Source organism: Phyllobates terribilis, unplaced genomic scaffold (assembly GCF_046119375.1).
Source record: "Phyllobates terribilis strain yellow unplaced genomic scaffold, ASM4611937v1 Scaffold_3__8_contigs__length_932513732, whole genome shotgun sequence".
NCBI lineage: Eukaryota > Metazoa > Chordata > Amphibia > Anura > Dendrobatidae > Phyllobates > Phyllobates terribilis.
The window spans coordinates 22,159,327-22,303,505 of NW_027362763.1; the positions used below are offsets into that span (position 1 = coordinate 22,159,327).

The following is a 144,179-nucleotide window of genomic DNA, read 5'->3' on the forward strand; positions in this document are numbered from 1 at the left end:
ACCTCCCCCAGTAATGGTTAATGGTAATCTGGAGTTTCAGATTTCGAGGATTGTAGATTCTCGTCTCCAACATCGTTCTCTACAATACTTGGTGCACTGCAATCAGCAGAAGCAAGGGATAACATTGAAAGTAGTATTCTTCTCATGCTGTGTCATGGTGTAAAAATAAGAATAAAATAAAAAAGAAATTCTTATACTCACCTGTTTGAAGATGTCTCTTGCTATAATCCACTTGACCGCTCACGCCGGGGAGAATGACTCGCTTCACTGAGTGGCTTCCTGTCACTCACTGAGGTCAGAAGAGGACTGGGCCTGCTCGCTGGAGTGAATCATTCTCCCCGGCGTGAGCGGTCAGGTGGATTACAGCGGGGGACATCTTCGGACAGGTGAGTATAAGAATTTTTTTTATTTTATTCTTATTTTTACAGCAGGACACAGTGGGAGCAGAATGCTACTCTTATCATTGTCCCTTGCTAGCGCTGATCGCAGCATCGGCAGGGAACCATTATGAGAGCAGAGTTCAGCACCGGCGTTTGGGAACAGCAGTAACTGTACACTGATTCCCAGGCGCCGGTACGTGTCACACGGATGTCATCACTGTGCACGTGTGTGTGGGACATTTTGCGACCCGTGCTGCGAGAAAAAAAACGGACATAGCCCGTTTTGCCCATGGACACACGGTCCGTGGAAACACACTGACATGTGCATGGATGCATTAATTTGAATGGGTCTACGAGTCATCGACGTTTGAAACGCGCCTTAAGAAGTAGGTTGGATGTCTGACCATTACTATGTGGGTGCCGGAAAAAAAAAGCATTGCTTTAGAGCCCTATAGGGTGATAATGGATGTCAGACTGAGCGTGTGCACTTCTGCTCAATTCTATAAGAGACCAAAGTTCTGCAATGTGCCGGCTAGGACGGGAGATGAGGGGTGATCCGGTGAAAACGAAAATTAGACCTACCGGTAATACTGTTTCCAGGAATTCATCGTGACAGCACCATGGAGGTTGTCCTTCTATCCTTATAGGGACAGGAAACACACGAGAGGTTAAAAGACCCCTCCCACCCACACCCACCAGTGTTGTACAAATAGATTGGTGTCCTGTTTCCACCCACAAGTGGCTTCTAGATAATGCATAACCGCCTGCCTAACATCCAAAGAGTGATAGAATCTCTCTTTCAGGTTTTTAGGGTGCTGGCAGAAGGATGGGAGTATTATCTCCTGATTTAAATTCCGATTAGAGAATACTTTAGGCAAGAAAGAGGGATTAAGTCTTAGAACTATGCAGTCATCGAAGACCTGAATGTATGGGTTCTGGACTGAAAGGGTTTGAATTTCTCCTAGCCTTTTGGCTGAAGCGATGGCCACCAAAAAGACTGTTTTGAGCGTAAGTTTAGCGATATTGATATTCTCTACCGGTTCGTAAGTTCTAGTTGAGGACTAGATTTAAGTCCCAGGGAGGAACTGATTTCCTTATTGTGGGCCTTAACCTCTGGATGGATCTAGAAAATCTTGTCACTCATGGGTGTGTTGCCAGGGGAGTGTCAAAGAAGATACTTAAAGCCGCTATCAGTATAATCATAGAATGGTAGAGTTGGAAGGGACCTCCTGGGTCATCTGGTCCAACCCCCTGCTCAAAGCAGGATTCACTAAATCATCCCAGACATATGTCTGTCCAGCCTCTGTTTGAAGACGTGCATTGAAGGGGAACTCACCACCTCTCGTGGCCGCCTGTTCCACTCACTGATCACCCTGTCAAAAAGTTTTTTTCTAATATCTAATCTGTATCTTCTCCCTTTCAGTTTCATCCCATTGCTTCTCGTGTTTCCTTGTGCAAATGAGAATAAAGATGATCCTTCTACAATGTGACAGCCCTTGAGATATTTGTAGACTGCTATTAAGTCTCCTCTCAGTCTTCTTTTTTGCAAGCTAAACATTCCCAAATCCTGTAACCGTTCCTCATAGGACATGGTTTGCAGACAAAGTTTGTCGATGTCTTTTTTAAAATGTGGTGCCCAAAACTAGACGCAGTATCCAGATGAGGTCTGACCAAAGAGGAGTAAAGTGCGATAATGAATTCACGTGATCTAGACTGTATGCTTCTGTTAATACATCCCAGAATTGTATTTGCCTTTTTTGCTGCTGCATCACACTGTTGACTCATGTTCAGTCTATGATCTATTAGTATACCTGTCTTTTTCACATGTACTGTTGCTTAGCTCTATTCCTCCCATTCTGTAGATGCTTTTATCATTTTTATTGCCCAGATGTAGTACTTTGCATTTTTCCCTGTTAAAAACCATTCTGTTGGTTGCTGCCCACTGCTCCAGTTTATTTAGGTCTTTTTGAATCCTCTCTCTCTCTTCTCTAGTATTAGCTATCCCTCCTAGCTTTGTGTCATCAGCAAATTGAATCAGTTTACCCTCAATTCCTTCATCTAAATCATTGATAAAGATGTTGAACAATACAGGTCCCAGGACAGAGCCCTGTGGTACCCCACTTGAGACATTCATCCAACTGGATGTGAAGCCATTTACGACCACTCTTTGAGTCCGATCACCAAGCCAGTTATGAATCCACCTAACAGTTGCCTGGTCCATTCCATACTTGGTCATTTTTTCAATAAGGATGGTGTGAGAAACTTTGTCAAATGCTTTGCTGAAGTCAAGATATACTATATCTACAGCATATCCCTGATCCACCCAGTTAGTGATTCTGTCATAGAGGGAAATTAAGTTAGTCTGACATGACTTGTTAGTTACAAACCCATGCTGACTCTGGTTAATTACTTCATTCTTATCCAGGTACTTACATACATGTTGTTTAAGAATTTATTCAAAGATCTTTCCTGGTATAGAAGTCAGACTCACCGGCCTATAGTTCCCTGGGTCCACCTTCTTCCCCTTTTTCAAGATAGGAACAACATTTGCTCTTCTCCAGTCTTCTGGGACTTCTCCTGCTCTCCAAGAATTTTCAAAGATTATGGAGAGTGGTTCTAAAATTTCTTCTACGATCTCCTTCAGTACTCTGGGGTGTAATTCATTTGTACCTGGAGACTTGAACTCATTTATGTTAGCTAAATATTCCCTCACAATATCTCTGTTTACAGATAACCTGGATTCTTCTATTCCTTTAATAGGACAGTGAAGATCAGTTGATGTTACATTTTCTTTCTGAGAGAAAACTGATGCAAAATAGGAATTAAAAAGTTCGGCCTTCTCAACATCCTTTCTTACCATTTCACCATTTTCATCCTGTAAAAATCCTATAGCATCTTTGACTTTCCTTTTACTTTTGACATCCCCCCCCCCCCAAAATCCTTTTTTATTGCTTTTGACATCTCTTGCAAGCCTTAATTCATTGTCAGCTTTAGCTAACCTGATACGTGCCCTGCAGGATCTGCAGACTGCATTATAATCTTCTTTAGATATGCCTTCCTCTTTCCATTTGATAAACATTTCTTTCTTTCTTTTTAGCATGTGTTTAAGTTCTGTGTTCATCCATCTTGGTTTCCTTAAATGCTTCCCATTCTTCCTACTTTTCGGGATTGTTAACGATAGCGCTTTGAGAATCTCATTTTTAAAACAATTTCCCATCCTTCCTGGACATTTTTGTCCTTAAGGACATCCAGCCATTGGATCCCTCCTATTCTCTTTCTGAGTAGCTTAAAATCTGCCTTTCTGAAATCTAACCTTGAAGTTTGAGTCTTCACATGTCTTCCTCCTCTAGTTATCCAAAATTCTATAATAGCATGATCGCTGCCTCCTAGGGTCCCAGCCACTTTTATCTCCTCAACCATTTCCTCCCTTTTAAAGTGCTCAGTCTCAACCCCTTATTAAACCCCGCCTGGAGGAAGTCTAAGACTTTTGGGATGTCAGGGTGGGAAATATCTATAGAAGAGCTACCACATTCAGAGCAAAACCTCTTCCAAATTTTATTACAAATTGCACAAATGACTGGCTTACGGCTGGCCTGAATTGTGGATATTACTTGGTCAGACAGACGCTTAACTCTTAAGATCCTCCTCTCAGGATCCATGCAGATAACTGCAGACTCTCTGGGTCTGGTTGGAGAACTGGACCCTGAGAAAGTAGGTCTTTCCTCAATGGTAGTAGAACTGGGTCCCTCAAGGTCATTTATCTCACCAGGGGGAATCAGCTTCTTCTCAGCCAATATGGGACCACCAGAATCACAGTTGCTCTCTATTCTTGGATCTTCCTGAGGACCCATGGAATTAGGGCTATGGGAGGAAAGGCATACAAGAGATCCCATAACTGGTTTAAGGAATCTATCCCCTCTGGGTTGTCTCCCGGATTGAGGGAATATAATCTCTGGACCTTCGCATTCTTTCTGCTCGCAAAGAGATCCAAGTGAGGGGCTCCCCACCGATGACACAGGCATCTGAACACTTCCCCATTCAACTGCCACTCAGTAGGCCGAATCCTCCGTCTGCTCAAGTAATCGGCTACCGTGTTTATGGACCCCTGTAGGTGTACCGCAGAAACTGACCAGACTCCTCTCTGCCCAAGAGAATATCTGTGAGGATAGGTCTTGTAGGAGTCGATGCCTAGGGCCTCCTTGGTGCGAAGAAATGACACCAGGGGAGGGGGCGAGAAAGGAGGCGGGACCCTCAGCCCCATACAGGTAACAACCCCCCTCCTCCCACAATCCCCCCAGTTCAGCCCTCCCTCCTCCCACAATCCCCCTGTTCGGCCCCCCCTCCTCCCACAATCCTCCTGTTCGGCCCCCCTTCCTCCCACAATCCCCCTGTTCGGCCCCCTCCTCCTCCTCCTCCAACAATCCCCCTGTTCGGCCCCCCTCCTCCCACAATCCCCTTGTTCAGCGCCCCCTCCTCCCACAATCCGCCTGTTCAGCCCCCCTCCTCCCACAATCCCCCTGTTCAGCCCCCCTCCTCCCACAATCCCCCTGTTCAGCCCCCCTCCTCCCACAATCCCCCTGTTCGGCCCCCCCTCCTCCCACAATCCCTCTGTTTGGCCCCCCTTCCTCCCACAATCCCCCTGTTCGGCCCCCCTTCCTCCCACAATCCCCCTGTTCGGCCCCCTCCTCCTCCTCCAAAAATCCCCCTGTTCGGCCCCCCTCCTCCCACAATCCCCTTGTTCGGCCCCCCTCCTCCCACAATCCCCCTGTTCAGCGCCCCCTCCTCCCACAATCCGCCTGTTCAGCCCCCCTCCTCCCACAATCCCCCTGTTCAGCCCCCCTCCTCCCACAATCCCCCTGTTCAGCCCCCCTCCTCCCACAATCCCCCTGTTCAGCCCCCCCTCCTCCCACAATCCCCCTGTTCAGCCCCCCTCCTCCCACAATCCCCCTGTTCAGCCCCCCTCCTCCCACAATCCCCCTGTTCAGCCCCCCTCCTCCCACAATCCCCCTGTTCAGCCCCCCTCCTCCCACAATCCCCCTGTTCAGGCCCCCCTCCTCCCACAATCCGCCTGTTCGGCCCCCTCCTCCCACAATCCCCCTGTTCGGCCCCCTCCTCCCACAATCCCCCTGTTCAGCCCCTCCTCCCATTTGCCTTTTTTGCTGCTGCATCACACTGTTGACTCATGTTCAGTCTATGATCTATTAGTATACCTGTCTTTTTCACATGTACTGTTGCTTAGCTCTATTCCTCCCATTCTGTAGATGCTTTTATCATTTTTATTGCCCAGATGTAGTACTTTGCATTTTTCCCTGTTAAAAACCATTCTGTTGGTTGCTGCCCACTGCTCCAGTTTATTTAGGTCTTTTTGAATCCTCTCTCTCTCTTCTCTAGTATTAGCTATCCCTCCTAGCTTTGTGTCATCAGCAAATTGAATCAGTTTACCCTCAATTCCTTCATCTAAATCATTGATAAAGATGTTGAACAATACAGGTCCCAGGACAGAGCCCTGTGGTACCCCACTTGAGACATTCATCCAACTGGATGTGAAGCCATTTACGACCACTCTTTGAGTCCGATCACCAAGCCAGTTATGAATCCACCTAACAGTTGCCTGGTCCATTCCATACTTGGTCATTTTTTCAATAAGGATGGTGTGAGAAACTTTGTCAAATGCTTTGCTGAAGTCAAGATATACTATATCTACAGCATATCCCTGATCCACCCAGTTAGTGATTCTGTCATAGAAGGAAATTAAGTTAGTCTGACATGACTAGTTAGTTACAAACCCATGCTGACTCTGGTTAATTACTTCATTCTTATCCAGGTACTTACATACATGTTGTTTAAGAATTTATTCAAAGATCTTTCCTGGTATAGAAGTCAGACTCACCGGCCTATAGTTCCCTGGGTCCACCTTCTTCCCCTTTTTCAAGATAGGAACAACATTTGCTCTTCTCCAGTCTTCTGGGACTTCTCCTGTTCTCCAAGAATTTTCAAAGATTATGGAGAGTGGTTCTAAAATTTCTTCTACGATCTCCTTCAGTACTCTGGGGTGTAATTCATTTGTACCTGGAGACTTGAACTCATTTATGTTAGCTAAATATTCCCTCACAATATCTCTGTTTACAGATAACCTGGATTCTTCTATTCCTTTAATAGGACAGTGAAGATCAGTTGATGTTACATTTTCTTTCTGAGAGAAAACTGATGCAAAATAGGAATTAAAAAGTTCGGCCTTCTCAACATCCTTTCTTACCATTTCACCATTTTCATCCTGTAAAAATCCTATAGCATCTTTGACTTTCCTTTTACTTTTGACATCCCCCCCCCCCCCAAAATCCTTTTTTATTGCTTTTGACATCTCTTGCAAGCCTTAATTCATTGTCAGCTTTAGCTAACCTGATACGTGCCCTGCAGGATCTGCAGACTGCATTATAATCTTCTTTAGATATGCCTTCCTCTTTCCATTTGATAAACATTTCTTTCTTTCTTTTTAGCATGTGTTTAAGTTCTGTGTTCATCCATCTTGGTTTCCTTAAATGCTTCCCATTCTTCCTACTTTTCGGGATTGTTAACGATAGCGCTTTGAGAATCTCATTTTTAAAACAATTTCCCATCCTTCCTGGACATTTTTGTCCTTAAGGACATCCAGCCATTGGATCCCTCCTATTCTCTTTCTGAGTAGCTTAAAATCTGCCTTTCTGAAATCTAACCTTGAAGTTTGAGTCTTCACATGTCTTCCTCCTCTAGTTATCCAAAATTCTATAATAGCATGATCGCTGCCTCCTAGGGTCCCAGCCACTTTTATCTCCTCAACCATTTCCTCCCTTTTAAAGTGCTCAGTCTCAACCCCTTATTAAACCCCGCCTGGAGGAAGTCTAAGACTTTTGGGATGTCAGGGTGGGAAATATCTATAGAAGAGCTACCACATTCAGAGCAAAACCTCTTCCAAATTTTATTACAAATTGCACAAATGACTGGCTTACGGCTGGCCTGAATTGTGGATATTACTTGGTCAGACAGACCCTTAACTCTTAAGATCCTCCTCTCAGGATCCATGCAGATAACTGCAGACTCTCTGGGTCTGGTTGGAGAACTGGACCCTGAGAAAGTAGGTCTTTCCTCAATGGTAGTAGGACTGGGTCCCTCAAGGTCATTTATCTCACCAGGGGGAATCAGCTTCTTCTCAGCCAATATGGGACCACCAGAATCACAGTTGCTCTCTATTCTTGGATCTTCCTGAGGACCCATGGAATTAGGGCTATGGGAGGAAAGGAATACAAGAGATCCCATAACTGGTTTAAGGAATCTATCCCCTCTGGGTTGTCTCCCGGATTGAGGGAATATAATCTCTGGACCTTCGCATTCTTTCTGCTCGCAAAGAGATCCAAGTGAGGGGCTCCCCACCGATGACACAGGCATCTGAACACTTCCCCATTCAACTGCCACTCAGTAGGCCGAATCCTCCGTCTGCTCAAGTAATCGGCTACCGTGTTTATGGACCCCTGTAGGTGTACCGCAGAAACTGACCAGACTCCTCTCTGCCCAAGAGAATATCTGTGAGGATAGGTCTTGTAGGAGTCGATGCCTAGGGCCTCCTTGGTGCGAAGAAATGACACCAGGGGAGGGGGCGAGAAAGGAGGCGGGACACTCAGCCCCATACAGGTAACAACACCCCTCCTCCCACAATCCCCCCAGTTCAGCCCTCCCTCCTCCCACAATCCCCCTGTTCGGCCCCCCCTCCTCCCACAATCCTCCTGTTCGGCCCCCCTTCCTCCCACAATCCCCCTGTTCGGCCCCCTCCTCCTCCTCCTCCAACAATCCCCCTGTTCGGCCCCCCTCCTCCCACAATCCCCCTGTTCAGCCCCCCTCCTCCCACAATCCCCCTGTTCGGCCCCCCCTTCCTCCCACAATCCCCCTGTTCGGCCCCCCTTCCTCCCACAATCCCCGTGTTCGGCCCCCTCCTCCTCCTCCAAAAATCCCCCTGTTCGGCCCCCCTCCTCCCACAATCCCCTTGTTCGGCCCCCCTCCTCCCACAATCCCCCTGTTCAGCGCCCCCTCCTCCCACAATCCGCCTGTTCAGCCCCCCTCCTCCCACAATCCCCCTGTTCAGCCCCCCTCCTCCCACAATCCCCCTGTTCAGCCCCCCTCCACCCACAATCCCCCTGTTCAGCCCCCCTCCTCCCACAATCCCCCTGTTCAGCCCCCCTCCTCCCACAATCCCCCTGTTCAGGCCCCCCTCCTCCCACAATCCGCCTGTTCGGCCCCCTCCTCCCACAATCCCCCTGTTCGGCCCCCTCCTCCCACAATCCCCCTGTTCAGCCCCTCCTCCCATTTGCCTTTTTTGCTGCTGCATCACACTGTTGACTCATGTTCAGTCTATGATCTATTAGTATACCTGTCTTTTTCACATGTACTGTTGCTTAGCTCTATTCCTCCCATTCTGTAGATGCTTTTATCATTTTTATTGCCCAGATGTAGTACTTTGCATTTTTCCCTGTTAAAAACCATTCTGTTGGTTGCTGCCCACTGCTCCAGTTTATTTAGGTCTTTTTGAATCCTCTCTCTCTCTTCTCTAGTATTAGCTATCCCTCCTAGCTTTGTGTCATCAGCAAATTGAATCAGTTTACCCTCAATTCCTTCATCTAAATCATTGATAAAGATGTTGAACAATACAGGTCCCAGGACAGAGCCCTGTGGTACCCCACTTGAGACATTCATCCAACTGGATGTGAAGCCATTTACGACCACTCTTTGAGTCCGATCACCAAGCCAGTTATGAATCCACCTAACAGTTGCCTGGTCCATTCCATACTTGGTCATTTTTTCAATAAGGATGGTGTGAGAAACTTTGTCAAATGCTTTGCTGAAGTCAAGATATACTATATCTACAGCATATCCCTGATCCACCCAGTTAGTGATTCTGTCATAGAAGGAAATTAAGTTAGTCTGACATGACTTGTTAGTTACAAACCCATGCTGACTCTGGTTAATTACTTCATTCTTATCCAGGTACTTACATACATGTTGTTTAAGAATTTATTCAAAGATCTTTCCTGGTATAGAAGTCAGACTCACCGGCCTATAGTTCCCTGGGTCCACCTTCTTCCCCTTTTTCAAGATAGGAACAACATTTGCTCTTCTCCAGTCTTCTGGGACTTCTCCTGTTCTCCAAGAATTTTCAAAGATTATGGAGAGTGGTTCTAAAATTTCTTCTACGATCTCCTTCAGTACTCTGGGGTGTAATTCATTTGTACCTGGAGACTTGAACTCATTTATGTTAGCTAAATATTCCCTCACAATATCTCTGTTTACAGATAACCTGGATTCTTCTATTCCTTTAATAGGACAGTGAAGATCAGTTGATGTTACATTTTCTTTCTGAGAGAAAACTGATGCAAAATAGGAATTAAAAAGTTCGGCCTTCTCAACATCCTTTCTTACCATTTCACCATTTTCATCCTGTAAAAATCCTATAGCATCTTTGACTTTCCTTTTACTTTTGACATCCCCCCAAATCCTTTTTTATTGCTTTTGACATCTCTTGCAAGCCTTAATTCATTGTCAGCTTTAGCTAACCTGATACGTGCCCTGCAGGATCTGCAGACTGCATTATAATCTTCTTTAGATATGCCTTCCTCTTTCCATTTGATAAACATTTCTTTCTTTCTTTTTAGCATGTGTTTAAGTTCTGTGTTCATCCATCTTGGTTTCCTTAAATGCTTCCCATTCTTCCTACTTTTCGGGATTGTTAACGATAGCGCTTTGAGAATCTCATTTTTAAAACAATTTCCCATCCTTCCTGGACATTTTTGTCCTTAAGGACATCCAGCCATTGGATCCCTCCTATTCTCTTTCTGAGTAGCTTAAAATCTGCCTTTCTGAAATCTAACCTTGAAGTTTGAGTCTTCACATGTCTTCCTCCTCTAGTTATCCAAAATTCTATAATAGCATGATCGCTGCCTCCTAGGGTCCCAGCCACTTTTATCTCCTCAACCATTTCCTCCCTTTTAAAGTGCTCAGTCTCAACCCCTTATTAAACCCCGCCTGGAGGAAGTCTAAGACTTTTGGGATGTCAGGGTGGGAAATATCTATAGAAGAGCTACCACATTCAGAGCAAAACCTCTTCCAAATTTTATTACAAATTGCACAAATGACTGGCTTACGGCTGGCCTGAATTGTGGATATTACTTGGTCAGACAGACCCTTAACTCTTAAGATCCTCCTCTCAGGATCCATGCAGATAACTGCAGACTCTCTGGGTCTGGTTGGAGAACTGGACCCTGAGAAAGTAGGTCCTTCCTCAATGGTAGTAGGACTGGGTCCCTCAAGGTCATTTATCTCACCAGGGGGAATCAGCTTCTTCTCAGCCAATATGGGACCACCAGAATCACAGTTGCTCTCTATTCTTGGATCTTCCTGAGGACCCATGGAATTAGGGCTATGGGAGGAAAGGCATACAAGAGATCCCATAACTGGTTTAAGGAATCTATCCCCTCTGGGTTGTCTCCCGGATTGAGGGAATATAATCTCTGGACCTTCGCATTCTTTCTGCTCGCAAAGAGATCCAAGTGAGGGGCTCCCCACCGATGACACAGGCATCTGAACACTTCCCCATTCAACTGCCACTCAGTAGGCCGAATCCTCCGTCTGCTCAAGTAATCGGCTACCGTGTTTATGGACCCCTGTAGGTGTACCGCAGAAACTGACCAGACTCCTCTCTGCCCAAGAGAATATCTGTGAGGATAGGTCTTGTAGGAGTCGATGCCTAGGGCCTCCTTGGTGCGAAGAAATGACACCAGGGGAGGGGGCGAGAAAGGAGGCTGGACCCTCAGCCCCATACAGGTAACAACCCCCCTCCTCCCACAATCCCCCCAGTTCAGCCCTCCCTCCTCCCACAATCCCCCTGTTCGGCCCCCCCTCCTCCCACAATCCTCCTGTTCGGCCCCCCTTCCTCCCACAATCCCCCTGTTCGGCCCCCTCCTCCTCCTCCTCCAACAATCCCCCTGTTCGACCCCCTCCTCCCACAATCCCCTTGTTCAGCGCCCCCTCCTCCCACAATCCGCCTGTTCAGCCCCCCTCCTCCCACAATCCCCCTGTTCAGCCCCCCTCCTCCCACAATCCCCCTGTTCAGCCCCCCTCCTCCCACAATCCCCCTGTTCAGCCCCCCTCCTCCCACAATCCCCCTGTTCAGCCCCCTCCTCCCACAATCCCCCTGTTCAGCCCCCCTCCTCCCACAATCCCCCTGTTCAGCCCCCCTCCTCCACCAATCCCCCTGTTCAGGCCCCCCTCCTCCCACAATCCGCCTGTTCGGCCCCCTCCTCCCACAATCCCCCTGTTCGGCCCCCTCCTCCCACAATCCCCCTGTTCGGCCCCCTCCTCCCACAATCCCCCTGTTCAGCCCCTCCTCCCACAATCCCCCTGTTCAGCCCCCTCCTCCCACAATCCCCCTGTTCAGCCCCCTCCTCCCACAATCCCCCTGGTCAGCCCCCCTCCTCCCACAATCCCCCTGGTCAGCCCCCCTCCTCCCACAATCCCCCTGGTCAGCCCCCCTCCTCCCACAATCCCCCTGTTCAGCCCCCCCTCCTCCCACAATCCCCCTGTTCAGCCCCTCCTCCTCCCACAATCCCCCTGTTCAGCCCCCCTCCTCCCACAATCCCCCTGTTCAGCCCCCCTCCTCCCACAATCCCCCTGTTCAGCCCCCCCCTCCTCCCACAATCCCCGTTCAGCCCCCCCTCCTCCCACAATCCCCTTGTTCAGCCCCCCCTCCTCCCACAATCCCCCTGTTCAGCCCCTCCTCCTCCCACAATCCCCCTGTTCAGCCCCCCTCCTCCCACAATCCCCCTGTTCAGCCCCCCCTCCTCCCACAATCCCCCTGTTCAGCCCCCCCTCCTCCCACAATCCCCCTGTTCAGCCCCCCCTCCTCCCACAATCCCCCTGTTCAGCCCTCAGCTCCTCGCTGTAATCTCCACAGACTCAGCAGCAGCAGCAGAACGCGGCTTCCAACAATCAGGGTTGCCATAGAGCATGAGGCCCCGCCCTTTCCGGTGACATCGTCACTCTGTATGATCACATGGTGCTGACGTCATCACAGGTCCTGCAGTCTCGCCGTGCCGTGGGTACAGCTGATGTCTCTGGTGTCAGCCCTGCGGACAGGACGCGTTCACACGGCTGCGGTATCAGGTGAGGTGACAGCAGCCAGGACTCGGCTCTCACACACAGTCTGCTGCAGTCATGGCTTCCTCTTCCTCAGTCACACAGTGTCCGCCGGTGTTCTGCTCACTCCCTGCAGTCTCTGTGTCCCCTCTGTGACCGCAGACGTCTGAGTCCTCCCCGCGGTCCGCACACTGTCAGGAGCCTCCGTGTCACCTGCGTGTGTGTCACTGCTGCCGTCATATACGGAGGGGAAAGTATATACTACACGGATCCCCCCTGAGGAGGAGAAATAGCGCCTCCAAGTGGACAGCTCCTCCAGAAGACTCACTGAGGGCTGTGACCAGGCCGAGCGCAGACAGGGGAAGACTTTACTGGTTACACAGGTGGGAATCCTGCTCTGTGCCCTCATATTAGAGACCCCTAACCGTCTTCACCGACCCCCTATATTCATGAGGCCGGAAGAAACTGAGAGACTGTAAGAGAGAGCAAGCTGAGCGCTAACCGGAGGAAACCTGATGCCCCGGTGTAAAATACCTATTAATAATCTGTAATGTCACTGCACTACGAGTTCAGCTGCGGATGTGACTAACGATGATGTCCCTGTGATTACAGCCCCCCGATCATAAAGACCCCGAAGACCAGAGACCTTCACACCACCCAGATTTACCCCGAATGACGAAGCAAACATGGACGAAGAGAAGAATAACCGACCTCACCTTAGAGATCATCTCCCTGCTGAGCGGAGAGGTAAACTCTTCTATATTTCTATTATCTGCTGAGTGGAGAGGTAAACTCTTCTATATTTCTATTATCTGCTGAGCGGAGAGGTAAACTCTTCTATATTTCTACTATCTGCTGAGTGGAGAGGTAAACTCTTCTATATTTCTATTATCTGCTGAGTGGAGAGGTAAACTCTTCTATATTTCTATTATCTGCTGAGTGGAGAGGTAAACTCTTCTATATTTCTATCATTTGCTGAGTGGAGAGGTAAACTCTTCTCTATTTCTATTATCTGCAGAGTGGAGAGGTAAACTCTTCTATATTTCTATTATCTGCTGAGTAGAGAGGTAAACTCTTCTCTATTTCTATTATCTGCTGAGCGGAGAGGTAAACTCTTCTATATTTCTATTATTATCTGCTGAGTGGAGAGGTAAACTCTTCTATATTTCTATTATCTGCTGAGTGGAGAGGTAAACTCTTCTATATTTCTATTATCTGCTGAGTGGAGAGGTAAACTCTTCTATATTTCTATTATTATCTGCTGAGTGGAGAGGTAAACTCTTCTATATTTCTATTATCTGCTGAGCGGAGAGGTAAACTCTTCTATATTTCTATTATTATCTGCTGAGTGGAGAGGTAAACTCTTCTATATTTCTATTATCTGCTGAGTGGAGAGGTAAACTCTTCTATATTTCTATTATCTGCTGAGTGGAGAGGTAAACTCTTCTATATTTCTATCATTTGCTGAGTGGAGAGGTAAACTCTTCTATATTTCTATTATCTACTGAGTGGAGAGGTAAACTCTTCTCTATTTCTATTATCTGCAGAGTGGAGAGGTAAACTCTTCTCTATTTCTATTATCTGCTGAGCTGAGAGGTAAACTCTTCTCTATTTCTATTATCTGCTGAGTGGGAGGTAAACTCTTCTATATTTCTATTATCTGCTGAGTGGAGAGGTAAACTCTTCTATATTTCTATTATTATCTGCTGAGAGGAGAGGTAAATTCTTCTATATTTCTATTATCTGCTGAGTGGAGAGGTAAATTCTTCTATATTTCTATTATCTGCTGAGCGGAGAGGTAAACTCTTCTATATTTCTATTATGTGCTGTGTGGAGAGGTAAACTCTTCTATATTTCTATTATCTGCTGAGTGGAGAGGTAAACTCTTCTATATTTCTATTATCTGCTGAGTGGAGAGGTAAACTCTTCTATATTTCTATTATCTGCTGAGCGGAGAGGTAAACTTCTATATTACTATTATCTGCTGAGTGGAGAGGTAAACTCTTCTATATTTCTATTATCTGCTGAGCGGAGAGGTAAACTCTTCTATATTTCTATCATTATCTGCTGAGTGGAGAGGTAAACTCTTCTATATATCTATTATCTGCTGAGTGGCGAGTTAAACTCTTCTATATTTCTATCATTATCTGCTGAGTGGAGAGGTAAACTCTTCTATATTTCTATTATCTGCTGAGCGGAGAGGTAAACTTCTATATTACTATTATCTGCTGAGTGGAGAGTTAAACTCTCCTATATTTCTATTATCCGCTGAGCGGAGAGGTAAACTCTTCTATATTTCTATTATTATCTGCTGAGTGGAGAGGTAAACTCTTCTATATTTCTATTATCTGCTGAGCGGAGAGGTAAACTCTTCTAGATTTCTATCATTATCTGCTGAGTGGAGAGGTAAACTCTACTACATTTCTATTATCTGCTGAGTGGAGAGGTAAACTCTTCTATATATCTATTATCTGCTGAGTGTAGAGGTTAACTATTATCTGCTGAGCGGAGAGGTAAACTTCTATATTTCTATTATCTGCTGAGCGGAGAGGTAAACTCTTTTATATTTCTATTATTATCTGCTGAGCGGAGAGGTAAACTCTTTTATATTTCTATTATTATCTGCTGAGCGGAGAGGTAAACTCTTCTATATTTCTATCATTATCTGCTGAGCGGAGAGGTAAACTCTTCTATATTTCTATTATTATCTGCTGAGTGGAGAGGTAAACTCTTCTAGATTTCTATCATTATCTGCTGAGTGGAGAGGTTAACTCTTCTAGATTTCTATTATTATCTGCTGAGCGGAGAGGTAAACTCTTCTATATTTCTATTATTATCCGCTGAGCGGAGAGGTAAACTCTTCTATATTTCTATTATCTGCTGAGTGGAGAGGTAAACTCTTCTATATTTCTATTATCTGAGCGGAGAGGTAAATTCTTCTATATTACTATTATCTGCTGAGCGGAGAGGTAAACTTCTATATTTCTATTATTATCTGCTGAGTGGAGAGGTAAACTCTTCTATATTTCTATTATTATCTGCTGAGCGAATAGGTAAACTCTTCTATATTTCTATTATCAGCTGAGAGGAGAGGTAAACTCTTCTATATTTCTATTATTATCTGCTGAGTGGATAGGTAAACTCTTCTATATTTCTATTATCTGCTGAGCGGAGAGGTAAACTCTTCTATATTTCTATTATTATCTGCTGAGTGGAGAGGTAAACTCTTCTATATTTCTATTATCTGCTGAGCGGAGAGGTAAACTCTTTTATATTTCTATCATTATCTGCTGAGTGGAGAGGTAAACTCTCCTATATTTCTTTTATCTGCTGAGCGGAGAGGTAAACTCTCCTATATTTCTATTATCTGCTGAGTGGAGAGGTAAACTCTTCTATATTTCTATTATCTGCTGAGCGGAGAGGTAAACTTCTATATTACTATTATCTGCTGAGTGGAGAGGTAAACTCTTCTATATTTCTATTATCTGCTGAGCGGAGAGGTAAACTCTTCTATATTTCTATCATTATCTGCTGAGTGGAGAGGTAAACTCTTCTATATTTCTATCATTATCTGCTGAGCGGAGAGGTAAACTCTTCTATATTTCTATTATCTGCTGAGTGGAGAGGTAAACTCTTCTATATAACTATTATCTGCTGAGTGGAGAGGTAAACTCTTCTATATTTCTATTATTATCTGCTGAGCGGAGAGGTAAACTCTTCTATATTTCTATTATCTGCTGAGTGGAGAGGTAAACTCTTCTATATATCTATTATCTGCTGAGTGGAGAGGTAAACTCTTCTATATTTCTATTATCTGCTGAATGGAGAGGTAAACTCTTCTATATAACTATTATCTGCTGAGTGGAGAGGTAAACTCTTCTAGATTTCTATTATCTGCTGAGTGGAGAGGTAAACTCTTATAGATTTCTATTATCTGCTGAGCGGAGAGGTAAACTCTTCTAGATTTCTATTATCTGCTGAGCGGAGAGGTAAACTCTTCTATATTTCTATTATCTGCTGAGTGGAGAGGTAAACTCTTCTATATTTCTATTATCTGCTGAGCGGAGAGGTAAACTTCTATATTACTATTATCTGCTGAGTGGAGAGGTAAACTCTTCTATATTTCTATTATCTGCTGAGCGGAGAGGTAAACTCTTCTATATTTCTATTATCTGCTGAGTGGAGAGGTAAACTCTTCTATATTTCTATTATCTGCTGAGCGGAGAGGTAAACTTCTATATTACTATTATCTGCTGAGTGGAGAGGTAAACTCTTCTATATTTCTATTATCTGCTGAGTGGAGAGGTAAACTCTTCTATATTTCTATTATCTGCTGAGTGGAGAGGTAAACTCTTCTATATTTCTATTATTATCTGCTGAGAGGAGAGGTAAATTCTTCTATATTTCTATTATCTGCTGAGTGGAGAGGTAAACTCTTCTATATTTCTATTATCTGCTGAGCGGAGAGGTAAACTCTTCTATATTTCTATTATCTGCTGAGCGGAGAGGTAAACTTCTATATTTCTATTATCTGCTGAGTGGAGAGGTAAACTCTTCTATATTTCTATCATTATCTGCTGAGTGGAGAGGTAAACTCTTCTATATTTCTATCATTATCTGCTGAGTGGAGAGATAAACTCTTCTAGATTTCTATTATCTGCTGAGTGGAGAGGTAAACTCTTCTATATTTCTATTATTATCTGCTGAGCGGAGAGGTAAACTCTTCTATATTTCTATTATCTGCTGAGCGGAGAGGTAAACTCTTCTATATTTCTATTATCTGCTGAGTGGAGAGGTAAACTCTTCTATATTTCTATTATCTGCTGAGCGGAGAGGTAAACTTCTATATTACTATTATCTGCTGAGCGGAGAGGTAAACTTCTATATTACTATTATCTGCTGAGTGGAGAGGTAAACTCTTCTATATTTCTATTATCTGCTGAGCGGAGAGGTAAACTCTTCTATATTTCTATCATTATCTGCTGAGCGGAGAGGTAAATTCTTCTATATTTCTATTATCTGCTGAGTGGAGAGGTAAACTCTTCTATATTTCTATTATCTGCTGAGCGGAGAGGTAAACTTCTATATTTCTATTATCTGCTGAGCGGAGAGGTAAACTCTTTTATATTTCTATCATTATCTGCTGAGTGGAGAGGTAAACTCTTCTATATTTCTATTATTATCTGCTGAGTGGATAGGTAAACTCTTCTATATTTCTATTATCAGCTGAGAGGAGAGGTAAACTCTTCTATATTTCTGTTATCAGCTGAGCGGATAGGTAAACTCTTCTAGATTTCTATTATCAGCTGAGAGGAGAGGTAAACTCTTCTATATTTCTGTTATCAGCTGAGCGGATAGGTAAACTCTTCTATATTTCTGTTATCAGCTGAGCGGATAGGTAAACTCTTCTATATTTCTATTATCTGCTGAGTGGAGAGGTAAACTCTTCTATATTTCTATTATCTGCTGAGTGGAGAGGTAAACTCTTCTATATTTCTATTATCTGGTGAGTGGAGAGGTAAACTCTTCTATATATCTATTATCTGCTGAGTGGAGAGGTAAACTATTCTGTATTTCTATCATTATCTGCTGAGTGGAGAGGTAAACTCTTCTATATTTCTATTATCTGCTGAGTGGAGAGGTAAACTCTTCTAGATTTCTATCATTATCTGCTGAGTGGAGAGGTAAACTCTTCTAGATTTCTATCATTATCTGCTGAGTGGAGAGGTAAACTCTTTTCTAGATTTCTATCATTATCTGCTGAGTGGAGAGGTAAACTCTTCTATATATCTATTATCTGCTGAGTGGAGAGTTAAACTCTCCTATGTTTCTATTATCTGCTGAGCGGAGAGGTAAACTCTTCTTTATTTCTATTATTATCTGCTGAGCGGAGAGGTAAACTCTTCTTTATTTCTATTATTATCTGCTGAGCGGAGAGGTAAACTCTTCTATATTTCTATTATCTGCTGAGCGGAGAGGTAAACTCTTCTATATTTCTATTATCTGCTGAGCGGAGAGGTAAACTTCTATATTTCTATTATCTGCTGAGCGGAGAGGTAAACTTCTATATTTCTATTATCTGCTGAGCGGAGAGGTAAACTCTTCTATATTTCTATCATTATCTGCTGAGTGGAGAGGTAAACTCTTCTATATTTCTATCATTATCTGCTGAGCGGAGAGGTAAACTCTTCTATATTTCTATTATTATCTGCTGAGTGGAGAGGTAAACTCTTCTATATTTCTATCATTATCTGCTGAGTGGAGAGGTAAACTCTTCTAGATTTCTATCATTATCTGCTGAGTGGAGAGGTAAACTCTTCTAGATTACTATTATTATCTGCTGAGCGGAGAGGTAAACTCTTCTATATTTCTATTATTATCTGCTGAGCGGAGAGGTAAACTCTTCTATATTTCTATTAGCTGAGCGGAGAGGTAAATTCTTCTATATTACTATTATCTGCTGAGCGGAGAGGTAAACTTCTATATTTCTATTATTATCTGCTGAGCGAATAGGTAAACTCTTCTATATTTCTATTATCAGCTGAGAGGAGAGGTAAACTCTTCTATATTTCTATTATTATCTGCTGAGTGGATATGTAAACTCTTCTATATTTCTATTATCAGCTGAGAGGAGAGGTAAACTCTTCTATATTTCTGTTATCAGCTGAGCGGATAGGTAAACTCTTCTATATTTCTGTTATCAGCTGAGCGGATAGGTAAACTCTTCTATATTTCTATTATCAGCTGAGAGGAGAGGTAAACTCTTCTATATTTCTGTTATCAGCTGAGCGGATAGGTAAACTCTTCTATATTTCTATTATCTGCTGAGTGGAGAGGTAAACTCTTCTATATTTCTATTATCTGCTGAGTGGAGAGGTAAACTCTTCTATATTTCTATTATCTGCTGAGTGGAGAGGTAAACTCTTCTATATATCTATTATCTGCTGAGTGGAGAGGTAAACTCTTCTATATATCTATTATCTGCTGAGTGGAGAGGTAAACTCTTCTATATTTCTATTATTATCTGCTGAGTGGAGAGGTAAACTCTTCTAGATTTCTATTTGCTGAGTGGAGAGGTAAACTCTACTACATTTCTATTATCTGCTGAGTGGAGAGGTAAACTCTTCCATATTTCTATTATCTGCTGAGTGGAGAGGTAAACTCTTCTATATTTCTATTATCTGCTGAGTGGAGAGGTAAACTCTTCTATATTTCTATTATCTGCTGAGTGGAGAGGTAAACTCTTCTATATTTCTATTATCTGCTGAGTGGAGAGGTAAACTCTTCTATATTACTATTATCTGCTGAGCGGAGAGGTAAACTTCTATATTTCTATTATTATCTGCTGAGCGAATAGGTAAACTCTTCTATATTTCTATTATCAGCTGAGAGGAGAGGTAAACTCTTCTATATTTCTATTATTATCTGCTGAGTGGATATGTAAACTCTTCTATATTTCTATTATCAGCTGAGAGGAGAGGTAAACTCTTCTATATTTCTGTTATCAGCTGAGCGGATAGGTAAACTCTTCTATATTTCTGTTATCAGCTGAGCGGATAGGTAAACTCTTCTATATTTCTATTATCAGCTGAGAGGAGAGGTAAACTCTTCTATATTTCTGTTATCAGCTGAGCGGATAGGTAAACTCTTCTATATTTCTATTATCTGCTGAGTGGAGAGGTAAACTCTTCTATATTTCTATTATCTGCTGAGTGGAGAGGTAAACTCTTCTATATTTCTATTATCTGCTGAGTGGAGAGGTAAACTCTTCTATATATCTATTATCTGCTGAGTGGAGAGGTAAACTCTTCTATATTTCTATTATTATCTGCTGAGTGGAGAGGTAAACTCTTCTAGATTTCTATTTGCTGAGTGGAGAGGTAAACTCTACTACATTTCTATTATCAGCTGAGCGGATAGGTAAACTCTTCTATATTTCTATTATCTGCTGAGTGGAGAGGTAAACTCTTCTATATTTCTATTATCTGCTGAGTGGAGAGGTAAACTCTTCTATATTTCTATTATCTGCTGAGTGGAGAGGTAAACTCTTCTATATTTCTATTATCTGCTGAGTGGAGAGGTAAACTCTTCTATATTTCTATTATCTGCTGAGTGGAGAGTTAAACTCTCCTATATTTCTATTATCTGATGAGCGGAGAAGTAAACTCTTCTATATTTCTAGTATTATCTGCTGAGTGGAGAGGTAAACTCTTCTATATTTCTATTATCAGCTGAGCGGATAGGTAAACTCTTCTATATTTCTATTATCTGCTGAGTGGAGAGGTAAACTCTTCTATATTTCTATTATCTGCTGAGTGGAGAGGTAAACTCTTCTATATTTCTATTATCTGCTGAGTGGAGAGGTAAACTCTTCTGTATTTCTATTATTATCTGCTGAGTGGAGAGGTAAACTCTTCTAGATTTCTATCATTATCTGCTGAGTGGAGAGGTAAACTCTTTTCTAGATTTCTATCATTATCTGCTGAGTGGAGAGGTAAACTCTTCTATGTATCTATTATCTGCTGAGTGGAGAGTTAAACTCTCCTATGTTTCTATTATCTGCTGAGCGGAGAGGTAAACTCTTCTTTATTTCTATTATTATCTGCTGAGCGGAGAGGTAAACTCTTCTATATTTCTATTATCTGCTGAGCGGAGAGGTAAACTCTTCTATATTTCTATTATCTGCTGAGCGGAGAGGTAAACTTCTATATTTCTATTATCTGCTGAGCGGAGAGGTAAACTCTTCTATATTTCTATCATCTGCTGAGTGGAGAGGTAAACTCTTCTATATTTCTATCATTATCTGCTGAGCGGAGAGGTAAACTCTTCTATATTTCTATTATTATCTGCTGAGTGGAGAGGTAAACTCTTCTATATTTCTATCATTATCTGCTGAGTGGAGAGGTAAACTCTTCTAGATTTCTATCATTATCTGCTGAGTGGAGAGGTAAACTCTTCTAGATTACTATTATTATCTGCTGAGCGGAGAGGTAAACTCTTCTATATTTCTATTATTATCTGCTGAGCGGAGAGGTAAACTCTTCTATATTTCTATTATCTGCTGAGTGGAGAGGTAAACTCTTCTATATTTCTATTAGCTGAGCGGAGAGGTAAATTCTTCTATATTACTATTATCTGCTGAGCGGAGAGGTAAACTTCTATATTTCTATTATTATCTGCTGAGCGAATAGGTAAACTCTTCTATATTTCTATTATCAGCTGAGAGGAGAGGTAAACTCTTCTATATTTCTATTATTATCTGCTGAGTGGATAGGTAAACTCTTCTATATTTCTATTATCAGCTGAGAGGAGAGGTAAACTCTTCTATATTTATGTTATCAGCTGAGCGGATAGGTAAACTCTTCTATATTTCTGTTATCAGCTGAGCGGATAGGTAAACTCTTCTATATTTCTATTATCAGCTGAGAGGAGAGGTAAACTCTTCTATATTTCTGTTATCAGCTGAGCGGATAGGTAAACTCTTCTATATTTCTATTATCTGCTGAGTGGAGAGGTAAACTCTTTTATATTTCTATCATTATCTGCTGAGTGGAGAGGTAAACTCTCCTATATTTCTATTATCTGCTGAGTGGATAGGTAAACTCTTCTATATTTCTATTATCTGCTGAGTGGAGAGGTAAACTCTTTTATATTTCTATCATTATCTGCTGAGTGGAGAGGTAAACTCTTCTATATTTCTATTATCTGCTGAGTGGAGAGTTAAACTCTCCTATATTTCTATTATCTGCTGAGCGGAGAGGTAAACTCTCCTATATTTCTATTATCTGCTGAGTGGAGAGGTAAACTCTTCTATATTTCTATTATCTGCTGAGTGGAGAGGTAAACTCTTCTATATTTCTATTATCTGCTGAGTGGAGAGGTAAACTCTTCTATATTTCTATTATCTGCTGAGTGGAGAGGTAAACTCTTCTATATTTCTATTATCTGCTGAGTGGAGAGGTAAACTCTTCTATATTTCTATTATCTGCTGAGTGGAGAGGTAAACTCTTCTATTTTTCTATTATCTGCTGAGAAGTGTTGAGCGATACCTTCCGATATCAGGAATTATCGGATCGGATTGGATCGGGCCGATACCCAAAAAGTATCGGATATTGCCGATTCCGATACCGGAAACCAATGCAAGTCAATGGGACAAAAATATCGGAATGAAAATAAACCCTTTCTTTCCTTGTAGGTTAATTCTAAATGAAGGAAAACAACTAACAATAATGTAGAATGTATTGGGGGAGGTGGTTGCCCAAAGCGATGGGAACAGTGCTCACAGTGAAACATGAAAAGCCGGCAATTCATCAGCGGCATACACCTGTACCCGACAATTTAGAACAGAAAGAATAGAGCATCACACATAGATTAGATAGATAGAAACATGTCTGTCACATATATAAGAAGTACAGTGATAGTGTTGGTTACTGTACTTGTCATTTAGTGTTAAAATAAAGGATTTATTAAACAAAAAATTGGCGTGGGGTTCCCCGTAATTTTAGCCTCTAGCGGAGGTTAAGCAGACGGCTGGGGCAGATGTTTGAAGCCTGGGAAGGGGGTAATACCCACGGAGCTTCCCAGACTACTAATATCTGCCCCCAGCTGAATACCTAGCCTTTACTAGCTATTAAAATGGGGGACCCCCCCAAAAAAATTACTTGGGGTCCTCCCTATTTTAATAGCTAGCAAAGGCTAGGCAGACAGCTGGGGGCTGATATTAATAGCCCAGGAAGGGTGCCATGAATATTGGCCCCCTCCCAGGCTAGAAACACCAGCCGTCAGCCGCCCCAGAAATGGCGCATCCGTAGTATGTGCCAATTCTGGCGCTTAGCCTCGCTCTTCCACGCTGCCCTGGTGCGGTGGCAAGGGGTAATAGTGGTGCGGTTCATGTCAGCGCCAGCTGCCATGAAGGCCAGGTTAGTAATGATGGGCGTCTATAAGACACCCCCATTACTAACCTACAAAGTGTTAAAAAGAAAAAACACACACTACACCCAGAAAAAAATAATTTATTTGAAATAAACCACACCATTTTATTTAATTCTTAGTTTACTTAAAAAAAAATAGTTACCTGTCCACGTTCCTGCGCTGATCTCCCATGCACAGCTGTCACATCTGGAGATGGTGACAGCTGTGCATGGCTGCTGTAAGCTCACACTGCCGGGAACACGTCCGCTCCCGGCAGCGTGAGCCCCTGACTGAGGTCACCGGAGTGCATTCAGTCAGCGCTGCTCCGGTGACCTCCTTTACGGCACTGCTGTACCGTGGGAATTTCTCACGGTCAGCGGGGCCGTAAAGGAGCTAACCGGAGCAGCGCTGCCTGAACTCCGGCGAACCCGCTTATGCAATGATGGGGCTGCTTTACGGCCCCGTCATTCTGCCGGCGGCAGCGGTTCAGAGCGGTTACATTTTATGTGGCTGCTCTAAACTGGAGATCTTCGTGGGACACTCGTGGACTACTACGGAGGGGTAAGGATAAGGTTGTGGTTTATTATTTTATATTTTATTACAGGAGATCGATGGCTTTGGGGAATTAGGTGTCTAGGTGAGTATAGGTGTAGTTTTTTATTTTTTACTTTATTTTAGGTGGCGATCGGCGGGGACAGGTAATGTATAAACTAATTTATTTTAGGTAACCACTGGCCACCAATGAAATGTATTTAAAATTTATTGGGGACCAAAAACACAAAAAAAATATATGGGGGCCTAAAAGAATAAAAGATGTATATAGGGGCAAAAATAACATATGGGGCAGTTTAAATAGTAGGATCAGGCTGATGGGAACTACTGCTCCCATCGAGCTGATCCTGCTAGCACGAGTGGACGGGGGACAGACATACAGTGCCTACAAGTAGTATTCAACCCCCTGTAGATTTAGCTGGTTTGATAAGATGCAAATAAGTTAGAGCCTTCAAACTGCAAACGAGAGTAGGTTTTATGAACAGAAGCATAAATCTTACAAACCAAAAAGTTATGTTGCTCAGTTGAATTTTATTAAATTTTAAACATAAAAGTGTGGGTCAATTATTATTCAACCCCTATGTTTAATATTTTGTGGAATAACCCTTGTTTGCAATTACAGCTAATAATCGTCTTTTATAAGACCTGATCAGGCCGGCACAGGTCTGTGGAGTTATCTTGGCCCACTCCTCCATGCAGATCTTCTCCAAGTTATCTAGGTTCTTTGGGTGTCTCATGTGGACTTTATTCTTAAGCTCCTTCCACAAGTTTTCAATTGGGTTAAGGTCAGGAGACTGACTAGGCCACTCCAACACCTTGACTTTTTCCCTCTTGAACCAGGCCTTGGTTTTCTTGGCTGTGTGCTTTGGGTCGTTGTCTTGTTGGAAGATGAAATTACGACCCATCTTAAGATCCTTGATGGAGGAGCGGAGGTTCTTGGCCAAAATCTCCAGGTAGGCCGTGCTATCCATCTTCCCATGGATGCGGACCAGATGGCCAGGCCCCTTGGCAGAGAAACAGCCCCAAAGCATGATGCTGCCACCACCATGCTTGACTGTAGGGATGGTATTCTTGGGGTCGTATGCAGTGCCATCCAGTCTCCAAAGTCACGTGTGTGGTTGGCACCAAAGATCTCGATCTTGGTCTCATCAGACCATATAACCTTGAACCAGTCTGTCTCAGAGTCCTCCAAGTGATCATGAGCAAACTGTAGACGAGCCTTGACATGACGCTTTGAAAGTAAAGGTACCTTACGGGCTCGTCTGGAACGGAGACCATTGCGGTGGAGTACGTTACTTATGGTATTGACTGAAACCAATGTCCCCACTGCCATGAGATCTTCCCGGAGCTCCTTCCTTGTTGTCCTTGGGTTAGCCTTGACTCTTCGGACAAGCCTGGCCTCGGCACGGGAGGACACTTTCAAAGGCTGTCCAGGCCGTGGAAGGCTAACAGTAGTTCTATAAGCCTTCCATTTACGTATGATGCTCCCAACAGTGGAGACAGGTAGGCCCAACTCCTTGGAAAGGGTTTTGTACCCCTTGCCAGCCTTGTGACCCTGCACGATCTTGTCTCTGATGGCCTTGGAATGCTCCTTTGTCTTTCCCATGTTGACCATGTCTGAGTGCTGTTCACAAGTTTGGGGAGGGTCTTAAATAGTCAGAAAAGGCTGGCAAAAGAGATCTTTAATCCACACATGTGAAGCTCATTATTCTTGGTGCCTGAACTACTTCTTAATACTTTAGGGGGACCAAACAGAATTCTTGTGGTTTGAGGGGTTGAATAATAAATGACACTCTGAATTAACTTTTAACGGTTTTTTAAAAAAAAAAAAAAAATTGCTGCAGTGCATTTCCCACTTCCAGACTGATCTACAGTGCAAATGTCACAATGCCAAGTTAATTCCGCATGTGTCAACCAGCTAAATCTGCAGGGGGTTGAATACTACTTGTAGGCACTGTAGGCCGATGGGAGTAGTAGTGTCACATCGGCCTATGTCTGCCTGCACGCACACACCCGCAGACATCGCACAGACACCGCACACACTCGCAGACATCGCACAGACACCGCACACACTCGCAGACATCGCACAGACACCGCACACACTCGCAGACATCGCACAGACACTCGCAGACATCGCACAGACACTCGCAGACATCGCACAGACACCCGCAGACATCGCACAGACACCGTGCACACCCGCAGACATCGCACAGACACCGCGCACACACCAATCATGACCGGTCTGATCGTCTGGGAGGTGAGGCTGACCTGTGCGGCCGTGGGAAAGTTCATGCGAGTTCATGCAATGCAGTCAATCATGAACTCACATGAACCCTCTGAGGGCACTGCGGCTACTTCAAATGAACAGCTGATCGGCATCACCTGATACCTCAGCTGTTCATTTGAAATAACCGGCGGGAGAGCGCAGCACAGAACGAGAAAGCCGGCGGTGAAGTCTTTTATATTTTGTATTTTTGTATTTTGTATCCAGTTTGATAATCCAAAATAACTCTCTTAGGAGGAGTTTTTTCCTCCAATCTCCTCCTCTAATAGGAATATCCACTTTTTCTAGCCCATAAAATGAAAAATTATTTAATTCCCCTTTATGTCTCTCTACAAAATGTTTGCATGCCCCTGAATAGGATGCATTTTTATTTTTGATGTTGGTAACATGTTCTGCCATCCTTTTCTTTAATTTACTTATCGTGCAGCCAATGTATTTAATTTTACATTCTTTGCAAAATAAGCAACACACAACATGATTAGTATTGCAATTAATAAATCTTTTTATATCATTGGCTGCATCAGTTTTTTGAGTTTGCAGTGTATACTGGCACATCGTACATTTGAAACACGCACATTTAAAAAAACCTTTACAACTGAGCCAGATTTTTTTATCAATTTTTTGTGGCATGTATAGACTTGGGGAAAGAGTAGCACCTATCGATCTCCCTTTTCTCGGCACACATACTAATTCATTTTCCAGGATTTTGTTTAAGTCTTGGTCTTGAAATAATATAAGGACATATCTGTGTACAATATTTTTTATTTCCTCAAATTGGCGGCTATATGGGGTACTGAAGATGTTTTTTTTTATCCATATTGTTTGATATTTTTTATTATTAATTTCTGGCTGTTATTAATATCATCATCTCTGTTATTTAAATGAGTATTTTTCGCAAGAACTTTTTTTAACGCTGAATCAATATGTTTTTTCTTATAGGTGGCTACTTTGAGGAACCTAGAATATAAGACATATTTTCAGTTGTTTCACACTTTTTTGTTAAGTATATAATTCCACATGTGGTAATTCATAGTTTTGATGCCTTCAGTGTGAATGTACAATTTTCATACTCAAGAAAATGCAGAAAAATCTTTAAATGAGAAGGCGTGTCCAAACTTTTGGTCTGTACTGTATATATATACACACACACACACACACACACACACACACACACACACACACACACACACACACACACTCATATACTAGTCTTCTATGTTATCGGGCGTTCAGCAGAACATAGTTCAGAGATGAGCTGCAGAACCCGCTGTGGAAGAGAAGGACACAGCAGACAGGACTAATAACAGCTCCCTTGCTCCTGCCGTGGTGTCCTGGGCTGTCCTCTCCCAACCTCTTCTCTTTGACAGTGATGCTGGGACAGGAGCAATGCATGGAGTAGAGAAACATTGTAAGTCCTTCTGCACTTCCTCCACTATGGTCCCTTGTGTGCTGTACCTTATAACTCTATGAACATTCACCATTGTGGTGCCGTGCAGGAGGATAGAGACACCAACCAGTGAACGCTCTCATCAGTCTGATGGGGAAGCGTTCATTAGCCAGCGTCTCTCCCTGCATGAAACTCCCCCTTTTTCAATGCCTGCACTCAGCTCTGGGTGGCCACATGATTACGGATGGGAGTGGGAGGTGCCGGGTCTCAAGCAGCATCGGGCCCCTTGACTGAGGGGCCCCATAGTGGCTCCGTGATCTGCCACGTTGGATCGTACACCGCTGCCTGCAAGGGTCGACGTCTGGGCCCCGGTGCAACTGCATTGGTGATATGCTCTTCACTCATTTGTAAGACACTGACTGCGTATTAGACCCTACTTCATGCTTCTGTACATGTCAGACCTAGTGGATATTGTTAGGCTCCAGTTCCCATCACAGCCCTTTGGCACCTGACGATCATGGTGCGGGGATGAGTTGTGTTCTGCCCCTTTCCTCTCTCACCATCTGGCAGAGCTGCATCTCTGGCTATAAATTGCAAGGACCTGAGCGACCTCAGTAGTTTCTGTAGTCCGTTATGTGTTTTTATAAAATATTTCCATCCTTTTTAGTTTTTGTTAAAACCTTTTTATATCTAAAACTACCTGCTTCATGCCCCTAAATTCAGCCTAAAGAAACCAAAACCCTCCAGCAATCGCTTTCCTGAACCCGTCTCCTGACCGGAGCGCTCAACCGGGAGAATCCAACTCCACCGCAAGTAACAAAGTAATCTCTCCCCCTAACTCCTCCATGTAATTCATATGGACAAGAGTAAGGTGTCCCTCCCATACAGTCCTGATATAAATATCATACAGTCCTGACCTTCCGAGCCCTCAAGATCTCTACATCTATTGTCACTCATGTACATTGATCTTCCAAATCAGTCACTTTGTTGGTCTACAGAAAACTAAATTCCTTTTGCAAAGAAGAAACTTGTTTTTCTACATAAGGGATTCCTCATCAACATCGACCCCCTTCATCCTCTTCCCTATTGATAATAGATCTTACTGATGGAACCCCAGTGATGAACCTGGAGAAGACTTTTTGGCAAATGACACCCTTTATTTATTATTAGCTAATAGCATGTCTCTCAGAGGGATTCCGGTTATTCTCTGAGCAGGTCTTGTTCCTGATTCGATCTTGGCCTCTATATCTAAGTTGGACTCCATAGAAGAGTCTCCTGTATCACTGTCTGCCTGTATATTTCTATGTCACCCCTCACTGCTGACAGAGCGACCCAGACAGCACCACCACCAAACCACTGGAGGCAACTTTCAGTTGACTATTGATCTCCAACTTCCAGGGTCCTTAGACCTCCCAAACAGTAAAGAGTAAACCAGGTAGTGAGTGCCACATGAGCTCTCCTATTGAGATGGATGGGCGGCTACCTGGTGAGGCGACACATAAAATGTCCTGCTCTTATGTTTCCTTCCGTGTAATATTTATCTCCTTCTACAGGATTGCACATTAGTGAAGAAGACATCAAGTGACTGTGTGACTCCCATCATCCATCACCACGTATCCAGAAGAAGGAGCAGGAATGAGAGCCCCATCACAGAAGCCCCGCACTCTCCAATGCCTGAGAAGAAGATCCTAGATCTCACCAGCAAGATCACAGAGCTGCTGACCGGAGAGGTGAATGTTGGGAAATACACTGGAGCATTCTGGGTGATGTTGGTATACAGTTAGGTTCAGAATTATTTGGACAGTGACACAAGTTTTGACATTTACAAGATACAGTTATATAATCAAGCTGTGCTTACACTGCCGACTCTTAGATTTAATTTGAGGGGATTCACATCCTAATTGGAGGAAGGGTTTAGTATTACAGCTCTTTAATATGTAGTTCCCTCTTTTTCAAGGAACCAAAAGTAATTGGACAATTATCTCAGAAACTTTGTAATGGGTTGCATGGGCTTTTCTCTCTTTAATCCATTACCTATTAAGTAGGTAAAAGGTCTGAGCTGATTCCAGGTGCAGCATTTGCATTTGGAAGTTATTGCTGTGAACCCACAACATGCGGTCGAAGGAGCTCTCAGTGGAAAAGAAAGAGACCATCATTAGGCTGAATAAAAAAGAAGAAATCCAAAAGAGAGAGAGCAGAAATGTTAGGAGTGGCCAAATCAACAGTTTGTATACCCTGTGAGCTCAGAAACTCTGAAAGGCCTGGATGTCCACGGGAGACAACAATGATGAATGATGTGAAAATCCTTCCCATGGTGAAGAAAAACCCCTTCACAACATCCAACCAAGTGAAGAACCGTCTCCAGGAAGATGATGATTCAGTATCTAAGTCTACCATAAAGAGACTTCATGATGGCAAATAAAGAGGTTTAATCACAACATGAAAACCATTAATCTGCCCGAAAATAGGCCGGATTAGACTTTGACAAAAAAACATTTAAAGAAGCTGCCCAGTTCTGGAAAACCATTATTGAGGCAGAGAAAACGAAGATCAGCCTGTACCAGAATGATGGGAATAAGAAAGTCTGGAGAAGGCTTGCAGCGGCTCCTAATCCTCTGCACAGCACATCCTCTGTAACACATGGTGGAGGCGGTGTGATGGCGCGGGCATGCATGGATTCCAATGGCTGCAGGTAACTAGTGGTTATTGATGATGTGACTGAAGACAGAAGCAGCCGGATGAATCCTGTGTGTACAGGGTGATACTTTCTACTCAGATCCAACCAAATGCAGCAAGGTTGATTGGATTATGTTTCACAGGACAAATGTACAGTGACCCAAAACATCCTGCGAAAGCCAAGAAGTGGAATATTCTGCAATGGTCGAGTCAATCACCAGATCTCAGCCACATCGAGCTGCGTTTCACAGGCTGAAGACAAAACCTAAGGCAGAAAGAGCCACAAAAAAGCGACAACTGAAGTCATTGCAGTAAAGACGGCAAAGCCTCACACCGGAGGAGACCAGCGATGGTGATGGACATGGCCTCCAGAGTTCAGGCCATCATTGCTGCAAAGCCTCACACCGGAGGAGACCAGCGATGGTGATGGACATGGCCTCCAGACTTCAGGCCGTCATTGCTGCAAAGCCTCACACCGGAGGAGACCAGCGATGGTGATGGCCATGGCCTCCAGACTTCAGGCCGTTATTGCTGCAAAGCCTCACACCGGCGGAGACCAGCGATGGTGATGGACATGGCCTCCAGACTTCAGGCCATCATTGCTGCAAAGCCTCACACCAGAGGAGACCAGCGATGGTGACGTCCATGGCCTCCAGACTACAGGCCGTCATTGCTGCAAAGGATTCTCTACAAAGGATTAAACATGAACATTTTATTTATTTGAAATTTGAATTTGTCCAATTAATCTGAGCCCTTGAAATGATGCTTTGTAGAAAAATGGCTGCAATTACTAAACATTTCACAGGAGATTTCTGTTGAATCCTGTCACGGTATTCCCACAGGGACGACACCGGGGAGATCACACAATATCTCACCGTGCCGTCACTCTGTCAGGATTTCGTCAGGTATCCGCAAGCACACGGTCCCCACTACTCCCTACGTAGGTATCGGCAAGCGACCATTGATCATATGGCGTCACACTTCTGGATTCCAACCAGGGCTTCGGAGTCGGTGTCCATTTTGGTGTAGTCGGAGTTGGAGTCGATATAAAACGGACCGACTCCTAAAATATATAATAAATTGGGTACAGTAGTTCAATGCAGTTTGTGGGGAATATTTTTTCATAAGAATTTGGGAAAGTTATGAAGTGTCCTATAAATGTCTGTCCTTTTCTGGATCTAATGGTCTAGACTTTTAGCTGAGACGAATCTGTGCTACCGTAAATTAATCACTTAAACATGAGCCACGTATGAGGGAGTCGGAGTCATGGAAATTGAGAAGTTGGAGGTTTGGCTTACCGACTCCACAGCCCTGATTGCAATGCATGGAATACGTGTACAGTCACTGTAAACTTCACGATAGCCCGATTATTAATATTATTCGCTGCCTCCACAGTCCAGAATTGAAATACAATACAGGCCTTGGCGGACGCCTGCTTTCTGGTAGCGTATGGCTTCGGGGGAGGGAACGATTACAGAACAAAAGAAACGGAGCTATTAAATGTTATATTTAATCCAAAAGGGAGGCAGTGTTATGAAAAATATATACAAGGATGTTACAAAGGAGACCTTAAAATACATAAGCAGTTACCTACAGTTTAATAAGGATTAAAGCAGAAAACTTACTATACTATCGCTGAGACGATTCAATATAGGTGGAGGGGAGACTCTCCGCTTAAACTGTTATCGCATCAGGGTCCTTCGCTATGATAAACATATACTCCCGGACAAAGAACATTGATCAATCTTCCTTCGGCTTTCTTATGCCGAAGGAGAAGATCGGCCCACACACCCCTGTGATGGCATCATGTGGGCTCGGGCTCCACCCTTCTTGTTTGTATTAAAAATCTAGTTTTTGGGATAACTTAATGCTGGTTGATCCCAGAAGCCCGAAAGTGGTACCATATTTTCTACTATGATTTTACCTTCATTTAGAGACCACATATGATATAGTTGCAGTCTGCTATTTTGCTACTTTTCCACCACAGCTCCGTTTTGGCTTACAGCAATGAGAAAATATGCATATCGCTCCTTGGCTGTCCCTGCCACTAAAAATATAGGTCCTATTATTATTGGAATTATGGAACTTACAATATTCCATATTCCGTATCGGTGCCGGCCTGACCATAGATTTCCTTTTGAAGCTCGGGAAGCTAGCTTCAACAGTTACACTTAAATTATCGCAAGCTTGCGTCTAATCACCCCCTCCATCTGCCAGGGAGAAAGCTGCTCGCATTTTAATTGGTTTTGGTAACACCTCTTGGCTGCCAGCGTTTGTGCTGAGATTTACATGGAGACAGCTCTTGTACTGACAAAAGTGGATAAGGGAGGGTTGAAGAGGGGCTTGGGAGAAATGGTTAATATTTTCTTAATATCTCCCTGACATTAATATCTCCCTGACAAATCCCTTTAATTAAACCTGAAATTCTTCACTTCAATTACATCTCAGTTGTTTCATTTTACATCCAAAATAGTAGAATATCAGCCTGCAGAGCTGAAATCACGTAGATGTGTCACTGGGTAAAGATTTCTGGGCGTAACTGTATGTGTGTCAGGTTCCTGTCAGGTGTCAGGATGCCGCTGTCTATTTCTCCATGGAAGAGTGGGAGTACATGGAAGGACAGAAGGATCAGTACCAGGACGTCAGGATGAAAACTGACCCCCCGAGGATCAACCAGGACAAAAGCAACATGACTGCAGGAATATTACTCCTCGCCCTGGAGATCATCGACTTGTTACAGGGAAAGGTGAGAGTCTGACATGAGATCACTCTTATCTCTATTACTATAACAGGAAAGATGGAAGATGAGTAGAATCTATGTGGTGATCAGCGTCTCTCCCTGTACACAGGAGCACACAGTGGTGAAGAAGACGTCCGGTGACCGTGTGATCCCCTGTGTGTCCGGAGGACGGAGCCAGATCCAGAGCCCCATCACAGAAGCCCCGCACTCCCCGACACCGGAGAAGAAGATCCTAGAACTCACCACCAAGATCACTGAGCTGCTGACCGGAGAGGTGACTGCTGGGAGATTATACACTGGAGGATTCTGGGTGATGAGAGGAGACTGCTGGGAGATTATACACTGGAGGATTCTGGGTGATGAGCGGAGACTGCTGGGAGATTATACACTGGAGGATTCTGGGTGATGAGAGGAGACTGCTGGGAGATTATACACTGGAGGATTCTGGGTGATGAGAGGAGACTGCTGGGAGATTATACACTGGAGGATTCTGGGTGATGAGAGGAGACTGCTGGGAGATTATGCAGTATACACTGGAGGATTCTGGGTGATGAGAGGAGAGGAGACTTCTGGGAGATTATACAGTATACACTGGAGGATTCTGGGTGATGAGAGGTGACTGCTGGGAGAATATACAGTATACACTGGAGGATTCTGGGTGATGAGGGGAGACTGCTGGGAGGTTATACAGTATTCACTGGAGGATTCTGGGTGATGAGAGGAGAGGAGACTGCTGGGAGATTATACAGTATACACTGGAGGATTCTGGGTGATGAGGGGAGACTGCTGGGAGGTTATACAGTATTCACTGGAGGATTCTGGGTGATGAGGGGAGAGGAGACTGCTGGGAGATTATACAGTATACACTGGAGGATTCTGGGTGATGAGCGGAGACTGCTGGGAGATTATACAGTATACACTGGAGGATTCTGGGTGATGAGGGGAGACTGCTGGGAGATTATACAGTATACACTGGAGGATTCTGGGTGATGAGAGGAGACTGCTGGGAGATTATGCAGTATACACTAGAGGATTCTGGGTGATGAGCGGAGAGGAGACTGCTGGTAGGTTATACAGTATTCACTGGAGGATTCTGGGTGATGAGAGGAGACTGCTGGGAGATTATACAGTATACACTGGAGGATTCTGGGTGATGAGAGGAGACTGCTGGGAGATTATACAGTATACACTGGAGGATTCTGGGTGATGAGAGGAGACTGCTGGGAGGTTATACAGCATACACTGGAGAATTCTGGGTGATAAGAGGAGACTGCTGGGAGATTATACAGTATACACTGGAGGATTCTGGGTGATGAGAGGAGACTGCTGGGAGATTATACAGTATACACAGGAGGATTCTGGGTGATGAGAGGAGACTGCTGGGAGATTATACAGTATACACTGGAGGATTCTGGGTGATGAGAGGAGACTGCTGGGAGATTATGACGTATACACTGGAGGATTCTGGGTGATGAGCGGAGAGGAGACTGCTGGGAGGTTATACAGTATACACTGGAGGATTCTGGGTGATGAGAGGAGACTGCTGGGAGATTATACAGTATACACTGGAGGATTCTGGGTGATGAGCTGAGAGGAGACTGCTGGGAGATTATACAGTATACACTGGAGGATTCTGGGTGATGAGAGGAGACTTCTGGGAGATTATACAGTATACACTGGAGGATTCTGTGTGATGAGCGGAGAGGAGACTGCTGGGAGATTATACAGTATACACTGGAGGATTCTGGGTGATGAGAGGAGACTTCTGGGAGATTATACAGTATACACTGGAGGATTCTGGGTGATGAGCGGAGACTGCTGGGAGATTATACAGTATACACTGGAGGATTCTGGGTGATGAGCTGAGAGGAGACTGCTGGGAGATTATACAGTATACACTGGAGGATTCTGGGTGATGAGAGGAGACTGCTGGGAGATTATACAGTATACACTGGAGGATTCTGTGTGATGAGCGGAGAGGAGACTGCTGGGAGATTATACAGTAGGAGGATTCTGGGTAAATTTTTTTTTAAACAATGTGTTTATTGAATTTTGCACATAAATCAGAACATACAATCTATAGGGCCAACAGATGCCCAAAACTGTGCCCCAACCTCTGGGCTTACAAAATGTACAAAATGAACAGTATAAAAATAAAATAAAAGGAAAATACATATACAGTACAGACCAAAAGTTTGGACACACCTTCTCATTTAAAGATTTTTCTGTATTTTCATGACTATGAAAATTGTACATTCACACTGAAGGCATCGAAACTATGAATTACCACATGTGGAATTATATACTTAACAAGAAAGTGTGAAACGACTGAAAATATGTCTTATATTCTAGGTTCTTCACAGTAGCCACCTTTTGCTTTGATGACTGCTTTGCACACTCCTGGCATTCTCTTGATGAGCTTCAAGAGGTAGTCACCGGAAATGGTCTTCCAACAATCTTGAAGGAGTTCCCAGAGATGCTTAGCACTTGTTGGCCCTTTTGCCTTCACTCTGCGGTCCAGCTCACCCCAAACCATCTCGATTGGGTTCAGGTCTGGTGACTGTGGAGGCCAGGTCATCTGGCGTAGCACCCCATCACTCTCCTTCTTGGTCGAATAGCCCTTACACAGCCTGGAGGTGTGTTTGGGGTAATTGTCCTGTTGAAAAAGAAATTATGGTCCAACTAAACGCAAACCGGATTGAATAGCATGGCGCTGCAAGATACTGTGGTAGCCATGCTGGTCCAGTATGCCTTCAATTTTGAATAAATCCCCAACAGTGTCACCAGCAAAGCCCCCCCACACCATCATACCTCCTCCTCCATGCTTCACGGTGGGAACCAGGCACGTAGAGTCCATCCGTTCACCTTTTCTGCGTCGCACAAAGACACGGTGGTTGGAACCAAAGATCTCAAATTTGGACTCATCAGACCAAAGCACAGATTTCCACCGGTCTAATGTCCATTCCTTGTGTTCTTTAGCCCAAACAAGTCTCTTCTGCTTGTTGCCTGTCCTTAGCAGTGGTTTCCTAGCAGCTATTTTACCAGTTGTTGTAGAGATGTGTCTGCTGCTAGAACTCTGTGTGGCATTGACCTGGTCTCTAATCTAAGCTGCTGTTAACCTGCGATTTCTGAGGCTGGCGACTCGGATAAACTTATCCTCAGAAGCAGAGGTGACTCTTGGTCTTCCTTTCCTGGGGCGGTCCTCATGTGAGCCAGCTTCTTTGTAGTGCTTGATGGTTTTTGCAACTGCACTTGGGGACACATTCAAAGTTTTCCCAATTTTTCAGACTGACTGACCTTCATTTCTTAGTAATGATGGCCACTCGTTTTTCTTTACTTAGCTGCTTTTTTCTTGCCATAATACAAATTCTAACAGTCTATTCAGTAGGACTATCAGCTGTGTATCCACCTGACTTCTGCACAACACAACTGATGGTCCCAACCCCATTTATAAGGCAAGAAATCCCACTTATTAAACCTGACGGGGCACACCTGTGAAGTGAAAACCATTTCCGGTGACTACCTCTTGAAGCTCATCAAGAGAATGCCAAGAGTGTGCAAAGCAGTCATCAAAGCAAAAGGTGGCTACTTTGAAGAACCTAGAATATAAGACATATTTTCAGTTGTTTCACACTTTTTTTGGTCTGTACTGTACATAAAAGAAAACAAAAGAAAAAAGAATGGATTAATTACATTAATTTCACCATATATTAGATAGTTGTGAGAAATAATTTATATCCGTTAGTGCTGTGAATGTCGCGTGGCTCATATTTACACTATTGCAAGATCGGAGGTGCAAGGTAGGGAGAGGGGCCCAGGATCGTCCCTCGCGTCACCCAAACTCAGAACGGCACACAAAATATCCCGCTTCCTCAACGTTCCCCATGTATAGACAATGGGCTGTTTAACCAAGGTTCCCATATTTTATCAGTTTTCTTCTTTGCCTTGAGTGTGTGTGCCAGAGCCCTTTCATATTGACAGTTCGTGTTTAGTCTGGTCACTATCTCCCCCACCGTAGGGATGCCTACTCCTTTCCGTTTAGCCGCGATAGCTGATCTAACTGCGATCAGAATATGTGACAAAATTCCTCTAATTTCCCAGGGGACATCCATTAATCCAATACGAAGTATTCCCATACTAGGTGTTATCTCTAGGTGAGTCCCCAGCACATCCCATATCAAACTATCCAATGCCCATCATAGTGATTGAAGTTTTGGACAAAACCACCACATGTGGCCCAACGAGTCTTCCCCATTGCATCCTCTCCAACATAAAGATGATGTTTCAGACCCGAAGTGTACCATCTGTGCCCCGTAGTAGTACCATCTCATGTGCGTCTTTTTAAGCTGCTCTAGGTGGTTTAAACACGACGAAACTCGCTGGACCTCATCCAAACCATCCCGCCAGTCCTGAGGGTTCGTCGAAATTCTTAGATCCCGTTCCCAACTAGTCAAATACGTCAATTTATCGTCCAGATCTGGGTCGTTTAGAGCCCTATAAAGTATAGAAACCCCCTTAGAACCGGTCTTAGAGTGGAGAAAGTAACCCATAGATCTTTTATCCTTAGGTAGAATAAAAAAGGGGGATGTCTGTGTAGAGTGGAGTAAATGCCTTATTTGCAAATACTGGTAAAACAAGGGCCGTAGGTCCGGGAATCTCATAACTAGTTTATCAAAAGGAATTATTACATTGTCCTCCAACAGGTCTGCTAGCGATTGAACTCCAGCTGTCACCCAACGTTGAAGATTAATATATGGAATATGATATTCTAGAGCTCTTAAAGAGATCTTAGTCCTGGGGAGTAACAGCAGTTTGGATGCCAAATTCCTCCAACATTGCATAGTAGCCTCCGATGTTGGTAACACGGCAACCATAGTGCTTCGCTTAACTACTTCTGTCTCCAATATCAATCTAGTAGAATGGTTTTGGGCAAGTAAGGACTCTATTTGCAACCATTTGTGGCCGCTGTCCATGTTCCACCAGTCCCTGATTCCCGTCAAGACAGCCGCTCTATAGTAGGCTATGAGATTGGGCATGCCCATCCCTCCCATGTCATATGGATAATACAGAAGTCTACTAGACACCCTTGGTCTCCTATTGTCCCAAACATAATTATTAGCCAGTCTTTGAAGAGTATTTATGATTTTAGAAGGGATTTTAATTGGGATACACCTAAAATAGTATAAAATTTTTGGAAGGACCTTCATTTTAAAAATATTTATCCTGGCTATCCACGATGCAACAACGTTTTGTAATACCGCCAGCTCCTCCCGCACCGTATTTATCAGTCTAGTAAAATTTACTTCCACCAATTGTTTTGAAAGGGTTAAGGTGATACCCAAATACGTCATTCCTTCCTGCGCCCACTGAAAAGGGCATGCCCCTTCCAGTCTTTGCCTAAGTGACAACGGAACAAGAATCGGCAGGACAACCGTCTTAGAGTGGAGAAAATAACCCATAGCTCTTTTATCCTTAGGTAGTTTATAATACGAGATGTTTGTAAACGTTTTGAGATCGGACATAATGGCAGAGAAGGACCTGTCCAGATCAGTGCACGGGATAACCACATCGTCTGCATATAGACCGATTTTGTGGGAGGACCCCCCCCCCACCGAGATGCTCGAAATCTGAGTTATTTCTAATCTTTTCAGCCAAGGGCTCCATACATAAAGCAAATATGACTGGAGATAAGGGGCAGCCCTGCCGTGTCCCGTTTGTTATGGGGAAGGATTCAGAGAGAAAACCAGACATCAAAATCTTAGCGGAAGGAGTGGAGTACAATGCATTAATCGCAGACAGAATAGGTCCTTTTAGTCCAAATTTAAGCAAAACACTTTTAAGGTATCCCCAGTGCACCCTATCAAACGCTTTCTCAGCATCTAGTGACAGGAGTGCACTGGGGAGGCCGCTCAACTCTGCCACTCTGATCCGATCCAACATCCTCCTCGTACCATCTTTAGCTTCCCTACCAGCTACAAAACCTACTTGATCCGAGAATATCAGGGAAGGAACGGCACGATTTAGTCTAACAGCCAAGAGCTTGGTAAAGATCTTTACATTGCTATTCAAAAGTGCTATTGGTCTAAAATTACCTGGAGAATCAGGAGTCTTTCCAGGCTTAGGCAATGTGACGATCGTAGCCTCCAAATTAGGTACTGCTACCTTTCTCGAGTCTCTCCAGGTATTGTATAACCTGATAAGGTATGGGGTAAGAATTTTTTGGAAACCACGATAGTACTCGTTAGCTATGCCGTCTGGGCCAGGGGTCTTATGACATTTGGATGAATCAATAACATCTTTCAGTTCTACTTCTGTGAAGGGGGCATTCAATAATTGTAACTGTTCCCGGGAAACCTTCGGGAGCTTCAAATCACTCAAATATTGATCAATATCTGACTGTTGTGGCTGTGGGGTATCAACATCATCTTTTAAGTTATATAAAGATTTATAGTATGCAGCAAAGACTGCAGCTATGTCCTTCGGACTTCTGGCTATCAACCCTTTCGAGTCCCGTAGATGATCTATCCTGGATTTAGCAGCCCTTTTCTTGACCCGCCTGGCCAAAACGGCTCCCGGCCTATCTCCCATGGCGTAGTGACTAAGTTGGAACTTGCGGAGGTCATATTCATATACTGCCAGCAGATCAGAGCGCAGTTTAAATCTGAGCTGATATATGGTCTCAGTGGTAGCCAGGGAGGGGGAGGTTTTATTTAATATTTCTAGCTTTTTCGACTCAGTCAGGAGGTCAGTCCTGTGTTGCTCCCTCTTTCTTTTCAATTGTGACGCTTGTTGTAAGAAGACTCCCCGTATCACCGCTTTGTGCGCTGTCCATAAAGTCTCGTCGGAAACTGTGCCATTGTCATTTAATTCAAAATAAGATGTCAATTCTGCTGTTGCTTTTGTCATTATAGAGTCATTCAATAATAGTGAGGTGTTTAGTCGCCAGTGCGGTGTTGGGTTGAATTGGTGCGCAAGATGTACACGTAGGTAGATCGGTGCGTGGTCAGACCACGTAATCGTTCCAACCTCCGCAGATATACATCTATTGAGAGCTCTATTGTCTACTAGGAATAAGTCAATCCTACTATATGACCCATGGCAGAGAGAATGAAAAGTATAGTCCCTTTCACTGGCCTGAGAGTATCTCCAAAAATCGTGCAGACCAAATTCATGGACCAACTTGCCCAATTCTCTCCGAGGGCGACCCGATCTAGATGAGCAGTCTAAAGTACCATCCATTGGCATGTTAAAATCCCCGCATACAATAACCTCCCCTTGTTTAAGAGTTGAAATGGTAGAGAGGACTTTTCGCACAAATGGGAACTGGGCAGAATTTGGGGCATATAGTGCTGAAATCGTATGAGGGGTCCCATTCAATGTACACACCAACACCAAGTATCTACCCATGGGGTCTGCACACATCTGAATGTTCTGTAAGGCCACCGAATTTTTTATCATAATACAGATTCCTGCTGTCTTAGTCTGGGCATTTGCAAAGAATATATGGGGGAATTGTGCCTGATGCAATCTATGATTATCAGCTGCCAATAAATGCGTCTCCTGCAGACACACAATGTCTGCCTTCGATTTCCTCACCTCCCTCCACAACATAGAGCGTTTAGCAGGTGAATTTAACCCTTTCACATTCAACGAGAGAAATTGTGTACTCCTAATTACACATAAAGGAGGAAATTGTTATGAGCCGCATACAAAAATCCAATTTTTCTCTCTCCCCTCCCCCACCCCCACCCCCCCACACCACCCCTCATGAGCCATTCACTGAAAAAGGCACATATGTCCTTAGAACGATCAGCAGTTACGTCAATAGAGGAAATATACCTCAAGTTAATTGGAAAAAAAAAAAAACAGGTAACAAACAGTAAAAAGAAAGAAAAAACACAGCGGAAAAAAGTCTGCAGAAAAAAACAGAGAAAACTTCAGTCAAAAAAGTAAATTCTTCAGACATAAGTCTGACCACGGGGTCCCGTGAGATTTTCAAATCTCGCTGTCACTCCGCAAGATTTCTCACAGTCCAGAGGATCACCAACCAGACGGCTTCCGCCGAACAACAGAGAACCGTCAGTCATTAAGCCTAAAGGCGCTCAGAGTTCAGAAAAGAACAAAGGGAAAAAAAGGTCAGCAATCCTCTAACAGCTCCATCTCAGCCAGGATAGCGTCCTCGCCTCTCTTTCAGGTCGATACCCATTCCTGCGTAATTTTCTTGCCTTTATTGTATAACCTGATAAGGTATGGGGTAAGAATTTTTTGGAAACCACGATAGTACTCGTTAGCTATGCCGTCTGGGCCAGGGGTCTTATGACATTTGGATGAATCAATAACATCTTTCAGTTCTACTTCTGTGAAGGGGGCATTCAGTAATTGTAACTGTTCCCGGGAAACCTTCGGGAGCTTCAAATCACTCAAATATTGATCAATATCTGACTGTTGTGGCTGTGGGGTATCAACATCATCTTTTAAGTTATATAAAGATTTATAGTATGCAGCAAAGACTGCAGCTATGTCCTTCGGACTTCTGGCTATCAAACCTTTCGAGTCCCGTAGATGATCTATTCTGGATTTAGCAGCCCTTTTCTTGACCCGCCTGGCCAAAACGGCTCCCGGCCTATCTCCCATGGCGTAGTGACTAAGTTGGAACTTGCGGAGGTCATATTCATATACTGCCAGCAGATCAGAGCGCAGTTTAAATCTGAGCTGATATATGGTCTCAGTGGTAGCCGGGGAGGGGGAGGTTTTATTTAATATTTCTAGCTTTTTCGACTCAGTCAGGAGGTCAGTCCTGTGTTGCTCCCTCTTTCTTTTCAATTGTGACGCTTGTTGTAAGAAGACTTCCCGTATCACCGCTTTGTGCGCTGTCCATAAAGTCTCGTCGGAAACTGTGCCATTGTCGTTTAATTCAAAATAAGATGTCAATTCTGCTGTTGCTTTTGTCATTATAGAGTCATTCAATAATAGGTGTTTAGTCGCCAGTGCGGTGTTGGGTTGAATTGGTGCGCGAGATGTACACGTAGGTAGATCGGTGCGTGGTCAGACCACGTAATCGTTCCAACCTCCGCAGATATACATCTATTGAGAGCTCTATTGTCTACTAGGAATGAGTCAATCCTACTATATGACCCATGGCAGAGAGAATGAAAAGTATAGTCCCTTTCACTGGCCTGAGAGTATCTCCAAAAATCGTGCAGACCAAATTCATGGACCAACTTGCCCAATTCTCTCCGAGGGCGACCCGATCTAGATGAGCAGTCTAAAGTACCATCCATTGGCATGTTAAAATCCCCGCATACAATAACCTCCCCTTGTTTAAGTGTTGAAATGGTAGAGAGGACTTTTAGCACAAATGGGAACTGGGCAGAATTTGGGGCATATAGTGCTGAAATCGTATGAGGGGTCCCATTCGATGTACACACCAACACCAAGTATCTACCCATGGGGTCTGCACACATCTGAATGTTCTGTAAGGCCACCGAATTTTTTATCATAATACAGATTCCTGCTGTCTTAGTCTGGGCATTTGCAAAGAATATATGGGGGAATTGTGCCTGATGCAATCTATGATTATCAGCTGCCAATAAATGCGTCTCCTGCAGACATACAATGTCTGCCTTCGATTTCCTCACCTCCCTCTACAACATAGAGCGTTTAGCAGGTGAATTTAACCCTTTCACATTCAACGAGAGAAATTGTATACTCCTAATTACACATAAAGGAGGAAATTGTTATGAGCCGCATACAAAAATCCAATTTTTCTCTCTCCCCTCCCCCACCACCCCTCATGAGGCATTCACTGAAAAAGGCACATATGTCCTTAGAACAATCAGCAGTTACGTCAATAGAGGAAATATACCTCAAGTTAAATTGGAAAAAAAAAAAAAAACAGATAACAAACAGTAAAAAGAAAGAAAAAACACAGCGGAAAAAAGTCTGCAGAAAAAAACAGAGAAAACTTCAGTCAAAAAAGTAAATTCTTCAGACATAAGTCTGACCACGGGGTCCCGTGAGATTTTCAAATCTCTCTGTCACTCAGCAAGATTTCTCACAGTCCAGAGGATCACCAACCAGACGGCTTCCGCCGAACAACAGAGAACCGTCAGTCAATAAGCCTAAAGGCGCTCAGAGTTCAGAAAAGAACAAAGGGAAAAAAAAGGTCAGCAATCCTCTAACAGCTCCATCTCAGCCAGGATAGCGTCCTCGCCTCTCTTTCAGGTCAATACCCATTCCTGCGCAATTTTCTTGCCTTTAGCCGGTTGTCTAGGAGCATAGGCAATCTTCCAGGATGCCAGTTTCTCTTCCGCTTGTTTAGGGGTAAAACACGCTACCACACCACTGTCACGGAGTATTAGTAGTTTTACTGGGTTGAATCCCCATCTATACCGTATGCCGGCCTCTCTCAATGCCCTGCACACATGGGCAAATTCTCTTCTCTTTGCCAGGGTAGCCGCAGAAAGGTCTGGAAAGACCTGCAGATTTTGAAATTCCTCAGGCAGCCTGGGGGTTTTCCTTAGTTGGTATAGGAACATGTCCTTCGTAGTGAAGAAATGAATACGTGCCAAGGTATCTCTAGGCAGGGTAGGGTCTACGTGTCTGGGTTTCGGTGTTCTATGAATCCTGTCCACCAGTAATTCATTAGGGGCAACCTCAGGTAATACAGCCACCAAGAAGCATCGCATGAACTCAGAGAGATCCTTATCTTGCACTTCTTCAGGGATTCCCCTAAGCCTTACATTGTTACGTCTGGATCTATCTTCTAAGTCATAAACTTTATCAGGGACCCGAGACATCTCTTCCCTGAGTGCCTCATTTTCATCTACCAAGGCATTGATCGTTCTATCATATTCTTCCATCTTGTTTTCAATGTGGGAAGTGCGATCCCCAATGGAAGTAATCTCCCTTTTTATCTCCTGCAACATTGCCTGCATATCTTCCCTCATGGAGGAGCGAATTGCAGCCAGAAATTCTTGCATATCTGCCCTTGTCATTGGTGCTGTGGGCTCATTGTCCCTGCTGCTGTGTTTCACATTCTCTGCTTCCCCTCCCCCTGAGGAGTGTGAAGAAGCTGCAGGAGAAGGAGGTGCCATCTTACTCACTGTCCTTGTTGTTTGTCCCCTCTGGAAGAAAGCCTCCAATCTCGCCGGGGATCCTCTTTTTTGGGACCTTCCCCTGGTCATCATGGGCCCTGGGTGTTCTGCCGCCACCGGGTGTTAGGTAATAGGCTGTAGGACAATGCTGTGTGCTGCTTTGTGCTTGTTTTAATCCTGGCTGGCTGGAGCTATGCAGTTAAACTGCTGCCACCTTGTCTTGCAGGCCACACCCCCCAATCGAGGATTCTGGGTAATGAAAGGAGAGGAGACTGTTGGGAGATTATACAGTGTACACTGGAGGATTCTGGGTGAGGAGCGGAGACTGCTGGGAGATTATACAGTATACACTGGAGGATTCTGAGTGATGAGAGGAGAGGAGACTGTTGGGAGATTATACAGTGTACACTGGAGGATTCTGGGTGATGAGCGGAGAGGAGACTGCTGGTAGATTATACAGTATACACTGGAGGATTCTGGGTGATGAGAGGAGACTGCTGGGAGATTATACAGTATACACTGGAGGATTCTGGGTGATGTCGCTCTCGTTGGTTGTCAGGTTCCTCTCCGGTGTCAGGACGTCGCTCTCTATTTCTCCATGGAGGAGTGGGATTATGTAGGAGGACACTGGGATCAGTATCAGGACGTTGTGGTGGAGGAGCCCCGGCCTCTGATATCACCAGGTAAGAGGAGACCTCAGTCATTTTTTTTTTTTGTTGGTGTTGTGGCCGTTTCTGTGGTCGGCGCTGGCAGATGTAGTTCATCCTCACCACTGTCTCAGGCCGTGCAGACACGTGTCTGTAATTACCGGTTAGTATAATTATTGATATTTGGTTGTAAGATTATTTCGCTTGTGTCTGAATGTGCACTGATGATGATGATGGAAGAGGAGCAGGTCTGTTCTGTGACATGGTTTAGAAGTTCAGGGGTCTCCTTTGTGTTACCCCTGATGATTGATGAGAACTTCACATGCACAGTTACTGGGGAAGCAAGAACCATTGGAGGATCCCATATTCTGCACCTTCTGTTCCCCTGGTCATCAGGGGATTTGCCCCGAATGTGCATTGGATCCCATAACATTTCTTCTAGATCCTCCACCCTGGATCACTCCACCTGGGCCTTTTACATTTAAATTTTTGATTTTAAAAAATAATTAAATCTGTTTTCATTTCCAACAGAAGATGCAAGTGATCATCCTGGAGAAAATGTCATGTTATCACTAGAATATAATGTAAAAGAAGAAGATATCCTGTGTCCGTCCTCAAGAGAAAACCTTTTTACCCTTAATGAACATCTTGTTAGAAGTCACACAAGAGAGAAACCGTATTCATGTTCAGAATGTAAGAAATGCTTTTCAGACAAATATCATCTTATTATACATCTGAGAATACATACAGGAGAGAAGCCGTATTCATGTTCAGAATGTGGGAAGCGTTTTATAAAGAAATCACTTCTTGTTTTACATGAGAAAAGTCACAAAAATGAGATGCCGTATTCTTGTTCAGAATGTGGGAAATGTTTTTCACTCAAAGTTCTTCTTATTAGACATCAGAGGATTCACATAGGAGAAAGGCCATTTTCATGTTCAGTATGTGGAAAATGTTTTATAGATAAATCAGATCTTGTTAGACATCAGAGAATTCACACAGGAGAGAAGCCGTATTCATGTTCAGAATGTGGCAAAGGTTTTCTAGGTAAATCGGATCTGGTTAGACATCAGAGAAGTCACACAGGAGAGAAGCCATATTCATGTTCAGAATGTGGGAAATGTTTTATAGATAAATCAGATCTTGGTAAGCATGAGAAAATTCATAAAGAGAAGCCGTATTCATGTTCAGAATGTGGGAAATGTTTCACTGTAAAATCATATCTTGTTAAACATGAGCGAATTCACACAAGAGAGAAGCCGTATTCATGTTCAGAATGTAAGAAATGCTTTTCAGACAAATATTATCTTATTAGACATCAGAGAATTCACACAGGAGAGAAGCCGTATTCATGTTCAGAATGTGGGAAATGTTTTTCACTCAAAGTTAATCTTATTACACATAAGAGAATTCACACAGGAGAGAAGCCGTATTCATGTTCAGAATGTGGGAAGCGTTTTATAAACAAATCAAATCTTGTTTTACATGAGAAATGTCACAAAATTGAGATACCGTATTCATGTTCAGAATGTGGCAAATGTTTTATAGGTAAATCGGATCTTGTTAGACATCAGAGAATTCACACAGGAGAGAAGCCGTATTCATGTTCAGAATGTGGCAAAGGTTTTCTAGGTAAATCGGATCTGGTTAGACATCAGAGAAGTCACACAGGAGAGAAGCCATATTCATGTTCAGAATGTGGGAAATGTTTTTCACTCAAAGTTAATCTTATTACACATCATAGAATTCACACAGGGGAGAAGCCGTTTTCGTGTTCAGAATGTGGAAAACGTTTTACAGTTAAATCAGAGCTCGTTAGACATGAGAGAATTCACAAAGGAAAAAAGTTTTCATGTTCAGAATGTGGAAAATGTTTTACTAGCATATCACATCTTGTTACACATCAGAGTATTCACACAGGAGAGAAGCTGTATTCATGTTCAGAATGTGGAAAATGTTTTTCACTCAAAAACGTTCTTATTAAACACCAGAAAATTCATACAGGAGAAAGGCCGTTTTCATGTTCAGAATGTGGAAAATGTTTTCTAGATAAATCAGATCTTGTTAAACATGAGAGAATTCACACAGGAGAGAAGCCGTATTCATGTTCAGAATGTGGCAAATGTTTTTCAGTCAAAGCTCTTCTTATTAAACACCAGAAAATTCATACAGGAGAAAGGCCAGTTTCATGTTTAGAATGTGGAAAATGTTTTATAGATAAATCACATCTTGTTAGACATCAGAGGAGTCACACCGGAGAAAAGCCGTATTCATGTTCAGAATGTGGGAAATGTTTTATTTTGAAATCAAATCTTGTTAGACATGTGAGAGTTCACACAGGAGAGAAGCCGTATTCATGTTCAGATTGTGGGAAATGTTTTATTATGAAATCAAATCTTGTTAGACACGTGAGAGTTCACACAGGAGAGAAGCCGTATCCATGTTCAGTATGTCAGAAAAGTTTTATATGTAAATCAAGTCTTATTTCACATGAGAGGATTCACGCAGGAGTAAGGCCATATTCCTGTTCAGAATGTGGGAAATGTTTTGTGAATAAATCATCTCTTCATAAGCATAAGAGTGTTCACACAGGAGAGAAGCCGTATTCATGTTCAGAATGTGGGAAATGTTTTACTTTAAATTCAGGTCTTGCTACACATAAGAGAATTCACACAGGAGAGAAGCCATTTGCATGTTCAGTATGTCAGAAAAGTTTTACACGTAAATCAAGTCTTATTTCACATGAGAAAACTCACACAGGAGAGAAGTCATATTCATTTTCAGAATATGGGAAATGTTTTAAAGAAAAATCAAATATTGTTGCAAATAAGAAACTTCACACAGGAGAGAAGCCGTACTCGTGTTCAAAATGTCATAAAGTGTTTAAATCTAAACAAAGTCTTACTGCACATGAGAGAATTCACACAGGAAATGCATATACATGTTCAGAATGTGGAAAATTCTTCATGAGTAAACCAAATCTTATTACTCATGTGAAAATGCACACAGAAGAAAAGCCGTATTCATGTTCAGAATGTGGGAAATGTTTCCATACTGAAGCTTTGCTAAGTTCTCATCAAAGAGATCACACTGGAGAGAATCCGGTTACATGTAGCGAATGTGGGCTCTGTTTTATATATGAATCAAGTCTTCTCAGACATAAGAAAGTTCATGTTCAGAGTGTGGAAAATGTTTCTATAAACGAATCATTTCCGGTCAAACATCAGAGAAGTTACACAGTGGAGAAGCCGTATTCATGCTCCGAATGTGGGAAATGCTTTATTAGCAAAGACAAACTCCATAGTCATCAGAGAAGTCGCACACTGGGGGGAAGCTGTTTTACTGTTTAATATGAAACATTTTTACAAATATTTACAATTTTTTTACCAGGACTAAATACTTTTTTTTGTTTTGAAAGTCAAAAATGTTGTGTAGACATTAAAGGGGTTGTCCACTACTAGGACAACCCCTTCTCAATCTGAATGTTAGCCCTAGTTAAAATAATAACTCTTATAGTCACCTCATGTGTCTGCGCCATTTCAGCGGTGTCAGCACTCGCTCTCCCGGGCCTCATGTGAGGTTGTGTCACATAGCTGTGCTCCCAATCAGGGCTGTGGAGTCTATAAGCCAAACCTCCAACTCTGACCCCTCAATTTCCATGTCTCCAACTCCACGACTCCGACTCCCTCATACATGGCTCATGTTTAAGTGATAAATTTAAATCAGGAATAGGACAGACATTTATAGGACATTTCATAACTTTCCCAAATTCTTATGAAAAAAATATTCCCCACAAACTGCATTGAACTACTGTACCCGATTTATTATATATTTTAAGAGTTGGAGTTGGTCCATTTTATACCGACTCCACCAAAATGGACTCCGACTCAACAGCCCTGCTCCAAATCAACGCCGGCTTCACTATCCACAACTTAGGACATATACAGTAGTGTTCAAAAACATGAGTGAAGCACAAAATCTTTATACTAGTTTTTATTTCCAGCATTGGGAACATTGCGCGCTGTTTTCTAATTCACAACATCAAGAGAAATGTAGATTAATTTTTAACTATTTTACAGAAAATAACAAAAAATAAACATTGGGCTGTTCGAAAAAAAATAGCAGTGTCTGCATTTGTCTTAATATGTACTCTCTCTTCTTTTTTTGAGGATTTAGCATTCCTGTGAATCATTAGCCTAATATTTAAGCCACGGCCCCACTATCGGTATTTGGTCAGTATTCGGTCAGTATTTTTTCTCAGGAGTGGGAGCCAAAACCAGGTGAGGAACAATCAGAGAAAAGGTAGACTAGAAACAAGTGCAATTCTGCATTTATCACCCACTCCTAGTTTTGGCTCTCACTCCTGAGAAAAAATACTGACCAAATACTGATAGTGGGGCCATGGCCTAAGTTGTAAACCCACAGTTTTTTTAAAACTGCTTCACATTAAGTCAACCAACTTCTGGCACCTGTCACCTGTTATTCCAGCCCAGGATGCTTTGACTACATCCTACAATTTTTTGGCAATCGTTGGCTTTGCCTCAAAAACGGCATTTTTGATGTCACCCCACAACTATTCTATCGGATTAAGGTCCGGGAAATGGGCTGGCCACTCTATAACCTCAATTTTGTTGTACTAGAACCAAGATTTTGCTTGTTTACTGGTGTGTTTAGGGTCGTTGTCTTCTTGAAACACCCATTTCAAGGGCATATCCTCTTCAGCGTAAGGCAACATGACGTCTTTAAGTATTTTAATATCTGCAAACTGGTCCATGATCCCTGGTATGCGGTAAATAGGTCCGGCACCATAGTAAGAGAAACATTACCATATCATGATGCTTCCACCATGCTTCACTGTCTTCACAGTGTACTGTGGCTTGAATGCAGAGTTTGGGGGTCGTCTAGCGAACTGTCTCTGGCCCTTGGACCCAAAAAGAACAATTTTACTTTCATCAGTCCACAAAATGTTTCTCCATTTCTCTTTAAGCCAGTTGATGTGTTTTTTTTTGGCAAATTGTATCCACTTCAGTACGTCTTTTTTTTAACAGTGGGACTTTGCGGGGACTTCTTGCTAAGAGATTAGCTTCACACAGGCGTCTTCTAACTGTCACAGTCCTCACAGGTAACTGGAGACTGTCTGTGATCATCCTGGAGCTGATCATTGGCTGAGCCTTTGTCATTCTGGCTATGCTTCTATCCATTTGAATGGTGGTCTTCCGTTCTCTTCCACATCTCTCTGGTTTTGCTTTCCATTGTAAAGCATTGGAGATCATTTTACCTGAACAGCCGCTCATTATCTGCACTTCTTGAAAGCCTGAGAAATATGGGTCATTCCAGACATTTTTCATATGACCAGTGTACTCTGATTAAAAAGTTGATTGGAGAGCGTAAAACTTATAAAGGAGTAATGCATGTACAACATGTGCTGGCTTCACCCTTAAATAAGGGCCCTCTGATTCACACCTGTTTCTTCACAGAATGATTGACCTCATTAATTGACCTCCTCACTGCTATTATTGTGAACACATCCCCGTACAATTAATTATTCAGATACACAGATTCAAAACCTGCAGATCATGAATGCGGAGTCTGGTGGTTTTCTTACAATCTCCTGCACCCATAGATGGATTATAATGAGGGCAATCTGGGCTACCGCCCGGGTCCCATTGCCAGATTGCCCTCATTATGTTTTTAGCAGAGGAAGGAGGACCGCACTGTGCCTCAGATGCCGGCTGGCCACATCACAGGGAGGCAGACACGCCCCCTGCACGCTGTGTGCTGCGTCTCTAGAGCTGACGTCATACAGCGGCGCCTGGAGCTCATCATCCTGCCGGAGAGGAGCTCCTGCATCAGACTTCAGTGAATGGTGGTAATGCGGTAAGTATGAGGTCTGGGGAGGATGTCTGGAGTGAGGAGAGGGCTGCAGGACGCTGCTCCCCTCCTGATGAGTGCACACAGGATTCCATACTGTCAGGTCAGCAGTCGCTCTGCTGGGGCTCAGTGTGACCTATTGCAGGGGTCTGACCTTTGCTGCAGATCAGGTCACTCTGGGTCATCGGCTCCAACATCACCAAATCTGCAGGAAAATTCAGTCCTGCAATAAATCACACTGAGCCCCAGCAGAGTCCACAGACATGCATACAGGATCCGGCACTGACTGATCAACCCTGAACCTACAGAACATCACATACTATACTGCTCCATATATAATATGTGAGGTCCTGTGTGCAGGTCCAGGTGTGATCAGTACAGTGTATATCCCTGTACATAATATATCACATCCAGTATACATATTACTGCATGGTATACTGTGGTACAGATGTCAGATGGGATATAGCAATGTGTATAGTATATAACATCTGATGTCTGTATCACAGTATATCGTACTAGTTATTGAACTCGTTCTACACCCGGGTGGCAAGCTTTTTTATTGGTATATGATCCACCATCCTGACCCCCTATCCTGGTATATGCTCCCCCATCCTGGTATCTGGTCCCCAATCCTGGTATATAATCCTCCATCCTGGTATATGCTCCCCAATCCTGGCCCCCTATCCTGGTATATGCTCCCCCACCCTGGTCCTCCATCCTGGTATCCGCTCCACAATCCTGGTATATACTCCTCCATCCTGGTATATTCTTCCCTATCCTGATCCATGCTTCCCCCTCATCCTGGTATATGCTCGCCCATCCGGGTCCTTGCTCTCCCCCCCCCCCCAATCCTGGTATATGCTTCCCCCCATCCTGGTCCATGCTCCCCCAATCCTGGTATATGCTTCCCAGTCCTGGTCCCCCATCCTGATATGTGTTCCCCCATCCATAAGTAAATAAAAAAAGCACTCCTACTTGCCTTTCCACCGCAGTGCATCACCTGCGTTATTTTACTAAAATGGCACCGGAATCGGCGCCCATGCATATCGCGATAACCGGTTTCATTTTAATGAATACAATTGTGCAGAGTGTATACCACGCTGTCCATTTTGTTGAAGACACTGTGCATATTTGTCTTCACTACAATGGCGCTGAAAATCGCGCTATGCGCGGGCACTGATCTTGGTGCCACACTCCTCCCCCGGCCTCTCCAGAGATGAAATGACTGAACAGGTATGTGTTTATGGTTCCAGAGATCGCGGTATGCATTCAGTGCCTTCGCATATGGCGATCTCCGGCGCCACACTTCTCATCCTTGTCTGAGATGTGGATGTGTCTTTCTGTCTGCGGCCAGACCACGCAGGTGCATTGCATGCGCAGTCTATAGAGGCTTCGGACAGAAGGACACATCCCTGATTATACTATAGATACCTGTCATGTATAGTCATATAGACTGTACAGGGCCATACCTAGGGGAATCGGGGGGCATGTGACCTGGGTACAGCCGTCAGGGGGGGTGCCTTCAGGCCACCTCATGCAGTGGTCAGAGGTGTCTCCAAGGCAGCTGCATTTTGCATTTGACCATTCTGTGAGCTGGCTGTGGAACCGACAGTTGATCAGAGAAGGGAGCTATGTACGGGCTCATACTATATCCAGGGGGCTATGCGGGGGCTCATACTATATCTAGGGAGCTATGTGCGGGTTCATACTGTATCTAGGAGGTTATGTGGGGGCTCATACTGTATCTAGGAGGCTATGTGGGGGCTCATACTGTATCTAGGGGATGTCAGCATACTTAATTCTGCTCAATATTAAGTCATACACTTAAAAGAATTATTTTTTATTATTTTGTTAATATTATTAATATTGAGCAGAATTAATTTCAGCCTATTGGTTCGCCCTCCACAACAGTCACAGTCTCTCATGTGGCCCCTTGGGAACATTAATCTCCCACCCCACTCTATTATGTATAGCGCTGTACATAATGGAAAAAAATTTCCATCATTTTCTGTCTACAGATGTGACCAAAGCATGTGTGTTACATAGTTACATAGTTTATAAGGCTGAAAAAAGACAAGCGTCCATCCAGTTCAGCCTATTTCTTGTGCACTGCAGCTATTCCGCTATTCCTATACCATGCGGTATAGGCCAATTTACATCATTGAGGAAAAATTCACTTCCCGACACCAATCTGGCAGTCAGATTAAATCCCTGGATTAATTAACTAAGCATAAGATGTAATTTTATTGTTCTCAAGAAAGGAGTCCAGGCCTCTCTTGAACTCGTTAAGTGAGTTGGACATCACCACTTCCTCTCCCAGAGAGTTCCAGAGTCTCACGGCTCTGACCGTAAAGAATCCCCTTCTATGCTGGTGCAGGAACCTCCTTTCCTCCAGACGCATAGTGTGCCCCCTCGTCTTTGTCACCATCCTTGGTATAAACAGGTCATGGGAGAGATCTCTGTACTGCCCCCTGATGTATTTATACATGTTTATGAGGTCTCCCCTAAGCCTTCTCTTTTCCAACGTAAATAGGCCTAATTTTGACAACCTCTCTGGTATTCTAGTCCCTCCATTCCCTTTATTACCTTAGTCGCCCTCCTTTGTACCCTCTCTAGCTCCAATATGTCTTTCCTGAGCACCGGAGCCCAGAACTGTGCACAATATTCTAAGTGCGGCCTTACCAGCGCTATCATGACCTATCAAAGGGGATCATGTGACATGTCACGTGATAAATCTGGTACGGGGGGGGCACGCCTTCTAAACTGCCCGGGGCCCTGACTACTCTTAATCCCCCCCTGCCTGCACCAACTGGTATATTGTGTGACATGCGATGATAGAATTTATACCATAAACACTGATTAATCTGGTCAGTCATATTGGACTGCGATTATTCTGAACACTACAGTAAGTAATTAACAGTTAGTGAGCGGCCAGATACAGCTCGATTACTGTTAATTTAGTGTGTCGCTAAAAGAAAGCGTTCCCTTGGTAATATGATGTCCCCTGGATTGTATCACAACCAGTTTAGAAGATCTTGGCTTTCCATCAGAGGTTTTCTCACATCTGCAGGCAGTAAATGTAAAGCGTATATCGGAAAAGCTACAAAACATTAACAGTAACAGGACACATTCGGGGGGAACTAGACATTTTTGGAGACACGTAATGGGAACATCCAAAGTCTCACATTCTTTGGAATTGAGAGAGTTAATCGTCCAGATAGAGGAGGAGGCTGAGGGAAAAACTGTTCTTGAGGAAGACATTCGGGATTAGGTTGGACACGAAGGCACCAAAAGGAATGAATTATAAAAATGATACTGTGCTTAATTACTGACATTTAGTATTGATGTTCTCTAATTATGATTTTGTGTATATTCCGTATAGCGCTGTATTAATGAATTTTGTTACATTTATTTTTATCATTTCTATGTCCGCCTGGTTTTCCATGGTTCTCATAATTGGTGATTGGTTCTTATAAATATTATATCCCATGATTCCCTGATTCACTCTGACTAAGGGCTGTACACCAGAAACGCGTCAGAGTGAACCTTCCCACTCACCATCATGGATATTTTAACGATAATTTAATCATTATGGAATAAAGCATTGAAGACTTTATCAATGTCTGCTGCAATCATGGTTTTTTCCATTGCAATAAGCCGAGTGTTAATCCTCCTGACGGGCTCCGTGATTAGTACTCCAAGGGTTTGTTCAGACGAGTGCACTATACGTACGTGTGCTGCTCCTGTGCACCTCCAATAATATATACCTGACAGGAGCCCATACATTCTGCTGCCTCCAATAATATATACCTGACAGGAGCCCATACATTCTGCTGCCTCCAATAATATATACCTGACAGGAGCGCATACATTCTGCTGCCTCCAATAATATATACCTGACAGGAGCCCATACATTCTCCTGCCTCCAATAATATATACCTGACAGGAGCCCATACATTCTCCTGCCTCCAATAATATATACCTGACAGGAGCCCATACATTCTCCTGCCTCCAATAATATATACCTGACAGGAGCCCATACATTCTGCTGCCTCCAATAATATATACCTGACAGGAGCCCATACATTCTCCTGCCTTCAATAATATATACCTGACAGGAGCCCATACATTCTCCTGCCTCCAATAATATATACCTGACAGGAGCCCATACATTCTCCTGCCTCCAATAATATATACCTGACAGGAGCCCATACATTAAGCTACCTCCAATAATATATAACTGACAGGAGCCCATACATTCTCCTGCCTCCAATAATATATACCTGACAGGAGCCCATACATTCTCCTGCCTCCAATAATATATACCTGACAGGAGCCCATACATTCTGCTGCCTCCAATAATATATATGTGACAGGAGCCCATACATTCTGCTGCCTCCAATAATATATATGTGACAGGAGCCCATAGATTCTGCTGCCTCCAATAATATATACCTGACAGGAGCCCATAGATTCTGCTACCTCCAATAATATATACCTGACAGGAGCCAATACATTCTCCTGCCTCCAATAATATATACCTGACAGGAGCCCATACATTCTCCTGCCTCCAATAATATATACCTGACAGGAGCCCATACATTCTCCTGCCTCCAATAATATATACGTGACAGGAGCCCATACATTCTCCTGCCTCTAATAATATATACCTGACAGGAGCCCATAGATTCTGCTGCCTCCAATAATATATACCTGACAGGAGCCCATACATTCTGCTGCCTCCAATAATATATACCTGACAGGAGCCCATGCATTCTCCTGCCTCCAATAATATATACCTGACAGGAGCCCATACATTCTGCTGCCTCCAATAATATATACCTGAGAGTAGCTCACACATTCTCCTGCCTCCAATAATATATACCTGACAGGAGCCCATACATTAAGCTACCTCCAATAATATATAACTGACAGGAGCCCATACATTCTCCTGCCTCCAATAATATATACCTGACAGGAGCCCATACATTCTCCTGCCTCCAATAATATATACCTGACAGGAGCCCATACATTCTGCTGCCTCCAATAATATATATGTGACAGGAGCCCATAGATTCTGCTGCCTCCAATAATATATACCTGACAGGAGCCCATAGATTCTGCTACCTCCAATAATATATACCTGACAGGAGCCAATACATTCTCCTGCCTCCAATAATATATACCTGACAGGAGCCCATACATTCTCCTGCCTCCAATAATATATACCTGACAGGAGCCCATACATTCTCCTGCCTCCAATAATATATACGTGACAGGAGCCCATACATTCTCCTGCCTCTAATAATATATACCTGACAGGAGCCCATAGATTCTGCTGCCTCCAATAATATATACCTGACAGGAGCCCATACATTCTGCTGCCTCCAATAATATATACCTGACAGGAGCCCATGCATTCTCCTGCCTCCAATAATATATACCTGACAGGAACCCATACATTCTCCTGCCTCCAATAATATATACCTGACAGGAGCCCATACATTCTCCTGCCTCCAATAATATATACCTGACAGGAGCCCATAGATTCTGCTGCCTCCAATAATATATACCTGACAGGAGCCCATACATTCTGCTGCCTCCAATAATATATACCTGACAGGAGCCCATGCATTCTCCTGCCTCCAATAATATATACCTGACAGGAACCCATACATTCTCCTGCCTCCAATAATATATACCTGACAGGAGCCCATACATTCTGCTGCCTCCAACAATATATACCTGACAGAAGCCCATACATTCTCCTGCCTCCAATAATATATACCTGACAGGAACCCATACATTCTCCTGCCTCCAATAATATATACCTGACAGGAGCCCATACATTCTCCTGCCTCCAATAATATATACCTGACAGGAGCCCATAGATTCTGCTGCCTCCAATAATATATACCTGACAGGAGCCCATAGATTCTGCTACCTCCAATAATATATACCTGACAGGAGCCCATACATTCTCCTGCCTCCAATAATATATACCTGACAGGAGCCCATAGATTCTCCTGCCTCCAATAATATATACCTGACAGGAGCCCATACATTCTCCTGCCTCCAATAATATATACCTGACAGGAGTCCATACATTCTCCTGCCTCCAATAATATATATCTGACAGGAGTCCACACATTCTCCTGCCTCCAATAATATATACCTGACAGGAGCCCATAGATTCTCCTGCCTCCAATAATATATACCTGACAGGAGCCCATACATTCTCCTGCCTCCAATAATATATACCTGACAGGAGCCCATACATTCTCCTGCCTGCAATAATATATACCTGACAGGAGCCCATACATTCTGCTGCCTCCAATAATATATACCTGACAGGAGCCCATACATTCTCCTGCCTCCAATAATATATACCTGACAGGAGCCCATACACACTCTTGCCTCCAATAATATATACCTGACAGGAGCCCATACATTCTGCTGCCTCCAATAATATATACCTGACAGGAGCCCATACATTCTGCTGCCTCCAATAATATATACCTGACAGGAGTCCATACATTCTCCTGCCTCCAATAATATATACCTGACAGGAGCCCATACATTCTCTTGCCTCCAATAATATATACCTGACAGGAGCCCATACATTCTCCTGCCTGCAATAATATATACCTGACAGGAGCTCATACATTCTACTGCCTCCAATAATATATACCTGACAGGAGCACATACATTCTCCTGCCTCCAATAATATATACCTGACAGGAGCCCATACATTCTGCTGCCTCCAATAATATATACCTGACAGGAGCCCATAGATTCTCCAGCCTCCAATAATATATACCTGACATGAGCCCATACATTCTCCTGCCTCCAATAATATATACCTGACAGGAGCCCATACATTCTCCTGCCTCCAATAATATATATCTGACAGGAGCCCATACATTCTGCTGCCTCCAATAATATATACCTGACAGGAGCCCATAGATTCTCCTGACTCCAATAATATATACCTGACAGGAGCCCATACATTCTCCTGCCTCCAATAATATATACCTGACAGGAGCCCATGCATTCTCCTCCCTCCAATAATATATACCTGACAGGAGCCCATACATTCTGCTGCCTCCAATAATATATACCTGACAGGAGCCCATAGATTCTCCTGACTCCAATAATATATACCTGACAGGAGCCCATACATTCTCCTGCCTCCAATAATATATACCTGACAGGAGCCCATGCATTCTCCTCCCTCCAATAATATATACCTGACAGGAGCCCATACATTCTGCTACCTCCAATAATATATACCTGACAGGAGCCCATACATTCTGCTGCCTCCAATAATATATAACTGACAGGAGCCCATACATTCTGCTGCCTCCAATAATATATACCTGACAGGAGCCCATACATTCTCCTACCTCCAATAATATATACCTGACAGGAGCCCATACATTCTACTGCCTCCAATAATATATACATGACAGGAGCCCATACATTCTCCTCCCTCCAATAATATATCCCTGACAGGTGCCCATACATTCTCCTGCCTCCAATAATATATACCTGACAGGAGCCCATACATTCTCCTGCCTCCAATAATATATACCTGACAGGAGCCCATACATTCTCCTGCCTCCAATAATATATATCTGACAGGAGCCCATTGATTCTGCTGCCTCAAATAATATATACCTGACAGGAGACCATACATTCTCCTGCCTCCAATAATATATACCTGACAGGATCCCATACATTCTCCTGCCTCCAATAATATATACCTGACAGGAGCCCATACATTCTCCTGCCTCCAATAATATATACCTGACAGGAGCCCATACATTCTGCTGCCTCCAATAATATATACCTGACAGGAGCCCATAGATTCTGCTGCCTCCAATAATATATACCTGACAGGAGCCCATACATTCTCCTGCCTCCAATAATATATACCTGACAGGAGCCCATACATTCTCATGCCTCCAATAATATATACCTGACAGGAGCCCATACATTCTGCTGCCTCCAATAATATATACCTAACAGGAGCCCATACATTCTCCTGCCTCCAATAATATATACCTGACAGGAGCCCATACATTCTGCTGCCTCCAATAATATATACCTGACAGGAGTCCATACATTCTGATGCCTCCAATAATATATACCTGACAGGAGCCCATACATTCTCCTGCCTCCAATAATATATACCTGACAGGGGCCCATACATTCTGCTGCCTCCAATAATATATACCTGACAGGAGCCCATACATTCTCCTGCCTCCAATAATATATACCTGACAGGAGCCCATACATTCTCCTGCCTCCAATAATATATACCTGACAGGAGACCATACATTCTCCTGCCTCCAATAATATATACCTGACAGGAGCCCATACATTCTCCTGCCTCCAATAATATATACCTGACAGGAGCCCATACATTCTCCTGCCTCCAATAATATATACCTGAGAGGAGTCCATACATTCTCCTGCCTCCAATAATATATACCTGACAGGAGCCCATACATTCTCCTGCCTCCAATAATATATACCTGACAGGAGCCCATACATTCTCCTGCCTCCAATAATATATACCTGACAGGAGCCCAGAGATTCTCCTGCCTCCAATAATATATACCTGACAGGAGCCCATACATTCTCCTGCCTGCAATAATATATACCTGACAGGAGCTCATACATTCTACTGCCTCCAATAATATATACCTGACAGGAGCCCAGAGATTCTCCTGCCTCCAATAATATATACCTGACAGGAGCCCATACATTCTCCTGCCTCCAATAATATATACCTGACAGGAGCCCATACATTCTGCTAGCTCCAATAATATATACCTGACAGGAGCCCATACATTCTGCTGCCACCAATAATATATACCTGACAGGAGCCCATACATACTCCTGCCTCCAATAATATATACCTGACAGGAGCCCATACATTCTCCTGCCTCCAATAATATATACCTGACAGGAGCCCATACATTCTCCTACCTCCAATAATATATACCTGACAGGAGCCCATACATTCTGCTGCCTCCAATAATATATACCTGACAGGAGCCCATACATTCTCCTGCCTCCAATAATATATACCTGACAGGAGCCCATACATTCTCCTGCCTCCAATAATATATACCTGACAGGAGCCCATACATTCTCCTGCCTCCAATAATATATACCTGACAGGAGCCCATAGATTCTCCTGCCTCCAGTAATATATACCTGACAGGAGCCCATACATTCTGCTGCCTCCAATAATATATACCTGACAGGAGCACATACATTCTGCTGCCTCCAATAATATATACCTGACAGGAGCCCATACATTCTCCTGCCTCCAATAATATATACCTGACAGGAGCCCATACATTCTCCTGCCTCCAATAATATATACCTGACAGGAGACCATACATTCTCCTGCCTCCAATAATATATACCTGACAGGAGCCCATACATTCTCCTGCCTCCAATAATATATACCTGACAGGAGCCCATACATTCTCCTGCCTCCAATAATATATACCTGAGAGGAGTCCATACATTCTCCTGCCTCCAATAATATATACCTGACAGGAGCCCATACATTCTCCTGCCTCCAATAATATATACCTGACAGGAGCCCATACATTCTGCTGCCTCCAACAATATATACCTGACAGAAGCCCATACATTCTCCTGCCTCCAATAATATATACCTGACAGGAGCCCATAGATTCTCCTGCCTCCAATAATATATACCTGACAGGAGCCCATACATTCTCCTGCCTCCAATAATATATACCTGACAGGAGCCCATACATTCTCCTGCCTCCAATAATATATACGTGACAGGAGCCCATACATTCTCCTGCCTCTAATAATATATACCCGACAGGAGCCCATAGATTCTGCTGCCTCCAATAATATATACCTGACAGGAGCCCATACATTCTGCTGCCTCCAATAATATATACCTGACAGGAGCCCATGCATTCTCCTGCCTCCAATAATATATACCTGACAGGAACCCATACATTCTCCTGCCTCCAATAATATATACCTGACAGGAGCCCATACATTCTCCTGCCTCCAATAATATATACCTGACAGGAGCCCATAGATTCTGCTGCCTCCAATAATATATACCTGACAGGAGCCCATAGATTCTGCTACCTCCAATAATATATACCTGACAGGAGCCCATACATTCTCCTGCCTCCAATAATATATACCTGACAGGAGCCCATACATTCTCCTGCCTCCAATAATATATACCTGACAGGAGCCCATACATTCTCCTGCCTCCAATAATATATACCTGACAGGAGTCCATACATTCTCCTGCCTCCAATAATATATATCTGACAGGAGTCCACACATTCTCCTGCCTCCAATAATATATACCTGACAGGAGCCCATAGATTCTCCTGCCTCCAATAATATATACCTGACAGGAGCCCATACATTCTCCTGCCTCCAATAATATATACCTGACAGGAGCCCATATATTCTCCTGCCTCCAATAATATATACCTGACAGGAGCCCATACATTCTGCTGCCTCCAATAATATATACCTGACAGGAGCCCATACATTCTGCTGCCTCCAATAATATATACCTGACAGGAGCCCATACATTCTCCTGCCTCCAATAATATATACCTGACAGGAGCCCATACATTCTCCTGCCTCCAATAATATATACCTGACAGGAGCCCATACATTCTCCTGCCTCCAATAATATATACCTGACAGGAGCCCATACATTCTGCTGCCTCCAATAATATATACCTGACAGGAGCCCATACATTCTGCTGCCTCCAATAATATATACCTGACAGGAGCCCATACATTCTCCTGCCTCCAATAATATATACCTGACAGGAGCCCATACATTCTCCTGCCTCCAATAATATATACCTGACAGGAGCCCATACATTCTCCTGCCTCCAATAATATATACCTGACAGGAGCCCATACATTCTCCTGCCTCCAATAATATATACCTGACAGGAGCCCATACATTCTGCTGCCTCCAATAATATATACCTGACAGGAGCCCATACATTCTGCTGCCTCCAATAATATATACCTGACAGGAGCCCATACATTCTCCTGCCTCCAATAATATATACCTGACAGGAGCCCATACATTCTGCTGCCTCCAATAATATATACCTGAGAGTAGCTCACACATTCTCCTGCCTCCAATAATATATACCTGACAGGAGCCTATACATTCTGCTGCCTCCAACAATTATATTTACCTGACAGGAGCCCATACATTCTGCTGCCTCCAATAATATATACCTGACAGGAGCCCATACATTCTCCTGCCTCCAATAATATATACCTGACAGGAGCCCATACATTCTCCTGCCTACAATAATATATACCTGAGAGGAGCCCATACACTCTCCTGCCTCCAATAATATATACCTGACAGGAGCCCATAGATTCTGCTGCCTCCAATAATATATACCTGACAGGAGCCCATACATTCTCCTGCCTCCAATAATATATACCTGACAGGAGCCCATACATTCTCATGCCTCCAATAATATATACCTGACAGGAGCCCATACATTCTGCTGCCTCCAATAATATATACCTGACAGGAGCCCATACATTCTCCTGCCTCCAATAATATGTACCTGACAGGAGCCCATACATTCTGCTGCCTCCAATAATATATACCTGACAGGAGCCCATACATTCTGCTGCCTCCAATAATATATACCTGACAGGAGCCCATACATTCTCCTGCCTCCAATAATATATACCTGACAGGAGCCCATACATTCTGCTGCCTCCAATAATATATACCTGAAAGGAGCCCATACATTCTCCTGCCTCCAATAATATATACCTGACAGGAGCCCATACATTCTCCTGCCTCCAATAATATATACCTGACAGGAGACCATACATTCCCCTGCCTCCAATAATATATACCTGACAGGAGACCATACATTCTCCTGCCTGCAATAATATATACCTGACAGGAGCCCATACATTCTGCTGCCTCCAATAATATATACCTGACAGGAGCCCATAGATTCTGCTGCCTCCAATAATATATACCTGACAGGAGCCCATACACTCTCTTGCCTCCAATAATATATACCTGACAGGAGCCCATACATTCTGCTGCCTCCAATAATATATACCTGACAGGAGCCCATACATTCTGCTGCCTCCAATAATATATACCTGACAGGAGCCCATACATTCTCCTGCCTCCAATAATATATACCTGACAGGAGCCCATACATTCTCTTGCCTCCAATAATATATACCTGACAGGAGCCCATACATTCTCCTGCCTGCAATAATATATACCTGACAGGAGCTCATACATTCTACTGCCTCCAATAATATATACCTGACAGGAGCACATACATTCTCCTGCCTCCAATAATATATACCTGACAGGAGCCCATACATTCTGCTGCCTCCAATAATATATACCTGACAGGAGCCCATAGATTCTCCAGCCTCCAATAATATATACCTGACATGAGCCCATACATTCTCCTGCCTCCAATAATATATACCTGACAGGAGCCCATAGATTCTCCAGCCTCCAATAATATATACCTGACATGAGCCCATACATTCTGCTGCCTCCAATAATATATACCTGACAGGAGCCCATAGATTCTCCTGACTCCAATAATATATACCTGACAGGAGCCCATACATTCTCCTGCCTCCAATAATATATACCTGACAGGAGCCCATGCATTCTCCTCCCTCCAATAATATATACCTGACAGGAGCCCATACATTCTGCTGCCTCCAATAATATATACCTGACAGGAGCCCATAGATTCTCCTGACTCCAATAATATATACCTGACAGGAGCCCATACATTCTCCTGCCTCCAATAATATATACCTGACAGGAGCCCATGCATTCTCCTCCCTCCAATAATATATACCTGACAGGAGCCCATACATTCTGCTGCCTCCAATAATATATACCTGACAGGAGCCCATACATTCTGCTGCCTCCAATAATATATAACTGACAGGAGCCCATACATTCTGCTGCCTCCAATAATATATACCTGACAGGAGCCCATACATTCTCCTACCTCCAATAATATATACCTGACAGGAGCCCATACATTCTCCTGCCTCCAATAATATATACATGACAGGAGCCCATACATTCTCCTCCCTCCAATAATATATCCCTGACAGGTGCCCATACATTCTCCTGCCTCCAATAATATATACCTGACAGGAGCCCATACATTCTCCTGCCTCCAATAATATATACCTGACAGGAGCCCATACATTCTCCTGCCTCCAATAATATATATCTGACAGGAGCCCATTGATTCTGCTGCCTCAAATAATATATACCTGACAGGAGACCATACATTCTCCTGCCTCCAATAATATATACCTGACAGGATCCCATACATTCTCCTGCCTCCAATAATATATACCTGACAGGAGCCCATACATTCTCCTGCCTCCAATAATATATACCTGACAGGAGCCCATACATTCTGCTGCCTCCAATAATATATACCTGACAGGAGCCCATAGATTCTGCTGCCTCCAATAATATATACCTGACAGGAGCCCATACATTCTCCTGCCTCCAATAATATATACTTGACAGGAGCCCATACATTCTCATGCCTCCAATAATATATACCTGACAGGAGCCCATACATTCTGCTGCCTCCAATAATATATACCTAACAGGAGCCCATACATTCTCCTGCCTCCAATAATATATACCTGACAGGAGCCCATACATTCTGCTGCCTCCAATAATATATACCTGACAGGAGTCCATACATTCTGATGCCTCCAATAATATATACCTGACAGGAGCCCATACATTCTCCTGCCTCCAATACTATATACCTGACAGGGGCCCATACATTCTGCTGCCTCCAATAATATATACCTGACAGGAGCCCATACATTCTCCTGCCTCCAATAATATATACCTGACAGGAGCCCATACATTCTCCTGCCTCCAATAATATATACCTGACAGGAGACCATACATTCTCCTGCCTCCAATAATATATACCTGACAGGAGCCCATACATTCTCCTGCCTCCAATAATATATACCTGACAGGAGCCCATACATTCTCCTGCCTCCAATAATATATACCTGAGAGGAGTCCATACATTCTCCTGCCTCCAATAATATATACCTGACAGGAGCCCATACATTCTCCTGCCTCCAATAATATATACCTGACAGGAGCCCATACATTCTCCTGCCTCCAATAATATATACCTGACAGGAGACCAGAGATTCTCCTGCCTCCAATAATATATACCTGACAGGAGCCCATACATTCTCCTGCCTGCAATAATATATACCTGACAGGAGCTCATACATTCTACTGCCTCCAATAATATATACCTGACAGGAGCCCAGAGATTCTCCTGCCTCCAATAATATATACCTGACAGGAGCCCATACATTCTCCTGCCTCCAATAATATATACTTGACAGGAGCCCATACATTCTGCTAGCTCCAATAATATATACCTGACAGGAGCCCATACATTCTGCTGCCACCAATAATATATACCTGACAGGAGCCCATACATACTCCTGCCTCCAATAATATATACCTGACAGGAGCCCATACATTCTCCTGCCTCCAATAATATATACCTGACAGGAGCCCATACATTCTCCTACCTCCAATAATATATACCTGACAGGAGCCCATACATTCTGCTGCCTCCAATAATATATACCTGACAGGAGCCCATACATTCTCCTGCCTCCAATAATATATACCTGACAGGAGCCCATACATTCTCCTGCCTCCAATAATATATACCTGACAGGAGCCCATACATTCTCCTGCCTCCAATAATATATACCTGACAGGAGCCCATAGATTCTCCTGCCTCCAGTAATATATACCTGACAGGAGCCCATACATTCTGCTGCCTCCAATAATATATACCTGACAGGAGCACATACATTCTGCGGCCTCCAATAATATATACCTGACAGGAGCCCATACATTCTGCTGCCTCCAATAATATATACCTGACAGGAGCCCATACATTCTCCTGCCTCCAATAATATATACCTGACAGGAGCCCATACATTCTGCTGCCTCCAATAATATATACCTGACAGGAGCCCATACATTCTGCTGCCTCCAATAATATATACCTGACAGGAGCCCATACATTCTCCTGCCTCCAATAATATATACCTGACAGGGGCCCATACATTCTGCTGCCTCCAATAATATATACCTGACAGGAGCCCATACATTCTCCTGCCTCCAATAATATATACCTGACAGGAGCCCATACATTCTCCTGCCTCCAATAATATATACCTGACAGGAGACCATACATTCTCCTGCCTCCAATAATATATACCTGACAGGAGCCCATACATTCTCCTGCCTCCAATAATATATACCTGACAGGAGCCCATACATTCTCCTGCCTCCAATAATATATACCTGAGAGGAGTCCATACATTCTCCTGCCTCCAATAATATATACCTGACAGGAGCCCATACATTCTCCTGCCTCCAATAATATATACCTGACAGGAGCCCATACATTCTCCTGCCTCCAATAATATATACCTGACAGGAGCCCATACATTCTCCTGCCTGCAATAATATATACCTGACAGGAGCTCATACATTCTACTGCCTCCAATAATATATACCTGACAGGAGCCCAGAGATTCTCCTGCCTCCAATAATATATACCTGACAGGAGCCCATACATTCTCCTACCTCCAATAATATATACTTGACAGGAGCCCATACATTCTGCTAGCTCCAATAATATATACCTGACAGGAGCCCATACATTCTGCTGCCTCCAATAATATATACCTGACAGGAGCCCATACATTCTCCTGCCTCCAATAATATATACCTGACAGGAGACCATACATTCTCCTGCCTCCAATAATATATACCTGACAGGAGCCCATACATTCTCCTACCTCCAATAATATATACCTGACAGGAGCCCATACATTCTGCTGCCTCCAATAATATATACCTGACAGGAGCCCATACATTCTCCTGCCTCCAATAATATATACCTGACAGGAGCCCATACATTCTCCTGCCTCCAATAATATATACCTGACAGGAGCCCATACATTCTCCTGCCTCCAATAATATATACCTGACAGGAGCCCATACATTCTCCTGCCTCCAATTATATATACCTGACAGGAGCCCATACATTCTGCTGCCTCCAATAATATATACCTGACAGGAGCCCATACATTCTCCTGCCTCCAATAATATATACCTGACAGGAGCCCATACATTCTGCGGCCTCCAATAATATACACCTGACAGGAACCCATACATTCTCCTGCCTCCAATAATATATACCTGACAGGAGCCCATACATTCTCCTGCCTCCAGTAATATATACCTGACAGGAGCCCATACATTCTGCTGCCTCCAATAATATATACCTGACAGAAGCCCATACATTCTCCTGCCTCCAATAATATATACCTGACATGAGCCCATACATTCTGCAGCGTCCAATAATATATACCTGACAGGAACCCATACATTCTACTGCCTCCAATAATATATACCTGACAGGAGCTCATACATTCTGCTGCCTCCAATAATATATACCTGACAGGAGCCCATACATTCTCCTGCCTCCAATAATATATACCTGACAGGAGCCCATACATTCTCCTGCCTCCAATAATATATACCTGACAGGAACCCATACATTCTACTGCCTCCAATAATATATACCTGACAGGAGCTCATACATTCTGCTGCCTCCAATAATATATACCTGACAGGAGCCCATACATTCTCCTGCCTCCAATAATATATACCTGACAGGAGCCCATACATTCTCCTGCCTCCAATAATATATACCTGACAGGAGCCCAGAGATTCTCCTGCCTCCAATAATATATACCTGACAGGAGCCCATACATTCTCCTGCCTCCAATAATATATACCTGACAGGAGCCCATACATTCTCCTGCCTCCAATAATATATACCTGACAGGAGCCCATACATTCTGCTGCCTCCAACAATATATACCTGACAGAAGCCCATACATTCTCCTGCCTCCAATAATATATACCTGACAGGAGCCCATACATTCTCCTGCCTCCAATAATATATACCTGACAGGAGCCCATACATTCTCCTGCCTCCAATAATATATACCTGAGAGGAGTCCATACATTCTCCTGCCTCCAATAATATATACCTGACAGGAGCCCATACATTCTCCTGCCTCCAATAATATATACCTGACAGGAGCCCATACATTCTCCTGCCTCCAATAATATATACCTGACAGGAGCCCAGAGATTCTCCTGCCTCCAATAATATATACCTGACAGGAGCCCATACATTCTCCTGCCTGCAATAATATATACCTGACAGGAGATAATACATTCTACTGCCTCCAATAATATATACCTGACAGGAGCCCAGAGATTCTCCTGTCTCCAATAATATATACCTGACAGGAGCCCATACATTCTCCTGCCTCCAATAATATATACCTGACAGGAGCCCATACATTCTGCTAGCTCCAATAATATATACCTGACAGGAGCCCATACATTCTGCTGCCTCCAATAATATATACCTGACAGGAGCCCATACATTCTCCTGCCTCCAATAATATATACCTGACAGGAGCCCATACATTCTCCTGCCTCCAATAATATATACCTGACAGGAGCCCATACATTCTCCTACCTCCAATAATATATACCTGACAGGAGCCCATACATTCTGCTGCCTCCAAAAATATATACCTGAAAGGAGCCCATACATTCTCCTGCCTACAATAATATATACCTGACAGGAGCCCATACATTCTCCTGCCTCCAATAATATATACCTGACAGGAGCCCATACATTCTCCTGCCTCCAATAATATATACCTGACAGGAGCCCATACATTCTCCTGCCTCCAATTATATATACCTGACAGGAGCCCATACATTCTGCTGCCTCCAATAATATATACCTGACAGGAGCCCATACATTCTCCTGCCTCCAATAATATATACCTGACAGGAGCCCATACATTCTGCGGCCTCCAATAATATATACCTGACAGGAGCCCATACATTCTCCTGCCTCCAATAATATATACCTGACAGGAGCCCATACATTCTCCTGCTTCCAATAATATATACCTGACAGGAGCCCATACATTCTGCTGCCTCCAATAATATATACCTGACAGAAGCCCATACATTCTCCTGCCTCCAATAATATATACCTGACATGAGCCCATACATTCTGCAGCGTCCAATAATATATACCTGACAGGAGCCCATACATTCTGCTACCTCCAATAATATATACCTGACAGGAGCCCATACATTCTGCTACCTCCAATAATATATACCTGACAGGAGCCCATACATTCTGCTGCCTCCAATAATATATACCTGACAGGAGCCCATACATTCTCCTACCTCCAATATTATATACCTGACAGGAGCCCATACATTCTCCTGCCTCCAATAATATATACCTGACAGGAGCCCATACATTCTCCTGCCTCCAATAATATATACCTGACAGGAGCCCATACATTCTCCTGCCTCCAATAATATATACCTGACAGGAACCCATACATTCTACTGCCTCCAATAATATATACCTGACAGGAGCTCATATATTCTGCTGCCTCCAATAATATATACCTGACAGGAGCCATACATTCTCCTGCCTCCAATAATATATACCTGACAGGAGCCCATACATTCTCCTGCCTCCAATAATATATACCTGACAGGAGCCCATACATTCTCCTGCCTCCAATAATATATACCTGACAGGAGCCCAGAGATTCTCCTGCCTCCAATAATATATACCTGACAGGAGCCCATACATTCTCCTGCCTCCAATAATATATACCAGACAGGAGCCCATACATTCTCCTGCCTCCAATAATATATACCTGACAGGAGCCCATACATTCTCCTGCCTCCAATAATATATACCTGACAGGAGCCCATACATTCTCCTGCCTCCAATAATATATACCTGACAGGAGCCCATACATTCTCCTGCCTCCAATAATATATACCTGACAGGAGCCCATACATTCTGCTGCCTCCAATAATATATACCTGACAGAAGCCCATACATTCTCCTGCCTCCAATAATATATACCTGACATGAGCCCATACATTCTGCAGCGTCCAATAATATATACCTGACAGGAGCCCATACATTCTGCTACCTCCAATAATATATACCTGACAGGAGCCCATACATTCTGCTACCTCCAATAATATATACCTGACAGGAGCCCATACATTCTGCTGCCTCCAATAACATATACCTGACAGAAGCCCATACATTCTCCTGCCTCCAATAATATATACCTGACAGAAGCCCATACATTCTGCTGCCTTCAATAATATATACCTGACAGGAGCCCATACATTCTCCTGCCTGCAATAATATATACCTGACAGGAGCCCATACATTCTGCTGCCTCCAATAATATATACCTGACAGGAGCCCAGAGATTCTCTTGCCTCCAATAATATATACCTGACAGGAGCCCATACATTCTCCTGCCTGCAATAATATATACCTGACAGGAGCCCAGAGATTCTCTTGCCTCCAATAATATATACCTGACAGGAGCCCATACATTCTCCTGCCTCCAATAATATATACCTGACAGGAGCCCATACATTCTCCTGCCTCCAATAATATATACCTGACAGGAGGCCAGAGATTCTCCTGCCTCCAATAATATATACCTGACAGGAGCCCATACATTCTCCTGCCTCCAATAATATATACCTGACAGGAGCCCATACATTCTCCTGCCTCCAATAATATATACCTGACAGGAGCCCATACATTCTGCTGCCTCCAATAATATATACCTGACAGGAGCCCATACATTCTACTGCCTCCAATAATATATACCTGACAGGAGCCCATACATTCTGCTGGCTCCAATAATATATACCTGACAGGAGCCCATACATTCTCCTGCCTCCAATAATATATACCTGACAGGAGCCCATAAATTCCCCTGCCTCCAATAATATATACCTGACAGGAGCCCATACATTCTCCTGCCTCCAATAATATATACCTGACAGGAGCCCATAGATTCTCCTGCCTCCAATAATATATACCTGACAGGAGCCCATACATTCTGCTGCCTCCAATAATATATACCTGACAGGAGCCCATAGATTCTGCTGCCTCCAATAATATATACCTGACAGGAGCCCATACATTCTCCTGCCTCCAATAATATATACCTGAAAGGAGCCCATACATTCTGCGGCCTCCAATAATATATACCTGACAGGAGCCCATACATTCTCCTGCCTCCAATAATATATACCTGACAGGAGCCCATACATTCTCCTTCCTCCAATAATATATACCTGACAGGAGCACATACATTCTGCTACCTCCAATAATATATACCTGACAGGAGCCCATACATTCTGTTGCCTCCAATAATATATACCTGACAGGAGCCCATACATTCTCCTGCCTCCAATAATATATACCTGAAAGGAGCCCATACATTCTGCGGCCTCCAATAATATATACCTGACAGGAGCCCATACATTCTCCTGCCTCCAATAATATATACCTGACAGGAGCCCATACATTCTCCTTCCTCCAATAATATATACCTGACAGGAGCACATACATTCTGCTACCTCCAAAAATATATACCTGACAGGAGCCCATACATTCTGCTGCCTCCAATAATATATACCTGACAGGAGCCCATACATTCTCCTACCTCCAATAATATATACCTGACAGGAGCCCATACATTCTCCTGCCTCCAATAATATATACCTGACAGGAGCCCAGACATTCTCCTGCCTCCAATAATATATACCTGACAGGAGCTCATACATTCTCCTGCCTCCAATAATATATACCTGACAGGAGCCCATACATTCTCCTGCCTCCAATAATATATACCTGACAGGAGCCCATACATTCTGCTAGCTCCAATAATATATACCTGACAGGAGCCCATACATTCTGCTGCCTCCAATAATATATACCTGACAGGAGCCCATACATTCTCCTGCCTCCAATAATATATACCTGACAGGAGCCCATACATTCTCCTGCCTCCAATAATATATACCTGACAGAAGCCCATACATTCTCCTGCCTCCAATAATATATACCTGACAGAAGCCCATACATTCTGCTGCCTTCAATAATATATACCTGACAGGAGCCCATACATTCTCCTGCCTGCAATAATATATACCTGACAGGAGCCCATACATTCTCCTGCCTCCAATAATATATACCTGACAGGAGCCCATACATTCTGCTGCCTCCAATAATATATACCTGACAGAAGCCCATAGATTCTCCTGCCTCCAATAATATATACCTGACAGGAGCCCATACATTCTCCTGCCTCCAATAATATATACCTGACAGGAGCCCATACATTCTCCTGCCTCCAATAATATATACCTGACATGAGCCCATACATTCTGCAGCGTCCAATAATATATACCTGACAGGAGCCCATACATTCTGCTACCTCCAATAATATATACCTGACAGGAGCCCATACATTCTGCTACCTCCAATAATATATACCTGACAGGAGCCCATACATTCTGCTGCCTCCAATAATATATACCTGACAGGAGCCCATACATTCTCCTACCTCCAATAATATATACCTGACAGGAGCCCATACATTCTCCTGCCTCCAATAATATATACCTGACAGGAGCCCATACATTCTGCTGCCTCCAATAATATAAACCTGACAGGAGCCCATAGATTCTGCTGCCTCCAATAATATATACCTGACAGGAGCCCATACATTCTCCTGCCTCCAATAATATATACCTGACAGGAGCCCATACATTCTCCTGCCTCCAATAATGTATACCTGACAGGAGCCCATACATTCTCCTGCCTCCAATAATATATACCTGACAGGAGCCCATACATTCTGCTGCCTCCAATAATATATACCTGACAGGAGCCCATACATTCTCCTGCCTCCAATAATATATACCTGACAGGAGCCCATACATTCTACTGCCTCCAATAATATGTATCTGACAGGAGCCCATACATTCTCCTGCCTCCAATAATATATACCTGACAGGAGCCCATACATTCTGCCGCCTCCAATAATATATACCTGACAGGAGCCCATACATTCTACTGCCTCCAATAATATGTATCTGACAGGAGCCCATACATTCTCCTGCCTCCAATAATATATACCTGACAGGAGCCCATACATTCTGCTGCCTCCAATAATATATACCTGACAGGAGCCCATACATTCTCCTGCCTCCAATAATATATACCTGACAGGAGCCCATACATTCTCCTGCCTACAATAATATATACCTGAGAGGAGCCCATACACTCTCCTGCCTCCAATAATATATACCTGACAGGAGCCCATAGATTCTGCTGCCTCCAATAATATATACCTGACAGGAGCCCATACATTCTCCTGCCTCCAATAATATATACCTGACAGGAGCCCATACATTCTCATGCCTCCAATAATATATACCTGACAGGAGCCCATACATTCTGCTGCCTCCAATAATATATACCTGACAGGAGCCCATACATTCTCCTGCCTCCAATAATATATACCTGACAGGAGCCCATACATTCTGCTGCCTCCAATAATATATACCTGAAAGGAGCCCATACATTCTCCTGCCTCCAATAATATATACCTGACAGGAGCCCATACATTCTCTTGCCTCCAATAATATATACCTGACAGGAGACCATACATTCTCCTGCCTCCAATAATATATACCTGACAGGAGACCATACATTCTCCTGCCTGCAATAATATATACCTGACAGGAGCCCATACATTCTGCTGCCTCCAATAATATATACCTGACAGGAGCCCATACATTCTCCTGCCTCCAATAATATATACCTGACAGGATCCCATACATTCTCTTGCCTCCAATAATATATACCTGACAGGAGCCCATACATTCTGCTGCCTCCAATAATATATACCTGACAGGAGCCCATACATTCTGCTGCCTCCAATAATATATACCTGACAGGAGCCCATACATTCTCCTGCCTCCAATAATATATACCTGACAGGAGCCCATACATTCTCTTGCCTCCAATAATATATACCTGACAGGAGCCCATACATTCTCCTGCCTGCAATAATATATACCTGACAGGAGCTCATACATTCTACTGCCTCCAATAATATATACTTGACAGGAGCACATACATTCTCCTGCCTCCAATAATATATACCTGACAGGAGCCCATACATTCTGCTGCCTCCAATAATATATACCTGACAGGAGCCCATAGATTCTCCAGCCTCTAATAATATATACCTGACATGAGCCCATACATTCTCCTGCCTCCAATAATATATACCTGACAGGAGCCCATACATTCTCCTGCCTCCAATAATATATATCTGACAGGAGCCCATACATTCTGCTGCCTCCAATAATATATACCTGACAGGAGCCCATAGATTCTCCTGACTCCAATAATATATACCTGACAGGAGCCCATGCATTCTCCTGCCTCCAATAATATATACCTGACAGGAGCCCATGCATTCTCCTCCCTCCAATAATATATACCTGACAGGAGCCCATACATTCTGCTGCCTCCAATAATATATACCTGACAGGAGCCCATAGATTCTCCTGACTCCAATAATATATACCTGACAGGAGCCCATACATTCTCCTGCCTCCAATAATATATACCTGACAGGAGCCCATGCTTTCTCCTCCCTCCAATAATATATACCTGACAGGAGCCCATACATTCTCCTGCCTCCAATAATATATACCTGACAGGAGCCCATACATTCTGCTGCCTCCAACAATATATACCTGACAGGAGCCCATACATTCTCCTGCCTCCAATAATATATACCTGACAGGAGCCCATACATTCTCCTGCCTCCAATAATATATACCTGACAGGAGCCCATACATTCTCCTGCCTCCAATAATATATACCTGACAGGAGCCCATACATTCTCCTGCCTGCAATAATATATACCTGACAGGAGATAATACATTCTACTGCCTCCAATAATATATACCTGACAGGAGCCCAGAGATTCTCCTGCCTCCAATAATATATACCTGACAGGAGCCCATACATTCTCCTGCCTCCAATAATATATACCTGACAGGAGCCCATACATTCTGCTAGCTCCAATAATATATACCTGACAGGAGCCCATACATTCTGCTGCCTCCAATAATATATACCTGACAGGAGCCCATACATTCTCCTGCCTCCAATAATATATACCTGACAGGAGCCCATACATTCTCCTGCCTCCAATAATATATACCTGACAGGAGCCCATACATTCTCCTACCTCCAATAATATATACCTGACAGGAGCCCATACATTCTCCTGCCTCCAATTATATATACCTGACAGGAGCCCATACATTCTGCTGCCTCCAATAATATATACCTGACAGGAGCCCATACATTCTCCTGCCTCCAATAATATATACCTGACAGGAGCCCATACATTCTGCGGCCTCCAATAATATATACCTGACAGGAGCCCATACATTCTCCTGCCTCCAATAATATATACCTGACAGGAGCCCATACATTCTCCTGCTTCCAATAATATATACCTGACAGGAGCCCATACATTCTGCTGCCTCCAATAATATATACCTGACAGAAGCCCATACATTCTCCTGCCTCCAATAATATATACCTGACATGAGCCCATACATTCTGCAGCGTCCAATAATATATACCTGACAGGAGCCCATACATTCTGCTACCTCCAATAATATATACCTGACAGGAGCCCATACATTCTGCTACCTCCAATAATATATACCTGACAGGAGCCCATACATTCTGCTGCCTCCAATAATATATACCTGACAGGAGCCCATACATTCTCCTACCTCCAATAATATATACCTGACAGGAGCCCATACATTCTCCTGCCTCCAATAATATATACCTGACAGGAGCCCATACATTCTCCTGCCTCCAATAATATATACCTGACAGGAGCCCATACATTCTCCTGCCTCCAATAATATATACCTGACAGGAACCCATACATTCTGCTGCCTCCAATAATATATACCTGACAGGAGCCCATACATTCTCCTGCCTCCAATAATATATACCTGGCAGGAGCCCATACATTCTCCTGCCTCCAATAATATATACCTGACAGGAGCCCATACATTCTCCTGCCTCCAATAATATATACCTGACAGGAGCCCAGAGATTCTCCTGCCTCCAATAATATATACCTGACAGGAGCCCATACATTCTCCTGCCTCCAATAATATATACCAGACAGGAGCCCATATATTCTCCTGCCTCCAATAATATATACCTGACAGGAGCCCATACATTCTCCTGCCTCCAATAATATATACCTGACAGGAGCCCATACATTCTCCTGCCTCCAATAATATATACCTGACAGGAGCCCATACATTCTCCTGCCTCCAATAATATATACCTGACAGGAGCCCATACATTCTGCTGCCTCCAATAATATATACCTGACAGAAGCCCATACATTCTCCTGCCTCCAATAATATACACCTGACATGAGCCCATACATTCTGCAGCGTCCAATAATATATACCTGACAGGAGCCCATACATTCTGCTACCTCCAATAATATATACCTGACAGGAGCCCATACATTCTGCTACCTCCAATAATATATACCTGACAGGAGCCCATACATTCTGCTGCCTCCAATAATATATACCTGACAGAAGCCCATACATTCTCCTGCCTCCAATAATATATACCTGACAGAAGCCCATACATTCTGCTGCCTTCATTAATATATACCTGACAGGAGCCCATACATTCTCCTGCCTGCAATAATATATACCTGACAGGAGCCCATACATTCTGCTGCCTCCAATAATATATACCTGACAGGAGCCCAGAGATTCTCTTGCCTCCAATAATATATACCTGACAGGATCCCATACATTCTCCTGCCTGCAATAATATATACCTGACAGGAGCCCAGAGATTCTCTTGCCTCCAATAATATATACCTGACAGGAGCCCATACATTCTCCTGCCTCCAATAATATATACCTGACAGGAGCCCATACATTCTCCTGCCTCCAATAATATATACCTGACAGGAGGCCAGAGATTCTCCTGCCTCCAATAATATATACCTGACAGGAGCCCATACATTCTCCTGCCTCCAATAATATATACCTGACAGGAGCCCATACATTTTCCTGCCTCCAATAATATATACCTGACAGGAGCCCATACATTCTGCTGCCTCCAATAATATATACCTGACAGGAGCCCATACATTCTACTGCCTCCAATAATATATACCTTACAGGAGCCCATACATTCTGCTGGCTCCAATAATATATACCTGACAGGAGCCCATACATTCTCCTGCCTCCAATAATATATACCTGACAGGAGCCCATAAATTCCCCTGCCTCCAATAATATATACCTGACAGGAGCCCATACATTCTCCTGCCTCCAATAATATATACCTGACAGGAGCCCATAGATTCTCCTGCCTCCAATAATATATACCTGACAGGAGCCCATACATTCTGCTGCCTCCAATAATATATACCTGACAGGAGCCCATAGATTCTGCTGCCTCCAATAATATATACCTGACAGGAGCCCATACATTCTCCTGCCTCCAATAATATATACCTGAAAGGAGCCCATACATTCTGCGGCCTCCAATAATATATACCTGACAGGAGCCCATACATTCTCCTGCCTCCAATAATATATACCTGACAGGAGCCCATACATTCTCCTTCCTCCAATAATATATACCTGACAGGAGCACATACATTCTGCTACCTCCAATAATATATACCTGACAGGAGCCCATACATTCTGTTGCCTCCAATAATATATACCTGACAGGAGCCCATACATTCTCCTGCCTCCAATAATATATACCTGAAAGGAGCCCATACATTCTGCGGCCTCCAATAATATATACCTGACAGGAGCCCATACATTCTCCTGCCTCCAATAATATATACCTGACAGGAGCCCATACATTCTCCTTCCTCCAATAATATATACCTGACAGGAGCACATACATTCTGCTACCTCCAATAATATATACCTGACAGGAGCCCATACATTCTGCTGCCTCCAATAATATATACCTGACAGGAGCCCATACATTCTCCTACCTCCAATAATATATACCTGACAGGAGCCCATACATTCTCCTGCCTCCAATAATATATACCTGACAGGAGCCCAGACATTCTCCTGCCTCCAATAATATATACCTGACAGGAGCTCATACATTCTCCTGCCTCCAATAATATATACCTGACAGGAGCCCATACATTCTCCTGCCTCCAATAATATATACCTGACAGGAGCCCATACATTCTGCTAGCTCCAATAATATATACCTGACAGGAGCCCATACATTCTGCTGCCTCCAATAATATATACCTGACAGGAGCCCATACATTCTCCTGCCTCCAATAATATATACCTGACAGGAGCCCATACATTCTCCTGCCTCCAATAATATATACCTGACAGAAGCCCATACATTCTCCTGCCTCCAATAATATATACCTGACAGAAGCCCATACATTCTGCTGCCTTCAATAATATATACCTGACAGGAGCCCATACATTCTCCTGCCTGCAATAATATATACCTGACAGGAGCCCATACATTCTCCTGCCTCCAATAATATATACCTGACAGGAGCCCATACATTCTGCTGCCTCCAATAATATATACCTGACAGAAGCCCATAGATTCTCCTGCCTCCAATAATATATACCTGACAGGAGCCCATACATTCTCCTGCCTCCAATAATATATACCTGACAGGAGCCCATACATTCTCCTGCCTCCAATAATATATACCTGACATGAGCCCATACATTCTGCAGCGTCCAATAATATATACCTGACAGGAGCCCATACATTCTGCTACCTCCAATAATATATACCTGACAGGAGACCATACATTCTGCTACCTCCAATAATATATACCTGACAGGAGCCCATACATTCTGCTGCCTCCAATAATATATACCTGACAGGAGCCCATACATTCTCCTACCTCCAATAATATATACCTGACAGGAGCCCATACATTCTCCTGCCTCCAATAATATATACCTGACAGGAGCCCATACATTCTGCTGCCTCCAATAATATATACCTGACAGGAGCCCATACATTCTGCTGCCTCCAATAATATATACCTGACAGGAGCCCATACATTCTCCTGCCTCCAATAATATATACCTGACAGGAGCCCATACATTCTCCTGCCTCCAATAATGTATACCTGACAGGAGCCCATACATTCTGCTGCCTCCAATAATATATACCTGACAGGAGCCCATACATTCTGCTGCCTCCAATAATATATACCTGACAGGAGCCCATACATTCTGCTGCCTCCAATAATATATACCTGACAGGAGCCCATACATTCTCCTACCTCCAATAGTATATACCTGACAGGAGCCCATACATTCTCCTACCTCCAATAATATATACCTGACAGGAGCCCATACATTCTGCTTCCTCCAATAATATATACCTGACAGGAGCCCATACATTCTGCTGCCTCCAATAATATATACCTGACAGGAGCCCAAACATTCTGCTGCCTCCAATAATATATACCTGACAGGAGCCCATACATTCTCCTGCCTCCAATAATATACACCTGACAGGAGCCCATACATTCTGCTGCCTCCAATAATATACACCTGACAGGAGCCCATACATTCTGCTGCCTCCAATAATATACACCTGACAGGAGCCCATACATTCTGCTGGCTCCAATAATATACACCTGACAGGAGCCCATACATTCTCCTGCCTCCAATAATATATACCTGACAGGAGCCCATACATTCTGCTGCCTCCAATAATATATATACCTGACAGGAGCCCATATATTCTGCTGCCTCCAATAATATATACCTGACAGGAGCCCATACATTCACCTGCCTCCAATAATATATACCTGACAGGAGCCCATACATTCTCCTACCTCCAATAATATATACCTGACAGGAGCCCATACATTCTGCTGCCTCCAATAATATATACCTGACAGGAGCCCATACATTCTCCTGCCTCCAATAATATATACCTGACAGGAGCCCATACATTCTCCTACCTCCAATAATATATACCTGACAGGAGCCCATACATTCTCCTGCCTCCAATAATATATACCTGACAGGAGCCCATACATTCTGCTGCCTCCAATAATATATACCTGACAGGAGCCCATACATTCTGCTGCCTCCAATAATATATACCTGACAGGAGCCCATACATTCTGCTGCCTCCAATAATATATACCTGACAGGAGCCCATACATTCTGCTGCCTCCAATAATATATACCTGACAGGAGCCCATACATTAAGCTACCTCCAATAATATATAACTGACAGGAGCCCATACATTCTCCTGCCTCCAATAATATATACCTGACAGGAGCCCATACATTCTCCTCCCTCCAATAATATATCCCTGACAGGTGCCCATACATTCTGCTGCCTCCAATAATATATACCTGACAGGAGCCCATACATTCTCCTGCCTCCAATAATATATACCTGACTGGAGCCCATAACATTCTCCTGCCTCCAATAATATATACCTGACAGGAGCCCATACATTCTCCTGCCTCCAATAATATATACCTGACAGGAGCCCATACATTAAGCTACCTCCAATAATATATAACTGACAGGAGCCCATACATTCTCCTGCCTCCAATAATATATACCTGACAGGAGCCCATACATTCTCCTCCCTCCAATAATATATCCCTGACAGGAGCCCATACATTCTGCTGCCTCCAATAATATATACCTGACAGGAGCCCATACATTCTCCTGCCTCCAATAATATATACCTGACTGGAGCCCATAACATTCTCCTGCCTCCAATAATATATACCTGACAGAAGCCCATACATTCTCCTGCCTCCAATAATATATACCTGACAGGAGCCCATAACATTCTCCTGCCTCCAATAATATATACCTGACAGGAGCCCATACATTCTCCTGCCTCCAATAATATATACCTGACAGGAGCCCATACATTAAGCTACCTCCAATAATATATAACTGACAGGAGCCCATACATTCTCCTGCCTCCAATAATATATACCTGACAGGAGCCCATACATTCTCCTCCCTCCAATAATATATCCCTGACAGGTGCCCATACATTCTGCTGCCTCCAATAATATATACCTGACAGGAGCACATACATTCTCCTGCCTCCAATAATATATACCTGACTGGAGCTCATAACATTCTCCTGCCTCCAATAATATATACCTGACAGGAGCCCATACATTCTCCTGCCTCCAATAATATATACCTGACAGGAGCCCATACATTAAGCTACCTCCAATAATATATAACTGACAGGAGCCCATACATTCTCCTGCCTCCAATAATATATACCTGACAGGAGCCCATACATTCTCCTCCCTCCAATAATATATCCCTGACAGGAGCCCATACATTCTGCTGCCTCCAATAATATATACCTGACAGGAGCCCATACATTCTCCTGCCTCCAATAATATATACCTGACTGGAGCCCATAACATTCTCCTGCCTCCAATAATATATACCTGACAGAAGCCCATACATTCTCCTGCCTCCAATAATATATACCTGACAGGAGCCCATACATTCTCCTGCCTCCAATAATATATACCTGACAGGAGCCCATACATTCTCCTGCCTCCAATAATATATACCTGACAGGACCCCATACATTCTCCTGCCTCCAATAATATATACCTGACAGGAGCCCATACATTCTCCTGCCTCCAATAATATATACCTGACAGGAGCCCATACATTCTGCTGCCTCCAATAATATATACGTGACAGGAGCCCATAGATTCTGCTGCCTCCAATAATATATACCTGACAGGAGCCAATACATTCTCCTGCCGCCAATAATATATACCTGACAGGAGCCCATACATTCTCCTGCCTCCAATAATATATACCTGACAGGAGCCCATACATTCTGCTGCCTCCAATAATATATACGTGACAGGAGCCCATACATTCTCCTGCCTCTAATAATATATACCTGACAGGAGCCCATAGATTCTGCTGCCTCCAATAATATATACCTGACAGGAGCCCATACATTCTGCTGCCTCCAATAATATATACCTGACAGGAGCCCATACATTCTCCTTCCTCCAATAATATATACCTGACAGGAGCCCATACATTCTCCTGCCTCCAATAATATATACCTGACAGGAGCCCATACATTCTGCTGCCTCCAATAATATATACCTGACAGGAGCCCATACATTCTCCTGCCTCCAATAATATATACCTGACAGGAGCCCATACATTCTCCTGCCTGCAATAATATATACCTGACAGGAACCCATACATTCTCCTGCCTCCAATAATGTATACCTGACAGCAGCCCATACATTCTCCTGCCTCCAATAATATATACCTGACAGGAGCCCATACATTCTCCTGCCTCCAATAATATATACCTGACAGGAGCCCATAGATTCTGCTGCCTCCAATAATATATACCTGACAGGAGCCCATAGATTCTGCTACCTCCAATAATATATACCTGACAGGAGCCAATACATTCTCCTGCCTCCAATAATATATACCTGACAGGAGCCCATACATTCTCCTGCCTCCAATAATATATACCTGACAGGAGCCCATACATTCTGCTGCCTCCAATAATATATACGTGACAGGAGCCCATACATTCTCCTGCCTCTAATAATATATACCTGACAGGAGCCCAGAGATTCTGCTGCCTCCAATAATATATACCTGACAGGAGCCCATACATTCTGCTGCCTCCAATAATATATACCTGACAGGAGCCCATACATTCTCCTGCCTCCAATAATATATACCTGACAGGAGCCCATACATTCTCCTGCCTCCAATAATATATACCTGACAGGAGCCCATACATTCTGCTGCCTCCAATAATATATACCTGACAGGAGCCCATACATTCTCCTTCCTCCAATAATATATACCTGACAGGAGCCCATACATTCTCCTGCCTCCAATAATATATACCTGACAGGAGCCCATACATTCTACTGCCTCCAATAATATGTATCTGACAGGAGCCCATACATTCTCCTGCCTCCAATAATATATACCTGACAGGAGCCCATACATTCTGCCGCCTCCAATAATATATATCTGACAGGAGCCCATACATTCTCCTGCCTCCAATAATGTATACCTGACAGGCGTCCATACATTCTGCTGCCTCCAATAATATATACCTGACAGGAGCCCATACATTCTCCTGCCTCCAATAATATATACCTGACAGGAGCCCATACATTCTCCTGCCTACAATAATATATACCTGAGAGGAGCCCATACACTCTCCTGCCTCCAATAATATATACCTGACAGGAGCCCATAGATTCTGCTGCCTCCAATAATATATACCTGACAGGAGCCCATACATTCTCTTGCCTCCAATAATATATACCTGACAGGAGACCATACATTCTCCTGCCTCCAATAATATATACCTGACAGGAGACCATACATTCTCCTGCCTGCAATAATATATACCTGACAGGAGCCCATACATTCTGCTGCCTCCAATAATATATACCTGACAGGAGCCCATACATTCTCTTGCCTCCAATAATATATACCTGACAGGAGCCCATACATTCTGCTGCCTCCAATAATATATACCTGACAGGAGCCCATACATTCTCCTGCCTCCAATAATATATACCTGACAGGAGCCCATACATTCTCCTGCCTCCAATAATATATACCTGACAGGAGCACATACATTCTGCGGCCTCCAATAATATATACCTGACAGGAGCCCATACATTCTGCTGCCTCAAATAATATATACCTGACAGGAGCCCATACATTCTCCTGCCTCCAATAATATATACCTGACAGGAGCCCATACATTCTGCTGCCTCCAATAATATATACCTGACAGGAGCCCATACATTCTGCTGCCTCCAATAATATATACCTGACAGGAGCCCATACATTCTCCTGCCTCCAATAATATATACCTGACAGGGGCCCATACATTCTGCTGCCTCCAATAATATATACCTGACAGGAGCACATACATTCTCCTGCCTCCAATAATATATACCTGACAGGAGCCCATACATTCTCCTGCCTCCAATAATATATACCTGACAGGAGACCATACATTCTCCTGCCTCCAATAATATATACCTGACAGGAGCCCATACATTCTCCTGCCTCCAATAATATATACCTGACAGGAGCCCATACATTCTCCTGCCTCCAATAATATATATTAAGAAAATAAAAGTATATATCAGTGGAGCTCTTGGGAATGAAACCGAGAGTTCTGCAGCGAATTTAAACAAAACCACAGTTGTCCAAAAAATGAAAATTAAATAAATATAAAATTCGCGCTGAGCTGTCGGAGAAGAAGGAGGGAGAGAGATTAAATTATTAATAAAATGAATTTATTATAGATAGGTTAAAAGGTCTAAATAGCAATTCCAAAAAAAAATATAATAATAAGAATGTGCCCTCAAAGGTGGGTAGATAAAAGTCCAATTGATAGTAGCCAGTCAGGGTATCAGAGGGACCATAGGTTTAACAATGATACCTAGAAGGGAGAGAGAGGGGAGGTGTATCAGTAGGGCATGTTTTGGTTCTTATTGTAGAGGTTGATGAAGAGAGATAGTTACCTTCCTTGTATAAGAATATTCTTATGTTGCGTATTCTCACCGGGGTTGATATCCAAGTGGCTAGAACATATAGGTGCCTATTTGTGCAAGAGATTTATAAAGAAATATTAGTTAAAAAGTCTTACAATCGTGCTTTTTTATGGTTTTAAAATCGTACTCTTTATGATTTTTTAAAATGATTTTTTTTTAAAAACACGCAGGATACCTGGTATCGCAGTTCTGTGTATAATCCTATGATGTTGATTATGGATAAAAAATCTTGTGGGAGGTAGAGCAGAGCACTAGTTACCCTAGTTACCCTAGAAAGAAATAGAAAATGGTAACTAACTCAAAATACATGCGTCACTGTATAGGTCTCCCCAATAGATGGTAGTAGCGGGAGGAGGACCCGATACTAGTGTCCAACGTTAATATGTGTCCAGTAAGTGCACTATTAGGTAGAGTGTATAGTACTATCGAAAGTGGTCAGTACCTCTAGCGGACGTCAATATTAGTCCTATGGTAATGAAAGTCTATGGCAATGAGAGTCTTACCTCATCTTTGGTATAGATGATTGCAAGGGGCAGTAGGAGTGCAAGCTTAAAGGTGCGTTGCGGGTACTACTGTTGTCCTTTAGTATATGGATGGTATCTGGTTTACCTCGTGGGTGGTTAAGTAGAGCGGCAGGAGGAAGCAGAGCCCCGGCCGGTGGCTATGTGCTTCCGTCAATGTAACCTCGTTGGCGCGCAGATTCAGGTGGAGCCGGCAAGGCGAGTAGGACCTTGCGTGACGTCACTGGCACGTGATGGTCATGTGATTCCTCAGGCTACGGAGCGCTGAGAGAGCCAATTCCAATTCCGACGCGTTTCGGAAACGAACGGTTTCCTTCCTCAGGGATGGCTCTCAAAGGTGTACCTGCTGTTTATATACTTTGTAGGCGGCCATTGTGGGAAGTCCTTCATTCCAGGTAGGAGGTCCTTCAATTATTGAACGCAAATAATTCAATCTCGCTGTTGAAACCCTTAGGTCTCAGAGTGTCCATATTAAAAATCCACTGACTCTCAATTCTTGACATACACTTAATGTAGTCCCCTTGTCGCCAGTGTTTGGGGACAGTTTGAATACCGGTCACTTGGGTACCAATAATCCTCCCCCCATGTTTCATGGTGTAGTGTCTGGAGAGAGGGTGACCTACAAATTTATTTTTAATATTTCTAAGGTGCTCATTGATCCTTACATACAGAGGGCGTTTGGTGCGACCAATGTATAGCTTGTCACATGGGCACTTTAACCCATAAATCACTCCCTTTGTGCAGCATGTAATAAAATCATTAATTGGAAATTCAATGTTATGATTTTTAATAGTTTTTTGTTTTTTCAATGATAGGCGTTTGCAAACAGAACATTTATGACATGGATAGAAGCCTGTGTGATTATTTGGGTGGGGGCCTTCCATATTATGGTAGTTATTTATCATTGGATTTTTTACTGTTGGAGCAATTATGTTCCCTAGATTGTTAGCTCTTTTAAAGACAAATTTAGGATGTGGGGGTATTAAATCCCCAATGATTTTGTCCTCCTTCAGGATGTTCCAGTGTTTTCGGACAATTTTTTTTTAAATCTTTGTATTAGCATTTAATTGGGTAATGATGGGGATGTCTGCCAAGGTTTCTTGATTCCTATTGTCCTGATTCATTCCATCATGTTTGGCTTTATCAGTTAGTAGATTTTCACGTTGTGATTCTGAGATAGTTTTATGGGTAGCTAACAAAAAGTCCTTTTTGTAACCTTTGTCCAGAAATTTTTTAGTAAGTATTTGCGCTTCCACCTCAAAATCAGTTTCCCTTGAGCAGTTCCTATAGATTCTCATATATTGGCTTCTTGGGATGTTTAATAGCCAATTCGGTAGATGACAACTGTCTAAGGGTATATAGCTATTCACGTCAGTGGGTTTGGAGTAAGTACGTGTAAAAAGATGATTTCGTTCAATATAGATGTCAATGTCTAGAAAATTCACTTGTTGTTTACTGACGTTAGAGGAAAATTCGAGGAAAAATTCATTAACATTAATTTCCAATAGAAATTCATCAAGTGACTTCTGGTCTCCAGACCAGATAAAAAGAATATCATCAATAAAACGTTGCCAGAGGACCAGATTTGCGTGTAGAGCCCCACCTGGGTAAATGTAAAGATCTTCCCATCTGCCTACATATAAATTGGCATAACTGGGCGCGAATCTGGTCCCCATGGCAGTACCCCATTCCTGGGTATAGTAGTTCGTCCCATATTGAAAATAATTGTGGGACAAAATGAATTCCATACATTCTGTAATGAATGTGATTTGTTCTGGAGGGGTATTGCTCAATTTGTTGAGAAAGTAAGTAGCAGCTTCACAGCCTTTTTTAGGTTGTATTACTGTATATAGTGATGATATGTCAAGAGTTCCTAGGATATAGTTGTCTTTCCAGGTAATCTTATTCAGCATGGTTAAAATGTGCTTACTATCTTTAATAAAGGCTGGGAGTTGAGGGACCAGATGCTGCAGATGGAGATCAATGAATCTAGAGAGATTGGATGTAAGACATTGAATCCCGGAGATGATAGGTCTGCCAGGGGGATTTGTGAGGGATTTGTGGATTTTTGGAAGATAATAAAAGACAGCCATTCTTGGGTGGGGGATATTGATATAGTCAAATTCTTGTCTGTTAATAAACCCAAGGTGTAGTCCCTTTGTAGTAAGGGTTTTCATCTCTTTCTTGTATAATGGGGTAGGGTCTTCTTTGACTAATTTATATGTACGGGAATCACTTAATAGTCTGTGGGCTTCATGTTGGTATTGATCTTGGTCCAGAATAACTATCCCCCCCCCCCTTGTCAGCAGGACGAATAACAATGGCCTGATTAGTTTGGAGTTGTTTAATAGCTTTTCTTTCCAGTAAAGTTAAGTTGTCCTTAAACTTACGGCATTTCTTGTCACTGACAAGGCGAATGTCATTAGTGACATTCCTTTGGAAGCTTTGGAAGGACTCAGAGTATTCATTCAATGGATTAAAATTGGATTTATTCTTGAGGTCAGTATGGATGTAAGATGTGGAGGGAGAATTTGAAATATGATAGTTCAGTAACGGAGGCTGTTTTTTCAAAAAGTGTTTCTTTATAGCCAATTTCCTCATAAATTGTTTGATACCTACAAACGCCTGAAATTTGTTAAATTTGGACGAAGGTGCATATTTCAGGCCTTTATTGAGTAAGGATATTTCATTATTTTTAAGAGGATAGCGGCTAATATTAAAAATGTTGAGATCATGTGTTTTTATCTCCTGTTGGTGTTTTTTCTTCTTTTTGGTGAGTTTCCCCCCCCTGACGCCCCTTTTCCGTTTTTTCTTGGTACCATCTGAAAAAAATCCGAGTTACTTATTCTTTTGCGAACCTGTGGGCGGTTGAGTGTTGTTTCATTCTGTAATGGTGTAGTCGTGTTGATTGGGTCTCCGTTATCTGGCTGTGGGGAAACAGCACTGCTTTCCAAAGCATGGTATCTGTTTCGTGTAGTTACCGGAGTGTATTGTGTGTTTGGAGTGTTGTGAGGGTGAGGGGGAGTAGTAGCAGATGAATGGGTTCTATCTGGTAGTTGAGGAGATTGCGTTACGTGTTGGTAGGATGTTTGAGGGTCTCTCTCTGAAGTAGGATATACTGAGAACCGATCGTCTGATGGTGTGCCATCTGAGGGTGTAGCATCAATCTGATCAATTGTTTCAAAGATGATGCTAACCCTCCTTTGTGGGCGAGATCTACCCTCAGGGATGGTATCTCTACCAAATTTCTTTTGTTTTTTTAAAATGATTTCCTTTTCCTTTTGTTGTATCCTATTCCTGATACTGTTAGATAGATTAATAATCTCCGGATGTTTCTGATATGGTTTAATTTCCGTATATAGTTTGGATATTTCTGCTTTGGATTCAATTAAATTTTTTTTCCTTTTATCTATTATAAATTGAACAGCCTGTCTTGAAAAAGACTTAAACATAGTTTCCCACTCTAAAAGGGTGTTTGGGTCCCCAATGTCACCCGATAGCGGTTTGGAGACCACCAGTCCAGCTGGGATAGTGTCAAAGGCAAGATACCTTTCTAAGGTGGCTATTTCCCATAAATCGCGCATTTCCTTTAGAAGATGCTGTTCCACTGTTTTAAGTGATTCTTTTATATGGTCGATGTTCTCAACATTTGGTAGTGGTGCAGTCTGGTGGTGGCCTAGGTTAAAAAATTTTTGGATTTTTTCAATACGTTCCCTCCTATCCATCCATAAGTCCCCCATTTTTTTAAAAAATGGAAATCTGAATAATAGTCTGAATAATAAGTAAGTGGTTAGGTCCCGTGGGCTGCCTCTGAGTGTGGTAGGATAAAAATTAAGAAAATAAAAGTATATATCAGTGGCGCTCTTGGGAATGAAACCGAGAGTTCTGCAGCGAATTTAAACAAAACCCGCTATCGGGTGACATTGGGGACCCAAACACCCTTTTAGAGTGGGAAACTATGTTTAAGTCTTTTTCAAGACAGGCTGTTCAATTTATAATAGATAAAAGGAAAAAAAATTTAATTGAATCCAAAGCAGAAATATCCAAACTATATACGGAAATTAAACCATATCAGAAACATCCGGAGATTATTAATCTATCTAACAGTATCAGGAATAGGATACAACAAAAGGAAAAGGAAATCATTTTAAAAAAACAAAAGAAATTTGGTAGAGATACCATCCCTGAGGGTAGATCTCGCCCACAAAGGAGGGTTAGCATCATCTTTGAAACAATTGATCAGATTGATGCTACACCCTCAGATGGCACACCATCAGACGATCGGTTCTCAGTATATCCTACTTCGGAGAGAGACCCTCAAACATCCTACCAACACGTAACGCAATCTCCTCAACTACCAGATAGAACCCATTCATCTGCTACTACTCCCCCTCACCCTCACAACACTCCAAACACACAATACACTCCGGTAACTACACGAAACAGATACCATGCTTTGGAAAGCAGTGCTGTTTCCCCACAGCCAGATAACGGAGACCCAATCAACACGACTACACCATTACAGAATGAAACAACACTCAACCGCCCACAGGTTCGCAAAAGAATAAGTAACTCGGATTTTTTTCAGATGGTACCAAGAAAAAACGGAAAAGGGGCGTCAGGGGGGGGAAACTCACCAAAAAGAAGAAAAAACACCAACAGGAGATAAAAACACATGATCTCAACATTTTTAATATTAGCCGCTATCCTCTTAAAAATAATGAAATATCCTTACTCAATAAAGGCCTGAAATATGCACCTTCGTCCAAATTTAACAAATTTCAGGCGTTTGTAGGTATCAAACAATTTATGAGGAAATTGGCTATAAAGAAACACTTTTTGAAAAAACAGCCTCCGTTACTGAACTATCATATTTCAAATTCTCCCTCCACATCTTACATCCATACTGACCTCAAGAATAAATCCAATTTTAATCCATTGAATGAATACTCTGAGTCCTTCCAAAGCTTCCAAAGGAATGTCACTAATGACATTCGCCTTGTCAGTGACAAGAAATGCCGTAAGTTTAAGGACAACTTAACTTTACTGGAAAGAAAAGCTATTAAACAACTCCAAACTAATCAGGCCATTGTTATTCGTCCTGCTGACAAGGGGGGGGGGGATAGTTATTCTGGACCAAGATCAATACCAACATGAAGCCCACAGACTATTAAGTGATTCCCGTACATATAAATTAGTCAAAGAAGACCCTACCCCATTATACAAGAAAGAGATGAAAACCCTTACTACAAAGGGACTACACCTTGGGTTTATTAACAGACAAGAATTTGACTATATCAATATCCCCCACCCAAGAATGGCTGTCTTTTATTATCTTCCAAAAATCCACAAATCCCTCACAAATCCCCCTGGCAGACCTATCATCTCCGGGATTCAATGTCTTACATCCAATCTCTCTAGATTCATTGATCTCCATCTGCAGCATCTGGTCCCTCAACTCCCAGCCTTTATTAAAGATAGTAAGCACATTTTAACCATGCTGAATAAGATTACCTGGAAAGACAACTATATCCTAGGAACTCTTGACATATCATCACTATATACAGTAATACAACCTAAAAAAGGCTGTGAAGCTGCTACTTACTTTCTCAACAAATTGAGCAATACCCCTCCAGAACAAATCACATTCATTACAGAATGTATGGAATTCATTTTGTCCCACAATTATTTTCAATATGGGACGAACTACTATACCCAGGAATGGGGTACTGCCATGGGGACCAGATTCGCGCCCAGTTATGCCAATTTATATGTAGGCAGATGGGAAGATCTTTACATTTACCCAGGTGGGGCTCTACACGCAAATCTGGTCCTCTGGCAACGTTTTATTGATGATATTCTTTTTATCTGGTCTGGAGACCAGAAGTCACTTGATGAATTTCTATTGGAAATTAATGTTAATGAATTTTTCCTCGAATTTTCCTCTAACGTCAGTAAACAACAAGTGAATTTTCTAGACATTGACATCTATATTGAACGAAATCATCTTTTTACACGTACTTACTCCAAACCCACTGACGTGAATGGCTATATACCCTTAGACAGTTGTCATTTACCGAATTGGCTATTAAACATCCCAAGAAGCCAATATATGAGAATCTATAGGAACTGCTCAAGGGAAACTGATTTTGAGGTGGAAGCACAAATACTTACTAAAAAATTTCTGGACAAAGGTTACAAAAAGGACTTTTTGTTAGCTACCCATAAAACTATCTCAGAATCACAACGTGAAAATCTACTAACTGATAAAGCCAAACATGATGGAATGAATCAGGACAATAGGAATCAAGAAACCTTGGCAGACATCCCCATCATTACCCAATTCAATGCTAATACAAAGATTTAAAAAAAAATAGTCCAAAAACACTGGAACATCCTGAAGGAGGACAAAATCATTGGGGATTTAATACCCTCACATCCTAAATTTGTCTTTAAAAGAGCTAACAATCTAGGGAACATAATTGCTCCAACAGTAAAAAATCCAATGATAAATAACTACCATAATATGGAAGGCCCCCACCCAAATAATCACACAGGCTTCTATCCATGTCATAAATGTTCTGTTTGCAAACGCCTATCATTGAAAAAAAAAAAAAACTATTAAAAATCATAACATTGAATTTCCAAGTAATGATTTTATTACATGCTGCACAAAGGGAGTGATTTATGGGTTAAAGTGCCCATGTGACAAGCTATACATTGGTCGCACCAAACGCCCTCTGTATGTAAGGATCAATGAGCACCTTAGAAATATTAAAAATAAATTTGTAGGTCACCCTCTCTCCAGACACTACACCATGAAACATGGGGGGAGGATTATTGGTACCCAAGTGACCGGTATTCAAACTGTCCCCAAACACTGGCGACAAGGGGACTACATTAAGTGTATGTCAAGAATTGAGAGTGAGTGGATTTTTAATATGGACACTCTGAGACCTAAGGGTCTCAACAGCGAGATTGAATTATTTGCGTTCAATAATTGAAGGACCTCCTACCTGGAATGAAGGACTTCCCACAATGGCCGCCTACAAAGTATATAAACAGCAGGTACACCTTTGAGAGCCATCCCTGAGGAAGGAAACCGTTCGTTTCCGAAACGCGTCGGAATTGGAATTGGCTCTCTCAGCGCTCCGTAGCCTGAGGAATCACATGACCATCACGTGCCAGTGACGTCATGCAAGGTCCTACTCGCCTTGCCGGCTCCACCTGAATCTGCGCGCCAACGAGGTTACATTGACGGAAGCACATAGCCACCGGCCGGGGCTCTGCTTCCTCCTGCCGCTCTACTTAACCACCCACGAGGTAAACCAGATACCATCCATATACTAAAGGACAACAGTAGTACCCGCAACGCACCTTTAAGCTTGCACTCCTACTGCCCTTGCAATCATCTATACCGAAGATGAGGTAAGACTCTCATTGCCATAGACTTTCATTACCATAGGACTAATATTGACGTCCGCTAGAGGTACTGACCACTTTCGATAGTACTATACACTCTACCTAATAGTGCACTTACTGGACACATATTAACGTTGGACACTAGTATCGGGTCCTCCTCCCGCTACTACCATCTATTGGGAGACCTATACAGTGACGCATGTATTTTGAGTTAGTTACCATTTTCTATTTCTTTCTAGGGTAACTAGGGTAACTAGTGCTCTGCTCTACCTCCCACAAGATTTTTTATCCATAATCAACATCATAGGATTATACACAGAACTGCGATACCAGGTATCCTGCGTGTTTTTAAAAAAAAATCATTTTAAAAAATCATAAAGAGTACGATTTTAAAACCATAAAAAAGCACGATTGTAAGACTTTTTAACTAATATTTCTTTATAAATCTCTTGCACAAATAGGCACCTATATGTTCTAGCCACTTGGATATCACCCCCGGTGAGAATACGCAACATAAGAATATTCTTATACAAGGAAGGTAACTATCTCTCTTCATCAACCTCTACAATAAGAACCAAAACATGCCCTACTGATACACCTCCCCTCTCTCTCCCTTCTAGGTATCATTGTTAAACCTATGGTCCCTCTGATACCCTGACTGGCTACTATCAATTGGACTTTTATCTACCCACCTTTGAGGGCACATTCTTATTATTATATTTTTTTTTTGGAATTGCTATTTAGACCTTTTAACCTATCTATAATAAATTCATTTTATTAATAATTTAATCTCTCTCCCTCCTTCTTCTCCGACAGCTCAGCGCGAATTTTATATTTATTTAATCTCCAATAATATATACCTGACAGGAGCCCATACATTCTCCTGCCTCCAATAATATATACCTGACAGGAGCCCATACAGTCTCCTGCCTCCAATAATATATACCTGACAGGACCCCATACATTCTCCTGCCTCCAATAATATATACCTGACAGGAGCCCATACAGTCTCCTGCCTCCAATAATATATACCTGACAGGAGCTCATACATTCTGCTGCCTCCAATAAATATATACCTGACAGGAGCCCCATACATTCTGCTGCCTCCAATAATATATACCTGACAGAAGCCCATAGATTCTCCTGCCTCCAATAATATATACCTGACAGGAGCCCATACATTCTCCTGCCTTCAATAATATATACCTGACAGGAGCCCATACATTCTGCTGCCTCCAATAATATATACCTGACAGGAGCCCATACATTCTCCTGCCTCCAATAATATATACCTGACAGAAGCCCATACATTCTCCTGCCTCCAATAATATATACCTGACAGGAGCCCATACATTCTGCTGCCTCCAATAATATATACCTGACAGGAGCCCATACATTCTCCTGCCTCCAATAATATATACCTGACAGAAGCCCATACATTCTCCTGCCTCCAATAATATATACCTGACAGGAGCCCATACATTCTGCTGCCTCCAATAATATATACCTGACAGGAGCCCATACATTCTCCTGCCTCCAATAATATATACCTGACAGGAGCCCATACATTCTCCTGCCTCCAATAATATATACCTGACAGGAGCCCATACATTCTGCTGCCTTCAATAATATATACCTGACAGGAGCCCATACATTCTCCTGCCTGCAATAATATATACCTGACAGGAGCCCATACATTCTGCTGCCTCCAATAATATATACCTGACAGGAGCCCAGAGATTCTCTTGCCTCCAATAATATATACCTGACAGGAGCCCATACATTCTCCTGCCTCCAATAATATATACCTGACAGGAGCCCATACATTCTCCTGCCTCCAATAATATATACCTGACAGGAGGCCAGAGATTCTCCTGCCTCCAATAATATATACCTGACAGGAGCCCATACATTCTCCTGTCTCCAATAATATATACCTGACAGGAGCCCATACATTCTGCTGCCTCCAATAATATATACCTGACAGGAGCCCATACATTCTCCTGCCTCCAATAATATATACCTGACAGGAGCCCATACATTCTTCTGCCTCCAATAATATATAACTGACAGGAGCCCATACATTCTCCTGCCTCCAATAATATATACCTGACAGGAGCCCATACATTCTTCTGCCTCCAATAATATATACCTGACAGGAGCCCATACATTCTTCTGCCTCCAATAATATATACCTGACAGGAGCCCATACATTCTCCTGCCTCCAATAATATATACCTGACAGGAGCCCATACATTCTCCTGCCTCCAATAATATATACCTGACAGGAGCCCATACATTCTGCTGCCTCCAATAATATATACCTGACAGGAGCCCATACATTCTACTGCCTCCAATAATATATACCTGACAGGAGCCCATACATTCTCCTGCCTCCAATAATATATACCTGACAGGAGCCCATACATTCTTCTGCCTCCAATAATATATACCTGACAGGAGCCCATACATTCTTCTGCCTCCAATAATATATACCTGACAGGAGCCCATACATTCTCCTGCCTCCAATAATATATACCTGACAGGAGCCCATACATTCTCCTGCCTCCAATAATATATACCTGACAGGAGCCCATACATTCTGCTGCCTCCAATAATATATACCTGACAGGAGCCCATACATTCTGCTGGCTCCAATAATATATACCTGACAGGAGCCCATACATTCTCCTGCCTCCAATAATATATACCTGACAGGAGCCCATACATTCTCCTGCTTCCAATAATATATACCTGACAGGAGCCCATACATTCTCCTGCCTCCAATAATATATACCTGACAGGAGCCCATACATTCTCCTGCTTCCAATAATATATACCTGACAGGAGCCCATACATTCTCCTGCCTCCAATAATATATACCTGACAGGAGCCCATACATTCTCCTGCTTCCAATAATATATACCTGACAGAAGCCCATACATTCTCCTGCTTCCAATAATATATACCTGACAGGAGCCCATACATTCTCCTGCCTCCAATAATATATACCTGACAGGAGCCCATACATTCTCCTGCCTCCAATAATATATACCTGACAGGAGCCCATACATTCTCCTGCTTCCAATAATATATACCTGACAGGAGCCCATACATTCTCCTGCCTCCAATAATATATACCTGACAGGAGCCCATAGATTCTCCTGCCTCCAATAATATATACCTGACAGGAGCCCATACATTCTGCTCCCTCCAATAATATATACCTGACAGGAGCCCATACATTCTCCTGCCTCCAATAATATATACCTGACAGGAGCCCATACATTCTCCTGCTTCCAATAATATATACCTGACAGGAGCCCATACATTCTCCTGCCTCCAATAATATATACCTGACAGGAGCCCATAGATTCTCCTGCCTCCAATAATATATACCTGACAGGAGCCCATACATTCTGCTGCCTCCAATAATATATACCTGACAGGAGCCCATACATTCTCCTGCCTCCAATAATATATACCTGAAAGGAGCCCATACATTCTGCGGCCTCCAATAATATATACCTGACAGGAGCCCATACATTCTCCTGCCTCCAATAATATATACCTGACAGGAGCCCATACATTCTCCTTCCTCCAATAATATATACCTGACAGGAGCCCATACATTCTCCTGCCTCCAATAATATATACCTGACAGGAGCCCATACATTCTACTGCCTCCAATAATATATACCTGACAGGAGCTCATACATTCTGCTGCCTCCAATAATATATACCTGACAGGAGCCCATACATTTTCCTGCCTCCAATAATATATACCTGACAGGAGCCCATACATTCTCTTGCCTCCAATAATATATACCTGACAGGAGCCCATACATTCTGCCGCCTCCAATAATATATACCTGACAGGAGCCCATACATTCTCCTGCCTCCAATAATATATACCTGACAGGAGCCCATACATTCTCCTGCCTCCAATAATATATACCTGACAGGAGCCCATACATTCTCCTGCCTCCAATAATATATACCTGACAGGAGCCCATACATTCTGCCGCCTCCAATAATATATACCTGACAGGAGCCCATACATTCTCCTGCCTCCAATAATATATACCTGACAGGAGCCCATACATTCTCCTGCCTCCAATAATATATACCTGACAGGAGGCCAGAGATTCTCCTGCCTCCAATAATATATACCTGACAGGAGCCCATACATTCTCCTGCCTCCAATAATATATACCTGACAGGAGCCCATACATTCTCCTGCCTCCAATAATATATACCTGACAGGAGCCCATACATTCTGCTGCCTCCAATAATATATAACTGACAGGAGCCCATACATTCTCCTGCCTCCAATAATATATGCCTGACAGGAGCCCATACATTCTCCTGCCTCCAATAATATATACCTGACAGGAGCCCATACATTCTCCTGCCTCCAATAATATATACCTGACAGGAGCCCATACATTCTGCTGGCTCCAATAATATATACCTGACAGGAACCCATACATTCTCCTGCCTCCAATAATATATACCTGACAGGAGCCCATACATTCTCCTGCCTCCAATAATATATACCTGACAGGAGCCCATACATTCTCCTGCCTCCAATAATATATACCTGACAGGAGCCCATACATTCCCCTGCCTCCAATAATATATACCTGACAGAAGCCCATACATTCTCCTGCCTCCAATAATATATACCTGACAGGAGCCCATACATTCTGCTGGCTCCAATAATATATACCTGACAGGAACCCATACATTCTCCTGCCTCCAATAATATATACCTGACAGGAGCCCATACATTCTCCTGCCTCCAATAATATATACCTGACAGGAGCCCATACATTCTCCTGCCTCCAATAATATATACCTGACAGGAGCCCATACATTCCCCTGCCTCCAATAATATATACCTGACAGAAGCCCATACATTCTCCTGCCTACAATAATATATACCTGACAGAAGCCCATACATTCTCCTGCCTCCAATAATATATACCTGACAGAAGCCCATACATTCTGCTGCCTTCAATAATATATACCTGACAGGAGCCCATACATTCTCCTGCCTGCAATAATATATACCTGACAGGAGCCCATACATTCTCCTGCCTCCAATAATATATACCTGACAGGAGCCCAGAGATTCTCTTGCCTCCAATAATATATACCTGACAGGAGCCCATACATTCTCTTGCCTGCAATAATATATACCTGACAGGAGCCCATACATTCTGCTGCCTCCAATAATATATACCTGACAGGAGCCCAGAGATTCTCTTGCCTCCAATAGTATATACCTGACAGGAGCCCATACATTCTCTTGCCTGCAATAATATATACCTGACAGGAGCCCATACATTCTGCTGCCTCCAATAATATATACCTGACAGGAGCCCAGAGATTCTCTTGCCTCCAATAATATATACCTGACAGGAGCCCATACATTCTCCTGCCTCCAATAATATATACCTGACAGGAGCCCATACATTCTCCTGCCTCCAATAATATATACCTGACAGGAGCCCATACATTCTCCTGCCTTCAATAATATATACCTGACAGGAGCCCATACATTCTCCTGCCTGCAATAATATATACCTGACAGGAGCCCATACATTCTCCTGCCTCCAATAATATATACCTGACAGGAGCCCAGAGATTCTCTTGCCTCCAATAATATATACCTGACAGGAGCCCATACATTCTCTTGCCTGCAATAATATATACCTGACAGGAGCCCATACATTCTGCTGCCTCCAATAATATATACCTGACAGGAGCCCAGAGATTCTCTTGCCTCCAATAATATATACCTGACAGGAGCCCATACATTCTCCTGCCTCCAATAATATATACCTGACAGGAGCCCATACATTCTCCTGCCTCCAATAATATATACCTGACAGGAGCCCATACATTTTCCTGCCTCCAATAATATATACCTGACAGGAGCCCATACATTCTCTTGCCTCCAATAATATATACCTGACAGGAGCTCATACATTCTCCTGAATCCAATAATATATACCTGACAGGAGCCCATATATTCTCCTGCCTCCAATAATATACACCTGATAGGAGCCCATACATTCTCCTGCCTCCAATAATATATACCTGACAGGAGCCCATACATTCTGCTGCCTCCAATAATATATATCTGACAGGAGCCCATACATTCTGCTGCCTCCAATAATATATACCTGACAGGAGCCCATACATTCTCCTGCCTCCAATAATATATACCTGACAGGAGCCCATACATTCTGCCGCCTCCAATAATATATACCTGACAGGAGCCCATACATTCTCCTGCCTCCAATAATATATACCTGACAGGAGCCCATACATTCTCCTGCCTCCAATAATATATACCTGACAGGAGGCCAGAGATTCTCCTGCCTCCAATAATATATACCTGACAGGAGCCCATACATTCTCCTGCCTCCAATAATATATACCTGACAGGAGCCCATACATTCTCCTGCCTCCAATAATATATACCTGACAGGAGCCCATACATTCTGCTGCCTCCAATAATATATAACTGACAGGAGCCCATACATTCTCCTGCCTCCAATAATATATGCCTGACAGGAGCCCATACATTCTCCTGCCTCCAATAATATATACCTGACAGGAGCCCATACATTCTCCTGCCTCCAATAATATATACCTGACAGGAGCCCATACATTCTGCTGGCTCCAATAATATATACCTGACAGGAACCCATACATTCTCCTGCCTCCAATAATATATACCTGACAGGAGCCCATACATTCTCCTGCCTCCAATAATATATGCCTGACAGGAGCCCATACATTCTCCTGCCTCCAATAATATATGCCTGACAGGAGTCCATACATTCTCCTGCCTCCAATAATATATACCTGACAGGAGCCCATACATTCTGCTGGCTCCAATAATATATACCTGACAGGAGCCCATACATTCTGCTGCCTCCAATAATATATACCTGACAGGAGCCCATACATTCTGCTGCCTCCAATAATATATACCTGACAGGATACCATACATTCTCCTGCCTCCAATAATATATACCTGACAGGAGCCCATACATTCTGCTGCCTCCAATAATATATATCTGACAGGATAACATACATTCTCCTGCCTCCAATAATATATACCTGACAGGAGCCCATACATTCCCCTGCCTCCAATAATATATACCTGACAGGAGCCCATACATTCTCCTGCCTCCAATAATATATACCTGACAGGAGCCCATACATTCTCCTGCCTCCAATAATATATACCTGACAGGAGCCCATACATTCCCCTGCCTCCAATAATATATACCTGACAGAAGCCCATACATTCTCCTGCCTACAATAATATATACCTGACAGAAGCCCATACATTCTCCTGCCTCCAATAATATATACCTGACAGAAGCCCATACATTCTGCTGCCTTCAATAATATATACCTGACAGGAGCCCATACATTCTCCTGCCTGCAATAATATATACCTGACAGGAGCCCATACATTCTCCTGCCTCCAATAATATATACCTGACAGGAGCCCAGAGATTCTCTTGCCTCCAATAATATATACCTGACAGGAGCCCATACATTCTCTTGCCTGCAATAATATATACCTGACAGGAGCCCATACATTCTGCTGCCTCCAATAATATATACCTGACAGGAGCCCAGAGATTCTCTTGCCTCCAATAGTATATACCTGACAGGAGCCCATACATTCTCTTGCCTGCAATAATATATACCTGACAGGAGCCCATACATTCTGCTGCCTCCAATAATATATACCTGACAGGAGCCCAGAGATTCTCTTGCCTCCAATAATATATACCTGACAGGAGCCCATACATTCTCCTGCCTCCAATAATATATACCTGACAGGAGCCCATACATTCTCCTGCCTCCAATAATATATACCTGACAGGAGCCCATACATTCTCCTGCCTTCAATAATATATACCTGACAGGAGCCCATACATTCTCCTGCCTGCAATAATATATACCTGACAGGAGCCCATACATTCTCCTGCCTCCAATAATATATACCTGACAGGAGCCCAGAGATTCTCTTGCCTCCAATAATATATACCTGACAGGAGCCCATACATTCTCTTGCCTGCAATAATATATACCTGACAGGAGCCCATACATTCTGCTGCCTCCAATAATATATACCTGACAGGAGCCCAGAGATTCTCTTGCCTCCAATAATATATACCTGACAGGAGCCCATACATTCTCCTGCCTCCAATAATATATACCTGACAGGAGCCCATACATTCTCCTGCCTCCAATAATATATACCTGACAGGAGCCCATACATTCTCCTGCCTCCAATAATATATACCTGACAGGAGCCCATACATTCTCCTGCTTCCAATAATATATACCTGACAGGAGCCCATACATTCTCCTGCCTCCAATAATATATACCTGACAGGAGCCCATAGATTCTCCTGCCTCCAATAATATATACCTGACAGGAGCCCATACATTCTGCTGCCTCCAATAATATATACCTGACAGGAGCCCATACATTCTCCTGCCTCCAATAATATATACCTGACAGGAGCCCATACATTCTCCTGCTTCCAATAATATATACCTGACAGGAGCCCATACATTCTCCTGCCTCCAATAATATATACCTGACAGGAGCCCATAGATTCTCCTGCCTCCAATAATATATACCTGACAGGAGCCCATACATTCTGCTGCCTCCAATAATATATACCTGACAGGAGCCCATACATTCTCCTGCCTCCAATAATATATACCTGAAAGGAGCCCATACATTCTGCGGCCTCCAATAATATATACCTGACAGGAGCCCATACATTCTCCTGCCTCCAATAATATATACCTGACAGGAGCCCATACATTCTCCTTCCTCCAATAATATATACCTGACAGGAGCACATACATTCTGCTACCTCCAATAATATATACCTGACAGGAGCCCATACATTCTGCTGCCTCCAATAATATATACCTGACAGGAGCCCATACATTCTCCTACCTCCAATAATATATACCTGACAGGAGCTCATACATTCTCCTGCCTCCAATAATATATACCTGACAGGAGCCCAGACATTCTCCTGCCTCCAATAATATATACCTGACAGGAGCTCATACATTCTCCTGCCTCCAATAATATATACCTGACAGGAGCCCATACATTCTCCTGCCTCCAATAATATATACCTGACAGGAGCCCATACATTCTCCTGCCTCCAATAATATATACCTGACAGGAGCCCATACATTCTCCTGCCTCCAATAATATATACCTGACAGGAGCCCATACATTCTCCTGCCTCCAATAATATATACCTGACAGGAGCCCATACATTCTACTGCCTCCAATAATATATACCTGACAGGAGCTCATACATTCTGCTGCCTCCAATAATATATACCTGACAGGAGCCCATACATTTTCCTGCCTCCAATAATATATACCTGACAGGAGCCCATACATTCTCTTGCCTCCAATAATATATACCTGACAGGAGCTCATACATTCTCCTGAATCCAATAATATATACCTGACAGGAGGCCATATATTCTCCTGCCTCCAATAATATACACCTGATAGGAGCCCATACATTCTCCTGCCTCCAATAATATATACCTGACAGGAGCCCATACATTCTGCTGCCTCCAATAATATATATCTGACAGGAGCCCATACATTCTGCTGCCTCCAATAATATATACCTGACAGGAGCCCATACATTCTCCTACCTCCAATAATATATACCTGACAGGAGCCCATACATTCTGCCGCCTCCAATAATATATACCTGACAGGAGCCCATACATTCTCCTGCCTCCAATAATATATACCTGACAGGAGCCCATACATTCTCCTGCCTCCAATAATATATACCTGACAGGAGGCCAGAGATTCTCCTGCCTCCAATAATATATACCTGACAGGAGCCCATACATTCTCCTGCCTCCAATAATATATACCTGACAGGAGCCCATACATTCTCCTGCCTCCAATAATATATACCTGACAGGAGCCCATACATTCTGCTGCCTCCAATAATATATAACTGACAGGAGCCCATACATTCTCCTGCCTCCAATAATATATGCCTGACAGGAGCCCATACATTCTCCTGCCTCCAATAATATATACCTGACAGGAGCCCATACATTCTCCTGCCTCCAATAATATATACCTGACAGGAGCCCATACATTCTGCTGGCTCCAATAATATATACCTGACAGGAACCCATACATTCTCCTGCCTCCAATAATATATACCTGACAGGAGCCCATACATTCTCCTGCCTCCAATAATATATGCCTGACAGGAGCCCATACATTCTCCTGCCTCCAATAATATATGCCTGACAGGAGTCCATACATTCTCCTGCCTCCAATAATATATACCTGACAGGAGCCCATACATTCTGCTGGCTCCAATAATATATACCTGACAGGAGCCCATACATTCTGCTGCCTCCAATAATATATACCTGACAGGAGCCCATACATTCTGCTGCCTCCAATAATATATACCTGACAGGATACCATACATTCTCCTGCCTCCAATAATATATATACCTGACAGGAGCCCATACATTCTGCTGCCTCCAATAATATATACCTGACAGGATACCATACATTCTCCTGCCTCCAATAATATATACCTGACAGGAGCCCATACATTCCCCTGCCTCCAATAATATATACCTGACAGGAGCCCATACATTCTCCTGCCTCCAATAATATATACCTGACAGGAGCCCATACATTCTCCTGCCTCCAATAATATATACCTGACAGGAGCCCATACATTCCCCTGCCTCCAATAATATATACCTGACAGAAGCCCATACATTCTCCTGCCTCCAATAATATATACCTGACAGAAGCCCATACATTCTCCTGCCTCCAATAATATATACCTGACAGAAGCCCATACATTCTGCTGCCTTCAATAATATATACCTGACAGGAGCCCATACATTCTCCTGCCTGCAATAATATATACCTGACAGGAGCCCATACATTCTCCTGCCTCCAATAATATATACCTGACAGGAGCCCAGAGATTCTCTTGCCTCCAATAATATATACCTGACAGGAGCCCATACATTCTCCTGCCTGCAATAATATATACCTGACAGGAGCCCATACATTCTGCTGCCTCCAATAATATATACCTGACAGGAGCCCAGAGATTCTCTTGCCTCCAATAATATATACCTGACAGGAGCCCATACATTCTCCTGCCTCCAATAATATATACCTGACAGGAGCCCATACATTCTGCTGGCTCCAATAATATATACCTGACAGGAGCCCATACATTCTCCTGCCTTCAATAATATATACCTGACAGGAGCCCATACATTCTCCTGCCTCCAATAATATATACCTGACAGGAGCCCATACATTCCCCTGCCTCCAATAATATATACCTGACAGGAGCCCACACATTCTCCTGCCTCCAATAATATATACCTGACAGGAGCCCATACATTCTCCTGCCTTCAATAATATATACCTGACAGGAGCCCATACATTCTCCTGCCTCCAATAATATATACCTGACAGGAGCCCATACATTCTCCTGCCTCCAATAATATATACCTGACAGGAGCCCATACATTCTGCTGGCTCCAATAATATATACCTGACAGGAGCCCATACATTCTGCTGCCTCCAATAATATATACCTGACAGGAGCCCATACATTCTGCTGCCTCCAATAATATATACCTGACAGGATACCATACATTCTCCTGCCTCCAATAATATATACCTGACAGGAGCCCATACATTCTGCTGCCTCCAATAATATATACCTGACAGGATACCATACATTCTCCTGCCTCCAATAATATATACCTGACAGGAGCCCATACATTCCCCTGCCTCCAATAATATATACCTGATAGGAGCCCATACATTCTCCTGCCTCCAATAATATATACCTGACAGGAGCCCATACATTCTCCTGCCTCCAATAATATATACCTGACAGGAGCCCATACATTCCCCTGCCTCCAATAATATATACCTGACAGAAGCCCATACATTCTCCTGCCTCCAATAATATATACCTGACAGGATACCATACATTATCCTGCCTCCAATAATATATACCTGACAGGAGCCCATACATTCTGCTGCCTCCAATAATATATACCTGACAGGATACCATACATTCTCCTGCCTCCAATAATATATACCTGACAGGAGCCCATACATTCCCCTGCCTCCAATAATATATACCTGACAGGAGCCCATACATTCTGCTGCCTCCAATAATATATACCTGACAGGAGCCCATACATTCTCCTGCCTCCAATAATATATACCTGACAGGAGCCCATACATTCCCCTGCCTCCAATAATATATACCTGACAGAAGCCCATACATTCTCCTGCCTCCAATAATATATACCTGACAGAAGCCCATACATTCTCCTGCCTCCAATAACATATACCTGACAGAAGCCCATACATTCTGCTGCCTTCAATAATATATACCTGACAGGAGCCAATACATTCTCCTGCCTGCAATAATATATACCTGACAGGAGCCCATACATTCTTCTGCCTCCAATAATATATACCTGACAGGAGCCCAGAGATTCTCTTGCCTCCAAGAATATATACCTGACAGGAGCCCATACATTCTCCTGCCTGCAATAATATATACCTGACAGGAGCCCATACATTCTGCTGCCTCCAATAATATATACCTGACAGGAGCCCAGAGATTCTCTTGCCTCCAATAATATATACCTGACAGGAGCCCATACATTCTCCTGCCTCCAATAATATATACCTGACAGGAGCCCATACATTCTCCTGCCTCCAATAATATATATCTGACAGGAGGCCAGAGATTCTCCTGCCTCCAATAATATATACCTGACAGGAGCCCATACATTCTCCTGCCTCCAATAATATATACCTGACAGGAGCCCATACATTCTGCTGCCTCCAATAATATATACCTGACAGGAGCCCATACATTCTCCTGCCTCCAATGATATATACCTGACAGGAGCCCATACATTCTGCTGGCTCCAATAATATATACCTGACAGGAGCCCATACATTCTCCTGCCTTCAATAATATATACCTGACAGGAGCCCATACATTCTCCTGCCTCCAATAATATATACCTGACAGGAGCCCATACATTCCCCTGCCTCCAATAATATATACCTGACAGGAGCCCATACATTCTCCTGCCTCCAATAATATATACCTGACAGGAGCCCATACATTCTCCTGCCTTCAATAATATATACCTGACAGGAGCCCATACATTCTCCTGCCTCCAATAATATATACCTGACAGGAGCCCATACATTCTCCTGCCTCCAATAATATATACCTGACAGGAGCCCATACATTCTGCTGGCTCCAATAATATATACCTGACAGGAGCCCATACATTCTGCTGCCTCCAATAATATATACCTGACAGGAGCCCATACATTCTGCTGCCTCCAATAATATATACCTGACAGGATACCATACATTCTCCTGCCTCCAATAATATATACCTGACAGGAGCCCATACATTCTGCTGCCTCCAATAATATATACCTGACAGGATACCATACATTCTCCTGCCTCCAATAATATATACCTGACAGGAGCCCATACATTCCCCTGCCTCCAATAATATATACCTGACAGGAGCCCATACATTCTCCTGCCTCCAATAATATATACCTGACAGGAGCCCATACATTCTCCTGCCTCCAATAATATATACCTGACAGGAGCCCATACATTCCCCTGCCTCCAATAATATATACCTGACAGAAGCCCATACATTCTCCTGCCTCTAATAATATATACCTGACAGAAGCCCATACATTCTCCTGCCTCCAATAATATATACCTGACAGAAGCCCATACATTCTGCTGCCTTCAATAATATATACCTGACAGGAGCCCACACATTCTCCTGCCTGCAATAATATATACCTGACAGGAGCCCATACATTCTCCTGCCTCCAATAATATATACCTGACAGGAGCCCAGAGATTCTCTTGCCTCCAATAATATATACCTGACAGGAGCCCATACATTCTCCTGCCTGCAATAATATATACCTGACAGGAGCCCATACATTCTGCTGCCTCCAATAATATATACCTGACAGGAGCCCAGAGATTCTCTTGCCTCCAATAATATATACCTGACAGGAGCCCATACATTCTCCTGCCTCCAATAATATATACCTGACAGGAGCCCATACATTCTCCTGCCTCCAATAATATATACCTGACAGGAGGCCAGAGATTCTCCTGCCTCCAATAATATATACCTGACAGGAGCCCATATATTCTCCTGCCTCCAATAATATACACCTGATAGGAGCCCATACATTCTCCTGCCTCCAATAATATATACCTGACAGGAGCCCATACATTCTGCTGCCTCCAATAATATATATCTGACAGGAGCCCATACATTCTGCTGCCTCCAATAATATATACCTGACAGGAGCCCATACATTCTCCTACCTCCAATAATATATACCTGACAGGAGCCCATACATTCTCCTGCCTCCAATAATATATACCTGACAGGAGCCCATACATTCCCCTGCCTCCAATAATATATACCTGACAGGAGCCCATACATTCTCCTGCCTCCAATAATATATACCTGACAGGAGCCCATACATTCTCCTGCCTTCAATAATATATACCTGACAGGAGCCCATACATTCTCCTGCCTCCAATAATATATACCTGACAGGAGCCCATACATTCTCCTGCCTCCAATAATATATACCTGACAGGAGCCCATACATTCTGCTGGCTCCAATAATATATACCTGACAGGAGCCCATACATTCTCCTGCCTCCAATAATATATACCTGACAGGAGCCCATACATTCTGCTGGCTCCAATAATATATGCCTGACAGGAGCCCATACATTCTCCTGCCTCCAATAATATATACCTGACAGGAGCCCATACATTCTCCTGCCTCCAATAATATATACCTGACAGGAGCCCATACATTCTGCTGGCTCCAATAATATATACCTGACAGGAACCCATACATTCTCCTGCCTCCAATAATATATACCTGACAGGAGCCCATACATTCTCCTGCCTCCAATAATATATGCCTGACAGGAGCCCATACATTCTCCTGCCTCCAATAATATATGCCTGACAGGAGTCCATACATTCTCCTGCCTCCAATAATATATACCTGACAGGAGCCCATACATTCTGCTGGCTCCAATAATATATACCTGACAGGAGCCCATACATTCTGCTGCCTCCAATAATATATACCTGACAGGAGCCCATACATTCTGCTGCCTCCAATAATATATACCTGACAGGATACCATACATTCTCCTGCCTCCAATAATATATATACCTGACAGGAGCCCATACATTCTGCTGCCTCCAATAATATATACCTGACAGGATACCATACATTCTCCTGCCTCCAATAATATATACCTGACAGGAGCCCATACATTCTCCTGCCTCCAATAATATATACCTGACAAGAGCCCATACATTCTGCTGGCTCCAATAATATATACCTGACAGGAGCCCATACATTCTCCTGCCTCCAATAATATATACCTGACAGGAGCCCATACATTCTGCTGGCTCCAATAATATATACCTGACAGGAGCACATACATTCTCCTGCCTTCAATAATATATACCTGACAGGAGCCCATACATTCTCCTGCCTCCAATAATATATACCTGACAGGAGCCCATACATTCTCCTGCCTCCAATAATATATACCTGACAGGAGCCCATACATTCTCCTGCCTCCAATAATATATACCTGACAGGAGCCCATACATTCCCCTGCCTCCAATAATATATACCTGACAGGAGCCCATACATTCTCCTGCCTCCAATAATATATACCTGACAGGAGCCCATAGATTCTCCTGCCTCCAATAATATATACCTGACAGGAGCCCATACATTCTGCTGCCTCCAATAATATATACCTGACAGGAGCCCATACATTCTCCTGCCTCCAATAATATATACCTGAAAGGAGCCCATACATTCTGCGGCCTCCAATAATATATACCTGACAGGAGCCCATACATTCTCCTGCCTCCAATAATATATACCTGACAGGAGCTCATACATTCTCCTTCCTCCAATAATATATACCTGACAGGAGCACATACATTCTGCTACCTCCAATAATATATACCTGACAGGAGCCCATACATTCTCCTGCCTCCAATAATATATACCTGACAGGAGCCCATACATTCTCCTGCCTCCAATAATATATACCTGACAGGAGCCCATACATTCTCCTGCCTCCAATAATATATACCTGACAGGAGCCCATACATTCTACTGCTTCCAATAATATATACCTGACAGGAGCTCATACATTCTGCTGCCTCCAATAATATATACCTGACAGGAGCCCATACATTTTCCTGCCTCCAATAATATATACCTGACAGGAGCCCATACATTCTCTTGCCTCCAATAATATATACCTGACAGGAGCTCATACATTTTCCTGAATCCAATAATATATACCTGACAGGAGCCCATATATTCTCCTGCCTCCAATAATATACACCTGATAGGAGCCCATACATTCTCCTGCCTCCAATAATATATACCTGACAGGAGCCCATACATTCTGCTGCCTCCAATAATATATATCTGACAGGAGCCCATACATTCTGCTGCCTCCAATAATATATACCTGACAGGAGCCCATACATTCTCCTACCTCCAATAATATATACCTGACAGGAGCCCATACATTCTGCTGCCTCCAATAATATATACCTGACAGGAGCCCATACATTCTCCTGCCTCCAATAATATATACCTGATAGGAGCCCATACATTCTCCTGCCTCCAATAATATATACCTGACAGGAGGCCAGAGATTCTCCTGCCTCCAATAATATATACCTGACAGGAGCCCATACATTCTCCTGCCTCCAATAATATATACCTGACAGGAGCCCATACATTCTCCTGCCTCCAATAATATATACCTGACAGGAGCCCATACATTCTGCTGCCTCCAATAATATATACCTGACAGGAGCCCATACATTCTCCTGCCTCCAATAATATATACCTGACAAGAGCCCATACATTCTGCTGGCTCCAATAATATATACCTGACAGGAGCCCATACATTCTGCTGCCTCCAATAATATATACCTGACAGGAGCCCATACATTCTGCTGCCTCCAATAATATATACCTGACAGGATACCATACATTCTCCTGCCTCCAATAATATATACCTGACAGGAGCCCATACATTCTGCTGCCTCCAATAATATATACCTGACAGGAACCCATACATTCTCCTGCCTCCAATAATATATACCTGACAGGAGCCCATACATTCTCCTGCCTCCAATAATATATACCTGACAGGAGCCCATACATTCTCCTGCCTCCAATAATATATACCTGACAGGAGCCCATACATTCTACTGCCTCCAATAATATATACCTGACAGGAGCCCATACATTCTCCTACCTCCAATAATATATACCTGACAGGAGCCCATACATTCTCCTGCCTCCAATAATATATACCTGACAGGAGCCCATACATTCTCCTGCCTCCAATAATATATACCTGACAGGAACCCATACATTCTCCTACCTCCAATGATATATACCTGACAGGAGCCCATACATTCTCCTGCCTCCAATAATATATACCTGACAGGAGCCCATACATTCTCCTGCCTCCAATAATATATACCTGACAGGAGCCCATACATTCTACTGCCTCCAATAATATATACCTGACAGGAGCTCATAAATTCTGCTGCCTCCAATAATATATACCTGACAGGAGCCCATACATTCTCCTGCCTCCAATAATATATACCTGACAGGAGCCCAGAGATTCTCCTGCCTCCAATCCTCCAATAATATATACCTGACAGGAGCCCATACATTCTCCTGCCTCCAATAATATATACCTGACAGGAGCCCATACATTCTGCTGCCTCCAATAATATATACCTGACAGGAGCCCATACATTCTCCTGCCTCCAATAATGTATACCTGACAGAAGCCCATACATTCTGCTGCCTTAAATAATATATACCTGACAGGAGCTCATACATTCTCCTGCCTCCAATAATATATACCTGACAGGAGCCCAGACATTCTCCTGCCTCCAATAATATATACCTGACAGGAGCTCATACATTCTCCTGCCTCCAATAATATATACCTGACAGGAGCCCATACATTCTCCTGCCTCCAATAATATATACCTGACAGGAGCCCATACATTCTCCTGCCTCCAATAATATATACCTGACAGGAGCCCATACATTCTCCTGCCTCCAATAATATATACCTGACAGGAGCCCATACATTCTCCTGCCTCCAATAATATATACCTGACAGGAGCCCATACATTCTACTGCTTCCAATAATATATACCTGACAGGAGCTCATACATTCTGCTGCCTCCAATAATATATACCTGACAGGAGCCCATACATTTTCCTGCCTCCAATAATATATACCTGACAGGAGCCCATACATTCTCTTGCCTCCAATAATATATACCTGACAGGAGCTCATACATTTTCCTGAATCCAATAATATATACCTGACAGGAGCCCATATATTCTCCTGCCTCCAATAATATACACCTGATAGGAGCCCATACATTCTCCTGCCTCCAATAATATATACCTGACAGGAGCCCATACATTCTGCTGCCTCCAATAATATATATCTGACAGGAGCCCATACATTGTGCTGCCTCCAATAATATATACCTGACAGGAGCCCATACATTCTCCTACCTCCAATAATATATACCTGACAGGAGCCCATACATTCTGCTGCCTCCAATAATATATACCTGACAGGAGCCCATACATTCTCCTGCCTCCAATAATATATACCTGATAGGAGCCCATACATTCTCCTGCCTCCAATAATATATACCTGACAGGAGGCCAGAGATTCTCCTGCCTCCAATAATATATACCTGACAGGAGCCCATACATTCTCCTGCCTCCAATAATATATACCTGACAGGAGCCCATACATTCTCCTGCCTCCAATAATATATACCTGACAGGAGCCCATACATTCTGCTGCCTCCAATAATATATACCTGACAGGAGCCCATACATTCTCCTGCCTCCAATAATATATACCTGACAAGAGCCCATACATTCTGCTGGCTCCAATAATATATACCTGACAGGAGCCCATACATTCTGCTGCCTCCAATAATATATACCTGACAGGAGCCCATACATTCTGCTGCCTCCAATAATATATACCTGACAGGATACCATACATTCTCCTACCTCCAATAATATATACCTGACAGGAGCCCATACATTCTCCTGCCTCCAATAATATATACCTGACAGGAGCCCATACATTCTCCTGCCTCCAATAATATATACCTGACAGGAGCCCATACATTCTCCTACCTCCAATAATATATACCTGACAGGAGCCCATACATTCTCCTGCCTCCAATAATATATACCTGACAGGAGCCCATACATTCTCCTGCCTCCAATAATATATACCTGACAGGAGCCCATACATTCTACTGCCTCCAATAATATATACCTGACAGGAGCTCATAAATTCTGCTGCCTCCAATAATATATACCTGACAGGAGCCCATACATTCTCCTGCCTCCAATAATATATACCTGACAGGAGCCCAGAGATTCTCCTGCCTCCAATAATATATACCTGACAGGAGCCCATACATTCTCCTGCCTCCAATAATATATACCTGACAGGAGCCCATACATTTTCCTGAATCCAATAATATATACCTGACAGGAGCTCATACATTTTCCTGAATCCAATAATATATACCTGACAGGAGCCCATATATTCTCCTGCCTCCAATAATATACACCTGATAGGAGCCCATACATTCTCCTGCCTCCAATAATATATACCTGACAGGAGCCCATACATTCTGCTGCCTCCAATAATATATATCTGACAGGAGCCCATACATTGTGCTGCCTCCAATAATATATACCTGACAGGAGCCCATACATTCTCCTACCTCCAATAATATATACCTGACAGGAGCCCATACATTCTGCTGCCTCCAATAATATATACCTGACAGGAGCCCATACATTCTCCTGCCTCCAATAATATATACCTGATAGGAGCCCATACATTCTCCTGCCTCCAATAATATATACCTGACAGGAGGCCAGAGATTCTCCTGCCTCCAATAATATATACCTGACAGGAGCCCATACATTCTCCTGCCTCCAATAATATATACCTGACAGGAGCCCATACATTCTCCTGCCTCCAATAATATATACCTGACAGGAGCCCATACATTCTGCTGCCTCCAATAATATATACCTGACAGGAGCCCATACATTCTCCTGCCTCCAATAATATATACCTGACAAGAGCCCATACATTCTGCTGGCTCCAATAATATATACCTGACAGGAGCCCATACATTCTGCTGCCTCCAATAATATATACCTGACAGGAGCCCATACATTCTGCTGCCTCCAATAATATATACCTGACAGGATACCATACATTCTCCTACCTCCAATAATATATACCTGACAGGAGCCCATACATTCTCCTGCCTCCAATAATATATACCTGACAGGAGCCCATACATTCTCCTGCCTCCAATAATATATACCTGACAGGAGCCCATACATTCTCCTACCTCCAATAATATATACCTGACAGGAGCCCATACATTCTCCTGCCTCCAATAATATATACCTGACAGGAGCCCATACATTCTCCTGCCTCCAATAATATATACCTGACAGGAGCCCATACATTCTACTGCCTCCAATAATATATACCTGACAGGAGCTCATAAATTCTGCTGCCTCCAATAATATATACCTGACAGGAGCCCATACATTCTCCTGCCTCCAATAATATATACCTGACAGGAGCCCAGAGATTCTCCTGCCTCCAATAATATATACCTGACAGGAGCCCATACATTCTCCTGCCTCCAATAATATATACCTGACAGGAGCCCATACATTCTGCTGCCTCCAATAATATATACCTGACAGGAGCCCATACATTCTCCTGCCTCCAATAATGTATACCTGACAGAAGCCCATACATTCTGCTGCCTTAAATAATATATACCTGACAGGAGCCCATACATTCTCCTGCCTCCAATAATATATACCTGACAGAAGCCCATACATTCTCCTGCCTCCAATAATATATACCTGACAGGAGCCCATACACTCTCCTGCCTCCAATATTATATACCTGACAGAAGCCCATACATTCTGCTGCCTTCAATAATATATACCTGACAGGAGCCCATACATTCTCCTGCCTCCAATAATATATACCTGACAGAAGCCCATACATTCTCCTGCCTGCAATAATATATACCTGAGAGGAGCCCATACATTCTGCTGCCTCCAATAATATATACCTGACAGGAGCCCAGAGATTCTCTTGCCTCCAATAATATATACCTGACAGGAGCCCATACATTCTCCTGCCTCCAATAATATATACCTGACAGGAGCCCATACATTCTCCTGCCTCCAATAATATATACCTGACAGGAGCCCAGAGATTCTCCTGCCTCCAATAATATATACCTGACAGGAGCCCATACATTCTCCTGCCTCCAATAATATATACCTGACAGGAGCCCATACATTCTGCTTGCTCCAATAATATATACCTGACAGGAGCCCATACATTCTCCTGCCTCCAATAATATATAGCTGACAGGAGCCCATACATTCTCCTGCCTCCAATAATATATACCTGACAGGAGCCCATACATTCTCCTACCTCCAATAATATATACCTGACAGGAGCCCATACATTCTCCTGCCTCCAATAATATATACCTGACAGGAGCCAATAGATTCTCCTGCCTCCAATAATATATACCTGACAGGAGCCCATACATTCTGCTGCCTCCAATAATATATACCTGACAGGAGCCCATACATTCTCCTGCCTCCAATAATATATACCTGACAGGAGACTATACATTCTGCGGCCTCCAATAATATATACCTGACAGGAGCCCATACATTCTCCTGCCTCCAATAATATATACCTGACAGGATGCCATACATTCTCCTGCCTCCAATAATATATACCTGACAGGAGCCCATACATTCTCCTGCCTCCAATAATATATACCTGACAGGAGCCCATACATTCTACTGCCTCCAATAATATATACCTGACAGGAGCCCATACATTCTCCTGCCTCCAATAATATATACCTGACAGGAGCCCATACATTCTCCTGCCTCCAATAATATATACCTGACAGGAGCCCATACATTCTACTGCTTCCAATAATATATACCTGACAGGAGCTCATACATTCTGCTGCCTCCAATAATATATACCTGACAGGAGCCCATACATTTTCCTGCCTCCAATAATATATACCTGACAGGAGCCCATACATTCTCTTGCCTCCAATAATATATACCTGACAGGAGCTCATACATTTTCCTGAATCCAATAATATATACCTGACAGGAGCCCATATATTCTCCTGCCTCCAATAATATACACCTGATAGGAGCCCATACATTCTCCTGCCTCCAATAATATATACCTGACAGGAGCCCATACATTCTCCTGCCTCCAATAATATATACCTGACAGGAGCCCATACATTCTCCTACCTCCAATAATATATACCTGACAGGAGCCCATACATTCTCCTGCCTCCAATAATATATACCTGACAGGAGCCCATACATTCTCCTGCCTCCAATAATATATACCTGACAGGAGCCCATACATTCTACTGCCTCCAATAATATATACCTGACAGGAGCTCATAAATTCTGCTGCCTCCAATAATATATACCTGACAGGAGCCCATACATTCTCCTGCCTCCAATAATATATACCTGACAGGAGCCCAGAGATTCTCCTGCCTCCAATAATATATACCTGACAGGAGCCCATACATTCTCCTGCCTCCAATAATATATACCTGACAGGAGCCCATACATTCTGCTGCCTCCAATAATATATACCTGACAGGAGCCCATACATTCTCCTGCCTCCAATAATGTATACCTGACAGAAGCCCATACATTCTGCTGCCTTAAATAATATATACCTGACAGGAGCCCATACATTCTCCTGCCTCCAATAATATATACCTGACAGAAGCCCATACATTCTCCTGCCTCCAATAATATATACCTGACAGGAGCCCATACACTCTCCTGCCTCCAATAATATATACCTGACAGAAGCCCATACATTCTGCTGCCTTCAATAATATATACCTGACAGGAGCCCATACATTCTCCTGCCTCCAATAATATATACCTGACAGAAGCCCATACATTCTCCTGCCTGCAATAATATATACCTGAGAGGAGCCCATACATTCTGCTGCCTCCAATAATATATACCTGACAGGAGCCCAGAGATTCTCTTGCCTCCAATAATATATACCTGACAGGAGCCCATACATTCTCCTGCCTCCAATAATATATACCTGACAGGAGCCCATACATTCTCCTGCCTCCAATAATATATACCTGACAGGAGCCCAGAGATTCTCCTGCCTCCAATAATATATACCTGACAGGAGCCCATACATTCTCCTGCCTCCAATAATATATACCTGACAGGAGCCCATACATTCTGCTTGCTCCAATAATATATACCTGACAGGAGCCCATACATTCTCCTGCCTCCAATAATATATAGCTGACAGGAGCCCATACATTCTCCTGCCTCCAATAATATATACCTGACAGGAGCCCATACATTCTCCTACCTCCAATAATATATACCTGACAGGAGCCCATACATTCTCCTGCCTCCAATAATATATACCTGACAGGAGCCAATAGATTCTCCTGCCTCCAATAATATATACCTGACAGGAGCCCATACATTCTGCTGCCTCCAATAATATATACCTGACAGGAGCCCATACATTCTCCTGCCTCCAATAATATATACCAGACAGGAGCCTATACATTCTGCGGCCTCCAATAATATATACCTGACAGGAGCCCATACATTCTCCTGCCTCCAATAATATATACCTGACAGGATGCCATACATTCTCCTGCCTCCAATAATATATACCTGACAGGAGCCCATACATTCTCCTGCCTCCAATAATATATACCTGACAGGAGCCCATACATTCTACTGCCTCCAATAATATATACCTGACAGGAGCCCATACATTCTCCTGCCTCCAATAATATATACCTGACAGGAGCCCATACATTCTCCTGCCTCCAATAATATATACCTGACAGGAGCCCATACATTCTACTGCTTCCAATAATATATACCTGACAGGAGCTCATACATTCTGCTGCCTCCAATAATATATACCTGACAGGAGCCCATACATTTTCCTGCCTCCAATAATATATACCTGACAGGAGCCCATACATTCTCTTGCCTCCAATAATATATACCTGACAGGAGCTCATACATTTTCCTGAATCCAATAATATATACCTGACAGGAGCCCATATATTCTCCTGCCTCCAATAATATACACCTGATAGGAGCCCATACATTCTCCTGCCTCCAATAATATATACCTGACAGGAGCCCATACATTCTGCTGCCTCCAATAATATATATCTGACAGGAGCCCACACATTCTGCTGCCTCCAATAATATATACCTGACAGGAGCCCATACATTCTCCTACCTCCAATAATATATACCTGACAGGAGCCCATACATTCTGCTGCCTCCAATAATATATACCTGACAGGAGCCCATACATTCTCCTGCCTCCAATAATATATACCTGATAGGAGCCCATACATTCTCCTGCCTCCAATAATATATACCTAACAGGAGGCCAGAGATTCTCCTGCCTCCAATAATATATACCTGACAGGAGCCCATACATTCTCCTGCCTCCAATAATATATACCTGACAGGAGCCCATACATTCTCCTGCCTCCAATAATATATACCTGACAGGAGCCCATACATTCTGCTGCCTCCAATAATATATACCTGACAGGAGCCCATACATTCTCCTGCCTCCAATAATATATACCTGACAAGAGCCCATACATTCTGCTGGCTCCAATAAAATATACCTGACAGGAGCCCATACATTCTGCTGCCTCCAATAATATATACCTGACAGGAGCCCATACATTCTGCTGCCTCCAATAATATATACCTGACAGGATACCATACATTCTCCTGCCTCCAATAATATATACCTGACAGGAGCCCATACATTCTGCTGCCTCCAATAATATATACCTGACAGGATACCATACATTCTCCTGCCTCCAATAATATATACCTGACAGGAGCCCATACATTCCCCTGCCTCCAATAATATATACCTGACAGGAGCCCATACATTCTCCTGCCTCCAATAATATATACCTGACAGGAGCCCATAGATTCTCCTGCCTCCAATAATATATACCTGACAGGAGCCCATACATTCTGCTGCCTCCAATAATATATACCTGACAGGAGCCCATACATTCTCCTGCCTCCAATAATATATACCTGAAAGGAGCCCATACATTCTGCGGCCTCCAATAATATATACCTGACAGGAGCCCATACATTCTCCTGCCTCCAATAATATATACCTGACAGGAGCCCATACATTCTCCTTCCTCCAATAATATATACCTGACAGGAGCACATACATTCTGCTACCTCCAATAATATATACCTGACAGGAGCCCATACATTCTGCTGCCTCCAATAATATATACCTGACAGGAGCCCATACATTCTCCTACCTCCAATAATATATACCTGACAGGAGCCCATACATTCTCCTGCCTCCAATAATATATACCTGACAGGAGCCCAGACATTCTCCTGCCTCCAATAATATATACCTGACAGGAGCTCATACATTCTCATGCCTCCAATAATATATACCTGACAGGAGCCCATACATTCTCCTGCCTCCAATAATATATACCTGACAGGAGCCCATACATTCTCCTGCCTCCAATAATATATACCTGACAGGAGCCCATAAATTCTCCTGCCTTCAATAATATATACCTGACAGGAGCCCATACATTCTACTGCCTCCAATAATATATACCTGACAGGAGCTCATACATTCTGCTGCCTCCAATAATATATACCTGACAGGAGCCCATACATTTTCCTGCCTCCAATAATATATACCTGACAGGAGCCCCTACATTCTCTAGCCTCCAATAATATATACCTGACAGGAGCTCATACATTCTCCTGCCTCCAATAATATATACCTGACAGGAGCCCATATATTCTCCTGCCTCCAATAATATACACCTGATAGGAGCCCATACATTCTCCTGCCTCCAATAATATATACCTGACAGGAGCCCATACATTCTGCTGCCTCCAATAATATATACCTGACAGGAGCTCATACATTCTGCTGCCTCCAATAATATATACCTGACAGGAGCCCATACATTTTCCTGCCTCCAATAATATATACCTGACAGGAGCCCCTACATTCTCTAGCCTCCAATAATATATACCTGACAGGAGCTCATACATTCTCCTGCCTCCAATAATATATACCTGACAGGAGCCCATATATTCTCCTGCCTCCAATAATATACACCTGATAGGAGCCCATACATTCTCCTGCCTCCAATAATATATACCTGACAGGAGCCCATACATTCTGCTGCCTCCAATAATATATATCTGACAGGAGCCCATACATTCTGCTGCCTCCAATAATATATACCTGACAGGAGCCCATACATTCTCCTAACTCCAATAATATATACCTGACAGGAGCCCATACATTCTGCTGCCTCCAATAATATATACCTGACAGGAGCCCATACATTCTCCTGCCTCCAATAATATATACCTGATAGGAGCCCATACATTCTCCTGCCTCCAATAATATATACCTGACAGGAGGCCAGAGATTCTCCTGCCTCCAATAATATATACCTGACAGGAGCCCATACATTCTCCTGCCTCCAATAATATATACCTGACAGGAGCCCATACATTCTCCTGCCTCCAATAATATATACCTGACAGGAGCCCATACATTCTGCTGCCTCCAATAATATATACCTGACAGGAGCCCATACATTCTCCTGCCTCCAATAATATATACCTGACAAGAGCCCATACATTCTGCTGGCTCCAATAATATATACCTGACAGGAGCCCTTACATTCTGCTGCCTCCAATAATATATACCTGACAGGAGCCCATACATTCTGCTGCCTCCAATAATATATACCTGACAGGATACCATACATTCTCCTGCCTCCAATAATATATACCTGACAGGAGCCCATACATTCTGCTGCCTCCAATAATATATACCTGACAGGATACCATACATTCTCCTGCCTCCAATAATATATACCTGACAGGAGCCCATACATTCCCCTGCCTCCAATAATATATACCTGACAGGAGCCCATACATTCTCCTGCCTCCAATAATATATACCTGACAGGAGCCCATAGATTCTCCTGCCTCCAATAATATATACCTGACAGGAGCCCATACATTCTGCTGCCTCCAATAATATATACCTGACAGGAGCCCATACATTCTCCTGCCTCCAATAATATATACCTGAAAGGAGCCCATACATTCTGCGGCCTCCAATAATATATACCTGACAGGAGCCCATACATTATCCTGCCTCAAATAATATATACCTGACAGGAGCCCATACATTCTCCTTCCTCCAATAATATATACCTGACAGGAGCACATACATTCTGCTACCTCCAATAATATATACCTGACAGGAGCCCATACATTCTGCTGCCTCCAATAATATATACCTGACAGGAGCCCATACATTCTCCTACCTCCAATAATATATACCTGACAGGAGCCCATACATTCTCCTGCCTCCAATAATATATACCTGACAGGAGCCCAGACATTCTCCTGCCTCCAATAATATATACCTGACAGGAGCTCATACATTCTCCTGCCTCCAATAATATATACCTGACAGGAGCCCATACATTCTCCTGCCTCCAATAATATATACCTGACAGGAGCCCATACATTCTCCTGCCTCCAATAATATATACCTGACAGGAGCCCATAAATTCTCCTGCCTTCAATAATATATACCTGACAGGAGCCCATACATTCTACTGCCTCCAATAATATATACCTGACAGGAGCTCATACATTCTGCTGCCTCCAATAATATATACCTGACAGGAGCCCATACATTTTCCTGCCTCCAATAGTATATACCTGACAGGAGCCCCTACATTCTCTAGCCTCCAATAATATATACCTGACAGGAGCTCATACATTCTCCTGCCTCCAATAATATATACCTGACAGGAGCCCATATATTCTCCTGCCTCCAATAATATACACCTGATAGGAGCCCATGCATTCTCCTGCCTCCAATAATATATACCTGACAGGAGCCCATACATTCTGCTGCCTCCAATAATATATACCTGACAGGAGCTCATACATTCTGCTGCCTCCAATAATATATACCTGACAGGAGCCCATACATTTTCCTGCCTCCAATAATATATACCTGACAGGAGCCCCTACATTCTCTAGCCTCCAATAATATATACCTGACAGGAGCTCATACATTCTCCTGCCTCCAATAATATATACCTGACAGGAGCCCATATATTCTCCTGCCTCCAATAATATACACCTGATAGGAGCCCATACATTCTCCTGCCTCCAATAATATATACCTGACAGGAGCCCATACATTCTGCTGCCTCCAATAATATATATCTGACAGGAGCCCATACATTCTGCTGCCTCCAATAATATATACCTGACAGGAGCCCATACATTCTCCTACCTCCAATAATATATACCTGACAGGAGCCCATACATTCTGCTGCCTCCAATAATATATACCTGACAGGAGCCCATACATTCTTCTGCCTGCAATAATATATACCAGACAGGAGCTCAGAGATTCTCCTGCCTCCAATAATATATACCTGACAGGAGCCCATACATTCTCCTGCCTCCAACAATATATACCTGACAGGAGCCCATACATTCTCCTGCCTCCAATAATATATACCTGACAGGAGCCCATACATTCTCCTGCCTCCAATAATATATACCTGACAGGAGCCCATACATTCTACTGCCTCCAATAATATATACCTGACAGGAGCCCATACATTCTCCTGCCTCCAATAATATATACCTGACAGGAGCCCATACATTCTGCTGCCTCCAATAATATATACCTGACAGGAGCCCATACATTCTCCTGCCTCCAATAATATATACCTGACAGGAGCCCATACATTCTCCTACCTCCAATAATATATACCTGACAGGAGCCCATACATTCTCCTGCCTCCAATAATATATACCTGACAGGAGCCCATACATTCTCCTGCCTCCAATAATATATACCTGACAGGAACCCATACATTCTCCTACCTCCAATAATATATACCTGACAGGAGCCCATACATTCTCCTGCCTCCAATAATATATACCTGACAGGAGCCCATACATTCTCCTGCCTCCAATAATATATACCTGACAGGAGCCCATACATTCTACTGCCTCCAATAATATATACCTGACAGGAGCTCATAAATTCTGCTGCCTCCAATAATATATACCTGACAGGAGCCCATACATTCTCCTGCCTCCAATAATATATACCTGACAGGAGCCCAGAGATTCTCCTGCCTCCAATAATATATACCTGACAGGAGCCCATACATTCTCCTGCCTCCAATAATATATACCTGACAGGAGCCCATACATTCTGCTGCCTCCAATAATATATACCTGACAGGAGCCCATACATTCTCCTGCCTCCAATAATATATACCTGACAAAAGCCCATACATTCTGCTGCCTTAAATAATATATACCTGACAGGAGCCCATACATTCTCCTGCCTCCAATAATATATACCTGACAGAAGCCCATACATTCTCCTGCCTCCAATAATATATACCTGACAGGTGCCCATACACTCTCCTGCCTCCAATAATATATACCTGACAGAAGCCCATACATTCTGCTGCCTTCAATAATATATACCTGACAGGAGCCCATACATTCTCCTGCCTCCAATAATATATACCTGACAGAAGCCCATACATTCTCCTGCCTGCAATAATATATACCTGAGAGGAGCCCATACATTCTACTGCCTCCAATAATATATACCTGACAGGAGCCCAGAGATTCTCTTGCCTCCAATAATATATACCTGACAGGAGCCCATACATTCTCCTGCCTCCAATAATATATACCTGACAAAATACCATACATTCTCCTGCCTCCAATAATATATACCTGACAGGAGCCCAGAGATTCTCCTGCCTCCAATAATATATACCTGACAGGAGCCCATACATTCTCCTGCCTCCAATAATATATACCTGACAGGAGCCCATACATTCTGCTTGCTCCAATAATATATACCTGACAGGAGCCCATACATTCTCCTGCCTCCAATAATATATAGCTGACAGGAGCCCATACATTCTCCTGCCTCCAATAATATATACCTGACAGGAGCCCATACATTCTCCTACCTCCAATAATATATACCTGACAGGAGCCCATAGATTCTCCTGCCTCCAATAATATATACCTGACAGGAGCCCATACATTCTGCTGCCTCCAATAATATATACCTGACAGGAGCCCATACATTCTCCTGCCTCCAATAATATATACCTGACAGGAGCCTATACATTCTGCGGCCTCCAATAATATATACCTGACAGGAGCCCATACATTCTCCTGCCTCCAATAATATATACCTGACAGGATGCCATACATTCTCCTGCCTCCAATAATATATACCTGACAGGAGCCCATACATTCTCCTGCCTCCAATAATATATACCTGACAGGAGCCCATACATTCTACTGCCTCCAATAATATATACCTGACAGGAGCCCATACATTCTCCTGCCTCCAATAATATATACCTGACAGGAGCCCATACATTCTACTGTCTCCAATAATATATACCTGACAGGAGCTCATACATTCTGCTGCCTCCAATAATATATACCTGACAGCTGCCCATACATTTTCCTGCCTCCAATAATATATACCTGACAGGAGCCCATACATTCTCCTGCCTCCAATAATATATACCTGACAGGAGCTCATACATTCTCCTGCCTCCAATAATATATACCTGACAGGAGCCCATACATTCTCCTGCCTCCAATAATATACACCTGACAGGAGCCCATACATTCTCCTGCCTCCAATAATATATACCTGACAGGAGCTCATACATTCTCCTGCCTCCAATAATATATACCTGACAGGAGCCCATACATTCTCCTGCCTCCAATAATATATACCTGACAGGAGCCCATACATTCTCCTGCCTCCAATAATATATACCTGACAGGAGCCCATACATTCTCCTGCCTCCAATAATATATACCTGACAGGAGCCCATACATTCTCCTGCCTCCAATAATATATACCTGACAGGAGCCCATACATTCTCCTGCCTCCAATAATATATACCTGACAGGAGCCCATACATGCTCCTGCCTCCAATAATATATACCTGACAGGAGCCCATACATTCTCCTGCCTCCAATAATATATACCTGACAGGAGCCCATACATTCTCCTGCCTCCAATAATATATACCTGACAGGAGCCCATACATTCTCCTGCCTCCAATAATATATACCTGACAGGAGCCCATACATTCTCCTGCCTCCAATAATATATACCTGACAGGAGCCCATACATTCTGCTGCCTCCAATAATATATACCTGACAGGAGCCCATACATTCTCCTGCCTCCAATAATATATACCTGACAAGAGCCCATACATTCTCCTACCTCCAATAATATATACCTAACAGGAGCCCATACATTCTCCTGCCTCCAATAATATATACCTGACAGGAGCCCATACATTCTCCTGCCTCCAATAATATATACCTGACAGGAGCCCATACATTCTCCTGCCTCCAATAATATATACCTGACAGGAGCCCATACATTCTGCTGCCTCCAATAATATATACCTGACAGGAGCCCATACATTCTGCTGCCTCCAATAATATATACCTGACAGGAGCCCATACATTCTGCTGCCTCCAATAATATATACCTGACAGGAGCCCATACATTCTGCTGCCTCCAATAATATATACCTGACAGGAGCCCATACATTCTGCTGCCTCCAATAATATACACCTGACAGGAGCCCATACATTCTGCTGCCTTCAATAATATATACCTGACAGGAGCCCATACATTCTGCTACCTCCAATAATATATACCTGACAGGAGCCCATACATTCTGCTGCCTCCAATAATATATACCTGACAGGAGCCCATACATTCTGCTGCCTCCAATAATATATACCTGACAGGAGCCCATACATTCTAATGCTTCCAATAATATATACCTGACAGGAGCCCATACATTCTCCTGCTACCAATAATATATACCTGACAGGAGCCCATACATTCTCCTGCCTCCAATAATATATTCCTGACAGAAGCCCATACATTCTCCTGCCTCCAATAATATATACCTGACAGGAGCCCATACATTCTCCTGCCACCAATAATATATACCTGACAGGAGCTCATACATTCTGCTGCCTCCAATAATATATACCTGACAGGAGCCCATACATTCTGCTGCCTCCAATAATATATACCTGACAGGAGCCCATACATTCTCCTGCCTCCAATAATATATACCTGACAGGAGCCCATACATTCTCCTGCCTCCAATAATATATACCTGACAGGAGCCCATACATTCTCCTGCCTCCAATAATATATACCTGACAGGAGCCCATGCATTCTCCTGCCTCCAATAATATATAACTGACAGGAGCCCATACATTCTCCTGCCTCCAATAATATATACCTGACAGGAGCCCATACATTCTCCTGCCTCCAATAATATATACCGGACAGGAGCCCATAAATTCTGCTGCCTCCAATAATATATACCTGACAGGAGCCCATACATTCTGCTGCCTCCAATAATATACACCTGACAGGAGCCCATACATTCTGCTGCCTCCAATAATATATACCTGACAGGAGCCCATACATTCTCCTGCCTCCAATAATATATACCTGACAGGAGCCCATACATTCTGCTGCCTCCAATAATATATACCTGACAGGAGCCCATACATTCTCCTGCCTCCAATAATATATACCTGACAGGAGCCCATACATTCTCCTGCCTCCAATAATATATAACTGACAGGAGCCCATACATTCTCCTGCCTCCAATAATATATACCTGACAGGAGCCCATACATTCTGCTGCCTCCAATAATATATACCTGACAGGAGCCCATACATTCTGCTGCCTCCAATAATATATACCTGACAGGAGCCCATACATTCTGCTGCCTCCAATAATATACACATGACAGGAGCCCATACATTCTGCTGCCTCCAATAATATATACCTGACAGGAGCCCATACATTCTGCTGCCTCCAATAATATATACCTGACAGGAGCCCATACATTCTGCTGCCTCCAATAATGTATACCTGACAGGAGTCCATACATTCTCCTGCCTCCAATAATATATACCTGACAGGAGCCCATACATTCTGCTGCCTCCAACAATATATACCTGACAGGAGCCCATACATTCTGCTACCTCCAATAATATATATCTGACAGGAGCCCATACATTCTGCTGCCTCCAATAATATATACCTGACAGGAGCCCATACATTCTGCTACCTCCAATAATATATACCTGACAGGAGCCCATACATTCTGCTACCTCCAATAATATATACCTGACAGGAGTCCATACATTCTCCTGCCTCCAATAATATATACCTGACAGGAGCCCATACATTCTGCTACCTCCAATAATATATACCTGATAGGAACCCATACATTCTGCTGCCTCCAATAATATATACCTGACAGGAGTCCATACATTCTCCTGCCTCCAATAATATATACCTGACAGGAGCCCATACATTCTGCTGCCTCCAACAATATATACCTGACAGGAGCCCATACATTCTGCTACCTCCAATAATATATATCTGACAGGAGCCCATACATTCTGCTGCCTCCAATAATATATACCTGACAGGAGCCCATACATTCTGCTACCTCCAATAATATATACCTGACAGGAGCCCATACATTCTGCTACCTCCAATAATATATACCTGACAGGAGTCCATACATTCTCCTGCCTCCAATAATATATACCTGACAAGAGCCCATACATTCTGCTACCTCCAATAATATATACCTGATAGGAACCCATACATTCTGCTACCTCCAATAATATATACCTGACAGGAGCCCATACATTCTCCTGCCTCAAATAATATATACCTGACAGAAGCCCATACATTATACTGCCTCCAATAATATATACCTGACAGGAGCCCATACATTCTCCTGCCTCCAATAATATATAAATGACAGGAGCCCATACATTCTCCTGCCTCCAATAATATATACCTGACAGGAGCCCATACATTCTCCTGCCTCCAATAATATATACCGGACAGGAGCCCATACATTCTCCTGCCTCCAATAATATATACCTGATAGGAACCCATACATTCTGCTGCCTCCAATAATATATACCTGACAGGAGCCCATACATTCTGCTACCTCCAATAATATATACCTGACAGGAGCCCATACATTCTGCTACCTCCAATAATATATACCTGACAGGAGTCCATACATTCTCCTGCCTCCAATAATATATACCTGACAGGAGCCCATACATTCTGCTACCTCCAATAATATATACCTGATAGGAACCCATACATTCTGCTGCCTCCAATAATATATACCTGACAGGAGCCCATACATTCTCCTGCCTCAAATAATATATACCTGACAGAAGCCCATACATTATACTGCCTCCAATAATATATACCTGACAGGAGCCCATACATTCTCCTGCCTCCAATAATATATAAATGACAGGAGCCCATACATTCTCCTGCCTCCAATAATATATACCTGACAGGAGCCCATACATTCTCCTGCCTCCAATAATATATAAATGACAGGAGCCCATACATTCTCCTGCCTCCAATAATATATACCTTATTTACTCTGCCCTCACTGGGGCGAACAATGGGACATACATTTATCGCTATCTCATGTATGATTTCTCTCTATAGATGCCTCCCTCTTTCTGTCACTTTGTGCACATGCTGCTTTTGGGCCGCCCCCTTGTCTTCTCCCCCCCTTTTTGATTTTATCTTATATTATTCTATTTAGTGCTCCCCTGTGGCTTGGATGGGTTAGTGCATCATGTATTATGATCTCTATCTACTCTGCCCCCATCAGGGGGAATTATGGGACATATGTCCATTACTATTTACCATTTGAGACTTTTCTCATAGACGCATCCCCTCCCTTGCCACTTTGTGCACATGCTGTCCTGGATTGCTCCTCCCTTTTTCCTTTTTTTCTTGTTATTATATCTTTTTTCTTTTCCCTTACCTTCCATTTTTCTTGCATAGCTATGGCTAGCTGCTAGATGCCCCCGCCGTTCTGTACTGTTTCCCTTGTATTTATTCATTCATTATTGTGATAATACTGTACATTTATATTTCTTCTAATAAAGTTTCTTTTTGTATGCTATATACTCAGTTGCTCTTGTGTTTTTACATCTATTTTTGAGTTAGCAATTTGCGTTTCACGATTAGGGGGTGTGAGTTGTGGTTCCTCCACACCCCTCGCTCGTGATTATTTTTATTCTTATGTTGGCCGAAGTGTTTTCTACTCCAATAATATATACCTGACAGGAGCCCATACATTCTGCTGCCTCCAATAATATATACCCGACAGGAGCCCATACATTCTGCTGCCTCCAATAATATATACCCGACAGGAGCCCATACATTCTGCTGCCTCCAATAATATATACCCGACAGGAGCCCATACATTCTCCTGCCTCCAATAATATATAACCGACAGGAGCCCATACATTCTGCTGCCTCCAATAATATATACCTGACAGGAGCCCGTACATTCTCCTACCTCCAATAATATATACCTGACAGGAGCCCATACATTCTGCTGCCTCCAATAATATATACCTGACAGGAGCCCATACATTCTGCTGCCTCCAATAATATATACCTGACAGAAGCCCATACATTCTCCTGCCTCCAATAATATATACCTGACAGATACATTCTGCTGCATCCAATAATATATACCTGACAGGAGCCCATACATTCTGCTGCCTCCAATAATATATACCTGACAGGAGCCCATAGATTCTGCTGCCTCCAATAATATATACCTGACAGGAGCCCATACATTCTGCTGCCTCCAATAATATATACCTGACAGGAGCCCATACATTCTCCTGCCTCCAATAATATATACCTGACAGGAGCCCATACATTCTCCTGCCTCCAATAATATATACCTGACAGGAGCCCATACATTCTCCTGCCTACAATAATATATACCTGACAGGAGCCCATACATTCTCCTGCCTCCAATAATATATACCTGACAGGAGCCCATACATTCTGCTGCCTCCAATAATATATACCTGACAGGAGCCCATACATTCTCCTGCCTCCAATAATATATACCTGACAGGAGCCCATACATTCTCCTGCATCCAATAATATATACCTGACAGGAGCCCATACATTCTCCTGCCACCAATAATATATACCTGACAGGAGTCCATACATTCTGCTGCCTCCAATAATATATACCTGACAGGAGCCCATTGATTCTGCTGCCTCCAATAATATATACCTGACAGGAGCCCATACATTCTCCTGCCTCCAATAATATATACCTGACAGGAGCCCATACATTCTCCTGCCTCCAATAATATACACCTGACAGGATCCCATACATTCTCCTGCCTCCAATAATATATACCTGACAGGAGCCCATACATTCTCCTGCCTCCAATAATATATACCGGACAGGAGCCCATACATTCTCCTGCCTCCAATAATATATACCTGACAGGAGCCCATACATTCTCCTGCCTCCAATAATATATACCTGACAGGAGCCCATACATTCTCCTGCCTCCAATAATATATACCTGACAGGAGCCCATACATTCTCCTGCCTCCAATAATATATAAATGACAGGAGCCCATACATTCTCCTGCCTCCAATAATATATACCTGACAGGAGCCCATACATTCTCCTGCCTCCAATAATATATACCTGACAGGAGCCCATACATTCTCCTGCCTCCAATAATATATACCTGACAGGAGCCCATACATTCTCCTGCCACCAATAATATATACCTGACAGGAGTCCATACATTCTGCTGCCTCCAATAATATATACCTGACAGGAACCCATACATTCTCCTGCCTCCAATAATATATACCTGACAGGAGCCCATACATTCTCCTACCTCCAATAATATATACCTGACAGGAGCCCATACATTCTCCTGCCTCCAATAATATATACCTGACAGGAGCCCATACATTCTCCTGCCTCCAATAATATATACCCGACTGGAGCCCATACATTCTGCTGCCTCCAATAATATATACCCGACAGGAGCCCATACATTCTGCTGCCTCCAATAATATATACCCGACAGGAGCCCATACATTCTCCTGCCTCCAATAATATATACCCGACAGGAGCCCATACATTCTGCTGTCTCCAATAATATATACCTGACAGGAGCCCATACATTCTGGTGCCTCCAATAATATATACCTGACAGGAGCCCATACATTCTGCTGCCTCCAATAATATATACCTGACAGAAGCCCATACATTCTGCTGCCTCCAATAATATATACCTGACAGGAGCCCATACATTCTGCTGCCTCCAATAATATATACCTGACAGGAGCCCATAGATTCTGCTGCCTCCAATAATATATACCTGACAGGAGCCCATACATTCTCCTGCCTCCAATAATATATACCTGACAGTAGCCCATACATTCTGCTGCCTCCAATAATATATACCTGACAGGAGCCCATACATTCTGCTGCCTCCAATAATATATACCTGACAGGAGCCCATACATTCTGCTGCCTCCAATAATATATACCTGACAGGAGCCCATACATTCTCCTGCCTCCAATAATATATACCTGACAGTAGCCCATACATTCTGCTGCCTCCAATAATATATACCTGACAGGAGCCCATACATTCTCCTGCCTCCAATAATATATACCTGACAGGAGCCCATACATTCTGCTGCCTCCAATAATATATACCTGACAGAAGCCCAAACATTCTGCTGCCTCCAATAATATATACCTGACAGGAGCCCATACATTCTGCTGCCTCCAATAATATATACCTGACAGGAGCCCATAGATTCTGCTGCCTCCAATAATATATACCTGACAGGAGCCCATATATTCTCCTGCCTCCAATAATATATACCTGACAGTAGCCCATACATTCTGCTGCCTCCAATAATATATACCTGACAGGAGCCCATACATTCTGCTGCCTCCAATAATATATACCTGACAGGAGCCCATACATTCTGCTGCCTCCAATAATATATACCTGACAGGAGCCCATACATTCTCCTGCCTCCAATAATATATACCTGACAGTAGCCCATACATTCTGCTGCCTCCAATAATATATACCTGACAGGAGCCCATACATTCTCCTGCCTCCAATAATATATACCTGACAGGAGCCCATACATTCTGCTGCCTCCAATAATATATACCTGACAGGAGCCCATACATTCTCCTGCCTCCAATAATATATACCTGACAGGAGCCCATACATTCTCCTGCCTCCAATAATATATACCTGACAGGAGCCCATACATTCTCCTACCTCCAATAATATATACCTGACAGGAGCCCATACATTCTGCTGCCTCCAATAATATATACCTGACAGGAGCCCATACATTCTGCTGCCTCCAATAATATATACCTCACAGGAGCCCATACATTCTCCTGCCTCCAATAATATATACCTGACAGGAGCCCATATATTCTCCTGCCTCCAATAATATATACCTGACAGGAGCCCATACATTCTGCTGCCTCCAATAATATATACCTGACAGGAGCCCATACATTCTGCTGCCTCCAATAATATATACCTGACAGAAGCCCATACATTCTCCTGCCTCCAATAATATATACTTGACAGAAGCCCATACATTCTGCTGCCTCCAATAATATATACCTGACAGGAGCCCATACATTCTCCTGCCTCCAATAATATATACCTGACAGAAGCCCATACATTCTGCTGCCTCCAATAATATATACCTGACAGGACCCCATACATTCTGCTGCCTCCAATAATATATACCTGACAGGAGCCCATACATTCTCCTGCCTCCAATAATATATACCTGAGAGGAGCCCATACATTCTCCTGCCTCCAATAATATATACCTGAGAGGAGCCCATACATTCTCCTGCCTCCAATAATATATACCTGACAGGAGCCCATAGATTCTGCTGCCTCCAATAATATATACCTGACAGGAGCCCATACATTCTCCTGCCTCCAATAATATATACCTGACAGATACATTCTGCTGCCTCCAATAATATATACCTGACAGGAGCCCATACATTCTCCTGCCTCCAATAATATATACCTGACAGGAGCCCATACATTCTCCTGCCTCCAATAATATACACCTGACAGGATCCCATACATTCTCCTGCCTCCAATAATATATACCTGACAGGAGCCCATACATTCTCCTGCCTCCAATAATATATACCGGACAGGAGCCCATACATTCTCCTGCCTCCAATAATATATACCTGACAGGAGCCCATACATTCTCCTGCCTCCAATAATATATACCTGACAGGAGCCCATACATTCTCCTGCCTCCAATAATATATACCTGACAGGAGCCCATACATTCTCCTGCCTCCAATAATATATACCTGACAGGAGCCCATACATTCTCCTGCCTCCAATAATATATACCTGACAGGAGCCCATACATTCTCCTGCCTCCAATAATATATACCTGACAGGAGCCCATACATTCTCCTGCCTCCAATAATATATACCTGACAGGAGCCCATACATTCTCCTGCCACCAATAATATATACCTGACAGGAGTCTATACATTCTGCTGCCTCCAATAATATATACCTGACAGGAACCCATACATTCTCCTGCCTCCAATAATATATACCTGACAGGAGCCCATACATTCTCCTACCTCCAATAATATATACCTGACAGGAGCCCATACATTCTCCTGCCTCCAATAATATATACCTGACAGGAGCCCATACATTCTCCTGCCTCCAATAATATATACCCGACTGGAGCCCATACATTCTGCTGCCTCCAATAATATATACCCGACAGGAGCCCATACATTCTGCTGCCTCCAATAATATATACCCGACAGGAGCCCATACATTCTCCTGCCTCCAATAATATATACCCGACAGGAGCCCATACATTCTGCTGTCTCCAATAATATATACCTGACAGGAGCCCATACATTCTGGTGCCTCCAATAATATATACCTGACAGGAGCCCATACATTCTGCTGCCTCCAATAATATATACCTGACAGAAGCCCATACATTCTGCTGCCTCCAATAATATATACCTGACAGGAGCCCATACATTCTGCTGCCTCCAATAATATATACCTGACAGGAGCCCATAGATTCTGCTGCCTCCAATAATATATACCTGACAGGAGCCCATACATTCTCCTGCCTCCAATAATATATACCTGACAGTAGCCCATACATTCTGCTGCCTCCAATAATATATACCTGACAGGAGCCCATACATTCTGCTGCCTCCAATAATATATACCTGACAGGAGCCCATACATTCTGCTGCCTCCAATAATATATACCTGACAGGAGCCCATACATTCTCCTGCCTACAATATTATATACCTGACAAGAGCACATACATTCTCCTACCTCCAATAATATATACCTGAGAGGAGCCCATACATTCTCCTGCCTCCAATAATATATACCTGACAGGAGCCCATACATTCTCCTGCCTCCAATAATATATACCTGACAGGAGCCTATACATTCTTCTGCCTCCAATAATATATACCTGACAGGAGCCCATACATTCTCCTGCCTCCAATAATATATACCTGACAGGAGCCCATACCTTCTCCTGCCTCCAATAATATATACCTGACAGGAGCCCATACATTCTGCTGCCTCCAATAATATATACCTGACAGGAGCCCATACATTCTCCTGCCTCCAATAATATATACCTGACAAGAGCCCATACATTCTCCTACCTCCAATAATATATACCTGACAGGAGCCCATACATTCTCCTGCCTCCAATAATATATACCTGACAGGAGCCCATACATTCTCCTGCCTCCAATAATATATACCTGACAGGAGCCCATACATTCTCCTGCCTCCAATAATATATACCTGAGAGGAGCCCATACATTCTCCTGCCTCCAATAATATATACCTGACAGGAGCCCATACATTCTCCTGCCTCCAATAATATATACCTGACAGGAGCCCATACATTCTGCTGCCTCCAATAATATATACCTGACAGGAGCCCATACATTCTGCTGCCTCCAATAATATATACCTGACAGGAGCCCATACATTCTGCTGCCTCCAATAATATATACCTGACAGGAGCCCATACATTCTGCTGCCTCCAATAATATACACCTGACAGGAGCCCATACATTCTGCTGCCTCCAATAATATACACCTGACAGGAGCCCATACATTCTGCTGCCTCCAATAATATATACCTGACAGGAGCCCATACATTCTGCTGCCTCCAATAATATATACCTGACAGGAACCCATACATTCTGCTGCCTCCAATAATATATACCTGACAGGAGCCCATACATTCTCCTGCCTCCAATAATATATACCTGACAGGAGCCCATACATTCTCCTACCTCCAATAATATATACCTGACAGGAGCCCATACATTCTCCTGCCTCCAATAATATATACCTGACAGGAGCCCATACATTCTCCTTCCTCCAATAATATATTCCTGACAGAAGCCCATACATTCTCCTGCCTCCAATAATATATACCTGACAAGAGCCCATACATTCTCCTACCTCCAATAATATATACCTGACAGGAGCCCATACATTCTCCTGCCTCCAATAATATATACCTGACAGGAGCCCATACATTCTCCTGCCTCCAATAATATATACCTGAGAGGAGCCCATACATTCTCCTGCCTCCAATAATATATACCTGAGAGGAGCCCATACATTCTCCTGCCTCCAATAATATATACCTGACAGGAGCCCATAGATTCTGCTGCCTCCAATAATATATACCTGACAGGAGCCCATACATTCTCCTGCCTCCAATAATATATACCTGACAGATACATTCTGCTGCCTCCAATAATATATACCTGACAGGAGCCCATACATTCTGCTGCCTCCAATAATATATACCTGACAGGAGCCCATAGATTCTGCTGCCTCCAATAATATATACCTGACAGTAGCCCATACATTCTGCTGCCTCCAATAATATATACCTGACAGGAGCCCATACATTCTCCTGCCTACAATAATATATACCTGACAGGAGCCCATACATTCTCCTGCCTCCAATAATATATACCTGACAGGAGCCCATACATTCTGCTGCCTCCAATAATATATACCTGACAGGAGCCCATACATTCTCCTGCCTCCAATAATATATACCTGACAGGAGCCCATACATTCTCCTGCCTCCAATAATATATACCTGACAGGAGCCCATACATTCTCCTGCCACCAATAATATATACCTGACAGGAGTTCATACATTCTGCTGCCTCCAATAATATATACCTGACAGGAGCCCATAGATTCTGCTGCCTCCAATAATATATACCTGACAGGAGCAAATACATTCTCCTGCCTCCAATAATATATACCTGACAGGAGCCCATACATTCTCCTGCCTCCAATAATATACACCTGACAGGATCCCATACATTCTCCTGCCTCCAATAATATATACCTGACAGGAGCCCATACATTCTCCTGCCTCCAATAATATATACCGGACAGGAGCCCATACATTCTCCTGCCTCCAATAATATATACCTGACAGGAGCCCATACATTCTCCTGCCTCCAATAATATATACCTGACAGGAGCCCATACATTCTCCTGCCTCCAATAATATATACCTGACAGGAGCCCATACATTCTCCTGCCTCCAATAATATATACCTGACAGGAGCCCATACATTCTCCTGCCTCCAATAATATATACCTGACAGGAGCCCATACATTCTCCTGCCTCCAATAATATATACCTGACAGGAGCCCATACATTCTCCTGCCTCCAATAATATATACCTGACAGGAGCCCATACATTCTCCTGCCACCAATAATATATACCTGACAGGAGTCCATACATTCTGCTGCCTCCAATAATATATACCTGACAGGAACCCATACATTCTCCTGCCTCCAATAATATATACCTGACAGGAGCCCATACATTCTCCTACCTCCAATAATATATACCTGACAGGAGCCCATACATTCTCCTGCCTCCAATAATATATACCTGACAGGAGCCCATACATTCTCCTGCCTCCAATAATATATACCCGACTGGAGCCCATACATTCTGCTGCCTCCAATAATATATACCCGACAGGAGCCCATACATTCTGCTGCCTCCAATAATATATACCCGACAGGAGCCCATACATTCTCCTGCCTCCAATAATATATACCCGACAGGAGCCCATACATTCTGCTGTCTCCAATAATATATACCTGACAGGAGCCCATACATTCTGGTGCCTCCAATAATATATACCTGACAGGAGCCCATACATTCTGCTGCCTCCAATAATATATACCTGACAGAAGCCCATACATTCTGCTGCCTCCAATAATATATACCTGACAGGAGCCCATACATTCTGCTGCCTCCAATAATATATACCTGACAGGAGCCCATAGATTCTGCTGCCTCCAATAATATATACCTGACAGGAGCCCATACATTCTCCTGCCTCCAATAATATATACCTGACAGTAGCCCATACATTCTGCTGCCTCCAATAATATATACCTGACAGGAGCCCATACATTCTGCTGCCTCCAATAATATATACCTGACAGGAGCCCATACATTCTGCTGCCTCCAATAATATATACCTGACAGGAGCCCATACATTCTCCTGCCTCCAATAATATATACCTGACAGTAGCCCATACATTCTGCTGCCTCCAATAATATATACCTGACAGGAGCCCATACATTCTCCTGCCTCCAATAATATATACCTGACAGGAGCCCATACATTCTGCTGCCTCCAATAATATATACCTGACAGAAGCCCATACATTCTGCTGCCTCCAATAATATATACCTGACAGGAGCCCATACATTCTGCTGCCTCCAATAATATATACCTGACAGGAGCCCATACATTCTGCTGCCTCCAATAATATATACCTGACAGGAGCCCATACATTCTCCTGCCTCCAATAATATATACCTGACAGTAGCCCATACATTCTGCTGCCTCCAATAATATATACCTGACTGGAGCCCATACATTCTCCTGCCTCCAATAATATATACCTGACAGGAGCCCATACATTCTCCTGCCTCCAATAATATATACCTGACAGGAGCCCATACATTCTCCTGCCTCCAATAATATATACCTGACAGGAGCCCATACATTCTCCTGCCTCCAATAATATATACCTGACAGGAGCCCATACATTCTCCTACCTCCAATAATATATACCTGACAGGAGCCCATACATTCTGCTGCCTCCAATAATATATACCTGACAGGAGCCCATACATTCTGCTGCCTCCAATAATATATACCTGACAGGAGCCCATACATTCTCCTGCCTCCAATAATATATACCTGACAGGAGCCCATACATTCTCCTGCCTCCAATAATATATACCTGACAGGAGCCCATACATTCTGCTGCCTCCAATAATATATACCTGACAGGAGCCCATACATTCTGCTGCCTCCAATAATATATACCTGACAGAAGCCCATACATTCTCCTGCCTCCAATAATATATACTTGACAGAAGCCCATACATTCTGCTGCCTCCAATAATATATACCTGACAGGAGCCCATACATTCTCCTGCCTCCAATAATATATACCTGACAGAAGCCCATACATTCTGCTGCCTCCAATAATATATACCTGACAGGACCCCATACATTCTGCTGCCTCCAATAATATATACCTGACAGGAGCCCATAGATTCTGCTGCCTCCAATAATATATACCTGACAGGAGCCCATACATTCTGCTGCCTCCAATAATATATACCTGACAGGAGCCCATACATTCTCCTGCCTCCAATAATATATACCTGACAGTAGCCCATACATTCTGCTGCCTCCAATAATATATACCTGACAGGAGCCCATACATTCTCCTGCCTCCAATAATATATACCTGACAGGAGCCCATACATTCTGCTGCCTCCAATAATATATACCTGACAGGAGCCCATACATTCTCCTGCCTCCAATAATATATACCTGACAGGAGCCCATACATTCTCCTGCCTCCAATAATATATACCTGACAGGAGCCCATACATTCTCCTACCTCCAATAATATATACCTGACAGGAGCCCATACATTCTGCTGCCTCCAATAATATATACCTGACAGGAGTCCATACATTCTGCTGCCTCCAAAAATATATACCTGACAGGAGCCCATACATTCTCCTGCCTCCAATAATATATACCTGACAGGAGCCCATACATTCTCCTGCCTCCAATAATATATACCTGACAGGAGCCCATACATTCTCCTGCCTCCAATAATATATACCTGACAGGAGCCCATACATTCTGCTGCCTCCAATAATATATACCTGACAGGAGCCCATACATTCTCCTGCCTACAATATTATATACCTGACAAGAGCACATACATTCTCCTACCTCCAATAATATATACCTGAGAGGAGCCCATACATTCTCCTGCCTCCAATAATATATACCTGACAGGAGCCCATACATTCTCCTGCCTCCAATAATATATACCTGACAGGAGCCTATACATTCTCCTGCCTCCAATAATATATACCTGACAGGAGCCCATACATTCTCCTGCCTCCAATAATATATACCTGACAGGAGCCCATACCTTCTCCTGCCTCCAATAATATATACCTGACAGGAGCCCATACATTCTGCTGCCTCCAATAATATATACCTGACAGGAGCCCATACATTCTCCTGCCTCCAATAATATATACCTGACAAGAGCCCATACATTCTCCTACCTCCAATAATATATACCTGACAGAAGCCCATACATTCTCCTGCCTCCAATAATATATACCTGACAGGAGCCCATACATTCTCCTGCCTCCAATAATATATACCTGACAGGAGCCCATACATTCTCCTGCCTCCAATAATATATACTTGAGAGGAGCCCATACATTCTCCTGCCTCCAATAATATATACCTGACAGGAGCCCATACATTCTCCTGCCTCCAATAATATATACCTGACAGGAGCCCATACATTCTGCTGCCTCCAATAATATATACCTGACAGGAGCCCATACATTCTGCTGCCTCCAATAATATATACCTGACAGGAGCCCATACATTCTGCTGCCTCCAATAATATATACCTGACAGGAGCCCATACATTCTGCTGCCTCCAATAATATACACCTGACAGGAGCCCATACATTCTGCTGCCTCCAATAATATACACCTGACAGGAGCCCATACATTCTGCTGCCTCCAATAATATATACCTGACAGGAGCCCATACATTCTGCTGCCTCCAATAATATATACCTGACAGGAGCCCATACATTCTCCTGCCTCCAATAATATATACCTGACAGGAGCCCATACATTCTCCTGCCACCAATAATATATACCTGACAGGAGCCCATCCATTCTGCTGCCTCCAATAATATATACCTGACAGGAGCCCATACATTCTGCTGCCTCCAATAATATATACCTGACAGGAGCCCATACATTCTCCTGCCTCCAATAATATATACCTGACAGGAGCCCATACATTCTCCTACCTCCAATAATATATACCTGACAGGAGCCCATACATTCTCCTGCCTCCAATAATATATACCTGACAGGAGCCCATACATTCTCCTGCCTCCAATAATATATTCCTGACAGAAGCCCATACATTCTCCTGCCTCCAATAATATATTCCTGACAGAAGCCCATACATTCTCCTGCCTCCAATAATATATACCTGACAAGAGCCCATACATTCTCCTACCTCTAATAATATATACCTGACAGGAGCCCATACATTCTCCTGCCTCCAATAATATATACCTGACAGGAGCCCATACATTCTCCTGCCTCCAATAATATATACCTGAGAGGAGCCCATACATTCTCCTGCCTCCAATAATATATACCTGAGAGGAGCCCATACATTCTCCTGCCTCCAATAATATATACCTGACAGGAGCCCATACATTCTCCTGCCTCCAATAATATATACCTGACAGGAGCCCATACATTCTCCTGCCTCCAATAATATACACCTGACAGGATCCCATACATTCTCCTGCCTCCAATAATATATACCTGACAGGAGCCCATACATTCTCCTGCCTCCAATAATATATACCTGACAGGAGCCCATACATTCTCCTGCCTCCAATAATATATACCTGACAGGAGCCCATACATTCTCCTGCCTCCAATAATATAAACCTGACAGGAGCCCATACATTCTCCTGCCTCCAATAATATATACCTGACAGGAGCCCATACATTCTCCTGCCTCCAATAATATATACCTGACAGGAGCCCATACATTCTCCTGCCTCCAATAATATATACCTGAGAGGAGCCCATACATTCTCCTGCCTCCAATAATATATACCTGACAGGAGCCCATACATTCTCCTGCCTCCAATAATATATACCTGACAGAAGCCCATACATTCTCCTGCCTCCAATAATATATACCTGACAGGAGCCCATACATTCTCCTGCCACCAATAATATATACCTGACAGGAGTCCATACATTCTGCTGCCTCCAATAATATATACCTGAGAGGAAACCATACATTCTCCTGCCTCCAATAATATATACCTGACAGGAGCCCATACATTCTCCTACCTCCAATAATATATACCTGACAGGAGCCCATACATTCTCCTGCCTCCAATAATATATACCTGACAGGAGCCCATACATTCTCCTGCCTCCAATAATATATACCCGACTGGAGCCCATACATTCTGCTGCCTCCAATAATATATACCCGACAGGAGCCCATACATTCTGCTGCCTCCAATAATATATACCCGACAGGAGCCCATACATTCTCCTGCCTCCAATAATATATACCCGACAGGAGCCCATACATTCTGCTGCCTCCAATAATATATACCTGACAGGAGCCCATACATTCTGCTGCCTCCAATAATATATACCTGACAGGAGCCCATACATTCTGCTGCCTCCAATAATATATACCTGACAGAAGCCCATACATTCTCCTGCCTCCAATAATATATATCTGACAGGAGCCCATACATTCTGCTGCCTCCAATAATATATACCTGACAGAAGCCCATACATTCTCCTGCCTCCAATAATATATACCTGACAGGACCCATAGATTCTCCTGCCTCCAATAATATATACCTGACAGGACCCATACATTCTCCTGCCTCCAATAATATATACCTGACAGAAGCCCATACATTCTACTGCCTCCAATAATATATACCTGACAGGAGCCCATACATTCTGCTGCCTCCAATAATATATACCTGACAGGAGCCCATAGATTCTGCTGCCTCCAATAATATATACCTGACAGGAGCCCATAGATTCTGCTGCCTCCAATAATATATACCCGACAGGAGCCCATACATTCTCCTGCCTCCAATAATATATACCCGACAGGAGCCCATACATTCTGCTGCCTCCAATAATATATACCTGACAGGAGCCCATACATTCTGCTGCCTCCAATAATATATACCTGACAGGAGCCCATACATTCTCCTGCCTCCAATAATATATACCTGACAGAAGCACATACATTCTGCTGCCTCCAATAATATATACCTGACAGGAGCCCATACATTCTGCTGCCTCCGATAATATATACCTGACAGGAGCCCATAGATTCTGCTGCCTCCGATAATATATACCTGACAGGAGCCCATACATTCTGCTGCCTCCAATAATATATACCTGACAGGAGCCCATACATTCTGCTGCCTCCAATAATATATACCTGACAGAAGCCCATACATTCTGCTGCCTCCAATAATATATACCTGACAGGAGCCCATACATTCTCCTGCCTCCAATAATATATACCTGACAGGAGCCCATACATTCTCCTGCCTCCAATAATATATACCTGACAGGAGCCAATACATTCTGCTGCCTCCAATAATATATACCTGACAGGAGCCCATACATTCTGCTGCCTCCAATAATATATAACTGACAGGAGCCAATACATTCTGCGGCCTCCAATAATATATACCTGACAGGAGCCCATAAATTCTGCTGCCTCCAATAATATATACCTGACAGGAGACCATACATTCTGCTGCCTCCAATAATATATACCTGACAGGAGCCCATACATTCTGCTGCCTCCAATAATATATACCTGACAGGAGCCCATACATTCTGCTGGCTCCAATAATATATACCTGACAGGAGCCCATACATTCTGCTGCCTCCAATAATATATACCTGACAGGAGCCCATACATTCTCCTGCCTCCAATAATATATACCTGACAGGAGCCAATACATACTCCTGCCTCCAATAATATATATAAGACAGGAGCCAATACATTCTGCTGCCTCCAATAATATATACCTGACAGGAGCCCATACATTCTCCTACCTCCAATAATATATACCTGACAGGAGCCCATACATTCTGCTGCCTCCAATAATATATACATGACAGGAGCCCATAGATTCTGCTGCCTCCAATAATATATACCTGACAGGAGCCCATACATTCTGCTGCCTCCAATAATATATACCTGACAGGAGCCCATACATTCTCCTGCCTCCAATAATATATACCTGACAGGAGCCCATACATTCTGCTGCCTCCAATAATATATACCTGACAGGACTCATACATTCTCCTGCCTCCAATAATATATACCTGACAGGAGCCCATACATTCTCCTGCCTCCAATAATATATACATGACAGGAGCCCATAGATTCTCCTGCCTCCAATAATATATACCTGACAGGAGCCCATAGATTCTGCTGCCTCCAATAATATATACCTGACAGGAGCCCATACATTCTCCTGCCTCCAATAATATATACCTGACAGGAGCCGATACATTCTCCTGCCTCCAATAATATATACCTGACAGGAGCCCATACATTCTCCTGCCTCCAATAATATATACCTGACAGGAGCCCATACATTCTCCAGCCTCCTATAATATATACCTGACAGGACCCATACATTCTGCTGCCTCCAATAATATATACCTGACAGGAGCCCATACATTCTCCTGCCTCCAATAATATATACCTGACAGGAGCCCATACATTCTGCTGCCTCCAATAATATATACCTGAGAGGACTCATACATTATCCTGCCTCCAATAATATATACCTGACAGGAGCCCATACATTCTGCTGCCTCCAATAATATATACCTGACAGGAGCCCATACATTCTGCTGCCTCCAATAATATATACCTGACAGGAGCCCATACATTCTACTGCGTCCAATAATATATACCTGACAGGAGCCCATACATTCTGTTGCCTCCAATAATATATACCTGACAGGACTCATACATTGTCCTGCCTCCAATAATATATACCTGACAGGAGCCCATACATTCTGCTGCCTCCAATAATATATACCTGACAGGAGCCCATACATTCTGCTGCCTAAAATAATATATACCTGACAGGAGCCCATACATTCTCCTGCCTCCAATAATATATACCTGACAGGAGCCCATACATTCTGCTGCCTCCAATAATATATACCTGACAGAAGTCCATACATTCTCCTGCCTCCAATAATATATACCTGACAGGAGCCAATACATTCTGCTGCCTCCAATAATATATACCTGACAGGAGCCAATACATTCTCCTGCCTCCAATAATATATACCTGACAGGAGCCCAAACATTCTCCTACTTCCAATAATAAATACCTGACAGGAGCCCATACATTCTCCGGCCTCCAATAATATATACCTGACAGGAGCCCATACATTCTCCTGCCTCCAATAATATACACCTGACAGGATCCCATACATTCTCCTGCCTCCAATAATATATACCTGACAGGAGCCCATACATTCTCCTGCCTCCAATAATATATACCTGACAGGAGCCCATACATTCTCCTGCCTCCAATAATATATACCTGACAGGAGCCCATACATTCTCCTGCCTCCAATAACATAAACCTGACAGGAGCCCATACATTCTCCTGCCTCCAATAATATATACCTGACAGGAGCCCATACATTCTCCTGCCTCCAATAATATATACCTGACAGGAGCCCATACATTCTCCTGCCTCCAATAATATATACCTGACAGAAGCCCATACATTCTCCTGCCTCCAATGATATATACCTGACAGGAGCCCATACATTCTCCTGCCTCCAATAATATATACCTGAGAGGAAAC

General features: G+C 43.2%; 1 protein-coding gene across 5 annotated transcripts; it reads left to right on the plus strand.

The window, feature by feature from the left end:
* The first annotated feature begins 12,297 nt into the window (after positions 1-12,297).
* LOC141258712 (uncharacterized) lies at positions 12,298-48,951 on the plus strand. Of its 5 annotated transcripts, none has more exons than XM_073673734.1 (7): positions 12,298-12,563; positions 13,149-13,283; positions 29,224-29,400; positions 32,901-33,092; positions 33,196-33,360; positions 44,742-44,865; positions 45,361-48,950. In XM_073673734.1, exons 2-7 carry the CDS (start codon positions 13,209-13,211, stop codon positions 48,177-48,179), a joined length of 3,552 nt encoding a protein of 1,183 aa, XP_073529835.1. In that variant the 5' UTR covers positions 12,298-12,563; positions 13,149-13,208; the 3' UTR covers positions 48,180-48,950. The 5 variants fall into 5 exon arrangements, with proteins under 5 accessions (XP_073529835.1, XP_073529836.1, XP_073529839.1 ...); XM_073673735.1 differs by lacking the exon at positions 12,298-12,563 and adding an exon at positions 12,570-12,919 and having other exon boundaries at positions 45,361-48,951; XM_073673736.1 differs by lacking the exons at positions 12,298-12,563; positions 13,149-13,283; positions 29,224-29,400; positions 32,901-33,092; positions 33,196-33,360 and adding an exon at positions 44,063-44,493 and having other exon boundaries at positions 45,361-48,951.
* Positions 48,952-144,179: the final 95,228 nt, after the last annotated feature.

Bases quoted from the DNA above. Each gene is read 5' to 3' on its own strand.
- LOC141258712 (XM_073673734.1), top strand. From the start codon at position 13,209: ATGACGAAGCAAACATGGACGAAGAGAAGAATAACCGACCTCACCTTA. The intron at 33,361-44,741 runs GTGACTGCTGGG...GTTGGTTGTCAG, and splicing joins CTGAGCTGCTGACCGGAGAG to GTTCCTCTCCGGTGTCAGGA. The intron at 44,866-45,360 runs GTAAGAGGAGAC...CATTTCCAACAG, and splicing joins CCGGCCTCTGATATCACCAG to AAGATGCAAGTGATCATCCT.